The sequence below is a fragment of the Pipra filicauda genome, unplaced genomic scaffold, assembly GCF_003945595.2.
Source record: "Pipra filicauda isolate LSUMZ 115617 unplaced genomic scaffold, ASM394559v2 scaffold239_size1682155_pilon, whole genome shotgun sequence".
Lineage (NCBI taxonomy): Eukaryota > Metazoa > Chordata > Aves > Passeriformes > Pipridae > Pipra > Pipra filicauda.
The window spans coordinates 1,488,413-1,608,630 of NW_024104353.1; the positions used below are offsets into that span (position 1 = coordinate 1,488,413).

The 120,218-nt window shown below is 44.3% G+C and overlaps 2 protein-coding genes and 1 long non-coding RNA gene across 12 annotated transcripts in view; 2 read left to right on the top strand and 1 right to left on the bottom strand.

Annotated features, from left to right (window-relative positions):
• VMA21 (vacuolar ATPase assembly factor VMA21) overlaps positions 1–2,133 on the top strand; it is a 3,695-nt gene extending 1,562 nt beyond the window's left edge. Inside the window, exons 2-3 of the mRNA XM_027716502.2 lie at positions 261–370; positions 1,834–2,133. Of these exons, the coding sequence (XP_027572303.1) occupies positions 261–370; positions 1,834–1,976 (253 nt within the window). The 3' untranslated portion in view covers positions 1,977–2,133. The remainder of the gene's footprint in view (positions 1–260; positions 371–1,833) is intronic.
• Positions 2,134–14,180: 12,047 nt separating this feature from the next.
• Positions 14,181–113,644, top strand: PASD1 (PAS domain containing repressor 1). 10 transcript variants are annotated; one of them, XM_027716590.2, is made up of 22 exons: positions 14,181–14,202; positions 86,681–86,772; positions 88,255–88,311; positions 89,182–89,336; positions 90,075–90,166; positions 92,004–92,093; positions 92,875–92,995; positions 94,022–94,135; positions 94,791–94,909; positions 95,691–95,773; positions 99,219–99,325; positions 101,998–102,145; positions 103,918–103,999; positions 105,243–105,366; positions 106,151–106,260; positions 106,729–106,815; positions 107,695–107,853; positions 108,349–108,552; positions 109,405–109,607; positions 110,507–110,599; positions 111,077–111,284; positions 112,535–113,644. In XM_027716590.2, exons 3-22 carry the CDS (start codon positions 88,280–88,282, stop codon positions 112,703–112,705), a joined length of 2,502 nt encoding a protein of 833 aa, XP_027572391.2. In that variant the 5' UTR covers positions 14,181–14,202; positions 86,681–86,772; positions 88,255–88,279; the 3' UTR covers positions 112,706–113,644. The 10 variants fall into 10 exon arrangements, with proteins under 10 accessions (XP_027572391.2, XP_027572390.2, XP_039237674.1 ...); XM_027716589.2 differs by lacking the exon at positions 14,181–14,202 and adding an exon at positions 15,254–15,330; XM_039381740.1 differs by lacking the exon at positions 14,181–14,202 and adding an exon at positions 61,722–61,741.
• Positions 61,732–62,559, bottom strand: LOC120323339. Its single transcript, XR_005563684.1, has 2 exons — positions 62,471–62,559; positions 61,732–62,144 (listed from the first exon to the last, which is right to left on the bottom strand). It is a non-coding gene; the product is annotated as an uncharacterized LOC120323339 (long non-coding RNA).
• Positions 113,645–120,218: the final 6,574 nt, after the last annotated feature.

Here is a 120,218-nt window from a genome sequence, read left to right on the forward strand (position 1 = left end):
AAGCAGTAACAGGGAAAAAAATTTAACAATTGTTTTTAATCTTGTTTTTGAGCTCTGACTGGCAGAATCATTACATCATTTTGAATACTCTCATTTTTATTGCAGCAAACAAATGCATATCCCAAGTCTTTTGCTTCTAAACAATATATTTACTCAGTTCTTGAAAAGTAATTTGCTTTGGTTTGGGACAAGTTTTTGTCCTGTTTCAGGTGTGTATATTGTGACTTTCTTCTGTGTGTAACTTCTCTTATTTATTTCAGAAATGAGGGTTCATTAACATCAACTTTAAGAACGCTTCTGTTCTTCACAGCTCTAATGATTACATTACCAGTTGGGCTATATTTTTCATCAAAGGCTTATGTATTTGAAGGTAATTCTGCTTCTGCCAATTAGTAGTATTATTACAAAAAAAGAGGAAAAGCACAATCCTGTAATAGCATCTTTATTGTTCCTGTTTTGTTTCCTTCTGCAGACCAAAGGTTCCGTAATGTCTAATTAGAACAGAAAATTATATAAATGGTCAATGCATCCTTCCCTGCATTGTGATCTGCAATCCAGTGTTTGCTGTTTGTTATGCAGTGGCTTATATAGCACAGAGGTGCATTGTCCCCCTTACCTAAAGGGTATCTAACACCACCCTACAGCAGACTTTTGTCAGAATCATCAGGGATATGTTTTCTGCAGGTATTGCAAACTAATCATGTGTTCAGGGCAGAATAATGTTGTTTGTGGGGTTTCTCTTTTGCTTTTTAAAACATCTGTATTTGTAAGTGTAAACAAGTTAATTCATATATGCAATTTCAGATATTGAATATGGTTGCTTGTAGAACTTTAATTTAAAAAAAGAAGGAAGAGGGATTTTAACTGTTTGTTTGAACAGCTAGCCATGTTGTAGTCTCGATTCTGCAAGGCTTTAATACTTTTCTCCTGCAGTACTAGGAAGTTATCTCCTTCAGAAGTGGGGAGGAGGGAGGGAGAAGGCAGCTGCTTTTAGGAGCAGTTTGTGAGTATGAAACTGAGTTGTTCCAAGGCTGTTCTCTTTGGTGTGTACTGCTGTATGTAGTACATAGAAGGCTCAAAGCTTGTTAAGTAACTTTCAAGATCCCTTTTAGCTTTTTTTTTTTATCTGAAGTGTAGCAAACTGAGCCTTAACTTCACTGTTAATGACAAGATCTGTCAGCACTGAAAGGATTGAGCTTGTCTTTGAAGGGTGGTATTTTTGGAGTGGTGTAATGTGTGGTTTTTGGTTTGCTCTTTGGGGGATTTTGTTGGGTTTTTCTTAAATTAATTAAGGGAAACAATATTTTGTTGTTTGCTCTTCTGATATTTGAAGGCTTATTTCATATGAGATGTGTTCATGTAATTTAGCTGGTGGGGAGTTACTGTTTTATGGTCTAAATATAGAAGGTAACAGACCTCTAAATGTAATTGTTCCACTGTTTTCTCCTGTTACAGTGGCAAATAAATTACAGAATTCTCCCCCTTCTTCCCTCCCCCCACCCCCTCATTTTCCTGCCCCGCAAAAGAGCGTTAGGAAAAAAGGATGTTGAGGTTTATTTGGTGCTGGAAGATAGTAGCAGAAAATGTTGTAGATAAGCTGTTGACATCAAATCCCAGGGTATTTTATCTTAAACATTGAACACTGCAGTGTTGTTTTGTTCCAAAAGTATTTTCAGGGCCTTTGACTATCACAGTGAATTCTTTCCTACGAATCATTTTGAGCTCAGTCTTTTGATACAGGAGCACTTGTAACTTTGGCCTTTAGGAAGAATTGTGACTTGCCGTGTCAGAGTTCCTAATAACTGATATTCTTTACTCTCTTTGTTTTCCCAGGTTCCTTAGGAATGTCCGACAGAGACAGCTATTTCTATGCTGCCATCGTGGCTGTAGTTACTGTTCACGTGGTGCTTGCTCTCTTTGTTTATGTAGCGTGGAACGAGGGCTCGCGGCAGTGGCGGGAAGGCAAACAGGACTAGAACGAAGATCATGTCGTCTGGTGTCTACAGACTGTAAATCAAGGGTTTTTTGTGAGCTGAAGGAAAAGCGTTCTTCAAAATGTATAATACACGTGTACAAAAGGAGGCTGGTGCCTCAGCTGTGGTTGAAATAAGACTTGTGCTCATCTTGCCTGTGTACCCTTGTTTTCTGTGATGTTGATGGAAGTTGTTCTTTAGCCAGCCTCTGTTACATCAGGCTGAGGAGGTCTTCACCTGCAATTAGAATGGAATAATTATATATTTTTGAAAACTCCTGTAGCTATTTTTGCCTCTGAAATAACATTGGCATGAAGCAAGCATTACATTTTCAAGGAATTAAATTGCTAGTTAAAAAAGCTACATTACTTACTGTCCAACTATAGTGGAAAAGATTGAATTTCACTTTGCTGTGGATAGTTTCCTGATTTGTGGGGAGTGTTGTTTAACCCCAGCCAGCAACTGAGCACCATGCAGCTGCTCACTCACTCTGCCCTCCCAGTGGGATGAGTGGAGGAATCAGGAAAGCAAAGTGAGAAAACTCATGGATTGAGATAAAGACAGTTTAATAGGTAAAGCAAAAGCTGCACACTCAAGTGTGTTTGTTTTCAGCACAAATCCAAACCATAGCCCCATGGTAGCTATTATGAAGAAAATTACCTCCATCCCAGCCAAAACCAGCTCAGTGGGACAGGTGTAATTAATACATTTCTGAGTTTAGAAGTAATTTCAAGAAACAGAATTGTTTAGGAACTCAGGTGATGTCTTTCTAATGTGAAATACAACTTTTTTGTTTGTTTTCAAATATATTTTTTATTGCAGTGTAAAATTCAATCTTCAATTTCCCTTTATCTTGATGATGCAAAGGAAAGGGCATAGCATATTTTTGTATGTCTTTACACAGATATGTATCTCCTTGATATTTGCTAAAGGATGCAGTTGGATTTCCTGTGGTAAAGCAGTGTCAGTAACAGCTATAAGCTGCTGGAATGGATGGCAGGGGAAGGACCAAGAGAAACAAGCTGTATCCATCTGTAAATGGTGTCCTTTATGAAGCAGAGAACACAAGAGTGACCACATAGAAAATTGCCTTCTCTTCATGAATACTTACTTGTACACTGTGAAATGATACAATATGTTGATTGTTTTCTTTCTTCCTTGGTTGTGTGTATAACTTTCTCTAGTCAAACCATAGTGAGATTTTTTGTGTTGTGGGATAACCTGAATTTCATTCCACTTCTGTGCTGTTAGCAAGCTTTTTAGTCTCTGGATAAAAAATTCTCCTAAGGTTCCAGCAAGGCATAAAACTTTCCTAACACTGATAATGGCTGTTAAGCTGTTGTGCTTGAGGTTCTTCTGTTAATTTGAGTTTTCCAGATTAATGTATTGGTTTAGCCTTTTTTGGAAGTCTTTTGCATAATATGGGGCTTGGCGTGGTTTTGGTGCTGCATATGTCCATGATAGAACCTAGGCATAAATGAGACAAAAATTGGTTATCTCCAGTGGTTTGAGGAATGTGTTGCCAAGTGTCAGTCCTCTCTTATCCACCCCAGTGCCAGGTGTGCACAGGCATAGACACCATGGCACACTAATGCAAATCAGTTTTTACACTTTGCTTCTGACACGTTAACTTTTCTCATCCAGACCCCTGTTGGCAGGTTGCTGCCAGCAAACTGAAGAATCGTCTGAGTACTTGAAACACAAAGTTAGTTTGTATGTGGGCATGTTGGCTTCCCATTCTCCAGTGTATGAACTGTGCATTGTAGAACAAATACTTCCTTTCAATAAAGAATTACCCTGCAATACAAGATCTGGTAAACAAGCACGTGTGCTGAATAGTTTTTGAATAATATGTTTAATATATATAGAACAGCATAAAAGAAATATGTAACACTGCTCACAGTGGAGAATAAATGAAGAGTTAAACCTATGGTAAAAGGATGTTGAGATTTACTTGGTGTGGAAGACAGTAACAGAAAAACTGAATGTTCTAGAACTCTAAGGTGTTTATTTCAATGGGAGCACACCTGTTCTTTACTAGCTGGATTCTGTGCTCTATATGTATTTTATGTTTCACATAGCAGAATCCCTAGACAATAAGTTAATTTCCTAGAAATAACGGGAAGATTTTTTCCTTACTATAACTGTGCTACAAAAATCTGAAAAGTGTGACCTCTGTGATAAGTATAGGCACTCATGTCTCAGTGGTTGGGGGTAACAAGCTGAGCATTAATCCATCCTTTGGAAGATCTTTGTAGATAAGGCTTTGATCCACAACATTCTTGAGATAAGAGGGAGTGCCTGAGTCTCTGCACAGTCACAGCCAGGTGCTGGTTTGATGTTGCCTGTGCTTGGGAGTGGAAACAACCACTCAGGTGAACAGTGCAGTGAAAACAGTCCATTAAGTGGTGGAGTAACATCATGTCTGGGGAGCTCAAAGAACAGAAACTGCAGCCATGTAATGTAGAAAGTAACACTGAGTAGAGATCCTACTGGGGCTCCTGTCATGCCTTACCAATACTAAGATTTTTTCAAGGGTTTTACTGTGATCTCTTTAGGTTGAGAGTTTCCTTTCATGTGTTGGATGTTCCTGTTAATGTCAAAGCTAGTTGTCGTGGCAATTTTTAAATTGTTTAATGGTCATTGTATTAGTGTTTTTAAATAATACTGTACTGCATTGGGTTTGCATGGCAAGGTTTTGGTAGTGGCAAGGGCTATACAGGTATGACTTCTGTGAGAAGATGCTGGAAGGTGTCTGCTGGGTTCAACAGAGCCAAGGCTGGCTGGTTCCAAGGTGGACCCACCACTGGCCAAGGCCGAGCCCTTCAGCAGCAGTGGTAGCGCCTCTGGAAAGCAGAAAAAATCCTGTGCAATTGGAGCCAGAGAGAAGAATGAAAACATGTGGGAGCAACAGCTCTGCAGACACTCAGGTCAGTGAAAGTGAGCAGCTTTGGCTTGAGCTTAGGGATGCCTGACTTAAATCACTATTACCTGCCAGCACTGAGTAGGAAGTCTGTAGAATGAATAGTTGATTAAGGTACATGAACTGGAAGCAGTCTTGATAGTACCTTTGAAACAAAATAAAACACTGCCTACCTATTTTTTGCATTGTAAGAGAGGGCCTAGTAATAACTCTCAACATTTAAAGAAACCAAACACGAAACCCCAGGAAAACAGCCTAACACAAAAAACAACAAACCGACCGTCCCAAAAGATGTTATTTTCTCTCTCAGGCTGATGCCAGGTTTAGGCTGTGATTTTGCCACGCTGCAAGGGCAGCAGGGCAAACTAGAGGGCAGGCTTGGCTACCTGATTGCTGTGATGAGTGAGGGAAGGTGTGGTGCTGGATGAAAAATTATGTTCTCAGTGCACTGGTGAACAGTAAAATGTTTGATGTTATTGCAATTTTGATGGCTTTTAGACTGCTGTATTATGGTATTCAGTTGTTACTGTAGTTAAAGAAACTGTGCTTAGGCTTCTCACAGCCCACGCAGCGGGACAGGGTGTGCTGAGAGCCTCAGGCAGGGGATGAGTAAGAGATGGGAAAGCAAAGGGCTCTTAAATAGCAAACTGAGCCAGACATGTATTACTACAAAATAGGCTAATATGGGTATGAATGAAATTTAGGTAAACTGCAGCCCATGGGGCAAGAGGAGGAAGGGGTCCTGTGAAGTAAAGGAGTGATTTGGGGAGATGGGGTGAGGGCTGGAATGTGCTAGCCTGGCTTGAGACATGATGACTGAGGCACCATATGCTTTGTTTGGAAGTGTTTATTCCACTGCTTTCCAGGGGATTATGCAAAACCATTGATCTGAAATATTAAATGTAAATCATACAAACTAGTGAGCTAATTCCATTTTTAACTTGCAGCTAAAGTTATTTGTAGGTTGACAGCTTTGCTGTGTGAGATCTGGGACACACTTATGCACTTTGTCTTGTACAAACCAGGATTGTTACTGGTTCTGAGTTGTCTCTCAGGGCAGGGTCAAGCTCTTGGAGTGTAAATTTTTCTTTAAAAATACCAAAGAGCAACTGCCACTTCAATGTTTCATTAGTTCCAATCAATTGTCAGTTAAGGGAAACACAGAAGGTGCTTGTCTAAGTTGACAGAAAGCAGTGCTTGCTGTGTCACTGCAAGAGGAGGCCCTCAGATGCTTGAATGGGGCCTGCAAGAAGAAGAAATTGCTGTGTGATTCGGGGCCCCCAGAGTCATTCTCTTCTCTAAAGACATGCCAGTGTCTGGATTTCTCAAATGGTGCATAGAGCTTGAGTCTCTTTGTTAGAAACAAATCACGGTGTTGGGTAACAATGATGAGGTCTAGTAAGATGAGCGGGAGGTAAACTCTTGGGAATTGAGTTCTGTTTGAACCTGAAGCAGTAAGAAAAAGGATGGGGGAAATGCATGTGGATTTCTGTAGAAAGTGGCTTTTTTAGGTGCTGGTCTCCCAGTTCTGAAACCAAGAGACAGAGCCAGTGGACGTCCTGTTTCAAAAGGCAGGGATACTGACTGGGAAGCTTTGTGGGGAAGGATGCCCAGGATGAAGAGCTAGGAAAGTTGAGTAGTTAATTTGGTGACTGTCTGGCTGAATGCCTGGGACTGAGTTTTCTTGGTGCTGGTTTGCTGTCATGCTTCACAACCCTCTTTGTCCTACTGGCTTTGGATGGCTTGTTCTTGCTGAGATGATTCCCCTGTGTGCCCAGTGTTTCGAGGGGTGATCAGGTGCTTACCTGCAACTGTGCTCTTACAACAGTACAAACTACTCATAGGCCCAAAAAAAAAAGCTGTTGATGTTTATAGTTGGCATATGACACAGCATGGTTTAATAGTTTTAGTGGAAATGGCCCAGGGCATAGGCACAGGGGATATGTTATTAATTAAAACTTTTTAATTGAAGGATGATTTATGAGTGAAAGTAACAGCAGTCAAGTCAAAGTTTAAGAAGTAACACTGCTGTGGGTGTTGGCCCCTGCTGCAGGCACCACTGGGAGCCATTTAATACCTTTGCAGTTTTTCATCCTCGAGATGCAGTTTCTCTTAGCATGCTTGAGTCATTAACATGGTTCTGCTGATGTTGGAGATCAACTGGAAGTTTAGCTTCACAGCTGGAATGCTTCACATTGCTCATTTCAAGGGAATGAGTCTTTGACACGTAGGGGGGTTTATGTCTGATAGAGAAGACAGAAAGAACCCACTTTGCTCTCAAACCATGTCACACTTTGAGCCCTTTCCTAGAATAATTCCTACAGAATTAGCAAGCATTGGGTAATTCTTAATGTGAAGCCTTATGATAGAGCACTTTCCTTTACAAGCTTGTGTTATGTTTGCAATACAGTGTTTTTTTCTTCAGTGTAAAGTGTGCCCTCCCTAGAAAATCCAAACCAAAGGTGATTCTGATGATTTGAGTGTTAAAACTGTTTTGACTGCTGTTGCCCAACATCCCTGAGACTTGCTGGGTAGACACTGAATTCTGTGTGCCCTGTGTTTAGAGGAGTCCTCTGTTTATCTTAATGCTTAGTGGCTTTAACATAGCTCCCAGTTTTACTAAGTGAAAACTGGACCTTGTTTTTTATATGTGAATTATAATGGGATCTCTCTGCATGATAATGACTGATATGTTAGATTAAGCCAGTTCCTTTCTTCCTATCTAGCATTTATTTCTAAACTGTTATACTTCTGGAAGCAAATATTTCCTATAGTGTGACATCTCTTGTGATCCCTAGTTAAGATTACATTGAGCTTTGTAGGGAGAGACAAGGGTTTTATACCACTTGGTAGGGATTTTCCTTTCCCACCCATATATTTTCAGAATTGTTTGTGCTATCAGCTCTGATACCTGAGGCATGACATCAGTAACGTCAGAGGAAAAAAATTTCCAATTTTATAGACGATTCCTGTATCAGGTATTTATTTGTCATAGGCCTTGTTCTGGAGTAATTAACACCAGAACAGCAGCATATTTCTGTGTTGTCATTTGCTTATAAGATTCAGAATAGTCCAACTCTGTAGTCAAATGTAGTTTTATTTTAGCATATTACAAATCTTAAGAACGTGTAAGTGCACTGAGTAGCGTTGGCAGTGGGATCCAGGCTGCCTTCACTTGTCCAGCCCTGAAAGAAAACTACATTGAGCCTTTTGGTAAGGAAATACTAGAGAGTCCCTTGGGAATGCATCATGGATGCAGCTCGTCAAGAAGCTTGTCCATGCCAAAATGCTGTGTTTGCTTTATATCAAGCTTATGCAAGGGATTAATTTGGAAGCAGAGCTGAGTGGCTTGTGAACTTTCCACCTCGGGTCAGCTGCACTCTGGCTGCATGGTCCAAATTGCAATTTGATGGGATAAATGACTTTTGTGTGCTTTTTATGGACTTTGTTCAAACAGTGAACAGGTAATTCGTCACAGCAGGTAATTCTGCACAGCACCAGAACTAATTTGCTACTCTTTGACTCAGGGGTAGATGGAGTTGCTTTGCTGTGGCAGATCCCAGGTTCAGAAATGGAGGACAGGTGGGGGAAGGGACTGCAACTTGAATTTTTTGACCCACTGCTCTGCCGAAAATATCTGCCATTCACCTCCATCCATCCACAGGGATTTTCTAGGGATTGTTTCTGGTGAGATCTTGAATCAGTGGGTACTTAGACTGTTACCTAATTTTGCATAGCTTGATGTTCTCTTCAAAGCCTGTGCAGCTCACATTGTAGCCCATGGTTTTCTTCTTTTTCAGTTCTGAGTATTCCATTAAACCCCTGTTTCAGCACTTTTTTTGACATTGTTCAGCTGGCTTTAGACTTTCCTGGGTTTCTTTCGGGTACACCTTTTCTCTGCCTCATCATTTCCTTCTACATCCTTCTAAAATCTTAAAGTAATAAAAAAGGCTCATTGAAATCTGCACACCACTGGAGGCTGGTGCTGCACTTGAACTGTGTGATTCCATTATCCTTCCAGTGGTGTTAGCTCCGTGCTTTTGTCCTACTTCACACTTCAAGAGCACAACCCTTCATTTGCCCAAAAGGTTGAGCTGGGAATGAGTTCAGTGGTCAGGGTGCAGTATATCTGGGGGAAGGGTTGGGAGAATACATCAGTGAGCAAATGATAAAGGAATTAAACTAACATGCAGACCCTAATTCTTCACGTATGCCTTGGTGTATGTACATATCTTAGTCTTAGCTCTAAGTGGTGTATTGTTTGGGAAAGTACATTCAAGCATGACTAATCTGCATTTGTCTCCCTCTCCCAAAACATTATTTCATTTGAAATGTTTTATTTTTCTGTACTTAAAGAATATTCTTTTATAATCCAAAAGCTATTTTTCATTTTTTCTAGAACAATTGGTTGGAGTGTTTCTATTAATCTTTCTATTATTTAAGCACTTCTATCTGCAATACACAATAGAAACAAATGAATTGATTTTTTTGAGACAAGCTTGCTTTTTATCCTACAAAAACGATGACTCATGAGATTCATCCAGCCCTCATCTGTATTCCTCCCCCAGCTAATAAGTTAAATTCAAGTTTTGTGTTTGTATTAAAAGACAGCCTGTGCTTACCTCGCCAGGAAGCTTGTTTGAACATGGAGTTCAGAAGAGGAAAATTCCTTGCCACAGTAAAACTGTTCTTTGGGCATTAAGGAGCTTTGCAAAGTTTGCTCCCTAAGTGAAGAAAACAGCATTGGATTTAATTAATTGCCCACATTTGGAGTGATCCTAGACTGGCATGCTTGTAAGTCTTCATGGTGATGGCAGAAGATTTGTGGCTCTGATATATGAAGAAACAGCAAAAGGCAGAGACCTGTAATACTTTATCTTTGAGCCTGTTAATTCTGCACATAGAGAGTATCAGGATGTACAAGATGCTACACTGATCTCAGATGAAAACACCCTCTATTTTCATTCTGACTGAAACAATCCTGCAGAGTGCTGGTGTAACTAAGAAGGAAGTGTAGAGCATGGGGATGGGTGCAGGTACTTCAACTCGGTGTTGCTGCTCTCACCAATGTGGTGAGAAGGCACCCTTAGCTGGAGTTGATTCCATATTAATGCAGCAAAGCCTATTTAAAGCTAAAATGAGGTATGGCCTTGCAGCTCCATGGTGTGGATGGACAATGGGGTTTAGCTGAGAGGAGAGAGCCTTATCAATACAATTTATTGTATAAAAAGAGCCAATTTCTCTGCAAAGCTGTGGATTTTGCATTGGGTTTTTTAAACTAAGAAAGTTCTTCTGAGCATCCATGTACTCCTTTTTAGTGAAGTCTGAAGAGGTACAGCAAAAGAAGAAGCTGTCCAGAAAGAATTTCACGATCTCTGCATCAACTTGTTCCTGTTTGGACACTGCACATGAAATACTGCCCTGCGGATGTTTAGATGACTGGTACTTAACTAAGAAAAGATTGATGAGATTGATTTTCCAGAAACAATAAAAACTTCACACGTATCCCTTCCCTTCACCTTCCCCTGAGGTGGGAGGGACGCGCTGTGATTACAGAGGCTGCACAATAGACATCCAGCCAGAACTATAAGCCCCTTCCTGTAGAACTCCGACTAAGGCCAGACTATCTTTGGATTCCTGTTAAAAGGGTTTTGGAGATTTTGCAGCACTTCTGCTTTCCTGGAACTCTCCACAGCAATTATGCTGCTGTGATAGATAGATTCTCTTGATAGATGAACCTGCAGAAGTGCATGTGATTGAGCTGCGATCTGTACAGCAAAGGGTTAACAGAACATGCATCTGCAAGAATGAAGGATGAAAGCAACCTAAACCATGAACTTCACATTTTCTAATGGAGAAAAACACTTTGAGCAGACACAGCATAGGGGAGGAAGAAGAAACTCCACCATGGCAGAAGTGGGGAGCTGAACTCAAAGACCGAAGGCTCCAGAAGGTGATTCACACTCCTGCCTTACAACTCAGTTAGGATTATGGTTGCAAGTGCAGCAAGCACCAGAAGCTTAGGTGAGACAATCCTGCCCAAAAGTATTAGGCAGCTGTATGAATAGGCAAGGAATGTCTTTATAGTTTGACAGGTAATATTTAGTTTCTCCCACCCCATCTCCAGACAGCTGCAAGAGAAAAATACTGTGATTGACTGTAGGCCAGTAGGCCAAGAGAGATTTTTACATTTCTGTAACAGAGTGGATTTCATTTCATGGACACTTTAGCACTAGGACTGACCTAAGTGCAAGTCGGGGGTTTTGTTTTGGGTGCATTTCCCTTAGATGCTATCAACAGCTTTTCTTAATTTGATTTTCATGAGTAATGTATTGGTTGGACATAATCCTGTGCATGGACTGAATGTAATATTCCAAACTTAAGAAGGTAAACAAATTCCCAAAGCAAAAGGCACTCTTGGAGTCTTCCAAAGCCTCCCTTATGATAAAAGTAATTTCAAAGTAAATATATGTGTGCTGAAAAACATTCAATTTCAGAGAAAAGTAATTTAAGCAGCATGTATTTTTCAGTTTGATGGTGTTCCATATAACACGGTATTAGTTTCCTCATTCATTTGTAAGCGTCTGCTCATTAAGCAAGATCTTCTTTACAAAGTGTAGGGGCTGTTTAAATGCTTTAGGGGATGAGCATATTTATTATGAGCTGATAATCCTTGTAACTTGTTACATTAAAATATAAATGGATTATAGTCTGATGAGAAGCATGAAAGTGATTACTAAACTGTGGAAATAAATGTGCTAGAACCCCAAATAGTGTAATAATCCTCTAAGGGGAAATTGCACCTCATTCATTTATAATTGTATTGTGATGGCTTTGTTTTAGTCCAACTTTGAGTCAATGCCTCCATGAAAATCTCATGACTTGCCTTCCAAAATGACATCAAAGATGAAAGGAGAAAAACAGTCTTGACAAAACCAGGTCACTACATCAGCAAGAGCAGAGTGGGCTGAGCAGCTCTGCTTCCTAAATCAAAGCCTTGCTGCAGGAGCACTGCCACGCTCCCGTTAGTGTGTCACAAGTGCCGTTCTCAGCAGCGAGGGACCGAAAAGTGTCACAACAGCAAAAAAGGACTGAAGGCCTTGGCCAGAGCCTGGTGCCTCTCCTCTCAGAGCACTGCTGTGCTGAGGTGAGAATGTGGAGGTCCTCGAGGCATCCCTTCTGGGGGATGTCCTAGTCCCAGCTATGATGGAATACACAAGGAATGAGGTGGAATAGTGAATCCTGTGTGCCTAAATCAAGCAAAAGTCCTGGCAAAGGATCTGAGGTGTTCTGCTAGCCCTGTGCTTCCAGAAAAGCAAAGGTCCTTTCCTAGTCTTGGCTAGGAACTTCTAGCACTAGGAGAGATTAAGAGTCTTCTAAAGCATCCACATCTGAACCGTGAGGGAAACGTATGAGCCTGGGGCCCACGTTGGTCTGCCTACAGAGCAAGGAGCTGTCAGGAAACCATCCTATTCCTCTCCTGCCACAGTTCCTGTGCATCCCCAAAAGAGCTGTCCATTGAGGGACAGAGTGGGGGATTTGAGTACACATGCAGGGCCATGCAGGCTGCTTTGAAATTGCCATTTGGTCAAAGTAACTCCTTCGTGTACAGTTTGACTGTCTGTAATTGTGGGGTGGGACATAGATGACATTCATGAACAGGGCTCTGCTCTTCGGTCCTTTGCAGCTGTGTCCTCCAGGCCGTTTTGTAAACGGTCAATTTAGTAAAGGGCCAAAACTTAATGAGATAATTATACCGGTAGAGCTTGGTAATTAATGTCGAGTACAATCTACTGTAACATATTGTTAGTTTTACATGTGTTTTGTGCTATGTGGGAGTGCTCAGGTGTGCTTGTTTGCTGCTGTCTGGTGGAGAGAGGGTGAAAAATCCTACAGGAAGAAGGAAACGTGCTTCCCATATTTTGGGCTTTTAATTAAATTACCTGCAGTGGCAGCAATGGCAAAGTGCCAGGGCTTCTCCTGAGACTGAGCACTTTGCAGAGAGGGAGCCTGGGTGCAGGAGGCTCATACAGGTGTCTGTTCAAGAGCAGCATCTGTTCTGGGTAACAAGCTCACGCTTTGCGTTGATGATTTACTTTACCTAATGAAGAAGAGACCCTTACTTGTGTCTTTGACCATGTGGGTGCAAGGCCAGAGTTTCGGTGTTTCCATGTGAGTAGCAGTAACAGCACATGATCTCTGGCAGGTTTCACTAAAGCCATCCAGCAGCCTATGTAGCAGATGCTAATGGAAGCCACATGGCACAAGCTTTGTTCTTTCCATGGGGTACCTCAGGCAAGATTTACCAAAAGCAAAGACCACTTTGGGCTTGGGATGACACGCTGCACACCTCCTAATGCAGACACTACTGTGCACTGAATGCTGGAGTCTGCTCCTCCCCTCGAGATCCAGCATTTCCCCAGCTGCACCTTGTTGGCAGAGACATCCCAGTTTCCAGCCAAAGTAGCTCATCAGGGGATTCAGATCAGCTGCCCCTCCCCACAGTGTTCTCTTGATGCACCGCAAGAGCTGCAGGAGCACAGGGAGGAGGAGGCACCGGGGCATGGGAGGGGTCCATGGCCAAGGGGAGGCTGTGATGGTACCAAGCAAATGAAAAGCAAGAACTGGCATGTGCCCTGACAAAACAGGTCATCCAGAGGAGGAAACTAGGGGAGGAAAAGAGAAACTTACTTTTGTGATATTATGAAGACTTGCCTTGGTTTCAAGTGAGTTAATATCTCAGTGCAAAGTAGTTGACTTCTATCACCTGAGACTTCTCTGTGTAGGAATGTGAGCAGAGCAAGCTAATAATGACTCTGGCTCATTGGGATTTAAAATGGAATTCTTGCTTCTTGGTGTAAATGGAAAGTGATAGCGTAGCATGTGGGAGGTCTTTAATCTTCTGGATTTATTACATTTTGTAGGATTCTAATGGGTTTTTTCGAGCTTTTTGTTTCATCTTGAGTGCTGGTAGAGGCAAGCAGGTAACTAAAGGTACACACAGAGCATTTTAATGGGGCTTTTTCCTGAAACCCTCTGAGTGGCCAAGCCCCCTCTGACCACAGCCCCGCCCTCCCATCTGCATTTCATAAGGGTATTACCACTGTAATTAATAGGAGTTGTATAACAGTACCTAATTAAACTCTGATCATATAGTGTAAATTTAACTTGATTATCGTTAGCCTCAGTGAACTCTGCAGGAGATTAATCCTGGTGATTCACTCAGCACAGAAGCAACAGCAGCAGCTCTGTGGAGGACCAAAATATTAGTGAACAGCGATGCTCTGCACCCCGAAACTCTGCAAGGTAAGTCCCGGTACCGACGGTAGCACTGGTGTCAGGGAGGGGACTGTGCTGGGACTGTGCTGGGACTGGAGTCTCCCTGTTTTCAGAATGGTTAAAAGCCACTGGGATGCCAGCAGGCTGCTACGGCGCAGTTCTTAAAATCACTGAATAAGGAGTCTGTGAGAGGATTATGGCTTACATAAGAGTTTTATGTCTGTCCTAAAGCTACAGCCCCTATGCATTTGTGTGCTGTGTACTGTGTCTGCCAGTGATTCATGGACACCAGAATATCCTGAATGACTACAAACCACATTTTGTTTATGATTGTTTCAGGACCTGGTCCCAGTCTTCTGAAAACTGGCGAGGTTTTGTCTGTGGGAACACAGAAAAGGCAGTAATTTATTTATTTATATTAATTACTGCATATTAAAATGCTGTGTGTTTTGCTTCTGCACATTGTGCTAGAGAATTCTTTGCAAAAAAACCAAACAAGCCTTTTGTAAAATACTAGGTTTTTCTGTATCTAGTCCAGACGTACAGGGCATGGGGTTTGTCCTGTCTTTGGCTGAGCACATCTGTTTGTTTGCTGCTATTAATAGTTTAATCAATGGGGCTGATTCCTGCATATTCTCCATCTGACAGTAGCCCAGAAGACCCAGATGACAGCAAAAAAAGGTCTTTTGTATGTGTCACTTTTTCCTTTCCTTTTTTTTTTCTTGTTTGTTGCTTAATTAAAAGCAAAGGGAAAGTTTTACTCTTGTTTGCATGAATGGTCACATCAAACAGTACAAGAAAATCTAGGCCAAGCTGCATTCAGCAGTCTAAGGAACATTATACCAGTGCACCGCTTCCTTTCATAGTAGCAATGCCTCTTAATAAACGTCAGACACCCTTTGAACTTTGTTTGATACCGTTAGCTTTGCTTTTCACAAGTACCCCAAAGCCCACCTTGCCCCCCCGAGCTCGCCGTGGTTGTTAGGAGATGTGTCCGTGTGGGATGGGAAGGAGAGGGATGCGCGCGGGATGCATCCTCGCTGCCTGCAGAAACGGTGCCGGTTATATAACGCCCTCGCTGGGTAACGAGGTGAAACTCTGTCAACTCTTCTGCAGGAGCTTTCAGAGGGTTTGGGGCTGCTGGCTGGCTGAAGGGTAAGTCAGGGACGTGTTCCTCGGGGTGGGGCGTGTGGCGGGGTGCACACGCAGGTGCGAGTGTGTACGGTGCTGAAAATGAGCTCCAGGGCTGAGATGTGGGTGCAGGCGACGGCACCTCAATCAAACACGACCACTCTGCACAGTTAGCACCTTGCCTGAAACAGATCGTTTTAGGGTATTGCTGCTTTGTGAAACAGCTCTGTGACTTGTTTGTGCTGTCAGTCTGTTTTCCTCTAATATATCTGAAACACAATTAAGAATAAGCTGTGCTTAAGCCACAATGGCTTTCCCTTAATATTGGTAATAACACTTTGTGAGAGAAGGCTGTGCTCAGGCAGTGAAACGGTCCAAGATGCTGGCACTATTCAGAATGTAACTTGTTGGGGCTTTGCTGATGTTTTTTGCACTTGCTGTTGTTTCTTGCACTTGCAGAGCTGTGCCTGTTTGCAGCTCAGCTGCTACATTTGCTTGTCGGAGCAAATGCTACATTTGTTTGCTCGTGTTGACTGCTGAGTGCATGCTGGATGACTGTGTCCATGGGTGCTGGATATCCACGTCTGTTTTGATTTAAGACTGAACTATAGATCTGGATGTGCTTGCCACTGTCATGGAAGAGCTACTCGTGTGCATAGCACTCTCGTGGAGCTACTGTCAAACGTGCCTCTCAGAGCAGAAAGCAATCTTGGTTTGCAGCAAGATGAACAAAGAGAATGCCTGAGCTTTTGGGGTTATGTTTGCACTGCAAGTGCATATGTGCCTAAAGTATGGAGGAGTTACTGGGGAAACTAGTGGTTCCCTTACAGAGACAGAAGGGCTGCGGAGTGGGGCTGTGCATCCACAGCCCAGTTAGCTGTAAGCTCAAAAGATTCAAACAGTGAGAAACAGACTAAATGGACCTAAATAAGCGAGGGATCTGAATTATTCACAAACAGAAGTGTTTGTTCCTTAACAGTCAGGTGCCTGAATCCAGAGTAGCCTCAGGCCGTGGGACTGGCATTGTGAGGGTGAGCATTGTCCTAAAATGAACTGTGCAACAGAAAAATCACTTAGTATGAGATACAGGCTCGTATTCCCCTGGGACTGAGAATCTCTTGTACTCAATTTTTAGACTCTTTTTTTGTTATAATCTAAAAGGTACTTACTTGATGCCACAATTCCTGTCACTTTGGCTTTTGCATTTGTTCCTTACAATATTCAGCTGGAATAGCAGCTTGCCGGGGCCCACATCCTATTTCATCTTTGTTCTCCTTCTCTAGGCATGCTTGGGGCTGGTAGTCCCATAGATCTGGCTGGTCCTTGGCTGATTTTGTGGCCCTTGTGTGAGGAGATGAGTGTAAGAAGAGGTGGAGGGTTTTGGCTTGGTTTGATTTTTTTTTTTTTGATTTTTAATCCGAAACAGAACACGTTTTTTTTGGTCTGGGATAGCAATGCAGCTGAAAACTAGTGTCTGTTAGACCTGTTCCTCAACAGGACTCTCAGGTCCCAAAGCATGGTGTCATAGTGCACTCTCCTGACCATCCTGTCCCTCCCTCACTTGTGCTACATCACCCATCATTCATGCCAGACGTAGAAACCAGAAGCAGTAGACTATATTGAGGTTCCAAGTGGTGCTATGCTTTGGCAAGAGGAAAGGAGATACTTGGGGTTATGCTGCCTCTGTTTCATCCACTTTAGTTGTCTCCATGTGAGCTGGCTTCAGGTGGTTGGAAGCTAATCAGCCAGTTTGGTCCTTGGCTTAAAACTGAACTACAACAACTTTAGTCACACCAGGGCTGGAAAGCTCAGCTTCAGTCTACCAGGCTCCCTACTTCTGGGATAGGGTGTAATGGAATAGAAGCAGCAGAGGACTGGCCAGGAGACAAAGACTGCTAAATGCACATAATCATAAAAATCATCCTAATAATTGGAAGTATTAGGCAGCCTTGCTGGGAACTTAAACATAGAAGCCAAGAGTCAATCACACCTCAAAAACTATGTTCCACTGCCTCCTTGAGCTAATTTCTGTCTTGCTGGGGAGGAGGATGGGCAGAAACCTCTGCTTTTCCTTTCCAGGAGGGAGAGAGTTAGTCTTGCGTGCATCAGCAACGCAACAGTACCCCCAGAACGGCAAAGACAGCAATGGAGTTAGACCATCCAATGCTGCAAGCCCCTGAGCACTGGGTACATCATTGAGGCTAAGTAGAAGGCCATAAGTGACAATAGGTAGAGAAATATCATGCAGCTGCCTAGTTTTTCATACATGATCGCTGGGGTGCTGGTGACTTTGTAACTTCTGAAGCCCCATAGCTGAGCCCACAGGGTCCCAGTTGCTGCTTGCACATGGTGAGCCTTGCCCTATATATCAAGCAGACTTCTCTGTGTGCTTGCCTGTGTTTAATTACCATTATGAAATGGTAATAAAAAATTTAAAATGTCATTACAGTGTGGTGCAGAGATGGGATTTGCAGTCCAACTGCAAGTCTCCTATCGGCGAAGCTGCTCCAAGTTTATCTGAACTCTGACACTGGGCAGTTGTTCCCCTCTATGAACGGTTCTCTGAGCAGGCTGATGTGGTTCATGTTGTTTGTCACTAACTTGCCTGGATATGACTGTGTCAGCAACTCTCCTGAGTCTTTCCTATAGTGGAAATTTAGCCTGGTTAAAGCTCCTACCAGCCAGATGCCTCAGCAAGAGCAGTGCTTTGCCCAAGGAGTAACTTGCTTCTTGAAGGAGAGTTATTTTGATGCAAACAAGGGTCGTTAGGACTGCACTGACTTCCTGACATTGGCACCCATTCTAGGAAAATCCCCATGGCAATAACTTAATGCCACTGAGCATCTCTCTCTGGTGCAGCTGCAAGAACAGTGCTGTCTCTGAGAGAGCAGAGGCATGGCACTGTGTTACAGCACGGGGCTGATGCACAGCATCTCTGCATCTGTTAGTTGACAGCCATCCTACCAAAGGTACCTGCAGGTAGTTTCCTTTGCTTCCTCTGCAACATCCAGAGACAAGCCCAATGAAGAAACTTTGGAATTGTGAATGAAACTTGAGAACTGTAAATGTTTGTGTTCGTTCATTGCTACAAGAGTAGGTAAAGAAAAGTCCTGGAGAAATTCTTGGGCCAAGGAGTGTAGAAGCACTTCATGTAACAGAGGATCTGAGCTGAGTGGGCTGGTGGGTGTGTTCATGTTGCTGTCTGTCTACCCTGGCATGATTTTGTCCTTTAAATTGTACACATATTTTACTTTTTTTCCCCGTTTTGTTAACATCCTTAGAACAGGGCTCTGTGGTGTGGTCCAGGGCAGCTACCAGGGCCAGCAAGAGCTGATGAGAGGCAGCCAGGGGGCAGGACTGGACCTCCATGGGGCTGGGCAGGAGACTGCTCTGGGGCAGGGGCCATGGGATCTCCACAGAGCTATTCCCTGGCTAAATGGTCCAGGAACAGCAGCAGCACCACCGCTCCCCTGCTCCTCCCCAAACTCCTCATTTTGCTTTTCAGATGGTGCCTGGCACATGAAACCCCCCTCACTTACAGGCCAGGAGGAGGTTGTCTTCCACAGGCTGCTGTGTGTGTGCCTGGGATACAGCCACAGGACTAGTAGGAGCAGAGAGCCTGAACAGCACTAGGAGCATCCTAAAGGGTCCCCCTACTACCTGGGGTTCTGTTTAAACCTTTACATCATTAGCAGTGAAACTGGTTCTGTTCTTTGACTTGAACTTTTTAGAATAAAAGGTAGACTTTACTACAAATGGTATTGTTTGCCAGAATCTGATTGATTTTCTTCCTAGTTGAAGTATTTTTTGCAAGAATTAACATTGTTTATTAATACCAAACTTGTTTGAACATTGTAATATTGTAACACAAACACCTATACTTAGGAAGCAGAGGTCTTCCTCTGCATGTATCCTTCTCTGCCTACCTGAAAGAGTAGTCCAGCTCTTAACTGTTACCTTGGGGAAGGTGCTGAGCCCTGTCAGCTGGGAAAAGAAGTGCTGATGTTGTCTGATACCTTGGGCAGCTCAACCTAAGGCAGACCAATAAATTGCATTGTTTTCATTGACTCTGGTAGCATTTTTATTAGATTGCCATTCCCTTCACAGACTCAAGGACCATAGTAATCAAGGTAATGAATGATGAGTAACCAAGGTAAGCATAGATGCTTAGTTATCCCAGTCCCTCTGACATGCCAGTCCATTGAACCTATTTTCTGTTCTGACCTCATCTTGGCTAGAATTTGATTTTGAGTCTTTGGGTGGATTGGGCCGCCCCCTGCTCAAAGCACTGCTTCAGAAAATACTGTACCAGGCTGTATGTTTATTAATAAGCTGATTTTACAAGGAGATGGAGCACCATGTCTGAGCTCTCGTGGCAGGGCTAGCTAATGATATTGGACAGCAAGCAACTGTCACTTTTGCTAAATCTGTCATATTGCAAGTAAGCTGCTTACAGCATGCAGTGGAGGTGGGCAGAATGACAGTCTAATCCACCTTAGGGCTCTACCCAAAGTGAAATGTGGAGTCTGCTTTTCTCAAGAACGCAGTTGTACCTTGGAAACTGTTGTCTCAGAGGCACAAAGAAAGCTAAGAAGCAGAACAGGCATCAGCTTTGCTGAATAAAGTCCGTCTGTGTGTCTGCTAAAGGGCTTCTAGACCCTCATCCCTGAGCAATGATAAAATAGGACTGCTGAGGAACAGAAGTGACACTGAATTTGTCAGAAAACATATCTTTCTACATTTCTTAGCAATGCAGCACAGATTTGCAACCAAATCTGAGGATTTACTTATATAGAAAAGGAGAACACTGTGAGACCCGATCAGCAGAACTGCACTCTCAGCAAAGCTTTCACGGGTGGGAGCTGGGGAAGTAGCACACAAAGAGGATCTTGGTGATCTCTTTCTGTTTCCAGTGCAGCAAGATACCATTTCCTGACCTAGAGACCCCACTGTGACCTCACCTGCACCAGTTCAAGTGCAACCTGTGGGCTCTGCGATGGCTGTGTGATGGGTTTGGGGAGGGAGGAAGAAAGGTGTGGGCACCAACTTCTGCTGACACCTTCCTGCGCCACCTCCCGCTGACGTTCAGCCCTAGGTCATTCTTCCTTGTTGCTATGTTAGGTGTGACTGTCCCTTCATGCTTCTGTGGTAGGAAAACACCGTGTTTTTCCCAGGTTTCTCCCTCCCTTTTTACAGGTGAAACTACACCCATGCATCACAAGACACAACATGTTTTTCAGAAATGATCCCCCATTTTGGCCTCATTTGGCCAAAGTGCGTAGCACTTCCTTGAGTTTGAGTAGATAAATAATCATGTTGATGGAAGTGCTGCTTAATATTAAACTAAGTCTGTTGCTGAATCAGCTCCTTGAGCTTTGGCAACCTTCGTGCTACAGAAGTATTTATACATGTAAACATTAGATTGTAGATACAGTTTCTTCAGATAATGCTGCAGCATATGGGGCACAGGGCTGAACTTTATGGGGCAATAAAACTCAGTGCTGAAGGCTGTGAATAGTTTCCTCTTCACAGGTCTTTATATCTGCTTTTAACAACAAATCTTCAGTGGCATTTAATAGTGTTTAAAAATATCTTCATTACCCTCAAATTGTCCTGTTCCCTGTGCAGTGCTCCACATGTGGAGGGTGTTTGATGGTACTGTGGTCTTTCCTGCAGTTGCATGAGAAGCTCCACATGAGATCGGGATGCTGTATTAAGCTGGGACTGTAGATTGTGCATAAAGTTTGAAGGCTGTAACTTACAATATGCATTTTGAAGTGATGGGGCTGTACAAAATATGCTTGGAATGAGCTTCAGGAGACCTTCAGCTTTGTGGCTCCCCACAAGGAGATCCCCAACAGTCAAAGGTAGAGATGTGCCTACACGACTTCAGGAATTAAAGCCTAAGAAAAAAAGACAAGAAAGTGGTTTTAAATGCTATCACGAAATGGAGATGGGAGATAAATTAAATGCCTTATTAAAATCACTTAGTGGCAGGGCTGTAGGTTCAGTGTGGAATCCCTGGCAGTCAGCCCACCAATGCCAACAACAGTCACATGCCTCCAAGATATAGAGCTGATATATATATATAGAGAGAGAGAGCTGATATATAGATATAGAGCTGATATATATAGAGAGCTCCAAGATATAGAGCTGTTATCCCTACAGATAGCAGGGAGCGCATGAGACTCATTGATGGCCATCATAGACAATGGGCTTTGCTGCCAAGAATAACAATTCAGGAGGAACTGGTTTAAGACCAAAGAAGGGAGTTCTATATTCTGCTCCTTTCAATCTTTGCTCCATTGGCACAGTAGTGGCAAAGTAGTTGAAAGCTGATCTTTTTAAAATGTCTCTCCAAGCATTATCCTTCAACCATGCAAGCGTGATTTTTCACACAAAGGAGGTTGGGAGTGGCAGAAGTGCCTTTTCAAGGGCAGGATTTGCTTGAGTTGGTCATGAAAGTGCGCCCTGAGGGCTGCTGAATCAGGTTGCTCGTAAAAGTCAAGAGCATTTTAATGTAGAAGATGTTTATGTTCTTTCTTGAAGTGTTATAATGAGGATACAGCGATAGCATCAGGGAAACAGGGTCACAGAGCGGAGCCCTGGGAAAGCACATGCCCGGCTCCTCTGGTGCTTACCTTGGGATATGTTTTGGTTACTGACCACTAAACATAGCAAAACTGGACCTGCATTATCACCCTTCTGAATTTCAGAAAGTTTGTTGTGTCTTACTGGAAATCAAGCTTCATCATTGATAGCTTTAACCAGCTGTATTATAGAGGCTGTTGAAAAATACTCTGTTACCATCACAGCACTCTTATTTTTATCTTCGGGAGGAAGTACATGTTGAAATTACCTTTTGGTTTCCCAAAGACGAAGATGTTTCTAACTGGAATGGTATCTGTGAATACATGTAACTTTTTTTAAAGGTAGGAAAGTGTTTTCTGGTAGAGTTATACACTTTGTTTGTGAGTTCTCTGCAGTCTTCACCTCCATAGAACTGGGTGGGGATTTATTGATGGCTTTAGCAATTACTTAGGAGATGATGGACAGTCTAAGGTTTTGAATACCCTTCAGATGACTCTTTACTATGAGGCCCATGAGGTTATGTTGCATTGCCACTGGAGAGATCCAATAAGGCATTTATGCCTAAAAAATGCTCCCCAAATTAGCCCACCTACCAGACAGGAGATCCACTTTGAAGGCCTTTCTGGGAACCGTGAACAGTGATGGAGAGCACTCCAAACAAGAGATTTCTTGGGAACTGGGCCCTTTTCAGGCATTTCAGTTTGGATGTCCTGAGCCACTTTTCGGAAGTTAAATAGTATTTATCTCAAGTGAATCTGGCCGTGGGCGTTGGGTTTTTTTGAGGAATTTAGTTTTAAATGACATTTCCCCTGTCTAGATCTTTATCATCATTAGAAGCTGATTGCATGTAAGCTACTGCTGGCTCTCACAAGCACGGCTGTGTTTACACAAGCCAGGATTTGTTCCTGGAAAGTGGGAAGGTAGGCACTGCTCCCACCGGTGTATTGTGGGGGACAGTTCTGCAGCTTGGCTTCCTCTTGATTGCTTAACTGTAAGTTCTCTTTGGGCTCTACAAGAGGGTATTCTGCAGCAGTTCTCACAGTCTGACATCCCCCAGCTACCCATAAATGCATGCTAAAGCTGTTAATTTTATTTTGGGTGTTTTCATTTGGTTGTTTTGGGGGAGGAGAGCTGGGGTGGGTTTGATCCTTTTAAGCTGGGTGCTGTGGTTAAGGCTCCTTCTTAAATGTTCTAACCAAAGAAACTGAACCATATTAGAAATAACATGGGTACCATTTACAACCTTGCCTCTGCTGAAGGAAAACTACTGAAACACAAAAGCTGTGAAAAGCTGTGACTGAATTTTTAACTTGTGCAGCAGCACTTTGTTGAACAGTGATGGACCTCAGCATGAGCTCAGGTTTCACTACAGCACTTGCTGAATAAAGGGCTAAATTAATAACATCAAGTAATAGTTGGTGCAAGAACTGCCTTCAGCTGTGTAGGAAATACAGGACTGTATTTTCTTTTTTCATTGCAGCACCAAAATGAAGAATTCACTTTGCATTCACCAGTGCTGAAATTTGGTGGGTTGCAATGGATTTGCATTGAAAAAAGGCTCAGTCACAGTGCACTGGGTGACAGTGCTGTTGGAACAGAAGCTACCACTGGTGTTTGGAAACAGTGCTTGTATGGGAGAAAAAAAGGCCATTAAGAGATTTCTGTGAAATAGTTCCAGACAAAGCACTGAGCACACAGCAGCGTGTAGGAGAAGAAAAACGTGCATTAAGGCTTCTCTGTTGCATGAGTCACCAAAACTTATGTAAATATGCCTTCTTATAAGCCGTATTTATCTTATTCGTGTAGAGGAAGCAATAGTAATGCCTCTGTCTTTCAGATGTAGGTATAGAGTATAGTGTTTTGATAAGCATCATTACATATGTCCATTTTCCCTGTGGATCACAGAAGGCAAGAAATCAACTAAAAGCAATTCCCCGTGACCGTTACTTGGAAACTTTAACAAAGTCACAGACCCTCTAGTCCAGGATGGCAGTGCTATCTAATCTGTATTTGAAAGACAGGTATGACAGTCTGAACAACATCTCAGTTTAAAGTAATCTTCCTTTTTTTTTTTTTTTTTTTGCTGGTATGTATCTCTGCACATGCTTCAACAGGGAGTCGATGTGAAAGTTAAGAGGCTTTGTTAGTATAGTTGCAGTTTTCTTGAAATTTGTCTGAACTGAGTTGTAGCTGGCCAGTGAGAACTGGAAAGAAATAAAATATGGTTTGACACCAAGAAAAAAGATCTCAGATTGTGTTGGTTCCAAGTCAGAAAAGGGCTGTGATAGCCTGCCAGCATGAGTCACGTATTTTGGGAGTGTTTGTGCCTCATGCTCTGTTCCCCAATAGAAGACACTTCTCTTTTGGACAACTTGTGCAATCAGTCCATCTACTTTAAAGATAAATATATGTATATTAATAATGAGAAGGATACTTACAGATTGATATTTCATGGGATTTTAGGGATGAACCTCTGTATGCTGAAGTCAGAGGCAGCTTTGCCATTAAAAAGGGTATTTAGTCACTGCATAGTCTAACAGTGCAAGTGCCTTAATAGACTAGAGTTATCTAAAGGGCATCACGTAAATGTCAAACAAGGGTCAACTGGGATTTCTTGTGCATTATTTTGTGAGTAACTAGGGCTTGAAAACTAGATTTTAGAAATCTATCCATATGTGGAATACTTTAGAAATTCACCTAAAGGTAAATGAGTAACAGTCCAAACATTCCTAGGTTTCTAGTGCTTGGATTTTGAGAGCTGCAGAGTATTTTAAAGGGCTGGTGTCTGCAAAGAAAAGGAGGCTTTTTTGTTGTGATTTACGTTGAGCTTTGGAGACGGTTTTGTATTTGGGCCATCCTTTCAACCACAGACATACCCCCATGCTACAACCTATAAACAACCTAGGGAAAACCCTGAGGTCTTTGTTCTGCCTTATCCTGGCTCTCTCCTTCCTGGTGTGTTTGCCTGATGTTTGAACTCTGTGTAAGTTGACCCAGGGCATCCTAGAGTTTCAGCTCTGGAGCCCAGGAGAGCAGAAAGGATGCTCTTGGCTCCAGCACCCTAACTGGCTTGTCCTTTGTCTAGGGCAGTGCAAGTTATTCTTTCCAAGCAAATATTTACTAAGTAAATAGCAGGGGAGAGTTCGTATACAATTTGTTGGCATTACGTCAATGAAGATTCATTCTGCTGTGTGTTTTAGAAGTTTAATTAACATGAGCTTTGCAATATGTGTTGGAAAGTAAATAGCAGGCACATCTTTATTTACCTGGCAGAAGAGTAATGCTTCTCTGGAAGAAGATGTGAAAGCTTTTCCTAGCACATGCGACTCTATTCACTGGTATCATGCAGGCCATTCTGCAGCACACACGCTTCTTAAATCCCCTGTAAGCCCAAATATCAGGCTTAGGGGAGAATTAAGTGCTGTACAGATTCATGGTGAGCCTTTGCACAGGGAGTGAGTTTCATCTGAATACTGTGCAAACAGACAGTCAGACCTGAGACCGAAGGAGATGAGTAACTCCATCAGTTTGGCTGTTGTGCAGAGCTGTTTATGGAAAACATATCAGATGCACAGGCTGATGCTGCCTTGTGGATTTTATCATGTCAGTGATCAAAAATATCCAACATGAGCAGAACACCCACAACTGAGCTGTTTTCATTTGGAAGGACTCCTTGGCTGACAACTTGGCTGTCCACTGAATTATAAATCTCAGCCAGCAGCATTTTACAATAGAATCCTGATATAACCTTTAGCAGAGAGCCACAGATGGCAACCATGTGAGAAGGCTACTGTGCTTTTGATGCCGTCTGCGCTATAATCGCTCCCATAACCAATGTGTCGTATCCTATAAGGGATGCATTATCCTCTGATGTCTCATCCACAAAGTATGGTTCTGGGGCCTTGCACGTTATTGACACATGAGGTTTCCATTGGGGATTCCAAGGTACAGCCTGATCCATGGTGAAAAGTCACTGCCAGCGATGGGAGCTCTAGTTAGAGACAAGAAATCACACCTTACTGGAGCTGTCAGCCCTATGAATGCTGCTCTGTGAACTTTTCACTATCTGAACAAGGAGTCCTCATTAGCTTCCCTGGAATCACCTGCATGTTCAGTGTCAGGGATAGATGTACACATCTTCAGGGCTTGGGATCAGCAGGGAAGGAGAAAAGCCCTCCTTTGAGAGAGGTTCTTCCCACATGATCATATCCTGGCTCACAGGCAAAGTCTGTTCTCCCTAGACTACATCCCCCAGTCCACTGGAGATGTTCTCATGCTTCCTCTGGTCCTTTTGGTGTAGCATCTCACATCTGAGATAACATTGTGTTTGTAACTCTCTTTTTTTTCCAAGAAGAGTTTTCATCATTTTATAAGCAGCTAAAACGTGCATAGCCACTAACTTCTCTATTAACATAACATTTACAACAGGCTTAACAACAAGGAACAGATTTCTTGTTCAAGATCAGCCATTTGAACAGTCAAACTTCTCTTACCTTTCTCAATACTTCCCTTTGCATGTAGCTGACCTTTCCTCCTCCTTCATTCCTATTCCTCTTCCAGTTTTGTTCCTCAAGTATAATTTAAATGATGTTTGGTGTGAATTAAATGCTAAAGAAATGCTATTGATTGCTGTTATGCTCGTATTGTCAACTCTGTTATTCTAAGATAAATGGTTTTCTAACACCCTGATACAATGAATATTTTTCCAGGTTGTCATTATAGAGGAGTGGAGTAGAGTAGATGTGTATTTTTTCCAAGGTTATGCAAGAATAGGCATGGTGTTTGCTAATTGTCCCTCATCTCCCCGTACGTGTTTGCTGCTCTGCCACTGTGAACAGGTTGTTACTGATTGGTTTGTTTGTAGCCATCCCCTGCACTTGGACAGAGAAATTGCAGTGGGTGATGGTTTTTCTCTGGACCTCTTTAAAACTCTTCTTTCATCTGCCTCCTGATTTTGCTCTGCCTATTGAAATTTCATGCATTCTGGAGGGCTGGTAGCCCAGATGTTTTCATGACAATGGTGTCTTTATCATTGGGATTTCATAATTAGGCACTTATTTTTTTTACAATACAGTCATTTGAGTTTTTTGTGTAATAAGCAGTTAGATATTATAATTTGCTAGAGATGCATTTTTTCTAAGTATGGATCAGAATAGATTTTAATTTCACAATTTCAGAGATCTAAATTAGACATTGTAGTAAAGAAAAATTACTTTTTACGTCTATTAGAACATTTACTTTTGTGTTGTCCTTATGCCAGCCAAAGTGAAATACATCCATATGTTTTTAATCTTAGGTTAAGTTAAAACTGCTGGTGAAAAAAAATGGTGGGAAAATTCTTTGTGATGATGCAAGAAAATATAGCTAGAATTTTTAAGATACTGCAGTGCTCTGTCCCCTCCTGCTCTGCAATGGGGAAGTCCAAGTGTCAAAAGAAATAAAATCTTAGTCAGTTTGAGCCAGCTGGGAGGTGGAATAACTCCAAGACATTTTGTTCTGGTTATTTCAACCACTTCTTTTTGGATGTAGCTGGAATGTTCAACCAAAAGTAATTTCATTTCCACCTCTTCCTATTTTGTGTGTGTGTGTTTCAGCTGAGAGATACAGTGGAAGTAATTGCCTGCAAAAATGGGCATATTCCAGCACAGAGTCATTTCCCATCATTTCTCTTAGAAGCTCACTTTCTAATGTCGCTCACTCTGTCTTACTACTCTTATTTCTTTTCCCTGATGTGCAGTAAAATATTAATCCTTTCAAAAGTTAAGCCTGAGTTTAACTTTTGCTTCTTAATGGCAAGTATTAAACACTGATTTCTAAGGATGTTCACTGCAGCAGATTTAGTTGCAAAGAGCACTGGATAAATATAATTTCTGTTTCTGTACCTCTTTAATTTCTAGTAGAAAACTGCCTGAAAACTTTACCCTAGTCCATCTCCATTTGTGTTTTGATGGGAAAACTCCTGATGGCTTTAGGCAAACAAAATGCTTTGAAGTTGTAGATGTTTTTCTGGACTGGGGCTCCATTAAGCTCTGAAATGTCAGGGCTGTGCTGAGATAACCCTGGCACTCACAGAAGTCTTCTTTGGTTTTACCAGACTTTTAGGTGTTGATGGCTGTTGCTGTTGCCCTGTTGAAGGGAGAACAGGCATGGAGAGCAGCTTTTGCTGGTCACAGATGTCATTAAGTCTTCCCTGTCTTTAAAGGCTGCTCTCTGAACACCACATCAGGGCAGGCTGAGGGAGCTGGATTGAAAACAGCTAAAGCAGCGCTGCAGAGGTAAAACAGGTGTCCCTCATTAAGTGTCCCCTTGGACAGTTTCTTTACCTGTGGCTGTGATGTTGACGGTGGCACTGGTTCTGTGGACAAAATTCAAGGTTGCTCCATGTGTCAGCACGATGGACTCTCAGGTCCAAACTCTGCTGCGTGGAACATGCAGGTTCAGATGGTGGCTGTCAAGGACTTGATGTTAGAAACCAGTCTCTGTACTCCTGTCTAACCTAAACAGATTTTATGGCCAGCATGAAGTAAATGATAACCATATCTGGTCTAACTCTTCCCAACTGGACCCACTATTTCCCTCTAAAAAGTTAAGTAAGAGGTGACGTCGCAGTCTGAGCTAGGGGTGGCTTTCATGTTACGTGGTGCTCAAAAAGTAGGTTACTGGGTCAGGAACAGCAAGTTCTGACTGTTTGCCAGCTCGGCCTTTTTTTTTTTTTTTCCCGTGATGTTTATACTGCTGTGACCTGCCACGCTGAAATGAGTCTAAAATGAATGCGAGCAGTGCTTCAAACCAGCGAGATGGGTTTGATTGAACTTGTCCTTCTATACTTGCATCAGATTATCAGTTCACAGGATGCTTGCTGTATGGTGGCTTCCTTTTTTGAAATGAAAAGTAAAGCTAATTGGAATCCAGTGGCTAAAAAAAAAGGCCATCCTTTTTAAATTATTAACTTGAAGCCAAAAAACTTTCTAAACTCACTGGAGAGTGAAGAGACACGGGCTCACACAGAATTCAGTACTAGGAGAATTTACTCCCTGATCCAGGGTTGTGTTGAAGAACATCCCTTGAGATATCTGCAGAATTTGAATCTGGCTCAGAACAGCAAATTTTGGAGTAACGATGTTTTGATTCTGGCTATCACCAATTTGAAATGACCCCCAGCTGCTTGCACTGTTTTGTCCAAGACTAGTTCCTCCCCCTGCGGGCATTCTGTCCTTTTTAGCCTCCCCAAAGCCAGAGCTCAACACTGTGCTGCAGGGCATGAGGACAGAGGGCAGCTGCTGACAGCGTTGAATCCCTGAAAGGGAGCAAAGTGCCAGGCCGAGGGTGGAAAACCTGACAAAGAATTACAGCCTCCTTCCCAGCAGGAGCACAGGGGCAGGAGGATGACGATTGGACTCAATAATCTTAAAGATCTAAAGCCGAATCCTAAATGCTGCTATGACTGTATGTTTCTATGACTGCAGAGGTGAAGCTGACTCAGACTGTACATGGGTTTGTACCTGCCCCAAGCATCAGACCCAACGGTCTCTGTGTGCTGGGTGATGGCAGCCTGGGAGCAGATTGCTTGTCCCATTGCTGCCATGGGCTCCTTCACCCCACGACTGGAGTGTGAAGACATGAGCAGTGGCTGCTCTATCCACAGGGCTGGCACAAGCCCTTTCTGGGCCTGCCTTTCTGGCTGCCATTAACACCAGTGGCACGCAGCTGGACTGCCCAGCCTTGCAGCTGGACATAAAATCTTATATCCAAGGGGAAATTCCTTTGGGTTGGAGGCAAGTTTTCCTCTTGCTCAGTGCCTTTGTGCCCAGATTTCTAGATCCTGATACTGCAGCCCTCCTCCCTCTGGTGAAGTGCAAAGAGTGGGATGGGTGGCCTGGCTTCAAATATTTGAATAATCTCACCAACAAAAATATTATTCAAAGCAAAGCCTCAAAATACGCTCAGTGGCTCACTGCCAAAGCTGACTTAAGAGGAAACTATGTGGGCCATTCAGTCAAGTGATTCATCGAGCTTTCAATGCTCCTGAAAACTCATCTAAAAGAAATTAAAGAGAAAAAAAAAAAAGGCAGGATTCAAAGAGATTGCACCTCTGAAAAATCTCTGTCTTCAATCAGAGAGAGCTTTCTGCTGCCAGACCAGATGCAGCAGGACAGAGAAAGAACAGCATCACTTAGTGCTCATTGCAGAGCTAAAATGGCATCTCATCACAACGCATCAGCAGCACTCCCAGAAAATGGTCCGTGCAGCCTGCAAAGGCCACCCTCAGCACTGAGGTTTGCACTGGCCTCTTCATGTTTCTTGTCCACAACTTGAGAATATCTGACTTTCTGCAACTGGAGGAGAACTGTGTTGCTCAAAGAAGGGTGAGGTGAGTAATGCAGCTAATAAATTCACAAATGTCTGTATTTCAAAGCAGGGATCAGGTCATTTTCTCACCATTTAATGAAATGCAGTCAAACTGCAGCACCTCTTAGAAGACCTGTTATTTATGAGACTATCAACCTCTCAGAGCCGCAAAGGTTCCCCACTGGTGACAGCTCAGCAGGGCCCTGGTTATCACAGCTGACTTACAGTTCCCTCTCTGCTGGCAATCAGTTCAGCCACTACCAGAGAATATATGTTAAGCCTCACCCCAAAGACCCCAGTCCTGCGAGGTGCCGAGTGTTTGGTGTGGGAAGCAGTGTTACAAGAGGCAGCTAGGAGGTGAACAGCTCACCCCCTGTGTGCCCCCTCTTTCTTAGAAGGCTGGATCAGATTCTTAGCTGATAAAAGTAGACATGGCTCTGTTGCCTTCAGCAGGGCTGTGCTGATGTATGCTGGTGCAGAATCTGGTGTCTATTTAGAAGCAGAAGCTCTAAAGCTTTGAGAGACATGCATTTAAAATGCAAAATAGCCACCGTTAGTCCTTGCTGGCCTCATTTCTTAGGGGATTGTGTTAGTGCAAACTTGTCCTGGAAGTTGACCTGTATGAAAATCCACAGCTTTCTCTTGTGCTCCAAGTCCTTGGTGAGTTTGCAGGCACTGTGAAGCTTGATCCTGCCTTCCCCCATCCTATTGCAGGGTTAGTGAAGGAAGTGATGGTCTGCTGGTTAGAGAGTGCTGCCACAGCACACATGCTCACTTCTGCTTCTGCCCTTGCACTGCTTTGGGATGTGATCTTATGCAAAGCCCGTAGCTGTGCCTGGCCTTGATTTCTGTCTCTGAAAAACAATGACGACAGCACTACGTGAGTTCTTTTACCTATCCTTTTCTTTGGGGGAGGTGGAAATTGACATAAAAGAGCAGAAATCTGTGTCTGCTCTTCATCCCTGCTGCACAAATAGCTTTCCAGCCCACTTCAACAGCTGCAACATGAAAGTAAAAATATCAAAGCCTGATATATAAGAGTTCTGCTTTGGAACTTCCAAACCATTATTACAGCAAAGAAGTGCCCTAATAATACTCTGCTTCCAGTCAAGGAAGATACATGCTCTCTGGAATGGAGAGACATGGGCTTGATGGATGGACCAGTGGTAAGGAATTGGCTGGATGATCACACTCAAGAGTTGTGGTCGATGGCTCAGTTGTGGTCAATGACTCCATGTCCAATGGAGACCAGTGACTTGTGGCATTTCTCAAGTCTCAGTATTGGGACCAGTGCTTTTAACATCTTTGTCGGTGACATGGGGAGTGGGATCAAGTGCACCCTCAGCAAGTTTGCCGAAAACACTGAGCTGTGTGGAGCAGTTGACACATTGGTGGGAAGGGATGCCATCCAGGGGGACCTGGACAGGCTTGAGAAGTGGGCTGTGAGAACCTCATGAAGCTCAACAAAACCTAGTGCAACGTCCTGCACCTGGCTCAGGGAAATCTCAAGCACAAACACAGGCTGGGCAGAGAATGGATTGAGAATAGCCCTAGCAAAAAGGACTCGGGGGTGCTTGTAGATGAGAAGCTGGACAAGAGCCAGCCATGCGTGCTGGCAGCCCGGAAAGCCAATTGTGTCCTGGGCTGCATCAAAAGCAGTGAGGCCAGCAGGCCAAGGGAGGGGATTCTGCCCCTCTACTCTGCTCATGTAGCACCCCACCTTGAGTACTGCATCCAATGTAAGAAGGACATGGACCTGTTGGAGCAAGTCCAAAGGAGGCTGCAAAGGTGCTCAGAGGGCTGGAGCACCTCTCAGATGGAGGCAGCATGAGAGAGCTGGGGCATGGAGTAACAGGACAAGGGGAAATGGCTTTAAACTGACAGAGGGCAGGGTTACATTAGGTGTTAGGAAGAAATTCTTCCCTGTGAAGGTGATGAGGCCCTGGCACAGGTTGCCCAGAGAAGCTGTGGCTGCCCCATCCCTGCAAGTGTCCAAGGCCAGGTTGGATGGGGCTTGGAGCAACCTGGGCTAGTGGAAGGTGTCCCTGCCTATGGCAGGGGGATTGAACTAGCTGATCTTTAAGGTCCCTTCCAACCCAACCCAAGTTCTATGGTTTCATGATACTCTCCATGCACAGCATACTGACCTATGAATCTATAGTTACACTTAACAAGATGCCACAGTCACTCAGGGGACTGATAATAGGATATAGAGTCCTTTATCTCTGTGTCATGTGTTGAAATCCAGACCAGGCCATTAGCAATTAAAAGGTCTTACCATCTGATGTCTGTCCAGTGACCTGTGCAAAAGGAGCCTCGGCTCAGCAACCAGTGCCTAAACATTTCAGGGTTTAGGTCGCTGGATTTTTTTCCTCTCTTTTCCTTTTTGCTTTTGAAGGGAGGAAACTGTCTTTTGCAATCCCTTCCCTGCTGTCTTTAGCACCATGGCCAGCTGTCTCTAGGCAGGCAAGCAGCCAGGCAGACATGGGGCTGTGGTGTTTTCCTTGCCTAAAGATGGTTTTCCAAAGCAAAGCTGAAGTATGTTGGAGCAAGACCCTTGGGAGAGCAGCCAGCACTGGCTCTACTCATACTGAGTTTGTTTGGGGACTAAATATACAGTTGTTTTCTCTTGGCTTCTTAATACAGCAGCTATTTAGGCATATAAAAATAATAGCTCATAAAGTATGATGCATGGGTTTCCTCTCTTTCTGTTTCTCACATGAAAAAATACCCCAAATATTTATTTTCAATAATTATTTGAAAAATGGGAGAGAACGAAGAAAACCTTTACTTATTGCTGCATTTTCATTCAGGCACAGACATGTTTGTGTTCTATTAATTTATGGTGAGCCTTTATATTATATATATCTTTTCCATTTATTTATACCTGCTAAGATCTATTTTTTTTTCCGTCTGAAAACAGCCGGTGAGTGTGAAAGGCTCCATAGTTACCATTCACTGTGACAAGTGCTGTGAGGAAGGAGGTATTTTCTTTTTCTGTCCTCAAAACCGGGCCATGCTAATGTTCACACACAGATGTTTGTGTTTGAGAGAGTTTTATAGCAGCAAAGACCATTGTTATCAATGGTTGGTCAAGCACAGAATTCAAATTCTCTGCGAGCTGAACCCAGGTCTGTGACTTGCAGCTGTGCTTTGAACAGTCACGTCTAAGTGATGGGAACTGGGGCTTCTCAGGGGCTGGGCAGCCCCATCTTGGTAGTCATGTGTGACTCAGTGAAACTGGCTGGTTCCTCTGCCACCACCTCCACCCCACTGGGAACACCAAGGAGGATTCATGGCTGCCCTTCCCTGTAGGATGGTCAGCCTTGCACTGACCTCCCCAGACCACAGGCACCCAGGAGCCAGCCTGCTGCCACAGTCCTCACCCAGCTCCAGAGAAAGGTCCCACCTCCCACACCTTCAGGCTCTTGTGAAACATCACCGGTTTGGGGGGGAAATGGAAAGCAGGGAAGGAGAGGACGCAACTGAACCCCAATTGCTTGGAATGTTTTAGCCAAGACTGCCACTTCCAAGCAACTCTTGAACAATGTTTTCCATGGTGGAGATCTTAGTCCTGGGAGATTCCCTCCAACTGGAAATATTGTAGTGTGGCAAGACATTGCTCCTCTTTCCTCTGTTTCCAAAGGTGCACCTACTCCCAAATAGAGGTCCTAAGGAACGTTTACCCAATGGCATGCCAGAACAGCAGGACTAGGAATCTCCCACTTCCCTTTCCTCAGTATCTGTGAGAGCTTTGAATTCTTTCATCAGAGTTTATATCCTCTCAGACAACCACCAGCATATCCATCAGCAGAGCCTTTATCGAGCGGGAAGGAAATGCAAACAGAACCTGTGAGCCAGGTCGCTGACTGATGGGTGTCACTGTTGGTCTGCTCGTGGCAGTTCACACTGATTAAAATCATGGTACAGCAGTCCCTGTGCTCCAGTAAGCTCCACAGTTAGTGAGATGTTACCTCAGGATCTAAAATTTTGGCCCAGAATCTTTAGCTTCGTGAGAGCCAGGCATGAGAGCTGGGGATTTCTCCCTTTCATAGAAATTTATAATACATTGTGATATTCCAAAAATTGGCAAGTGTTTTCCGTCTGTGTTAGTAAGGAGGACCCCTGTTATAACAAGGGAAGGCAATAGGTAATACAACCTAAGTTTGTAGAGGGCAGTTTCTAACAAATTCCTCTGGGTCATCTCTTTATGAGAGTACTGGCCTGGTGTACCTGCCTGAGCTCCCAGATTCAGGGAGAAAGATTAGCTTGTGTGCAGAGCATGGTGGCTGCTGGAGCTATGTGAGCTGTTCTCACTTGAAGAAACCCTGCTCTACCTTAGGCTTCCAAGAGGAATAATGGATTCATTGGGGAACTTTTGCAGAAATCAAGCTTGGATCCAGCCTTGCTTGCTAAGCTCAATGGTGGACACACCAAATCCGTGCTGCTTCTATGCTCAGCACCTCAATTATCTTTGTGCTGCACCCACTCACTGGACCTGTTCCATCTCTCCATCTGCTCCCCAGCACTTGGAGTAGTAAAACTCTTTAAAGAAGCTAAGTTGAGCCTGATCCAAATATCCCAGGGAGACATGAGCCCTGTTGCCTCCATCACCACAGCATGGCTAATCCCAAACCTGCCTGCAGGTACCTGAGGTGATGCTGAGCAAGGCTCCTGGAGACAGGAATGATGCTGTCAGACCTCATTGCTGAGAGTCCAGAGGTGTCAGTGGTCCCACTATGTCCATTTCCTCTCTGGTGTTTGAAATGCAAGTCAGCTAACGCCTGGAGTATCTGTCTATGGCATGGGAGGCGATTTGCAGAATTTACATCAGAATATAATGAATATATCTACAGGGAGAATTCCTCACTGGATACTTTTGTTTCAGATTTTGGGAGGTGCCAAAGGAGAGGAGATTGAGAATCTCTACTTTGAATGAACTAGAGATTTGAATTTTCTTCCTTTCTGGGTTTGCTATCCACCCATCCATACAGACACTTCTCAGGCTGCTTTTGTGGTTTTCCCTTTTTGTGTTTAACAGTCTGAGCTGATGATGGATAGAGATGCCATTAAGATAAGCACCTGTACTGTACACAGAAGGATCACAAGCATCCTCTTGGACACCCTTAATAAAATGTTCGGCTCTTTTTTAAAGACTGAAGAGAGCTGTGACACAGATCAAATCCTCAGATTCTTGTCAGCTCTTGGTCTGCTCATCTCTCTGCAGCTCCCCAGATGCTCGATGGTACTACTCAGGTGAATTAAGTGAATAAAGCCAAGCCTGAGCATGGGATACATTTTCTTAATTACAGCAAAATACATTTGGGGGGTTTTTTTGTTGTTCTTATGAATAGGAAGTGATCCAGGCAAATGAATTCTAGAGTAGGCTTTTTGGTGAGTTTTGGTCAGAACAGCAAGTGATTACCTTTTAAATACTAGAAAAGTCTTGAGAGCCCACAGCAGGCTATCTTCATGCCCGTTGCTTATGGCTATTTAATTGTCCCCCATGAAGCTCCAAGTTAGGAAGATTAGCTGGAAACTGGGCAAATCAGCCATTTTCAGGAGGGTTTGAAAATATTTGGAGAATGTAATTGCCTTGACCCCAGACTTGCCAAAGCCCACAGTGAAGGAGCAGTGAACTCTCAGCTCTCTGCAGGTGAGTGAGCACAGTGAGCCCTGAACAGCCTCTTTTCAGGACTGTGAGGCAACAAAAGCCAGCTTTATCTATATTTCACCTGAAATTACAGAAATCACTCTCTTTTCTGCTCCTGCTGGTCACTCCTTTCAATTTTGGGTTACTTGATAACGAGGTTTGAAATGGGTCTGGCATTGCAGGGGGCATGCTCAGGGGGTACTGTGTGGGTCAGGGGGGTTGTGGCCAAGCAGATGTGCAGCAGCTCAGGACTGTTGGAGCCCTTCTCTTCTTGGACTGAAGGGCTCTGACTGCTTGTGGCATTTGCTGGCTGAGGAAGGGCCATTAATTCCAGCTCCATGTCTGAATCCCAATGGGAATTATTGCACAGTGCCTACCAGACAAACCCACTGTGATTTTGGCAGGAAAGCAGTTCCCCCACACCTCCTGCCCCAGGTCAGTGCATCCTGCACTTCTGCTGCTTCACTGCTACCTTTTACCATAGGCTTGGATGGACTTCCCATAGCCATGTGTGCCTGTCCTGTCTGGATTTTTCACTGCACTCTGGGTCTCCTTCAGCTTAAAGGCTCTGTTTCCGTCTTTTAGGACATTATTTCATTCCTCTGTGGCTTGGGGTTTTCTGTAGGCAGGGCATTTGCCACTGTTGCTCTGACAGAAGCAAGCAGGGGTTACTTAACTACCCACATCCTCTAAAAATAGAAATTTACAGCCCCGAAGTACTTAGACACATTTTCATTAGTGTATACAGTGAGCTTTCTCCCAGCTATCCCAGTCTATTAATAACAGCTCCAAAACCTTTGGTTTGCCCAAGCATTTAGGAAAATTCACTTTTTCCAGACAGTGGCTGTTGGTATTTCTGTACTCTGAGATCAGAGCTGCCATCCTGTTCAAACGCTTGCTGATGGAAAGGGGGTGCATGGCTCACTCACCCAGTTCTTTCTTTCCTGTGATCTGCTCTTTCCCAAGGAGCACAAAAACCCATGTCTTTACTTACCCTTTTACTAAGAACTGACCACAGAGAAGGGGACAGAGAGGAATCAGAAAATTTGGTTATACATTATAGAGTAGGAAATAGCAGGGAGAGAGAAAAAGCAGCAGAGAGAAGAAAGCATGGAAATAAGGTGCCTTTTTGCTGCAAAAGGATTAGCTGAGAGTCAGCTTTCAGATGCTTTTTAAATAAGGCATTCTCCTGGAAAATACGGATCCTGATCGATTCCAAAACCCTCGGGGATTTTTGAGGTCAGAGCTTCCCTGGGAAAGGGGACAAATTAAGCATCAGTGCCATTTGCAAATGCGGTTGTTACTTTTCAGTGAGAAATGCAACCAAAAGATTTCATGGAGTTTTGCTTTAGGTTTCAAGTAAAAATGTTCTTTTGTTATTTCCACACATGCCCCATTAAAAACTAAGGGCAGGTTCTTGTAGCCTGGACAGTGAGGCTTGCCTTGGATAGTTAATACAAATAGCAATGCATGGATGATGCAGGGAGGACCAGCTCTGCAGGAGGTGTGATTCACACGGACATATCAGCCCCACACTGGCAAGGGGCTGTTGTGAGCACCCTGTGGCCCCACGGTGCCTGTGGGTCATTTGCCCCTTTTGCCTTTCCATGAGGCTCAGGCTCAGAGCAGGGAGTTTTCCTTCTTGCTGTTGTTTTCCTGACACTTTCAGGCAATCATAGAGTGGCTTGAGTTAGAAGGGAACCTTAAAGATCATCCAGTTCCAATCCCCTGCCATGCAGGGACACCTTCCACTAGACCATGTTGCTCAGGGCTCCATCCAACCTGGCCTTGAACACTTGCAGGGATGGGGCAGCCACAACTTCTCTGGGCAACCTGTGCTAGGTGCTCATCACCTTCACAGGGAAGAATTTCTTCCTAATATCTAATCCAACCCTGTCCTCTATCAGTTTAAAGCCATTCCCCCTTGTCCTATCATTCCATGCCCTTGTCAAAAGTCCCTCTCCAGCTCTGTGGTGTCCCTGTTTAGGTACTGTAAGATGCTATAGGGAAGCCTTTCTTATACATATATTCCTTATATGTATATATATTCCTTATATATATGTATATATATTCCTTATATATATTTCCTCTGTGTCCTTCCTAATGTTTGCCATAACCCAGCCCTGAGATGTTTGCAGCCTGTGAGGTGCAATTCTTCTGTGCAGAACAACATTCCCTCCCTCTCTGGCTTTCCTTAATTCTCTACTCGCAACTGAAAAGACTTAGTTGACACACAGGTTGATTCCTGACAATCCAGGAAAAAGCTGCCCTATCCATTTGTCTTGAGATTACAGCTCAGCCCCTGCTCTGACTCTGCAGTCCTACCACTTATTTGCATTTTTCTGTACATGGTTCTTTCCATTTCCACACGTTAATCTTTCTTTAAGACTCTACCCCACGCTGAACAGACAGCAGGCACAGATGGCTTGATGCAGGTTTGGGTTTTGTTTTTTTTAAAACTCTTTAATTTCTGCAGTCCATTGAACAGTAACAAAGTTTAAGTTACATAAATATTAAATATATTATTTTCAATGGAAATTGCACCTGCTTGCCTAACCTTTCACTACTTGCCTAGTGCTCAGGAACATTTCAGCTTAATTTTCTGGTGTAGCATTTGGTTGTGCTGGGGAAGGGATGGCAGTCCTTCTGTGCTATGGAAATCACCTCAGGCTGGTTGGTTCATCTCAGCTGGTTCCCCTGGGGATAATTTTGGGACATCCTTTGGAAGCTCTTTCTCCTTGGCACTTATTTAAACAGCCTTCATGCTACCAGAGATCAACTTCAGCATCTACTATGGACTCAGTTTCAGGGTTTTAAGGTCTGGTCAATGGAGATACTTTGCAGCCCATGAACTGTAGGTGAACGCCTAAATTAGCATATGAAGTATGTGCTTTGAGTGTATCCCGCCTCATTGTTTATGAGCAGGGGAGTAAGAGCATGCAGCCCTGGGCTGATGATCCTCTCTGGGTTGGCACAGCAGGTGCCCAGGGCCTGCACTCTGGATCTGGGCCAGTGTCCTGGGGAGGGTCCCTTTGCAGGCTTCCCTGGGCCATTCCTGCCTGGTGACCACAGACAAAAGGGGATACAACCCGGCCACTTGTCCTTTCCCACTGAGGGATGGATTGTCTCCTCTACTTCAAACCCAAGCCTCAGCTGAACCACACAGAGGGGCAGCATGTTTCAGAGATGGACCTGATTTTTGAAATGCTGCTAGAACCCCTTATGAGAAGTCGCAGAATAGATTAAAAATTTCCTGAGGCACTTTATCACTTCCCCAGTTGCAGGTTTCTCCCTGTGGTGCGTGACAAGGGGGCTGTGGCAGTGAGGTTGTTCTAGCATGGGGCAGCTGGTTGGGGCTGCTCTTGGAGGTGCTCTTGTGTGGTACCTCCTACAGCCCCACTCCCTGTTCACTGAGCTGCCACTAGTAATTGGGACTCCTCCATTATATTTTAAAAAGCTGGTTAGAGGCTGATTTAAAAAATACAAATCTGTCACACTGACAATGTAGATTTTTTTAATGTGCTCAAGCTTTAAAAACGTCTGTTTTGACTTTTTCCAAAGTTTCCTTTTTGGCAGCTCAATTGCAAGTGCTCTCTGCTGGGACCGATGTAAGGGGAAGAAAGGGCATAATGTACTTACAAGTGTAAAGGGTGTATGTTTATTCCCCTGAACCAAATAAGTGGCAAACCCAGAGGGTAAATCAGATAAGTTCATCAGGTATATACTTTTAACTTTCTTTCCACCAATTATGATGAAGTTTTGTACCTCCCTGTCAGGTCTGCCATATAGTAATACTGGATAGTCATGCAGCTTTTATGCTAACAGCAGAGAGTGAAGGCACTGATCCTAGCTCTGAAATACAGAGCTCATTAAAATGGGATTGAAGGTATTTAATATAGTTATATTTTCTATTTGTATTCAAAAATGGCCAGCTTCACTATATGGGGCAAATTCAGAATAGTTCCGCTGAAGTCACAAAGCCCAAATTTACACCCTCAGAAACATGAAATCAATCTCTCCAAAGAGTTCTCGGAAAACTTGAGTTTCATGTTTCTAGATGAGTTCACTTACATGATTTCAGAAGAAAATTTTTACAAATGCAGAGAAATAGAGAGAGGGAAGGAGAGTTCCTCTTTCCTACCCCACAGCCCCAAGAGCCTGGGCAAGTAGGGGCCCAGAGTCGGACACAGTCCACAGTACATGGAAAGGGTCAGGACGCAGAGAGATGTGGGGACTAGACACTGGCATGGTCCAAGATCACGATGCAAGTCCCAATGTGTGTTTATCAGCCCCTCTGTGCTGCTCTTCCATTCATCTAAGCCAGCACAGTGTGCTGCCCACTGCTGCCATCTCCAGCTCTGCAAAGAGTTTTCATGAGAAACAGGTTGTCTTTTAGCCACTGCCTGGTCCTCTGGTCACCGCAGGGCTGCCCTCACTCCATCCCATCCTCCATTTGTCCTGGTGTTCATCTTGGCTCTTGTGGCATAGTCTCTCTGTCAGCTTGAACTCTGCTTGTGCTTTTTTTCCTTCTGAGCTTAGAGATCCATGTTTTGGCACATCCTCTTGAACAGCTTCAACCACGCGTGAAGGGAGGCATGGTGCTGATCTGCAGTGCTGCAGTGCCAAGGGATTCCTGGCAGCAGACGTGACCCTGCAGTTTCCCATACAGTTGGGTTTGCATCAAGGTTCAACTCACCCTTTTGCTAAGCATCCGAGTCCATCTGCTGCTCGGGGATGCTGACTGCGTGTAGTCTAGTCTTGCCTTGGACATGATGAACTTCTGTCCTTCTCAGCTGGTTTTGAATGAGTGTCTGAGGTCTACACTCCTTTCTGGCCAGTTTGCAGGAGATTGTTTTTCCACATAGTGCCCAGCTTATGGACCCTCTTGCTTGGTTTTGATTTCAGTGCTGAAGGTTGTGCATCAGTCTCCAGTTGTAAGAATTACAGCCATCATGCTCAGGGCTGTATTTTCCCTTCCACCCTGCCATGAGTACAGGAAATCCAGCACCAGGGCTTGAAGAGGGGTGACACTGATTCCACAAAGTGACTCCCCTGTGCATGAGCAGGATCGGGGTTACTAGGTGGAGGGCCTGGCAGAAGGGACTGAAACCATCAGGCACAGACAGAGAGACCTTTCTCTGAACCTCTCAGTGTGAGATTTAACCCTAAGCCCAGCAGCAATAACTCCAGTCCTTACAGTTCTCCCATTGCTGGAAGAAGTCAGGGTCATGGTTATAACTAAAAGATTCCTGAGCTGAGAGTCAATGCTGGGAGAGTTTTCTCTGCTCTTGGGGCTGGCTGCCTGCCATTAGCATGATGCCACTCATCCAACCCTCAGACAGATTAACCATCAAAAATAATAATAGAAAAGACTACTGCAGCCTCCATAGGTGCAGTCCTAAGGGTGCTGGAGGTGGCTGAGGAATGGCTTCATCTCACGTTTAAGTCTCTTGAGAAACAGCTGCTGCATCTCACTGCAATTCTTCCATCTTCATGATTGCAGCTAACAGCCACTTTTGTACCTGTGTACTTTTGCAAGTTACTGGGCTTAAAAGTCCATGAACAAAAATTCAGCTCTCTTCTCACTTTATGTATCTTCATCATTAATGTTAGGTGAACATAGAGAATCATGGTTAAAACACACCTTAAACACCAAAAATCAAAAGAAATAAATATAACCCAAGAAGGAAAATTCCCAGCACAGTGGAGGATGAATCATGCCATTTTTTCCCAGTTGCATTTTTAAGTCCCCAACAAAATACTGGCCTATTCATTAGTCAGATGGTTTCTCTTTTTCTAGGAAGGTGACGCAGGAAAATAAGATGTTCCTTCCTTTTCCAAATTACAGAAGCAAAAAATGCTGTCTTTATGCAAGCTGACTAGTGAAGTGTTGCAAGGCTGCTACTGCAAATACTGCTTGATAAGAGACTCCAAGCCTTGGCCATATAGGTATATATTTTATGTTCATCACAATTTGAATACACAAGTGCAATACACATTTCAAAATAAAATGCAACATCAAAGAACACTCTGCTGCCCATTGTAGAGGGTCTGTGAAGATAATGAAGTAACCCACTCACAATTGTTCTTTTGCAGCAAGTGCTGGTACATTTTTAAGCTACTGACAAGCCTGTTAAATAACTGGCCATCTTTTAAGCTCGGCACCCTGGAGTGTAGGAGGCAAATAATTCTCAGGGGGGATTTAACACAGTTATGTAAAATAATCTGAAGCCATCCTGGTTGCTCCAGAAAGATTATAATTAAGAGCAGGGTTGGTTTTTTTAATGTCTGCTATTATCAGTTGATTCATAACAAAGCAAAACGAAAGTCCTGTTCTTATTTGTTTGAGAAGCAGTTTCTGTTCCTCTCGTGAAGAGGAAGGGGATTTGGACATGCTGCTGAATGCTCTGCTCTGAGTCTGGGTATTTATGTCACAGAATATCTTTTGAATAGTAATTTTTAACATCTGATTAATCTTCCATTCTGTTTGAGTAGAGAAGCACTGTCATGCTGGGCTAGGTGTAAAGGCACTCAGCACTCCCTAACCAGCATCACCCTCTGTAAAGGCTTGCAGGCAAAATCCCTGGTGTTGGTGTTCAGCTTTGACGGTCGAGAGGTTGGCAGCTGCTCAGCCTAAACTTGGGGGAACAGATTTTGTTCCATAGGAACCTGTGACAAGTAGATTTTAAAGCAGTCCTCTGGCATCCTAACACGTACCTAAGATGCACACAGAGCACAACCCACATGCCCTGTATGCATTGGGTCTCTGTGCTGCTGCCTGATAGGTAGTGGGGTGAGGAGAGTACCTCTGGACTGAGTTGTATCTTCTGTACTTTGATACCTTCTGGTTTAATCAATTTCTCTCCTGTCTCCCCTCACCACATGTCTTCTGCTCCCTTGTTCACCCCTGCCCTCCACATGGTAAGTTTTCTTATATCCTGGATAAAATAGTTTTTGAATTACCTTGGCTCTGTCATGGATTAAAGAGAAAATCCATCACCATGCTGGCTGGCTGGGGCAGGAGTTTGGCTATCTGTGCCGTTGCATCAGCTGCTGCTTGTGCCACATGTCTGAGGAGCCCTGAGAAGGAAACCCTCAGCTTGTGTTGGGTAAGCTCCTATAGCCAAGGCAGATAAGCCAGTGTGCTGCTGATGGTCTCCCACAGCCACAGGGTTAAACCACAGTGGCCAGAGTGGAGAGAGCATTGTGGAATTTATTAACTGGTACTCACTCAGTTTTTTTAGTGGTGCTGCCATTTTTTTATTCTGCTATAACTAAAGCAGAACTTCTCGCAGATGACTGTGTTTAGGGTCGTTTGGATGCCCCGCAATATGTTCACATATTTTCCACTGCTGAATGAAAAGGAGAAAAAGAGCATGATACTTGTTGTAGGTCTCTGCCTTGCCTGTGGATGGTCTAGGTTTCTGCATAGCTGCTTCTCTGTTACATGGGGCTTTCAGATTTCACTATTGATTAGAGTGGTTGCTTTTCTAATTAAAAGAATTCCCAAGTCTAACTATTGACTTGGGCAGTAAATGTTCCGGATTATTAAAGATAAGAGGCTTTAGCAGAAAATATGGTACCCTCTCTCGCAAAAGAGGTCAGTGTAACTCGAGCAAAAGAGTGTCCTAAAAATCAGAAAACAAGTGGAGGAAACGGGAAAGTAGGAGCGAGGCAAATGCTGCTTATGTAATCACGGCAAAGCAAGTAGGACAGAGGAGGGAGCGGGCAGTCGCGCTCGGCGTTCGCGTGCCCGCTTCTCAGAGTAAAGCACAACTGCAACGTGTGGTTCATGTCCCTTCTGTATGGGGGGCTGATCTCACCCAGCAGTCTGTGAGATGGAACAGAGTGCAGATGCACTTTGCCCGTTGTGAAATGACAGCAGTGGAAAAGCATCTCCTGTTGGGATGAACTCTCACAGGGCTTCAGTGTACAGCTGCTTGTGGTAGGTCAGAGGGGGTTTGGGAGTTATACTTCAACCCCTTCTGTAAAATACTCCTTTTCAGCTCTTGACACACAGCCCCAAAATATTACAACAGCCCAACCATTTCTGGAAAACAGAATTTTCTGTGTTGAGGTTGAAGTCACCCAGCAGCCTCCCATGCCATGCCCAACAAACTGCTTGTCCATAGCAAGAGATGGGCCCTTCCAGGCAACCATCATCATGTTGGAGCCAAAGTCTTTGAAGGAGCCTCTCACCCTCCACTGTTTCTAGAAACAAGCCAGCACAATTAGCTGGGAGTCAGCACTGAGCTCTTAAATAACTGAACTTGTTGAAATGAATCCTGCCCTGGAGAACCTGAGTTACTTGAGGTAATGCATAATTAGCCTTGCTGGAAGTTACTCACACCTCTGGGCATAGGTCTTGTACGTGGTTCTCAGTGTGTACTGGTAGTTACAGGGTTTGCGACATTTTATTTGTACACTCACATCCATCACCTGAGGACATCAAATTCCTGCTTATAAGTGTCAATAGACAGGTATGCTGCTGGACAAACAGAAATGAGTGTACATCAGTGATGGAGGTACTAAGAGCCAGCCTTGGCACTGGGGGTGTGATCTGTAGCTCTGCTTGGTCTCAGGCACATGGAGACACTGGGCCCCTTTGATGATGAACAAACACAGAGGAGAGCAGCAGTCGGGGCTCACAGTGTAAGATGGTGCTGGAGGCAGTGGTGAATCCAGTGAGCAATGGGAAAAAGGCAGGATGACCAGGAGGTTTGGCCAGGGTGGCTCTGAAGGACCATGCTAAGCCTTTGTGATAAGCTTCTTCCAAAATATTCTCCTTCACAGTGACACCAGGGTTACAAACAGTCAGATTTTAATAAACACACACTCGTAGGTGGAAAAACTAAACATGTCTTTGGTCCTGCTCTCTTCCCATCAATAACAGGTCTTTTTTTTTTCCATTCTCCACCTCAATTTTGTCATTTTTCCTTTGCTTTTAGAGAGCTTTTCCTTGCATCAGATGACTTTTTCCACTTCCTTGTATAAATTTTACCCTTGTCTCCAGTCCTGAAGTATTTATAGCTCAATGGCACACATAACCATTGGGCATACAGTAATTTCTCTTTGAATACTTTCCATATCTCTCCGGTGTGCTTTTCCACCCACACATGTTCCATTGCCTTATCCCGAAGGATGTCTTTATTCCTCCTTTATGCTTTTGGTGTCTCTATTGTTTTTTTCATGTCTTTCTTCTTGATGGGTTGGGTGTTTTTGTACATCACACAGCTTGAAAAAAATTTCCCTTCAGACTCTTTCATTGAATCAAATCTTATTCATCTGATATGCACACAGACTAAAATTCCATCCTGAGTAAAAGAGTGACCTACCTGCTGCGGGGAACCTATTTTTGAAGAATTTTGGGGACAAAGGCCTCAAATTGGCCTCCGCAGAGGGAGTAACTTCACCCACAAAGGAGTCCCACTGTCCACAGCACAATAGTGACCCTGAGAGTTGTAATTGTATTTAGATATTTCTGTTGTTGTCATTCTCTTTCCTATAGTATTTTTGCAATGAAGTAGAAAACTGGAAATATTTTTTTTTTAATATTGACACAGTTTTTCTCATGAAAAAGAATAATAGTGATTCGAATTGTGCAGTTACTTTCTTCTTGTTTTTATTGAGGCCTGTATGGTAATACATAGGGAATAACTACCTGTGGCAAGCACAGTGCTTTCGCTTTGCTATGGACTGATGGAGAGTAATGCATCAGAGCACACAGATGGGAAGGCAGGCTCACAGGATTGAAAGTAATGACTCTGAACAAGACTTTGAGTCACAGTTAAATAGTCACAGTGCATTAGTTAGAAGGACTACAGTCAGGGATATGAAGTTACATTACTTTTGTTGGTGCAAGCTTTCCTTTAATTCAAGAAGGGGGATGAAAAGCTGCAGAGGAACAAGAGTGACAGAGGGACTGGAAAATGTGTGTTTTGGTGAAGGTGTCCACAAGTTCCATCAGCTTGGCTTACCAAAGAAAAAGTTTGGGGCTGACTTGGCTGCAGTCTAGAAAGAGCTAATATTCCTAAGAAGAAACACTTAAGAGCAGGAAGCCCTCCAGTTTAGCACATGAAGACATAATGAGAGTCAGTGGCTGGAAGTTGAAGTTAGAATTCCTAAATCAATTCAATTTTCACAGGTCATTATGGCTCATCAGAGATCAGAACAGAGCCTCACGTGCAGGGCAGTTTCAAGGCAGACAGACTTTCTTACATGCCAGTGGTTGGCTCGAAGGTGCTCCCAGCCATGGACACTGGCAGCACTACCTCATGTACCCACATGTAAGGACAGCAGAGAGTGGCTGGTGGTCACAGGCCACGCAGGTTGGTGGCATATCTAACACTCTTTGTGTGCTTGAGCACTAGTTTAGGCAGCAGTCAATCCAGACATCGCATGTGCTGCATCAATGCCTAGAGCACTGATGAGATGGCCAAGATAGATTTAGGTTATAGGAGCAATATTACCCTTTATAAAGGAATGCTGCAAGAAATATAACACTGTTTGGTCTGATTTTCAAAGATAAAGAGCAGCAATGAGTTGAAATTTCCTTAGCATTTCTGAAAATCAAGCCATAACTAATTAACCCCTGCATGTCTGTGTGCCTAATTATTTTTTCCACTTGACTTAAAAGTGGAAACGAGAAACTTCAGGCTTCTCAAAACTTTGCATCAAGTTTGTGGCATAGTCAGAACTCAGAAGATCCTGAATAATCTCCCCATCACTACTTCTTCCCCCTTTGTAATTAAGTGAGCTTTTACCATCATCAATGCAACCTATTATATAGCACAGACCACATAAGCTACAGGACAAACCTCAAGAATACACCTGACTGCATTCCCGTTCAGAGCTGCGATACACCAGCCGGGAGCACATCCTGCCTTTAATTATACTGAAGAGGTCTTGGTGATTTGGTGTCCTACATCAGTATTAGGAAGCTTGGGCATTGAATTGCTATAAATCAGGAGCTTTGCTGCTCTCACAACAAGCCCAGTGGGAGCCTGACTTTCTCAAAGAGCTTAATTAAAGAGTGCTTATTGTCAGCTCACCCCTGTAGCCCATTAGAGCTCCGCAGAGATTTCTGTTCTCCAACATCATTGTGAAAAGTGGGACAGCTCTTGCTTCTTAGGAAGCTCTGTGTTCATAATCACTTCCTCACATGTCAATACGGTCCTGGTGATCTTATAGTCATGTTGCAATTAGTTGGTGATAGGTGTGAACAGGGCATATCTGAATAACTGTTTATGGAGATCTCATTGGCTAGACAGTTATTCAACATAGTCATAATTTGCCTCCTAGACAGTGCTTTCTCTGGCTATATCTTTGTGTGCTTGAAAAAGCAAAAGTAATGTGTGACATTTCCAAAAAGCAGTGATTTTTCTCTCAGAAGAGTGTACATCCCTGCCCTCTGAGGGATGCAGCCCCTTGTGATTTACAGAGAGAACCCAAGTTCCCCTGCCGTGGAGGCCCTTCAAAACATTACTTACTATTGTCTTGAAATCCATGTCACTGTAGAGTTGTGCTGTAGTTAAATGAATTATTCAGACCATCACCTCTGCTGGTTGGTAGAACCGGCTTTATTTTTTTTCTGCGCATAAGACTGGTGTACTTGGGCCCCAGTCAGTCTCATCCATCTTCAACAGGATATTTGCATGCGCTTTAATATTGAAAAAACAGTTGCCACCAGACATTAGGATGCACAGTCAGGGGAATGGGTAGGAAGAGAGTGGTTGTGTTTTAGGTCTGTACCTGTGCTGTCCATTGGTGGTATCGTCACTCACAGATGTGGAACAGAGAGGATGGTGCCGTCATTGGGGTTTCACTTGCACCGCTCCTGATGCAAGGCCACTTGTGGGTCAGATCCTTCCCAGGCTTGTCCCACCCGCTCCCCAAGCTGTGCAGAAGCCTCCAGGCACAGTCATCACCAAGCGTACCCTGGGAGTGCTGAGAGGGAATTTTTTAATTTGATTCAGAATGGACACTTCTCCTCATTGCACAGGCACAAATGGCCACCTTCCTGCATGCTGAGCTTGGGCAGTGTTGCAGCCAGGCAAACCAAGGCATTGCACAATTTCTGGCTCTGCTGGCTAACCCACATCCCAAAGGAGCTGAGAGGACACATTGATTCAGGTTTGTCCATTACTAAGTACTATTTCCCAATGCATTTATGGAGTCATCCTGCCTCCAAATTTCAGCCCAGAGAGGTCAGAGATATTTGAAGACTTAGAAAGAAATTTTGGACAGCAAAAAATAAGAAATCTCAGGGGTCTAGACTATGCAAGTCCTTCTTAGAACTTTCTCATCATTTATGATTGCAGTCATGAATCGATCTAATATTAATTAAACTCTGGCCAACTATATGTGCCAATAAGATTAAGGAGCAAAGTGTAGGCTGTCATCCTGCCAGTGGCTATTTCCAGTGAAAAACTGACTTTAACAAAGCATATGATAGACAGGAAGCTCTTTGCATTGATACCACAAGGAAAAGACTGTTCTGAATATATGCTATGCTGGCCAGAGAGATTGTGAAGTCTCCCTCTGCAGGGATACTCAAAACCCTCCTGGATGTGGTCCCGTGAAACCTATTCTCGGTGAACTTGCTTTAGCAAGGGGTTTGGACTATATGATATCCAAAGGTTCCTTCTTCCCCCAGCCACTCTGTGATTCTGTGATTTACTCTGCTCTAGTATCCTCTGCACTTTGTCACTTTTCATCTGATGCATTTAGGTCTCAACTTGTCCTTTTAGAGAAGGATAGTGACAGGCTGCTCTAGGCTGCCCACATTAGACTTCTCAGTCTAGGCTGGTTGCGTCCCATATTGAAGGATATTGATTAATTTTGACAGTGCCTGAAATATGTTCCTGCATTAGCAATGAACTACATACTTTGCAAACTTATGGTGCTATAGCAACATCTGGAAGTCCCTTCTTGAGAAAAACACTCCATTTGGCACGGTGGTAAGAGCAGGTCACAATAGTGTGGTACATGGGAAGAGATGTAAGGTATTGATGGGCACACCCCAACGTCCTGGCAGCATTGAAGGCAACACTCTGCATCCTGTGTATCTGCTGGCATGAACCTCAGGGGTCTCTCCCTTCCCTCCTTGGGATGGGTCTTCTAAAATCTCCAGAGCTCTATCTCTTGCATGCAATGTTTCACACACTCGCCTAGTTCCTTCAAACAGAACAGTCAGCCCTCTGAAGCTGTATGTATCATGTTTCACTGAAAACTGGCACCTGATAATTTTAGTTGAAAATTCTACCTGATAAACTAACTGAGCAAAATTCAAACTCCTGGGCTTTACCTGTTCCTTTTCCCCAAAATGTCTTAAAACTGAAAGCTCTGCTCCATTTATTAACCGTCGAATCAGAAATTAAGATCTATGAGCTTGAGTATACTGAATGTCACAGTACTTCTTATTAATGCACACCCAAAGCTACTCCTTCATTCCCACTTTAACCAGATTATGATAGTAAGTAGGATAAAATTTTCCTCCTTATTTACTAAAATTATACTGGCAAGGAAAATGTATTTTGCACGATCACTTCTCAGTCTGAAATACTTCTAGGCTAAATATATTCTTCTAAGATACATGCTTTGGGCATCTGTTTTCAAGCTGCATTCTTCCTGCAAGCAGCACAGAAGATGCTGTTCTTTGCCATCACTGTGCACAGCGTAGGTAGATCTAAAAAGAGAATTCTGCCTGAAGATTTCTGTTGTCTTTTTGTTCAGTCAAAGGATATAGCATTAATTTCTCCCATTTTGAACTGCACACAAAATGCAGTCGTACGCCTGGCTGGAAATCTTGGTTATACCTTCCAAGCTAATCTAAAAATATAACTCAGGCCCTGCAGTCCCAAAAAATTAAATCCAGTGCTCCAACATGCAAGGGAGCCTAAGAGAGTGAGCTTCTTCATGGCACTGTTCTCTCCTCTCGTTACAAAAGAGAGTTGATTTTCACAGAGGCTTAGTTCCCTTTAAAATTTTGCCCATTATAAGTTTTATAAGGACACAGAAGCAAAGGTCCCTTCTATTACCATTCTGAGAGGATTTTAAGAAAATGCAGGTAAATTCTCTCCCCATCAGACCTCATGAAGGAAGGGATACCTCTTCTCTCCCTCTGGGAAGTGTAAGCAATACTAGTTTGGTAATAAAAAAGTATTGCCTCATTGTGAAGCCTTATTTTTACAAGTGTCCGACTTGTGCAAAGTTCAGTGTCTCACCTTGACTGATCAACAGTGTATATTATTCCAAAACACTCTCCAAGGCAACTCTTTTCAGCCTTAGAGGTCATGCTTAAATAGGCCACCGCAAGGAGGCCACAAGTCCCACCCAGGCAGTTTTGCTCTGTGAAAAATTTCAGTATTTGTTTCTAGCATTTGCATCCAGGCTCTTGTTTGTTAGATCAAGCAAAATGTTCATTTGCTTCCACTCATTTGAATGAGGAAAGGTCACGATACAGAGACATTAAGTCATAGGATCATTGACTCATAGAATAGTTTGGGTTGGAAAGGACCTTTAAAGGTCATTTTGTCCAACCCCCCTGCACTGAGCAGGGGCATCTTCAAGTAGATCAGGTTGCTCAGAGCCCCCTCCAACCTGACCTTGAATGTTTCTGGGGATGGGGCACCTACAACCTCTCTGGGCAACTTCTGCCAGTGTTTCACCATCCTCATTGTAAAAAACTTGTAGTCTAAATTGATGGGTTTTTTTAGTTTAAAGCCCTTACCCTTTGTGCCCTGACAACAGGCCCGGCTAAAAGGGCTGTCCCTTTGTAGCTGTGAGCAGCAGAAAAGCTACATAAAGGAGGAAATGATTCTTTCAAGGATGACAAATAATTACTATCTGGGATGCCTTAGCTCTGTCAGTCAGACTCGGGATGAAGTCTGCCCTGTGGATAACCAGATTTCCAGCACCCACTGCACAGGATTCAAATGCTTTTGCATCTTATTTCCATTTACTGTGCAGTGTGTTAGTGCTGCAGCTGTTGTGAGCAGGGGAAATTGCACATTCAAATCTCTGCTTTGGCCTGGGTGGAGGAAAGCTCACATTGCTCCTGGTCAGGCACAGTGATGAGAGTAGCCTGGATTTTTGAAGTGCACTGTCTAGATGACTTGGAAAGATGACTTGAAAGACACATATTCAGAAGAGTGGGTTCTCTTCTGATCCAGAAAAGCAGCCCCAAAAAAGAAAACAGACCATCTTTCATTCTTTTCATAATTAATTGATGAGCAGAAGCCAGTACACTGAGATCCCAGGATCTGGAAATCTGAACAATAAAAAGTAAGCAATTGTCACAGAGAGCAGAAGTTCTCCCAGCTCCCTCTCTTCCCTAGTCTGTCAGCACACCCTTAGACTTATCTGGGTTGGGTCACAGCCAGCTTGCCCTCATTCAAGCCCTGATCCTGGCAGGACAGTAGGTAAGCCGATCAACTGCTCCAGCCAGCTCCAGCAGCCGAGACCTGAAATAGAAACGCGCAGCTGAATGTTGGCCATGCCCAGGGAGATCTCCATGTCCTCACGGAGGGAGGAGGAGGACACCTTCCCCAGAGATCATTTGGTTGCTCCCTGGCCCCAGACTGTTTTGGTCAGTGATAGTAAAGGCACCTGATGTTCATGTGGACAGTGGGTTCTGCCTGTGGCAAGTAGGAAATAACAAAGTCAATCAGTTCAGCACCTCAAACTCTAAGTCCTTCTTTTAGAGGAAAACGTGTCTTGCCCATCCTCACCACCAGCTGTGGCTCAAACCTTCTGTACTGAAGTATGAAGGTTCATGCTCACTAATCTGTGATGGAAGCTGCTTTTCAAAGAGGACTGATTCTGTGAAATTAAGAGATGCTCTCCAAGCACACAGGGACTGTGATGAAACACTGAGACGTGATGAGGAATGCAGGATCTGCATGGGACCACATTCTGCATCCTCCGCAGGAGGGCAGGAGCTGCAGGCCTGGTTGAATCAGGAGGGCTGTTGGTCTAGCCCAGGCACCAGCGGTGGGTCCTGGGCATACACAGGCAGGCAGTGAAAAGTTTGGGTTAAATCATGGCTTGAAAAACTCTTTACTTCCTCCTAACACAATGGTCACTTTTTTGTCCTCTGTTCTCCCTCTCCACCACTGTCACTGGAGGCACTATGTTCTCAGCACTGACACCAGATGTGTTGAGGAGTGACTGCAGTGCCCATGCCACTCAGAAACAGTGGGGTGGTGAGACACAGAGGGCTGTGCTTGCTGAGGATTTATGAAAGTACCTGCAACAGGAACAGCCTGTTCCTTTCTCATCCTTATAGATGAAAGGGTAACCTGGCCCCTAGAATGAAACACTGATTTTCAGTGAAAAAACTAATTGGGTCTTCTTATCACTTTCAGAATTTCGACCTGTCTGCAGTTTTTTGTACTGGTTCTCATACTTCAGCCGTTCTTAAGAGGTTTCTTCGATCTGATATGATTTTATTCACAAGAAACTACATATTTATTTACTGAAGAGAAGACAGCCAGAAAGGTTTCTAAGCAGATACAAATGTGTGAACAGTTAAGCAGAGACTATTAGATCAGCTTGTGTAACAGCATGGTTGATGGGCAGGTAACATTTAGTCAGCCACCTGCTCGGGGAGTTGGGATGGAGAGCACGTCACCCCAGCACTTTTTGAGGCACGGAAATCACACAGGCTGCTCCTGTCAGGGCTTATGAGTGCCCCAAAATACTTCTCCTTTCATCTTTCCTCTTTAGTGCAAAACTGGTCTGTCCAGAGAAAGCAAACACGTGGAGCTGGTGGGCAGTCATTACATAAAAGTGTTCAGTGTGGAAAAACCCCAACCTTTCAATCTGAACAAAGGCCTGAAGTCACTGTTAATTCTTTGCAAAATTTACCACCCACAGAAGCAGGAAGGGTTAAAGGCACAGATCAGGCAAAACTCTTTCTTGGCCATCAAGGCCACTGTATTCAACTGAAGTATCTAAGTGATTTATATGGTTCTGTTATTCACTTGGGGCCGCACATGAGCAGCATTTCCTAAGATGCTGTTAAAGGATATGTTGGCTCCTTGCAGTACATATTGGATTCCACATCTTAAGAAACACTTTAAAATGAAAAAAAATAATTGTAAAGTAAACTATTGCTTCCATATGTGAGTGGAAACTAATTTAATTATGAAATGAAATTCCTATACAGCACTGCCAAAAGGGCAAACAACTGAGAACTTCACCAAAAGGAGAAAATTGTCCGTCTTTCAGCACATAACCATTTTGTTCTGAACAGCAGCAATTATGGAAATGGGCAGAAGACTGTTTCACTGATGATAAATCTACAATATGTCAAGGAATATTTGAAGATTCATATTTAATTACTGTGACTACACGAATTAAACAGTGGAAAAAAGTTGTCAATGCTGTTTTTAAAGTAGGGAAATAGATCCAAAGCCAAAAGCAACATCATTAAAGTCGGTAACTAAAAGGAAGAGAATTTCCCTCTGGGCTAAACCTTGTGATAAAGGAGAGATGTCACTTGTTATGCACTTTTGAACATGTCTGGCAAGGTTAAGAGGTAAATAGCCAGAATAATTATCGTTTGTGTTGGTAATGGTTTTCTCAGCCACATATTTACTCTGAGCACATTCTTGGTGTTTCAGGTTACTCATAACTCTTGATCACAATTCGTTGGGCTTTTTTTTAACCTCCAGAAATTATTTTAAGGCAAATAACTTTAGAAAACTCCATGCTCCACTAGTTGGCCCAGGCAGGGCAGAGCTTCAGTAAGTTCTTATGATAAAGTAAATACAACCTACATTCAACTTGGTGGCGTTTGCTCACCCTGTGTCACAGGCTGTGCCTGTTGGGGAGCCACACAAGGTTTGGCATGAGGAAGCACATCTGCCAAAGGGAAGTGTGGGCTTGCAGGTTGTTTAGAGCTGCAGGTTGACCAGGATGAACACAGCAAGGACTGTGTGTGCTTTGTTTTAGTGCATAGCTCTGATCAGTGGCAGCATGCCACAACTCCTCCATGTGAATGGGGAAAGATGTTTTCAGAAGCCTCTTCTGGAACAAGTGCTACAGGGCATGTAATCCTTTCCCTGCAGTGGGCTGGCTGGCACAGGGAGTGCCCTCCATCCCCAAACTGCCTACCGTGTCCAGCAGTCAGGCAGCCACCCAGGTACACCACAAACAAGGGTTCAAGGAGAGGACTATGGTGAGTTGTTCCTGTTTGATCAGAGGTGGAGATGCACTGAGCTCGCTGAAGTTTTCCCCAGCAGCTGGTCTGCCCTGATGGGGCAGCTTTTGGCTGCAGAGTTCATTCCATCTTCTTGCAGTGAGAGCCATGCTAAGGTACTGGCCCAGGAGGTGTGGGTGCAAATGCTAGTCTTAACCCTGCTGTGCTGTGGGGCCTCACAAAAAATTTTTTTACCTGAATTGCTCATCGTAAAATAAGCAGAGGTTTTTTGTAAGGATTACCTTTGCAAGGCATTTTCAGATGTAATACTGAAAGGGGCGTGTAAGTACCAAATAATAGATAATATTATACACCAGGAAATATCCCACCATAAAATGCAGAAGAATTAATCACTGTGCCTGAAAAACCTATACTTAATTGGACACAGAATTTTGTAGGATGTATGAATGGGAGCGAGTCCTTAGGAAGATGCTCTGTGTGAAGTGGAATGTGTGCCACTGTGCTTCAGTTGTCATGGCAAGTATTCGTATTTCCCATGGCAACAGAACCAGTAAATAACTGCATAAAAAGCTTCGTCTAGTGACCAGGGCACAAGTTATTTCTCTCATCAGCATCCTTAACTTCAGCACTCTGCTGGAGATGAAACACTGAAAGGCAAGTGTTTCCTTCGGCTTGTGACATGTTTCCTCTTCATAGTTTCATTATGATTCACCCACCAGTTGCTGTGCTAGTGACACTATCTGTGCCATGTACGTAGTGCTGCGTGGTGTCTGAATTAACTGAAGGAGATGATGACAGGGCAGCAAACCCGCAGTGAGTGCTGCTTTTGTAGAGCTTTGTGCAAGTGCTGCCTAATGCAGGTCACTTGTGTTCTGCAAGTGAAAGGACTGAAGCTCTACAAGAAAACTTTTTAAAATTTGTTTTCCAAGTCTCTTGCTCTTGTTTTTTCCTTGGTTGAATTGATTTATTCTGCAAACTAGCACCGCCAGCAGTGTTAAGGGCAGGCAGAAGTATTACATGGACAAGAGAAGGATGAAAACTCAGGGGAACTAGATGTCACTACGACAGCAATGATGCTCCAAAGAAAAACAGTCTTTTCCTTTAATGAAAAGTAATTTGTTGTAAGCTAGAATTTTCCTAAACAGTTTTTTTCAGTGCTCTGAGAACCTCTGGGCTCTGCTTTGCAGGACCATATTGTTTGTATCCTGTGCTGAATGCAAAAAAAACCCAACAAAAAGCCCAAATCCACACAAAACAAAACAAAACAAAACAAAAATCACCTCTTCAGGCTCATCTGGCTGCCTGTAAATGTGCCAGGAAGGTGCTGCTTGGCTCACCAGAGAAAATGGATGCTCCCCTGGAGTAAGAAGGCAAAGGGGGTTTCTTGATGAGGAGAAGACCAGGAGAATTTGATCCTAAGACATTCAGGGGTGCAATGAAAGGTTTGGGGTCAGGATGAGAAGTGTGGCAGTACATAACCGCCCGCATGGTCACCATCATATCTGGGCCAAGTAAAGAGACAAGCTGTCCAAACGAAAAAACTGCAATCCATTTCCCATGTCTAACTTCTGCAAAACATTTCCTGAGTTTCATGACAAGCTTGGTCATTAGGCAGCTTCTCTCTCCAATCCCAGCCCTTCATTCACAAGCCCTGACCAAAACTGATCTTGATATTCCTGTTTAGATGAGGAAACTCCAACTGTCTTGTATAATCATTTTCTGTAGACACGCAAAAATGCACTTAGAGCTGCATAATAGAACCTGATTTCACCAGGTTAGTCAGAGGTTCATTTTTACTTATTAGGACTGACTTTTTGCAACACTGCTTGTAGACAAAATCTGTCACATAATACTAGTTTCCAGAATCATAGTCAATTCATTGATGGTGTTCAGCACCTCCCCTGTGCCCAGAAAAACCATGTGCTTTTCTGTGAGTAGAGAGTGCAATAATATCCCACGCAGTTCCGAATATTTTTTGACACATTTCAGTATCATTTTGTGATAGAAACACAGTGATAAAGTCTCACAGACTTACGATTTAACTTGCTTTTGTTTAGGTATGAGCAGAGTGGCACAGCCTCAGCAACATGTGATGCTTTCAATCCATCCTGCTCCCTTGGGTAAAATCTCTGTTGAATATCAGGTCACTTGTTCTATGCATTCATGAACTTACTGAGGTTTCTGTGTTTTCAAAAAAAGGCAGAAAAAACCAGTGGAAAACAGTGGAAGTTACCCAAGAACCCTGTTGACTTTGGTGCACTTGGGATAAAGGACACACATTTTCTTTCCTGTTTATCCTAAAAGACCATTAAGGGAGGTGTTTGGAGAGCTCTGCCCTGGGGCTTGTGCTTCAGGCTTCTGTCCTTTTCAGTGTCTGAGTTGTGTTGTCAGTGGTCCCTCAAGACAATCAGGCTGCTTAGTTCCTCTAAAGAACCACCTGCACAGCCTGTGCTTAAAAAGCCACAGCTTGACATTTATAATCCAACTGTCAAACTATGCCTGGTCTTTGTCTTGGAAAGGAAGATGTTACCTTCCTTACAAAGTGAAATCTGGCAGTAGCTTCTCCCAGCCCCTTGTTTCAGGTCGTACTGCTGAGGGAGGTCTCCCCACCAGCAAGGTTGCACAGGGGGCGAGCGGGGCCACTGGAACTGCCCTACTTTGTGCCTGCAAGTCACAGCCATCCAAATGCCACTCTCCAACCCTGTTACCCAATTTTGGACGGAGATTAGGATGTAGTTGGGAGCCCTCTGGCTGCAGCCCAGTCCAGGCAGAACAGTGGAGGTGAGTGGCAGTAGGTGGGAGTAGATGGGAAAGTATGGATGGAGGCAGCTCCTGTCCCAGCACAGCCTTCCCAACCTGTGTGTTCTTTGTCACCCAAATGTCCAACCTGGGGGTCTGGTCACACCCTGGGTTATAGTAGGAAGTTCAGGTGACAAGGACAGCTTTCCCTCTGCCGTGTTTTGTCAGGAGCTCACTGGGTCTTGTTCAGGAGTCAGTCATTGCTGCTCTAACTCGGGATGTTGAAAACTCCATAAGGTGATGTTACCATTGGGTAAAGGCCCAAGAGGAGAAGTGGAAACTTTCAGTGCAAGGAACATTTGACCTTCACAATTCCCGACTGCTGGGTATAGAATAACTCAGAATGGACAAGTAGTAGAGAGAAGCTTTGAAGCATTACCATCTTGTATGAATAAAGCTTAGCATCAGCATAAGTATTAATAGGAAATATCCATGTTTATCAACGTGGATTTAATGTGCTAAGTGGTAACCACTGTGATTTACTAGGAAGGATGCACCTGCAGATGAGGGACAGTAATTCTGTACTGACTTGTCTGTTCTTCCTCTGCGCTTCACCCATGGGCACTACTACAGCTGTTGCTGTTGCCTAATGCTCCCTCTGCCATTTGTCCTCTGCCTGCTGAATTCAGGGGGATTTGGGCCTTTAGCATAATTATTATTAAGTTTCTATTTTATATCCCCGTTCAAGAGGCCCCTCAGTAGCTGATTATACTAATCAGAGGTGACTTAACCCATATTTAAATGCAGCAGCCTGAATTTGTCTTCAGCACAGCCTCCAGAAGATATGAACCCAGCATCAAAGAAAATTAATTTCTAGGTACGTTATCCTAGGGGATCAAGTTAAAATGTGGTCAAAGAGCTTTAGCTTTAGCTTGTATGCTCTCATGAAAGGATGTGGGCAGAAGGCGGCAGACATGCTCTTGTTTGTGCAAGTTTTCCCCCCTCCCTTGTTTGAGTTAGGTAGAATAACAGATCACAAGCATACTTATCAGAAAATATTGTACTGCAGTTGAGAGAACGCTTTTTCTATTACAAAAATAATAATTATCATTGGGAGTATGATCAGCCACATTAAAAGTATTCTTTAATCATTTTCCAGGCCAAAAATCTGACTTGGGCACCTCTCAGGTTTTCAAATAAATACATTCATTTATCTGGCCATGGTATTACTCCCGCACAAGGAAATACAGGGCCTTAAACACACCCAAAGTTTGGATACCACTCTTGCTTCTCTAAGAACCATTTAAACCATTTATTTTATACAAAATAAGGTGCTGGTTGATGGAAATGCAAATATTCTAGCTGGTTCTCAAAGGCTTAGGTGGAATTTTGTCCTAAATGGTGATTAACTCATATATGTTCCTAATCCTTTAAAGCAGTTGCATAAAGATTCCAAGTGGCCCTCGAAGATGCTGGGTGGGAGAGTAAGTAGCTCCTTCTAGCCCACTGGAATGCAAGATTTTGTGTTAAGGGGGAAATCCTGTTCACAGTGGAGTAAATGTGGTTTTTGCTCTGCTTTTAATGGAGTTTCCGTTCCTTTTTCTGAACTTAAACGAGAATGGGATTTTACCCATCTCCTCACGTGACTGTGGCGCGAACCTGAATTCTACTTTTGAGTCTTTTTAAATGGGGAAAATTAAGGTGAAACTAAATAAGCCCCAATACATCTCCAGATGGAAAAGGGCTCCTAATTGTTGGGTGTTGCCTGAAGCAGAGACGTGAGCTCTAAGCAAACAGTCCCAGCAGCACAGCAGCAGTGCCAGCAGTGCTCTGGCTGCCGGGGAAGCTGCTGCGTCACCTGGCTGTGCTGTGCTTACAGGTGGCAGCGTTGTGCCTGACCCAAGTGCCCTTCCTTCTCCCCACCACAAGTGCAATTGATGTTTGGGATGAGGAAAAGGTCACCATACCACGGAAAGGAAAATGCACTGCTATTTCCAGGAGTTTTCAGTGAAAGTTCAGACCTCACAAAGATAAGGCTAGATAAGGAATTGCAGGGACAGAGTTCACACGGGCAAACTCTTGGGCAGTATATTTTTATGTTGCAAGTAAATGAGACTAAAATATTCCACAAACTTTCACTATATTCTTTATATTAAATCCAGTAGTTAGTTATTCATGCCCCAGCTTTGATTTTGTTAAATAACCAATACCATAATTCAGAGGCAAGAATTTAATCCACAGAAAGTTCTGTCCTTGGAGAAGATCAAAGTGAGTCCTGTGGTGTTAAGCACACACCTACAGTACTTGATCCTGAAAAAAATTAAATGCATGTTTCAATCAGCCAATCCCTTCTTACTGGTTCCCATGCAATTAATCTAAGCCTCTGCCTGAACATTTTCAGTGCTAGGAGCAAGGACCTGTGGAGATGTCCACAATGCGAGAGCAGGGGTCTGAAAAACTAACAAGCAAACAGGTGAGAACCCCAGCAGGCTTTGATGGCAATGGCACTTCATTCCTCTGCATCTACCAGCACTACAGGAAGAGATTGAAAGTCTCTGGGGTGACACAAATACGCACGATAAGTACGTACAGAGAACACAAAGGTGAAATGGCCCTGCTTATCAGGCACAATTAAAATGAATAGAGGATGACTAATAAAGAGGCAGTTTAAAATCTTTACATGACACAGTGTCAAGGCAACAGTGTTGTGCAATAGCACTGACACAATTAACGCTGTGTCCCTGCCTTGGGTAGAGCTGGGTTCCCTCTGGCCTCGCCCGTGCGCTCCCATGGCAAGCGCTGGGTGGGCTCTGCCGCTCCAGCTCTCCGCTCACTGCCGCATCCCGGAGCCACAGCGAGGCCCGCGCACAACCAGCCACCTCGGAGCAAGGCAAGGGTGTTTTTTTCCACTTTGTAGTCTCTATTATTCTCTTTCCTTTTAGTTTGTATTACCCCAGCCTCACTGCTCTGTGAAAAGGGAGTTGAATTCATGTTGAATTTCTGGGCACGCTTTGGAGTGAAATGAGGGTGAGCTGCCCGATCCTGAATTAGGAGATGGTTCTCGACTTGGCGCTGGGCAATGCAAGCATTTCCTGGGTAGGAATTTTTGCAGTTTGTAATTCAAAAGCTCCGGATGAGATTGTGAATGGGAGTGTGATCTTCCAAAATACAGCTGAAGTTATCCCTCTAGTTCATCATTTAATTGTATTAGTGCTTAATGGTGTCTGCCAGGCTGCAGGATTCGCCTACGCAGCAGGGACAGGCTGGGTTTTATATATATATGTTCATATATGTATATATACGTATATACACACACAAGAACATATATAATAAAATATATAAGAATATATATAAGAACAACAAAGAATATATATATATATGTATATTCTTTGTTCTAATTTTCCAGCCAAAACCAGCTCTCTCTTGGTTTTATTGCTGCTGGCATGTCTTTGCAATGCAGCATTGTTAAAAACTAACAATATAAACAAATTTGAGGCTATGCCAACAATCACTGAGCAGAGCCAAAGCTGCCCAGTGCTGCAACTTGCTGAGCAGTGTGTGAATTTTGCTGTGGCAGAAATGTCTGTTTCCCCATTCTGTTTTAGCTTTTGGAAAGATCTTGGAGGAAAGTGTGTTATTCTAGATGAGATAATTAAAGTAATTGACATGAAAACTCCTTCACCATTGCTGTAGGAGGAGGGGGCCCTGTGTCTGCCCAGCCTGATGGCTCTAGATGCCAGGGCCTGCAGGGGAGTTGGTTGAAACACTTCCAAGAAAACACGATTTCTGGTCAGAAGATAATATTTTTGCAATTATCAGATGAAGTGGTATTTCCCAGTGGTTTGCTTTATTAGAAGAGAGTGTAGATGCTGTCTGCTGTGCTGGCCAGGTTTGAAGGATGGGGGTGGCCATGGAAGTGTCCCAGCAGTGCAAGCACACCTGGCCAGCTGCCGGCACAACTCAGGGCAATGGCTATGGCAGTTGTACCTTGAGGGGAAACCTGGTGCAGCCCCTTTGGGGCCATATCCTGCTTCCCTGCACTGCCCACAGCATCGATGTGTGGGTGCTTAAGTTGTAAGTGCCTCAGTTGCAGAGTGCAGTGTTTTCATTATTCCCAATCTACTTCCCCAAATGTGTATCTCCATGCCCATGTAGGGGGACAATGGCATCCCCTCAGTGATGGTCACTGGAGTGACAGGGCTGCACTGCAGGCTGCAGAGACACAGCTTAAGTCAAGTAAAAGTGGAGAGAAACTCTGCGCTTGATACCTGTTTATATCTTGCCTGAAAGGGAGCAAGAAGGATTTTTCCCCACATGAACGAGGAAAGGGTTGCTGCGTTTGGTGTGACGAGACTGCATGACTCAAAAAAGCACTCTAAGTGGGAAAAAGAGATTGGCCACTTGTGGCAGGCAGCACAGCCAAGCTATTAGCTTTGCCTCCAATAAGAAAGTAAGTAAGAAATATTAACTGCATGCAAAGGTGCCCTTTCTCTTGTCCTCATCAATAGCAGCTGATACTCCTCAGGCTTATTACTGTAACAACGTCACTTCCCTTTCCTCACTGGCATCAGGTTTATATTAAAAAACTCACAGTAAAGTGTTTTGTCCACTGTCCCCTTTTTGGTTCTGCTTTTGTCTTCTGTGCTGTGCTTTGGGGCACATGTGGGGAAGGGGACACGCAGGCTCCCTGCCTGCCTATCTGCCTGCCTGCCCCCTTCCAGCAGAACTGAGGGCTGGGAGAGGAACAGGAAATTTGGCTGAGCAAAGAAAGCCAGGGATGAGGATGCCAGCTGTGGGAAAGGGCTAGTGGGCAATAACGTGCTCCCAGAGGGAGCAATCTCCCAGCATTGCATAGGATGAGGAGCAGCTTTCCGAAAAGAGCTGAAGGGAAGGAAAAAAAAAACCAAACCACACACGCACAAAAATCTAATTTGTTGGTAAGAGAGTGCACTCAGTTTTGGAAGGGGATTACATGATGCAGCTGCTTGCTTGCCCGAGGCCGGGGTCAGGGACCCAGCGATGTTCGCCCAGGTCGCTCTGTGGCATGACTCAGGCTCTTCCCACCGCAGCGCCGGTGCCCTCCCGGCAATGCCTTGAGAAGAGAGAGGAGGGGGCTGCAGACTAGGCTTGATGCCCCAGCTTTAGTGCCTACTGCTTCCAGATACAAAAAGGAGCATGGACCAAACCCGGGAGATAGGCAGGAGCCCATGTCACGAGTGAGAAGCAGTCCCAGCCCGAGTCTCCGGCGGCCCCGCGGCAGCGCCGGCGGGACCCGCAGCTCCGCGCCCGCAGCTGGGCACGGCTGTAGTCGCGGAAGGGGAGAAGGAGAAGCCCGATGTCCTTGGAGAGAAGGGAAAATAGTTACAATGGAGAAAGGGAATTAAAAAAAAAAAAATCTATGAGGAAGGAAGCAGCAAATGTTAAATGGGTGAGTCACGGTACGGGATGACTAATCCCGTCAGGGCACAGCTCGTGCCGCGCAGGGAATCGGTGCCGCGCGGGGAGCGCAGAACGGCTGCGGGACCCGGCGGGCAGCGGGGGCCGGGCCTCGCTCCGCTCCGCGCAGTAAGAGCCGGGCAGGGGGCGAGGAAGGGCCGGTCCCGGCCGGGCTCCGCGGCCGAGGCCACCCCGCGGCCGGTGCCCGCGGACCGGCGGCGGTGACCTACTTTCCGCCGGCTCCTCCCGGCGCACGGCACAGCCGCTCCCCGCGCCACCTGCCCGGCCCCGCGCCCAAGGAGGTGCGCGCCGCTCCGGCCGCTCCCCCCGGGCCGCTCCCCCGGGCGCTCCGCCCCGCGCTCTCCCCGCCGCGGGTGCCGGTGCGGCGGGTGCCGGTGCCGGTGTCGGCGGGGCGGGGGAGCAGCGCGCCTGTGCAGTGCCGGGGGGCCGGGCCCAGCCCGCCGCGTTACACAACCGGCCGCCGCGACAGGCGAGTTTCACAAGTCCCGCCGCGGCCGCCCCGCAGCCCGCGCCCACCCTGCGCACACCCCCGCGCCGCGCACCGCCCGCACTGCCCCCGCCCTGCCCGCGCCCATGCCATGTCACCGCCGGGCTGCGGGACCCCGCGGCCAGCGGTAACCCCTGCCGCCGAGGGGGCACCGCGCCGGGGCTGGGCATGGCACTGAGAGTGGCTCCGGGACGCGCATCCTCCTAGACGGTACGTACGGACCCTGACGGCGTGAGGGGTGCGGGGGGGTCCCCGCACTTGCAGCCCGCGGGGAGCGAGGGGAGCCCGGGAAGAGCTGCGGGTCCGGTGCGCGGCACCCGCCGGTCCGCCCTGCCTGCCCTCGTCCGACGCTGCCAGGACCGTCCCAGGTAAGTTCTGTAGAGGAAAATTGGCAGCCGCAACTTAAGTCCTCTGATTTCCCCCTAAAAAAAAACGTGTACCGGCAGGACGGGCACGGGACGCAGGGCTGGTTGCCTGGGGTCTCTGGCTGTAGAGGGCAGGCGGGAAGGGGGGCTCCGGGGTGGGGATGCTGGAGCGCGGCACATCTCGAGGCCGGGCACCGACATCCCCGTCCCGCAGCGGCCGCGGACCCCCGGGCACGGAGAGGCTCGGGAATAGCCATGGGCTGAGCGCAGCTGAGAGCTGCGGGGATCTGGGGTTGGAGCAAACCGATTTTCGGGAGTCTGAAATGGGTCTGATCGGAGTCTGCAAGTTTCGTCGCTGAGGGAATGTGTTTTGCTGAAAACAGTGCGGGGAAAAACCTCCGAAATGAGTTTTGCGCCTAAAGATAGCATTTGAGATCCAGGTTGAAAAGTTACTCCTCCAGCAAGGGTTATTGTGTTGTTTGATTTTATAGCATGTTTACATTATAAACGGGGAATCATGAAGGCTTTGAAAGTCCCTCATATGTTTCAGCCGTGGATTTGTGAATGATAACTCCAAGCCTTGGTCCTTAGTGGCAGAAATTGTGAACTGATTGCTCTGGGTAGCTCACACTGGAAGCACAGGTCGGAGCTGAGCCCTGTGTGACTCATCAGTGAGGTGTCACACGCGCTTTGGAGAGCTGTTGTCCTTTGTAAAGTGCCACAATCCCCGAAGGCAGGAGGCTCCTGAGCCATGGCAGAACAGGTCTCTCCTCGGTGGATTTTGGAGAAGTCCAGCACATCAGTCCCTTTTGGGACACCTAAGTGCCAAGTACCCCTGATTCCTGAATGAAGTTATCTTCTTCAGCTGTAAAGTGGCCCAGAGATAATGTCCCTGAAATCAAAGCTCTTAAAATGCCCCATGTCGTACCCACCTGGGAGGGTGCAGGATCACCTGGGAGGGCAGGGTTATTTATTAGCTGAAGTTTATTTTGTTGTGTGCAGTGAAAGCAGTGGTGCTGGTTTTGCTGATGGGATGAGATGTTCTGGTGTAGACATGAGAAAATGTTAGGAGTTGCTTCATTTTTGAGCAGAATATTGGTGCTCCTCTGTCCTTATTTTGCTGGATCACTGCTGGCTAAAAATCTGGAAATGGGAATTTGCCTTAAAGAGACAGCTTCATGGGTTTGATATGTAGGCTTTACAGTCATCACAGGTCCTACGGATGTTGTATGAAGCAGCAGATAATTTCAGGAGTACACAGTGTGAAGCCCTGGTACTGGGTATCTGACAACATGTGCTGTTTCAGCTGGGAATTTGTGTAATTTTTATAAACTTCCTGTGCTGCAATGCCTCTACCACAGTTATCCAGTCAGAAGAAATACATTTGGTTTTTTGTTTTTTTTAGAAACGGTATTTAAAAAAAAAAAAAAAAGTAATCGTTTTCCTGTAATGTGCTAATCAGAGTAAGCCAGCGTGTCAGTGCTGCACTGGGGAAGAACAGAGCCCCGTGCACTGATGCACCGTAACAACAGCACGCGGGGGCTCTGCGGCTGACGGAGCCCTGACAAATGCAGCAGCCACTAATGAGGAGAGGAGGCTCCAGAGTAAGGCAAAAGTGGAAGTTTGTGTGCAAGGGAGGCATTCGTATCTCTTGGGCTAAACATGTTTACTACTGAATCTTTAGAATTCTTCTGGAAGATGTAATAGGAAAAATGCAAATGGCTTTAGGAGCGGTTGCTTGCTGCTCATTTGTTCTGTTCATTCCAAGCTGTGGATTACAGTTACTTGATTTAGAGGGAAAAGTAAAATTGGTTCGACTTTTTTTTATAAACTGCACACTTCAGTAAGATATATGATATATGTTCCCGGTTTTAGCCGCTGAGACTATGTCTGTATTAAATTATTTTGTTGGTTTATGGCACACATCAAGTACACAAAAATAGCTCAGGGTTAAAGATTAAAATTAGCAAATGAGTAGTTCATAATTAAAGTCTCATGATGGAGGAAGGAACATTACAGCGCAGAGATACTGATGTTGAATACAATTTCTGCTCATTAGTAATATCAAAAAATTGGTAGGATGTCTTTACAGTTTGGAGCCAGGGCTTGTCTATGCACAGAAGTTGCATTGTTTTGCCCTAAATTACGCAACCTCCCAGGATTCACATGTAATGGTACAAAGGTTTTAATGCCAGCATAGCTCATTCCTTCAAGATTGGAGGAATAAGCTGTGTGCCTATACCACAAGAACTGAATTCAGGCTTATACTGGGACAGTTATGGATCCTAGTGGACTAATATGGCTTTAACCAAAATAGTAAAACCTATAAAACCCAAAATAGTATGAACCAGTCTTTTCTGGTACTATTGAAATTACAGAGCTCTCTACCCGGTTCAGTTCCAAATCTGTATTAGGGAAGTCAGGCAGGTAAAGCAACTGTATTCATTTGTTAGGACCTGGGTGAGCCCCTTCTCTCCCATGAATCCTGGCTCGCTGGGGGCCGTGCTCTGCTCCATGTGCCACACGTTGTCCCGCTGCAACAGCGACTCTGCACCCATCGGCACAACCGCGGTGGCACGACTCGCCTGGCTGCAGCTTTGCTGGGTCTGCCCCATTCTGCCACCCAGGCTAAGGCCATTTCTCTTTTTTCCTGGTTTCTCTGCTACTTTTGGTGCCCACAGGACTGTATAGCACAGCACGACTTGCCCTGTGGCCTGTATGCTGAAGGAGCAATGCCCCCAGGCAGAAGTCCTGGGAGACCCTAATTATGGTTACTCCAGCCTCACTTAAGCCCAGGTTTAAGCGAGGTTGATGTGGTGGCAGGCCCTGACAAGCACACTGGGCTTGCTGGCTGCACATCTGCCCAGCTTCAGAACCACCAGATTCAGTCAAACTGCAGATGTGTGTGCAATTAATGAGAGACTTTTACCTACTTCATATTCCTTTATTGGCTTTGGCCTTGTCTACATGGAGAGATTACACCAATTTAGTTTAAGTCTGTTTTTAAAGTGATTTGATTAACCTGATGTGACCTCACATAAGGATATTCTTATTTTGGTTTGAATTAGCTTATTTGAGTTCAACCAAAACCTGCACTTAGTCAATTTGCACAGAACCGAAATTAGATGTGTCTAAACTGAAAGGAGAACTGATGTCTCTAAATAATGACACAACTTTCTCATGAAAGCAGAACCTTCTGCAGAATCTGGAACAGAGTGTAATTACTAACAAATCTGAAGGCAACTGAAAACTATTCATAGCAAAGTTTAAAAAAAAAACAGGCAAAACTTAAATATCTTAGTGAGACAAATGAAGAAGTACCAATAATCTCAGTCCTGGAATACTGAAAGCAGTGGCGCAGGGCTTGGATGGCTTGCAAAAAGATTCTCCCATGGCTCTTCAGGTGCAAAAGAGGGCAAACATTTGTGTTCTATACCTGGACTCCCTATACAGTCAAAAATAAAAAAACAATGCAGGAACTATAGACTGGCAGGTTTGAATGCAATAGTACCCAGCATCTCATGACGTATTTCGTAGGAAAGAATAATTAGACGTGGAAATAATGAGGAAGCAGGCTAAATTACAACAAGATTTTATCAAGGGTGGATTGTGCTAAACTAATCTAATGTCTTTTTTGTATAGCAGTTTATTTAGGTGGGGTAAGGCAGGAATGTAGTTTATCTAAAGACAAGCATTTGATACCATGCCCCACAGGACATTATTGCCTAAAATAAAGATGGTCGTTCAAGACAAGAATTGAAAAGTGGAAAAGGAGCTGGCCAAGGAAAAGATGCAACTGTTGCCTGAGAATAAAGTTATCTGGATGGAGAGAGGTATTCAGAGAAAGTCATCAGCATGGAGGGAGATTAGTAGTGTTCCTCCCATGGGATGAGGCTTGGGCCTGTTGAAAGGATCCACTCTGACCTGTGTACAGGGTCTTGGGTGTGTGCCCAGGAGCTGTGTGGAATGACAAAAACTTGGGAGGTATTGTCAATACGGAGGAGGATCAGATTATCATGTGAAAGGAATTTAGATGACTTTGTTGATCGGAGTGATAGACATAAAATGACATTTAATAGTGCTGAGTGCGAAAGTTTAAGCATGGAGACCAGTAACGAGAATTTCCAGTGTGAAACAGGAGCTCATCAGCTCCTGTCCACGACAGAAGGGAGAGATGTGGATGCACTGGCTGCTCAGGAGATACCTGAGAGCAAGCAGTGGCATACAGCTGTGAAGGAGACCACTGACATCCTTGGATACCAAAGGAAAATAGTCTGAGAGATTCAGGGAAATGTGATACAATCATTGTGCAAATCATCATGCAGAGCATCAAGGCAAGAGCTTTCCATCGTTTATGGAGTAGTTCATTGGGATTTTGCATAGCTCCGGACACCCTGTCAAGAAAATGTTAAATTACAACAGTAGGAGGGCTAAAGATGTGGTTACACAAACAAACCATCTGCTATATGAAATGAGGTTAAACACCATCATTTGTTTAGCTCTGTCCAGTTGAACAAATGAAGAGACAGGTTACAGGGGTTTTTTACACACAATTGGTACTAAATAGCAAGAAAGCAGCAAAAAATAAGATAAAATATAGCATCTGCACAAGATCAAATTGTTTAAGTTGGTCATGAATATATTTGGATGTCAAATTAGAAGAAAGCTTCTAGCTACCTAAGGATTGAAGTTGTGTAAGAGTCTTTCAATTAGGGTAGTTTTGAGATAGATCTTGATAATCTTATGAAAGAGATTATACAATTAAATTAGAGAGTTCCCGGAGATAGGAAATTACATTTGCAGAGTTCTTTGGTCTGCAGTATAGTCATATTTTTAATGTGCGGTTGAAAGGAGAAGGGACCTGATTTGTTTACACTTTTAACCCCATGCATCAAGGCTTCTGCTGTTTTCCTGGGAGCTGAGAAAAGAATTAATTTTCCCTGTTGCTGCAGATTTGAGTCTTTTTTCTCCCATATCTGCCTTCCTCTCAAGCACTAGGCATTGCAAATGTGCAGTGCAGAGACTCCTTGTAGCATTAGACAGGCATAGTTGCTTGCAGTTTTTTCTGGCATGCTCCCTGCTTTAACCTGGTCATCAGATTTTGGACCAAAGAGGTGTTCTTCCTTCAGACTGTGTTCCAAATAACCATATTTTACTTCATGGTGTATTTTCTGTGATTTGTTGCTAGTGTTAATCAACTTGGTGTGGCTACAAGGACAGGCAGTGCCGGCAGTGATCTTCACCTGCCCTTTGCTGTGTCACAGCATAGTTTAAATCTTGCATGCTTCTGATGTGTATCATAAGTTTGTTGTATGATGAGGATGTGTTCTGGGCTGTCTGGTGCTTCTCATCAGGTTGAAGAGATGTTATTAAGTAGCCATTAACAGAGTTGTTTTCCAAGACTGGAGTGCTGGGGTTAGTGCTCCCTTTTGACTTGGTATTCCTAAAACTAGTTGGAAATCTGGGCTTAATGTCAGCTCTGCTCTGGTGCTGATCAGAGCAAAATTCTGTAAGTCATGCGGGATAGCCTCTAGAAGAAAGAAGCGATTGCTGATAGATTAGTAATTTTAAAAACACGGTTTAGTTAGAGGAAAGCTGAATGTATAATGACCATCTTATTACAAGAAAGAGAGAAGGAAAGAAATAAAACAAGACAGAAAGGAAGCAGGCAAGAAAGGAAGAAAATAGCACAACTTAGCCTGCAGCAGAGATCACCTGCTAAGCTGCCTGTAAAGGGAAATTGAAATATGGAAAAAGGCAGCTCAGAGGGGGATAACACTGAGATGGTAGAAGAGGAAGTGCGTTAACCAAACTCCATGGAGCTGTTGAAATGCATTGAATCATCTGACTGTGACTTGTGTTCTTAGGCAAATACAATTGTATAATTGATTAATTTGTCGACATTCCTTTAGTGCATAACGCTATGGCAACCAAGAGAGTCACTAAACATTGCCGTGGAGAGCACTGCAAAATACATCGTTCCTTAGGAGGGAGGCAGAGCGAGACCTTGGAGCTCTGACTTTGCAGGACTGATGCACACACACAGACACACACAAGTGCACACCTGAGTAGCTGGAATTGGCCTCCTGTTAATGGTGGTGGAAGGTGAGCATAGGGCAGTTTGCTGCTGATGTACTTGTTGTGGGTGTGATTGAAGAGGTGACACTGGCTAACAACTGCCTTGAATACTGGTGCTACCTGATCTCGGCAGAGCAGATGGACTGGGGACAACTATACCACCCTCCTGCTGGGTCCCTGACACCTGGGGGTCCCGAGCAGGCAGGGAGACCAAAGGGCTTAGTCTTCCCTGCGCCACTGCTCCCATGGCGTGGAGGGCTGTGCCGCCCTGCACGTCACCCTCCATCAACTTCTGGGACCTCAGTCCTCCAAGGCTGCTCTGCAGGGGCCTGTTGTGTGAAACAGAAATGTGTTCTCAGAGTTTTACACTGAGTTCCCAGGGCTTGGCTGGCTGCTGTGTGGTACCTGCAGTTGTACCTTCACTGCTCCCTGTGCCCCCTGGGCAGGGGTTTCAGCCCCTCTGTACCCAACAGCAGTGTCACAGCTCAGCAGACACTTGCACTGGACCTCTGTCTCCCCCCATTAGCGTTCCCCCTCACCTGTAAGTGTGAGGTGCTTTGTTGAGTGTCAGCTATAGGCAGATTGATTGTTGACAAACTGCCCAAGCTTAGGCAAGATTTTTCGAGTATGTAGCAATGGCAGGAATCATATCCATAAAAATGCTAATCTCCTCTCTTGCTTCATCTGTTCAGCCCACAAACACATGCATACACACATTCTTAAAAGAAATTAATAAGGTTTGTTGGTTCTTTTCTGGGCTCAGCCTACTTTTATCTTAGTTTAATGCACAACACAGTGCAGCACGTTGCTTCAGGGCAATACAGTTTTGACCATAAGGAACATATTAAGTAAACCGTTTTTTGAGTAATTAATGAACAATAGATGAGCTGATAAGAGCTCCCATTGCCTATAATTATTTTGCATAGTCGTGGCAGCATTATAGGAAGATTTTCAAGCCAATGCAGAGGCATTATCTGAAGGGAATGAGATGAACCCCTGGCTCTGATGAAGGCAAAGGCTGAACTTCCACCAGCTTCTGTGCAGTGAGGACCTCTCCCAGAGTATCAGCTGAAGAGAAGAAGAAATGCCCCTGGGAGTCAGTCCTTGGGCTTAGGCTGTTTGAAGCTCTCCTGCACAAACTGCAAATATGTGTTTATGTATAGAGGAGGATGCTGTGTGTTTGGTCCACTGTTGGCTTGTCACAGCAAAGGCAGCAATTAGAGAAGCTGTAATAGCTGGGCAGGGTTACACCCCTTGCTGAGGAAGTTTGACCATAAACCTGTTTGTCCTGTCTCTGAGTGCAATGTACACTGGCTTGATTTACAGTGACTTAAAAATATTCACACTGATCAAACTGTTTCCAATTAAATTTTATTAAGTGATGTATTAAGTGTGTGTGTTAAGTGACTCACATGAGGAAAAAAGGTGGGACTTTGGTTGGCTCCGCTACTGATGTATATATTAAAGATGAGTATTAACAGTTTGACTTTTCTTTCAAATAGAATAATCGTAATGGCTTCCTTTTGGGGCAGGCTTTTAATGGAAAGGGTACAGCAGGAAGTATTAATAAAACAAACTCTTTGTGCTAATCTTAACACCTTCATTTTTCTATTTAATTTTGCTTATGCAGAGGGCTGAGCCTTGTCATTAGTGGAGACAATGTGTCAACATAAGAAAAGTGAGTTACTGTTAGAGTAGGAAAGTATATATGATTCTGCAATAGTCCTGATATGTTGTCTGGAAAGGAAAAAGATCCATTGTCTAAAATGGGAGAAGAATAAATGCAACAGACTAAAATTGCCACTAAACCGTTGGAAACTAAAAATAAGGCTGCGTCAGAACTCCATCTTATCCAGGGCACCTGTTTTGAATCTGGAACTGAATTCCTTATATTGGATATATTCATAGTTAAAAAGGCAACCAGTAGAGCCATCAAGATCTGGAGTGTTAGAATGATTAGTTTGTTGGTAGTAGCCTGTTGTGACTAGAGCAGAATCTCTGTTTTCACTTGAGAGACAATGATAAGACTAACACCAGGAAGAACAACTTCTGTGTTTTGATTTTTTTTTTAAGGAAAACATATGAATATTAATAAATGATCCAGCTGGGATATCATCTTTCTTAAAATTGTCCTTAGACATAGTGTATTATATTAACAAACATGAATTTGGTTGTACAGTAAGTAAAATTTTATAAATATAAATCATCAACTTATTTCAAAAGTTGCAGTGCCAATGAAACTATTCTGGGATTTTCTAGTATAGTCTGGTTTAAATTGTATGAATGAGAAGATATACTGGTGAATAAATCAGATAATGAGCTGCTCTACATAGAAGACATAATGCCTATTTATGATGTATAGAAGTCCTAAGAGAGATGAATTGCCAGTTTAATCTTCTTTGGAATGTGTTTGAAAACTATTTTTATGTGGCATTTCTGACTGTGCCAGAGATTACTGTTCAGACACTTACACAGACTTCATTTCTATCTGAATTACAGCTCTACAAGGTCCGTTGCAGGCAAAAGTTCATTTACTTCAGTTGTTTTTATTTAGTTCCTTGACCTTGAGGTAAAATTTTTAGTGATTAAAGGTGTTGCCAAAAGTTTTCTTCTGACCTAGTTGCTCAGAACTTAGGAAGCCCAGTTATCCCCCTGGATGCACCTTACCAGAAGGGGCAGTAATACAGATCAGCTCTTTTGTCATTTGCATCTTTGGTACGATGTGGCAGAGCTTTGCAGTTGACCCGAGAGGGACTAAGATTTCTCCCTTGCTCTGTGCAGAAATGAAGAGTATATCGAGATGAATACTTCTTTTTCCTGCTTTTTTTTTTCTAAGTCCTCGTGGTAAGTTTCCTATGGAAAAGAGGATTGCTGGATGAATTAAATCAGTTTAACTAAACAGTAGATTTCTCTCTCTAATGGTACATTGGCATTGATCGTTTACCCATGAAACAGCTTTTATTTGAGAAAAAAACATGGAATTTATTTTTGTGTCTTTCCTGACGTGAATGTCCTGCTTTCTGAGGGAGTCACAATCAGCTTTACTAGCAGCTGATTTTTCTCCCAGCCTTGCAACACTTGCAGCAGCTTCAATCAAAGGGCTCTGATGGGGAAACATTGCTGGAAGGTTGGCAGGCAGTGCTGGAGCCTGGCGGAGCAGGATTGCTGCTCTGCATAGTGGAAGCATCTGGGAGATATTAAAAACTTTTGACAGGGGTAGGAAGATAATTCTCGAGATAATTCTGTGTCAAGCTCTGCTCTAACTTCTATCTCCTGCCAGGCTTCCCAAGCCCTGGGTCATAAGGTTAGAGAAAATTATGGGCTGATTGTGTCATCCTTCACCTGTAGACGCAGAGCCTCCCCATTGCAGTCAGTCACCACCAGGCCCGGAGAGTCTGTCGTCACCCTCCTATTAAGGATGACTGTTTCTAAAACATTAACATTCATGTCAGGTCTAGATAGGGATCAGCAGAGGCTTAAATCATTGTCAGGAACAGATGTGAGATACCTAATCAGTTATTTCCTAAGGAAAATGAGTTTGATTGCATGAATAGTTGTAAATATTTCATTCAGCAATTCAGCTACTACAGCAATGGTAAACAAGCTTCTGAGGCTGAAGAGAAGCATTTTGTGGTACTGTACTTGATTTCTTATTCATTTCAACTTTAGTGTAGAAAGAAGCTTAGGTACTTTGGATTACATTTTGTGACTGCACTGATCATAACCGGGGTCTCACTTTGAAGACAGCCAAACACAGAATCACTGAAAGATTTCGGTTGGAAGAAACCTTAAAGATACCCTCTGCCATGGGCAGGGACACCTTTCACTAAAGGAAGCACCTTCCAACCCCTTCCACTCAGGGTCCCAAACAGTTTGGCCTTGAACACTTCCAGGAATGGGGCATCCACAGCTTCTCTGGTCAAGTTGAGCCAGTGCCTTGCCAACCTCACAGTGAAGAATTCCCTCCTAACATCTTTCCTCTTTTGGTTTAAAAACATTTAAATCTTTCCTCTTTTGGTTTAAAAACATTCCCCCTTGTCCTATATCTATCTGCCTATGTAAAAAGCCACTCTTTCTCTTTTTTATAAGCTCTCTTTAGTCTTTGAATGCTGCAATGAGGTCTCCCCAGAGCCTTCTCTTCTCCAGGCTGAACAACCTCGTCTCCCTTAGCCTATCTCCATAGCAGAGGTGCTCCATCCCTCTCATCATTTTTGTGGCCCTCCTCTAGAGTTGCTCCACATCTTTCTTGTGCTGAGGACCCCAGAGCTGGATGCAGTACTCCAGTTGGGTCTCATGAGGGCAGAATAGAGGGGGAGAATCACAATCCTTAATATCCCTAACCCTGATAAACACGGCCAACTCAATCCCGGTTTTCAATGTGCAGCACTTGTCCGCAGGATGAGCACAAAGCTGGAGGTTCTGCCCCTGGGAGATGTTCATGGCACAGGAATAAATTTTGGCTTTGATAGGAAGATGCCTGAGCACCAAAGTCTCCAACCTCTGCTTCAGTTTTGCACTACCCAGCTGGTGCCAGGCTCCGGTGGTGAGCACAGTCCTCGGGTGGTAGGTGAGCCAGGATTAGGTGCTCTCTGCCCCTTTGGTCAGTCACTGCTTGGCTTCTTGGCTGGCTCTCTGAAGCATTTGCTCTACATAAGCAAAAATTACGCATACAGCTTTAATTTTTTGTTTGTTTTGCCCTCCTCGCTTGTTAAAAACAAAACCGAATTAAATTGGAAGAAACTTTGGCATTAAATCAGGGTGGGTGTAATACCAATTTCAGTGAAGTAGGTAAATGTGTCATTATTGATCTTTTGAAAAAGGACTAATGAGAGGACGGAAAGGAAGGAGGAAGTTAGCTTTTCTCTCTGCCTAATTGAATGTTTTCTCTGTTTGAGTTTCAGTTAAACTACTGTGTAGTTTGCTTGTGATTTTTAGCAGATGTGCACAAAAGCAGTGCATGGAGGAAGGAGGCTGGGAGTACAGATGATGTTTGCTTCTCAAACATGATGTGGAACTCTGAGGAAACTGGCGCTGCCAGCTAAAGGTCATGAGCGTTTTTAACTTCTGCTGCTGGCTTCATACTGCTGTGTAGATATTTGACAGGGATCTTGCTGGCCTTGGTGGTGTTACCTAGTCAGATTAACACAGAAACAAGCTCCACGTGTTTTTTTGCATGTACATTACAGTGTGATTCTTTCCATCAACTGGTCTTAATGTGTATTTTCTCAACCAGCCTGATTTTGTTCTGTTAAATACAGTAGTGGACATTGTTAGTATATGGATACACAATTGAAGGTGTCAGGAAAGCCCTAGGTAATAAATTCATGTTTGCTGTAATTCAGAAAACACAAATTAATCCTGCTGTTTTCACCCAAGAATTACACAGATGGTTAAAAATAGAGGCATGTGCCAATGAATCTGTCTAAATGAAGGGCAAACTCTTCAATGCCCTTTTCACTATGTCCCAGGTGAAATATGTTCTCACACTGCAGCATTTTCAGCTGGCCTGATCTCTTACTTGAAAATCAAGGACTGTCATCCTTGTCAGTCACCTCCACACAGCCAGGATTGCTCAGCAGGATGGCAGCATCCATTGCTACTGCCATTAACTTACTTAGTAGTGGAGGGTTATCCTTTGGGAGAGATGGACCCATGTATTTCATTTTGTGATTGTATTGGAGTCTTGATTTTTACTGATACTAGGAGGATTCTTAGTCCTGGGCTATTGCAGGTGTGAAATAAAGCCTATTTTAAAATGTTCTGCATGCTTGCACAATTGTAGTAACCCACAGACAGCATTTACATCTACAGAAAAACACGTATGTCCTTAATTGCAGGGATGCCCATCCTGGTGGAACAGGACCAGTTCTCTGTCCTGCATCCTCCCTCAGCTGTTGGTGAGAAATCCCCCCATCTGTGACAGTGGGTGACAGGGGACCCTGCACTCTGCAGCACTGTCAGAGCAGCTAAAGAGATCAGAGCCCCTTTGAGGGCATGGCAGCAGAAATGTTGCTGTTTGATCCATTCCCTTTCCCCTGACCTCTGTGTTTACTCAAATCTTTTTTACATTGACATTATCTTGGAGGGACACATCTTCTCCAGTCTTCAACAGTTAAAAAAAGGACAAGAATCCCCAAAGCGAATTGGACATTCAAGCATGCTGAGTCATATTTTGTTATTATGGCTGATTATCCAGCCAGCCATGCAAATAAACTGCAGGGGGAAAAAAGGATGTGTGTGAATAGCTTATCTACGACAGAATGAGGCCTTGGGTCTTTGTGCATAATGACAATAATGACCTAGTAGAAAAGTGTTCCAGTGACTGACATATTTGCAGTCTAAAAAAGATAACAAATTAATGAGAGAGAGATCTGTGTATGTTTATCTTGTCTTTTCTTCTTTCTGAAGGGAAGTTTTACTTTCTCGTTATGTTTCTAGTGCATATTAATGGTACCATACAGAATGATGAAAATGATTGCAGTTAATTGTTTAAATATTCCTTTATTCCTGAAGCATTCGAAACAAATAACTGTCTTGTGAGGAGTTAGTTGAGAAGTGATGTGGGCAAGATAGTGCAAAAGAGAATATTGGATGTAAAGTTAAAAGCGCCTCAGAGAAGAGAAGAGAAAGAAAAGTGTGTGGGGGTGGGTGTTTTAAAAAAGCACAAAACCCAGTTATATTATTAACAATACCAGTTATATTATTAGCAATATACCAGTTATATTATTAGCAATACCAGCATAAGTGGCAGCAATTTTTCTTGAAAAAGACTTGTAAATTTCAATAGTTCAAATCCACCCTTTGTGTAACAGTGATGGAATTACCTTTGGATCAACATCTTCTCTGTTGCATAAGTCTTCTAGTGTTACTTAATGCAAATACTACAAATGAGTATGACTTTGTCCAAAATGCATTTGCTGACCTATATTTATCATCTGTCTTCTTCATAGCAAACAAGAGGAGACATCTGTGGAGAAGGTCTGGTAGCCACAGAAAATATTTTGCATGGTAGTGTCTAAGTGGTGCCATTATAAGCTATTCTCAGCTCAAAGAGCACTTCTTTAGGGCAGCTGAAATACAAATGTATGTTTGGTGTTTGGGCCCCTTTGCGACCATATTATATATTTGTAATGCAGGAAGTAAAACACTGGATGGAAAAGTGCCACTTCAGGACACCTGAGAGTGATTTTGGAAATTGTGAGTAATGAGGGGAGTTTCTCACAACAATGCTCAAGTCTAGCCCTTAATCATACACTTGAAACAAGTGGGCTTAGACCTTACGAAAGGTGTTTACTTATTCAGCTTTAAGGCACAGGCCTTGATCGGATTAGCAGAGTTTGAATAGGAACAGCAGCAAATAGAATCAAATGAGTGTGAACGATGCTGCTGTGCTCTCTATTAGAAAAATATCTGCCAGCTGCCATTGCAGAGTATAATCCTGCAAGGTGCTGACGCCTCCAGTTCCCATTGCCCGAGGGAGCTGAACCAGGGCACTTCAGGCGTGCAGCTCCCATTACCCACCTTGGCTGAACAATGTTTTTTCTCTGAAATCCTTCTTTTCCCTGTTATATAAAGGCTGGTTCTTTTCTGCCTCCTCCTTCTTGAAAGGCTCTTGATGCTTACAGGGACTGAGTGCATTGCTGGTTATTCTCAGCTGCAAGATTACAGAGGATGGCAGCGGTAAGGTCAGTGGGGCATGAACATGGCTCAGCTGGAGAGCAGATGTGAGCAGATCTTTTAAGGAAAGCAGCTGAAATTCTGGGAGCCAAATGAGGATAAGACAAATTGTGAAATCTAAGGCTTTATTTGAATTCCTTTTGATTTAGGTGCACATTATACCTGGAATGCTCCAGAATTAAATACACCAGGGGCGTAAAGAAGTTCCTTATGCTTGAACTTGAACGCAGGAAGCCAAAGATGTAAAATGAGGTCAGTTAGCTCAGCTGCAGTGAATCCTTTGATATTCATTTAATGGATAAGTAGATAAAACTCTAAGTAAGCTTGCATGGGAGACTTTGAATTTTAACTACTAAAGCTCTTTATAATTTTCTCACAGGTCTTTTACATAGACTGGACATTAGGAGGCTTTTCTTTATAGGGAGGATGGTCAAACATTGGAAGAGGCTTCCTGGAGAGACCACTCAGAGAGGTGGTCAATTCCCCAAGCCTGTCAACATTTAGGAGGCATTTGGACAGTGCTTGTAATACCATACTTTAACTTTTGGTCGGCCCTGAAGTGGTCAGGCATGGACTAGATGATCATTCGAAGTCCCTTTTAACTGAAATATTCTGTTCTGTTCCATTCTATTCAGCAGTTTAACAGTACAGACAGCTAGTGCTCTTCCACTTCTGCTGCAATACAACTGCAGGTCTCCTCAACCCGTTTTCTCATCTCTTCTGCCTCTGAACCAGAGATGAGAGACTCTGGGAGATCCATTTTGTTAGTCTTTGGATTTGGGATTTTTATCTGAAATCAAAAAGTTGAAATCTGGATCAGGAGCTGGATTCTTCTCTGGCATAGAAAGACTTTCAATCCGATTCAGACCTATCTGTAATTCTTTTGCCATAGTATTTCCCTTTATTGAATAGCTTCCTTATGTATTAAGTTCCATAAATTCCAGGCTGGTGATATACATGGTAAACAGATTGCAACAGAGAGCAGATTTAATTACTCAGGTCTAGGATTACTGAAGCAGAACATTTTTTCTTCATGTTGTTTGAACAGGGAGAAGAATCTTCCCTTTTTTTATTTATAGGAAGAAGTTTGAGATCAAATGACTCTGAGCTGCCTTTTCATTGGTCAGTCAGCCATCACTAGAGGAAAAAATAATGAACTGGGGTTTTTTTCCCCCTCCTTCATTCGAAAATCAGGTCTTACCAGTGCTGCTTATTTAACAGAGTTCTAAGACTATAGTCTTAGATGCTTCAGGAAGCTTATTTTAGGAGGGAAGACTTGACTCAATGCCAATAGACAGAGCTAATCATCAGGACATCTGGATTCACTTCTTAACTCTGCTGCGTGACCTTGGGTCAATGATTTAGGTCAAGCTTTTCCGAAATGTTTAGTATTTGTAGGTGCTTATGCTGGGTTTCAGTATTACTGAAAATTAGGTTGTAACTGCATTTACTCTTTCAAACTCAGCTTCCCAAAACTGAGACACTTGTAAAAAAGAGACAGAAGTAAAATGTGTGCCCCTGTTTCCTCACTTGTACAGCAAGGATGGATAACTGTGTTTGTAGAGTGTGCTGAGACTTCCTGATGTAAAAGCATCAGAGAGGAGAAAGGATGGCAGCAAGCTGCTTGCAAAGCATCAGAAAAGTAGCCATTGTTCAGTAGAAATCAAAGGATGCTGAACAAGGACCAGACTTTCAAGACCTCCCACATCACCAGCTGAAGGACTCCTCAGACTGTGTGGAGGCCCAAGCAGATCTAAGGAAGTGCAGAAATGACAGAGTGAAGGTTGGCAGCTGTCTACAGACTGTCTGTGCAGCTTCCAGCCTATCCAGCTGCCTTCCCACCTGCTGCCCAATGGGAGCAGAGGAGCAGCTGAATTGCCCTTTCTTGGAAGAGGGATCCAGAGACATAGCACTGATCACGGTCAGGGCAGCATAGATGTAGCAAGCTGTGTGCTTCCAGCAGGCTCTGGTTTGTGTCACATACAGTCTGTGCATGCTGGAGAGGGGCAGACCTGCTGTGCAGGGGTGGAGCAGCTATGCTAAACACCTGGTCAGGTAGTGGAAGAGTCCTGAGAGTATCAGGCTCCTTTCATGAAATGGGCTATGGAGCTGCTACACTCTTCTTACTTTCATGGGTGATAAGTACATCACTTCCACAGGCACATCCTGACTCCAAGATCGACTGTGGTTGCTATCGGGCTTTGGAGTGAGCCATAACATATTTATAGGGTGATAGCCAGGGAGTAATGATTGTAGACAGAAGATGTTCAAGTTTGAAAGAAAATCCTCCAGTCCATAAATAGCTCCCACCATCTGCTGGTCCTGCAACCCGGGAAGAGATGGAATGTGAAGTCAAGTTATATACAGTGTTTTTCCTCTTCTGTAGCAGAGCACTTTGGAAGTGTGGTCCTGGAGCCACCTAGGACCCACTCACTCTTGACCCCTGCTTTTACTGTGCAAGGCAAGCAGCCTTCAGGTCTTAATGTTTATATTTGCAGTATGAGTTCAACCTCCAGCACAAGCAAACACAAAGCACAAGTGCTCATCTTCTCATTTGTGCTGTCCTTGAGCATCTGAAATGCATTTTATATACAAAACAGAGAAAGGCAAAGAAACAAAGCAAAAATGTATTGTTTTAGGAGAAAAAGAGAACAGCTGAAGACATGAATGCTACTATTGCCTCTTTCAATGAACTGGTAGTTGCTGGAGTGTTCTCTTAGTGAGAAGAGTAGATGAGAAGGTATTTAGTTTAATTAGCTGATTTTCTTCGCTATCTAATGATTACATTTATTCTGTGCACAGGGAGAGCATAAGGCACAAAAGCAGGCAGTTTAATGACACGCAGACTTTCTGTAGTTCTCTGCTTAGGATGAGTAATAGAAGAGAAATTACAAGAGGAATTTCAGGGTAACACATCCAAAAAGGCAGCTTTGACGTGTTTGTCCTAGTATCTACATAGTTGCCAAAACAAAATCCAACCCCAAAAAAGGACAGGATGACCTCACTTAATGCCATCAATGCAGCTGATGCAAACTGTGTCCTCTTGGTGGGAGTAACGCACAGCACCTCCCAGGGAGACGCTCCAGCTGGTGATCCCTGGAAACAGAGCAGGAGGTGTCGGGGTGCCCAGCACCCTCTTCGCAGGCAGGAGATAACTCTGCTGACATAGCAGAGTGTTGGCTTCTTTTAAAAATGTTCCTATCTGGTTTGCTCTGGTAGTGTTAAAACTATTCCGAATGAAACCCTGAAATGAGCTGGAATTTCAACACCAGGTTTATGATCGGATGCTGTTCAAATTGCTTAAGCTGCAGAACCAATAGCTTTGGGAGGGATTTTTTAACTTGTTAAGCCTCTATCTTCATTGCCAAAATCTACTGGGTTAACCTTCCCACACCCCCTGCTCCTTTGTGATTTGCCAGAGAAGTGAATATGATAGGAAGTGGCCTGAGGCAGGAGTGAGGGAGCTCTGCTCACCTCCCTCCCCATGCACCCAGCAGGAATGGTTACTTAACTCTCAGCACCAGGAGGTGAGCACTGCAGGAGTCATCCTGAATGTCACCACTGCTTTCCTGGGCAGAAATTGCTCTCAGTATTTTTTTGCAAATTGCTCTGAAGTAAAAGGTGTTTATGTGTCTATGCACTCACCCACACACACGTGCATTTGCACACAGAAGCAGAGCTTTGAGAGCTGGAAATTTTGGAGAACATTCTGTTCAAAAGACTTTTGACCATTTGCTTTCAATATTCCTGTCTTCTCTTTATCTCTGTGTACCTTTCCTGGAAGTAGTGCCATGAAAATACACATCTCAACTGCTGCTGAAGGATTAACTGTGGACAACTGTCTTTGCTCCCATCCTACATGAGGGAAAGCGGTGTTATTATTTGAGGGTTATTTGGCTCTGTGTCTGAGTCAGGTGTGTTAAAAGAATTGTTTATAGGTTGGATATCATAATTTCATACTAGAACACACATTTACCTTTCCTGTAGTAACTGGATGGCCACAAATGTATGCAGGTATTCATCCAAGACTGCAGGGGAAGTATTATTTGCATATGTGTTTTTATCCTACCCTCCTTGTGCCAGGAGAAGTATAGTTTTCTACTGCTTAGGGTGGTGAATCAGCAGTTCTGCATTTTGCCATGCTTTGAGAATTTTAAGGGGCTATTAGACAAATTGGAAGAATTAATTAGATGCATGCTCTTCTTGTTACAGAAACCCCAGAGACATTATAAATAATATTGTACAGTGTTGTCTCTTTACTCTGCAAGGTTCAGTAATTTGCTAGAACAGAACAAACTTGGCCAGCTGTTTTCTCAGGATCTGACAAAAATCCTAGAGAACAAAGTGTTACACTCATCTTTTCTTTTCAAGTGTCTGTTAGTTCTTAATGTTTTTCTGCCATTCTTTTGTTTGAAACACCATATACTGGTTAAAAAAAAAAACAAAACCGACAAAAACCCAACACATCACCATTGTTCCTCCCTGTATCTTTCGTTTCACTTCTGTGCTGAATCGCAGTCTTTTTTTATGGCGTAATTGTTTTGTATAATCCATTTTCTTTGGGCACCTCTTAGCTTCTGTCTGAAGCTGTTACTGTTATAATGAATGTAGTCATAAATCTGTCACAGGTAACAAGCTAAATTTAGAGCTCAATAAGCCAGGGGAGAGTAGGCTGTAGATAAGTGAGTGTGTTGAGATGCAGTAGTTACAATAGTGGCACAAAAAGTCCATTTCTGACAGGTTGACAAAGGGGGAACACAGGACATTTAGTTCCCTCACCGATTGACCACCATCACCCATGCTCCAGTAAACAGAGATGCTGTGTGAAAATATAAGTACAGTCATGGCATGTCTGTGTGTGCTGTGACACCCCAAAAGACTGACGGGATGTGTTAGCTGCCGTGGATGGGTGTGCTGTGCTGGACCACTTCCCTCAACCATCCCATGGTGTGGGTGTAGGGTGGTGTTTCTGTAAAGTTTGGAGCTGCACAACACTACCACTGAACTGAGGGAGATCCCAGTTCCTCAAAAGAGGATCTGAAACTGGGATTGGGAGCTATCAGGCAGGACAGGACCCAGTGCTCCTGAGGCCAGTGTGCCATGAGAGCCAACACCCATCGAATCCCCACCAACACGATCCCTAAGGCAGCGCATCCCTAAACAGAGCTTGACAGTCATGCGTGCCTCAGACCTGGGCAAGCCAAGTTCCCACAGTGAAAGGGCTGAGTGATTGTCAAAACTGAGATCATTGTAACAGTTTTTTCTCTTTTGAGAAGAGGAAAGTGAAGAACGTGGAGAAGAAAAAGCAGTGGAAAGATGAAGGGAGGTGATATAAGAAACAGCAAGATGGAGAGAAACCATATTCAAGGATATCCAGTTCTCTGAATTGCAGTCCAATAGATGTTAAGTAAGGGAGATAAGTGGAAGAAGGGCAAGAAAGAGTGAAGAACAGAAGGCAAGGCATGGCAAAGGAAAGTAGAGGGTGAAATGCAAGCAGAAAAAATTAAGCAAGCAGATCAAATAACGCAGATACGCAACTGCCACACCTGTTTTAGTCTTTGCTTGTCTGCGTGGTGCTTTCACACCGAGCTGTGACAGAGCTGTGGTGAGGCCGTGCCCTGTGGGATTCTCTGGTGGAGGGGAATGTCACAGCTGTGCCGAGCAGCTACTACTGCTATTGCCCGCTCCTGTGGCACCAGGACAAACATTTGTCGGGAGTGTGGGTAAGTTTGTCATTGACACTGCTCAGCGTAAGAGAAATGCCTTTGCAGAGGAGGGCTGTGAGAGCCGCTGCCTTGGCTTTCCTCCGTGCTCTGTGTGGCAGGACAGTGCCCAGCAGTGGTGGCACAGGACCAGGGCCAGGGATTCGATGCTCCTGGGCATCAGCAGAGGTGCTGATCCTTTCTGTGCTAAACAGCCGTAAAGATTCAGCTGCACTGTTTGGTTTCTCAAATGCCATTTGCATAAGCATCTTGTTGTTGAATCAGTAGCAGTTTACTGAAGAGGTTAAATTCTGTCTTTTAAAAACAAAATCAGCTGTTTAGCTGCCAACAACAGTCATGCCCTCCCGTTGCCTCAGGGAGAATGAAACATTGGCATACTGACATATAAATCATATTGCTGGAGAATGCATTAACTCTCTTATTTATGGCTGCATTGTGCCACACAGTGCTGCATCTTGTAATTGAGAGCTCTCTGATGAATTCATTGCATGTAAAATCTGAGGAAATTATTATCACAGCACATTTCCATAATTAAAATATTTCCTACATTATAGATTTGAAAGGTCCCTAACTGCTGTATGTTACTGAAATGCAAAATTCTATGAAAATTTAAATACAAGCAAAACAAAGTTTTTATGCATAGTGAGTGTTTTTCATTTCAGTGAGTTGTTATAGTTGGAAAAAGCAATCCAATCATCTGGGTTCAGGGACCCTTTTTAGTTGACCCATGAAAGCTTTATTCATTGCTGATCATGAAGAGATGGGCAGCATCACACGTAGAATGATCTTTGCCTTGCCATTAGTGACAAAGCCAAATAATTAAAATTAAATCTATAATGAAACATTCATAGGAACTGTTACTTTCAGGACATAATTCTTACTAATGTTATGTTCCATTAAGAGTTATCCTAAGGTAATGTTAATATTTTGATGATTTGCAGCAAGTCAATAAAGAAACATTTTCTTTAGACAAAAGTTTGCAGTTTTAGATAACTCCTGAAGTCAGACAGTTCTGCAAAACAAAGAATTTTTTTTAAATTCCCCCTTCCATTCTCTCTTCAGTAAAAAATGGGCCAGAATATTGCAGATAGCATGGAGTAATGCTTTAACTATTAGCTGTGTGTCTGTGAAGTCCATTTGTCTTGTTAAGGCTGTCATTTGGCTACATTACCCTTTCTGTAACCCTGGAAACAACTTCAAATACTGTGTTATTTGAAAAGTCTAAAACATGACATGCCCTTAAAATGCTATGAAGGTTTTTTGAGACTCCCTGTACAAAGAAAGAAAAAAAATCTTTTCCTTTTACAGAGGGCATTAAACATGATGGGTGTGCATTGCTTTGTGAGAAAGCTGATCCTCACCTGTTGTAGATGGGGTGAGAAATGATGCCAGCAACATGGACTAGTTTCCTCTTTACCTGCCCACAGAGTTCAGGAATCCCTCTGTCTAAGGGAGGGAGAGGATTTTCAGGAGGCAATAAATAAATTTTGATCCCTCTGGTTAATACAGTTAAGGTCAAAGAGATTCTATCTGGAGCTATTTAAAACACTCTTAACCTGCAGACATACTGCTGTCAGTAGTGCTAAGTGCCTTATCTGGCTGAGGAGTGTGTACAACCCTTATGAAACTATTCTTAAGTATTCTGGTTACTATATTTAACTCTGTCTCATAACAAGACAAAAAGCACTTAGCTAAATGTAGTCCTGAAGTGCTTAATCCGATTAAGAATATTCTGTCCTTAGGTGTCTTCTACTAAGACTTTTTCTAGCTCACCATCCTGCTGCATCATGCAAAAAGCTTTTCTTTGTGTTTGGGCCTGTGAATTCTTTTGTGGCCATTTGTTCTGTTAGCGCCTGGAAGTCTGGTGTTGTCCAAAGGCATCGCTCACATCCATTAGGAAGCCTCATCCCCCCACCCCGGCAGCTCACACCAGCCTTCCTGCAGCGGGGTGTGATTGCTGCTGCTGGAGATGGGAGAATCTGGGCTTCATTTCCCAGTTTAGACTCAGTGAGCACTAACTGGAGTGTTGACTCTCTCAGTGACCAAACAACTTCCCTCAACTTGCTGCTATTCAAGCTGGCTGGCAGGCCAACCATGTGAATGAGGCAGAAAACCCACCTGGCTTCCCAGGAGGTTTCAGTTGTTAGACAGCCTGTGGGCAAAGTTTCTACATAAAGCTTTGCCCTCCAAGGTCGGGAAGAATCCTTTTCTTTGGCTGAATTTTTGCATGCTTAAGTCTGGATACAAAGAACGTTCCCTGAAAAATTGTGGTAGGTCTGTTTGTGTATCCACAAGCATTTTTTTCATAATTTAACTCATTGCTTTTAAAAGAGTTTTCTTTATACCTGCGTATCTCTGAATTTGTCACAGGTCACCAAAATTTCTGTAGGGGTCGTTCTTCTAGAGGAGAAACAACTGTATGATTGTGATAGAACAGCCCTGACGGACGAGCAGCAGTGACTGTGATAAGCACCTGAGCTCTGCAGTAGCTAAATAGGGTAACAAATAAGATCACACGCTCCTTTTGAACTGGAAGAAAAGCGTGTAACTTGACTCGTGTATGACCGCTGAGAGAACAGAAGCGGAGCAGATCCACTAAGTTTAAACTTGCTACGCAGGTGTTGTTATCAGTTGCAGCTTCACTGAGGGTGTCAGGAGTTGCGTGATATTTTCCCTGGAAGTTCATATTCCAAACTGAAAATAATCCCTTCATCCCAACTCCATTTTTTACTGGTTCACTTACTACTGAAGCACATCAGATATTTTATATGTTACCCTTATACTTCTGCTGTGTCAGAAGGTTCAAGCCTCTTGCAGTAACTTCCATATTACAGTTTATAGTGACTGTATCACTTTATCTGAGCCAATTTTTTCTTGAGCACATAGACTGACATAATTTCATTTATCGACCGTGAGCGGGAATTTGGCCTGTTTTCTCAAGTTACTCACCTAAACCTCCTCTGCAAGCCCTGTCACCATATCACTGTTCAGGATCTGTGTTGCTCATGGTTTTTAGCTTCAGCCACACAATGCCCCCACCCTGTCCTGGCTGCCCTCTCCAGCGTGCTCGCCTGACGTGTGTCCCTTGTAGCAGTTTTCCAGCCAGCTTCTTGTGTGCCCTTTCCTTTGAGGTGTTTTCATTAGCTGGAGAAATAAACAAGCTCTTGCTAGTCCTTTAGATGATCCGTATGAAAGATATGTTTCTTTGTTCACCACAGTTACAAGTATGCAACCCCTGGTAGTGGCAGCGAGCTTTTTGCAGTGTCCTGAGCTGATGTTGGAACTAATGGTAACAGGAAAAACAACCATGAACCTGGGCTCGGAGTGGGGAGGTCCTTCAGGGTCATTAACAGCTTGTTAAGCTTGGAAGCCCAGCACTTGGCTGTTGTGGGAGGTATTACTGCCAGCCATGGACAGTCTGGTTGTGTTGGTGTCCTTCCTGAGAGTGAAGCTCATCTGAAGCCAAACAAGTTTTGACAGTGATGGTTTCCGAGGGGGCAGTCCTGTGGTGTGGGTATGGCCAAGAGTTCAGGGTGTGCGTTGGTAAGCATTTAAATCCCAAATGAAAAGGAGATTTTGTGTGCCCCATCAGTGGCAAATCCTAATGGGAGGCCTTAGATCAATCCACTGGTGGGTGGTTGGGGCTTGCACTGACTTTCGCTGGTCATGTTTGTCTCAAAGGAGGTTTTGGTTGCACGATTTGATAGATGAGGTACAGATCATACTTTCTGGTTTTCACAGCACACATACCAGGTAAACTGTCATACTTTGGAAGAAGTCCAATCAATCCTTAGTGGCTCCAAGCTAGTAGGGCTATTCCACCACCCTGCTGAGCCACATGGCTTTTTGGACATGAGAGGTCACATTGGCTTTCCCAGGCTGCTCTGTGGCAGCAGTAGTGCCCTCAGAGCCAGGAGCCTGAGAACTTGGTCCAGTTCCCATTACTGGAGGCTTTGCTGAGCTTTCATCAGTCATATTGAGCATGTTTCTAGTTTGTGGTGGTAGACTTTTCTCAGACTGAAGTGATTGCTGCTCTCTAGGCTGTCTTGCCTACAACTATGTTTTAACTGGACTTGCTTTTCATTCCAGGATTAATTTTTCTCCGTCTCTATTTACATGGTGATAAGAAGTGCTAATCCCACTCTGTCAGTCTGGACTGATGAATCTGAGGAATAGAACAGGTAACTTCTAATTTGGCTTGTAGCTTTTGGTGACTCAAGCAGTAAGAACCACTCCCTTCCCATGGAGTGCGTTCATATTTTGGAACAAAAGAATTCATACAGTTTCTTCTGCCCAGGTCGTCTGCAGGGAGGGAGATCCTTGCCCTGGAGCAGGCAAGGAAGGATAAAAATGTGTAGCTTTTACTGTGAGCAGCATCTTTGACGTCCTGTCAGTTGTGGGTGGTTTTATTTTGTGCTACTTTTATAGCCACCAAATTCTTTGAGCTTGGAGTAGTCTCATAACAGAAAAAATCTTTTGGATGTACCTGTTGAAAGATGCCCCTTGGGTGCTGGGCAATGTGGGAGGGTTTTGTAGCGAGAGTGCTCGCTAGAGATGGAGGTAGATTGGTGCTGATGCTGGTTAGGGGTGCAGTTTCCTTTTTGGAGGTGTCTGAGGGAGGTAAAATCCAGCAGAGCTGACCCGGGTGACGCAGCGTGGAGTGACGGCAGCTGTCTCACCTGCACCCGCCTGGCTTCCCATCCCTTGGATTTAGCCCATCTGATTCACAGAAAGCAAGGCACCAGTGAAGAAGTTACCCTTGTGTTGAATTTTCCATCATTTGATGGGGCTCGAGAGTACTGTGTCCTTACTGGGAGTTGTTGCCAACTGTTCTCCTTACCTGTGCCGCAAGAACAGGTAAGACGAAGGCAGCAGCACGCAGTGGCTGTTCTGATGCAGGAGTATATAGAACCCAGGGAACCCAGGTCACATTCCCTTCTTTTCTTTGTTTAGTGCCAGGTGAGGAAATTCTAATTTGAAGTCTTGGGTATGAACCCCAGTACTGGGACACAGCTCTGATGATGTGGGGCAAGTCCACCAGTGCAAGCGGCAGCCATTGGCTGCAGGATGCTTTGGATGAACCTGTCTATCATATCATCTCTTAGATATCCTGATAGTAGCCTGCTGTTGCCTAATACTAATCCTTTAGGGGATTAGCACAGTTTCTTTCTTTCTTCTATGTCCTTCCACTGGGAAAGAAATCTCAGATGTATTTCAAGCAGCGCAGTGCTCAAAATCAACTGGCAGCCTGTGATTTCCCAAAACAGGGCCAGGCGAGGTGCTGCCTGGTACAGGCAGTGTCAAATCGGCTCTCACATTTGCAGGGAAGATGCTGACTGCTGCGCAGAGTTAAGTGCTTCGGCAGGATTCCCTATCCTGGTGCAGAGGGGAGTACAAAGGCAGGCTGAAGGGCTGCTGACTTTCAGCTCTTTCCCTCTAAAGTCATGGTTATTGTAGTTGTATGGGCGTGTAGCAACGGTTTCACTTCTCAAGCCTCAGTAGCTGACTGAGCAAGCAAGGAAGTACATAACAAGAGTGAAGTTTGGGAAAGGGAAGATTGAAACATCCAGGAGGTCTTAAAGTACAAACCAGTAAGCTCCATATTTTGACATTCTTACCAAGATCAGGAAATATGTTTAAGTACTTCTGTCTTTTCCTTCCAGAGCCCTGTGTTGTGTAAACGAACTGATGGATGAAGATGAGAAGGACAGGGCAAAGAGGTATGTCAGGATTCACGCCTGGAGGAGAACTGTAAATGCTGTGTTGTCCAGTGCTTGACAAAGTACTTGACAGTGCTGATGTCAAAGCCCCCATGCAGTTTACGCTGTGTGTATAGAGGACCACAAGCAACATAATGAAGTCACCATTTTCAGGCTTCTCATAGTGTTTGACCACTCCTACCATGAGTTAATCGGCTGAGTGGTCCTTAAATTACATTGTTGTGCCCTCAGGATCTCATCCCATGGCTATTTATTATCTTGATGCAGGACTCCTGACCTGAGATTTTATTGGCATCAAGCAGCATTGCCCAGCTGGGGTAGAGTTCCCCATGAAACTTAGAGAACGGTCCTGCTTTAGCATGGGTATGAGTTAGTTTCCCATCAGAGAAGCATTTGGCTTAGTTCTAATTAGTCATCATACACAAGTGCCAAAACAGAGATGGCTGTGAACATAAATGCTGGATCTGAGAACCTCCAAATGCCAACCTGAATATGAATGGAAATGCTTTCTGCATACCACACTCAGTCTAGATCACAGGAAGTATGTATCATCATGAATACACTCGTAAAGCAAATTAATTCCTCCTGGAAAATGTTGTATGAAAATAGGATTTTCTCAGATATGAGTATTGGAAAGAACATTTTGGAAGAAACTGAATGGATTCGCTTCCTCGTTTATTGTTTTTAATGGAGGGGAAAACCCTAATGAAACATTCTTAAATTGTATTAATGTGAGCTGGAAACTAGTCTGTGGTTCTGCAGTTAGACTCTCAACACAGTGTTCTGCTGGGACAGGGCAGTTCACCTCATCCTGGTTCGAGCTGCAGGTCTTTCATTCTGCTTAGTGGCGTTTATGTTTCTGTCGCTCAGGGCATCACGCAACAAATCTGAAAAGAAGAGGAGAGACCAGTTCAATGTCCTCATTAAAGAACTTTGCACGATGCTGCAGGGCCATGGCCACCCTCTCAAGATGGACAAGTCCACAATACTGCAGAGGACCATTGACTTCCTACAGAAGCAGAAAGGTACTGGAGGGTGCTGGCTCTGCATCTGCCCAGCAGACAGTGTCCACTCAGAAAATGAAAACTCTTTTTCCCAAGCGCCTCAGACCTCCAGAGAGGGCATGAACCTAAGTGAGGGGCAGAATAAGGCACAGAAGTTGGCCTCAGGAAATGGGCTAGAGTGCTGACTAGTTAAATATAGACAGATTTGAAAAGATACTCTTTAATGTAGAGACATCGTTTCCCTCACTGGCCTCCACATCCCTTGGCCTGCTTTGTACACTCTCAAACAGAGCATGAGGGAGGAAAAACTGAGGAACAGCACCCACTACAAAAGCAAGGGGAAAGGGAATTCTAAGCCATGTTCCCAGGTCCCCTGAATTAGGAGATGACTGAGTGCAGCCTTTCCTGCTGCCTGGGCACTCCTGAGAGCCTTACTGAAACAGCTCCAGAGTCACAGACACCCTCTGCTCACAGGAATGCTCTACCACTCTGAAATTAGCCCTCTGACCATAATTTTGGAAGGATATCTTCAGACCACCCAAAATGTCTCAATTTCCCTTTCCCTTTCTTGATTTCTAATGTATTTGTATCGTGATGACATAGAAGATGACTTTTGCATGCAAGAAGGATTTGTGTGAAAAATGATCTGTGGATGATTCCTCTGAAAGCCCTCTTTAAAGAAATCTAGTGTTACTTGAAAAGGAAAAAAAAATCTAAGTAGCATGACTCATGTTGCTTTTTTGATGTTTTCTCTTTAAGAAATCACAGCACAGACAGAAGCCTGTGAGATTAGACAAGACTGGAAGCCTTCATTTCTTAGCAACGAGGAGTTCACCCAGTTGATGTTAGAGGTAAGAAGAAATTAAAGCTGCATAGATTAGTGAGAAGTAATCAGTTCAGTGGAGTAGTTCGGAGACGTACAGTTCTTTTTCACCTGTAGGTCCCAATGCTAATGATTTCTACTCTTGCTGGCACATACAATACAAATCTGACAGAGACCAATGTGCTAAATGTGCTTTGCAGACACAGAATTAAAAATATGATTGCTTCCCCTGAAAGATAAACAGCTTTTCATTTAGGAATGGAGACTGATTTGGCCCAGTTTTGGCCTGGTGAGAGAGGAAAAAGAGAATTTCCCTTCTCAGAAGAGCTACTGGAGCTAGCAGTTTTAGGGAAAACTTGAAAGGACCTGAAAAAGCAGAGCAGCTCTCTTCCTCCCCCATCCCATTAGCCAGGCAGCATCGCCCTGCTGCCTCTGCAGCTGCTTGCTGTGCGCTGCTGTACTTGTGATGTGAGTGCTGTCTCTTGTGCTTGGATTGCCTTTCAGTGCATTCAGGAGAACAGCTCTGATATTCCCACCTCTAAAATGCTTCACTGGTCTAGAAACACCCCACAAGCCTACATTCCTCCTTTCTTCAGGCCGTGACTCTGGGTCTGTGCTCGTGCTCCTCTGGCGAGGACATCTCCTGCCCTGTGTGGGCAGCTGCTGCTCTTTGCCCCACCAAAATAAGGGTGTATGCTGGGCTGAGCTGGGAGGTGCTGCAGTGTCTTAGTTACTCCTTTTCATCGGGATGTCATGACTCACCTCCCTGGAAAAGTCTGTTCATTTTTTCTGGGAATCTCTCTCACCAAACAAGCTAGCTTGTTCCAGCTGAATCAACACAAATTCCCCCCTTAGATGGGAAGTGACGGGGAGAGCGAGCCCTTTAATAACTGCTGGCTTGCTGGACTTTGTTAGACTTAACCAGTTAAGCAGTTTGCTTAAAATCAGTGGGTTTTTTCCCAGAGAGGACTTATTTTGAGGAAAGGCAGTGAGGTGGGGGAGACGGTGAGTGCTGCATCTTTGGCTCCCTGTATCTAATCTGTAGAGCAGCCTAACTGTGTCTTTAGAAGAGCTGGCTTTGTGCACAGTGCTGACCAGCTATTAAACCTCCCAGATCTTGATGTTAGAGAAGAATAGGGACAGACACTGAGTAAATGGTACAAGGAGATGTTGTGAAGAATAGGGAGAACACTCAAGGAGGAAAGCACAGGCAGTGACTTAAAAGGGACAGAGAGCTTTGACTCTGGGACAGAAACCACTGTGAACATGAAAGGGGAAACAAAACAAGCCTTAACATTGTTTTGTCACTAGCCTTACAAATCAGTACTTTAATCAAAATAAATAACGCTTTAAATCTTCTCCATATTGTCCATAAATTGCTAAAAATAAATCATTGTATCATTTTTCCGTCTCTGCTTATCCATCCACCCATCCATCCATCCATCCATCCATCCATCCACAGTGCTGGGTTTGCCATGATGATATCTACCATCTCCTTACGCACCGAGTTTGTTAACTGTTGTGTAACTCAGAACACATAATGAAGTGACTGAAGTCACTGGGATTGTGTGGGTGTTGAAATTCTAAGCATCACTGTTTTGCTTCATGTTAAATAAATGCTCACTGGGTGAAAAATACAAGTCAATTTAAGAATAATGAGCAAATAAGAATATAAAAAGAATGTTGAATTAGACAGCATGTATAATTTTTGGTTTTCCACATTGAACTATCATTTCTGTGAATAATTTCTGCTAAGTTTAGGCTGTTGGAAGCATCACTAAAGAATCAATTAGCCTATTATATTCTAAGTTGCTACCTTTCATAATTCTTTCTTTTTTTCTTTTTTGTCTGCCTATTATCATTAGGCACTGGATGGCTTTCTCATTGCTCTTACCACTGATGGGATTATTATTTATGTATCTGACAGTGTTTCGTCTCTGCTCGGACACTTACCGGTAAGTTCTGACCACTCAATATGAGGCTCGTTATTTCAGGACTGAATCTATGCTCTTCTAATGACACTGGGATTTCCTACTTCTAGCCCATAGTCTTCAGTAACAAATGTGTGGCCTCAGAGCTTTCTGGGAGAATTTCTAGAAAACATTTAGCTGTTAGGTGCATAAATTTCAGCTTGGCCCCTCAAAAACATTTTTCTCTTAATCTGGTGCCAAGCATGAGGCACCAACAATGCTATATAAGAGGGCAGATTTAAGCACATGGTTAGCTGAATGTCCTGGTGTGCAAAGAACAAATCCGTGCTGACATTTTGGTAGAACCCCTTTAGTCAGGATGTGTGGGTTGATCAGCACTGAATCAGTTGCAGGTCAAGATGATTTTGCCAGATGTTCAACCTAGAAGACAAATGGAGGATGTGAGGAGGAACTCTCTCACTTCTGTCATGCTTCCAAAGGAAAATGTTTCACATTTTCATTTTGAAATGATACTTATCATCATGTTACATTCCTGTGGTACCAGGGTTTCTTCTCCTACTTATGTCTCCCTGAACTGAGGGGGCAAACTCTGGGACTCGTTCAACCTTCTGCAAATAGATAGTAACCCTGGGGTAAAATAACCTAAGGGCTTTGTTCTACCCTAGATCCATCTGCAGATTGACTGGGCTTCCTTGTCTTAGGCATCAGCTAGACCGGCAGCGTCTGTGCTCTGCTGAGGGATGAAAAGGTGTGTGGTTGTGTCAGGCTGTACTGCTGAACATGACAAAGCATTCTTTTGTATCAGTCAGATTTGGTGGACCAAAATATATTAAACTTTCTGCCTGAGCGGGAACAGAGCGAAGTGTACAAGCTCCTTTCTCCACATGTGCTCATGACAGATCCTGTTGCAGCTGATTTTCTAAATGGTAAGCTCTGCTCTTGTCTGTCAGTCAGGGAAGTTTGCCAAAGGCAAACAACTCCCAGGGGAGCCTGCACAGGGTTCTCCAGCTATTTAATTCTTCTGCCTGCCACTGCTGTTTTACTGTATTTGTGGGTTTTAGTGCATCACATCATCTAATGTTCCTGTGTGTTCCCAATACTTGCTCTTTGATTTGGGCAGTCTTTGTTTTACTGTCTGCTTTGTCCCATAGGACAGTGAAGTTGCCCTCATTACATGTTTTTCCTCCTACCTGAACAGTCCATCCAGATCTGTATTGCTGGCTGCTGTCCCACCCCCAGAATGTCTTTTTCTCCTAGAAAATGTCCCCAGCACCAGAGCAGGCAGCAGTATCTTCCTATCATCCATGTTTTACCAAGGCTGTGTTGGCTTCCCTCTTTCCCAGTGGGTTCACCATGTCTGAGCAGCACTGGCCTCCCCTCCCTGCTGCCCCGTGAGCATCACTGGGAGCTGGGCAGCCCTTGTGCTGATGGTGCTCTGCCCTGAGGGTGGTTTCCCTCTGGCTGAAGGCCGCGTGGTCTAATCCATAGAGTTCAGACTTGGGGCAGAAAACTGGATGAGAGCTTGGCACGGTGCCCTCCACTGCTAATGGAGAGGCTTAGGGTGAGTTCAGTGCCCTTTGGATCTGGGTCCTACTGAGCAGTGCCAGAGCAGAGTACTGCAATGTCATGTAACTGCTTTGTGTGAAATTCTGCAAACTATGAAGTCAGGGGAAAATCCCCCTGATCGGTATAGCCAGGGCTTCACTCCCAGAGTACTGGAGCAAAGCCATTTGAGAAAGGGTGAGAATACATTTCCTTAAACAGAACCAGCTGATAATTGCTCCTAGTATTTATATATTTATTGTCGGGTTTCAAGAGCATCCCAGAAGGGTGTACTCAAATACCACAGCACAGGGTTGGTGTAAGCACCTGATAAATTCATTATGTGAGTGTGTTAAAGTACAGACTTCTAGTAACATTGCCTGTGTCTCCCTCTCTTTCTCTCATTTCAGCAGAAAAACAAATAGAGTTTTGCTGCCATTTAGCAAGAGGCAGTTTAGATCCAAATGAACCCCTGATGTATGAATATGTGAAATTTGTAGTGGATTTTAAATATTTTACTCATGGTAAGTTACTACTCCAGCCTACCTTCTTCACCTCTTTCATTTAAATTGTGTCCTTATCTGTAGCATCCTAAAGACCTTGTTCAGCTGAAAATGCCCTGTAATGGAATGAACTGTGGATATATTGAATATTTTTTTCATACGAAAGTGGTGGTGAGGCTGTTGTTCAGAAGAGTGCACTCTCCTGCATGCTCTGCCTAAAGCTGATACCAGACTGATAACACCTCCATTTGACCCACTGCCAATTGTAAAGCAGCCTACTTATTCAAATAACCGGTAAAATATGCTATTCTGTTTCACTCGTGTCAGTGAAATGACACTTTACAAAGATTAAATAGTTTGATATACCTGTAAAATCCTGAATCTTGCAAATTTTGACCTGGAGAAAGGCTGACAGGGAGACTGCAGCTGCACACTGCGAGCTGCTCAGAGCTGTCTTATAAAGCTCCCCTGCAAGCCAGGGGTAGGTGGTTACAACTGTGTAACTTGGAGCCTAAAGGGTCATGCTTTAAATAACGTCAGCGTGTATCAGTGTGGCATCACTTTGTGGGTAGGAGGAGTTGGTTGCTGGGGTGTCATCAGTCACTGTACCTGTCTTAACATGAAAAAAAAGCTCTCCTTCCTCATCTTCTTAAATAAATTGTCTGGTTGTGTCTAGTGCCTACACCCTCCTGTAATGGCTTTGAGTCAGCTATTGCACGAGCTTTCAGGTCAGCCACGGAGGAGCAGATTTGCCTCGTAGCGACTGTTCGTCTTGTCACACCGCAGTTCTTAAAGGTGAGACCCCTGTGCCTGCACCTCCCCCCTGCGTGGGGCTCAGTGGGAGCCATGCTGAGGCAACCTCTCAGGGAGCAGCACTGAGTGTTTGTGCAGGGGGTTTGTAAAGAAGAGAGGACACCGCTGCGTTTGGGAGTGGGAGATGACATAAGTGTGTATTTTGGAAAGATGAGGTATAAAGCGAGAAGAGGTTGTTGTGTGATGGGCTGTCCCAGCGCGGGCAGCCCAGGAAGCACCAGGACAAGGTGACCAGCTACACCACTTGGGAATTTTCAGCCTTCAAAGGCATGCATCCCACCACCCTTGGTGTAAGGAAGCCACTTGCACCTTAAAACAGTCTTTCATGGTTGAAACCGTGTTTCATGGGATCTTTCTGCTGGTCTGTAAGTGTCCCGTGGTGCAGTGCAGTGATGACAGGGATAACAACCGTAGGTGCTGCTTGCTCAAGGGGGACATTAGCCACTTAATTATCCATATTCACATACCAGTATTTGCAAAAAGTTGGGAAATTTTGCCTACAGAGTGCAAGATGAGACCCTTGGACTATTTATCCTAGCTCTGAAATTCAGCTCAGGGTAAATTATTCAGCCACTTTTCATCACTTCATGCATCGATAAAACAAGGTGTATACGTTCCTTAGAGGAAAATAAGTCAAGTGCTTTATAAGCACTGTATTTTGCTATGGTTTATTATGTCAACAAGATGTATCCTTGGTCTTGATAGCAGGCTCCTTTTGTCATTTCATAGAATTAAATGTCTCAATGTGCCAACTGTGTTGCAGGAGCTCTGCAACGTTGAAGAGCCATGTGAAGAATTCACGTCGAGGCATAGTTTAGAATGGAAGTTTTTATTCTTGGACCACAGGTAAGAGATTTGGGTTTAATCACTGAAGAATAAATAAACTGCAGTTTAAAAATAAGAAACTTTGTGTAGCTATTGCCAGAGATCCCAAGTGGAATAGTTCTAATTAGGTGAGACTGAGTAAGTAACACTATTGTGAACTTACTAGGCATCCTTAAGTGCTTCACTCTTTTCCATATTTTAGGCAGGTAAGAAACCATAAAAAATGCTGGAAAACATCTAGAAAAATGTCAAACTTCACCAAGATAATAAGTCATTGAAACTGAGCAGTGTCAGTCCTGTTCCCTGTGTGGGTTTAGTTCTTTTGTTTTACCACTACAGCTTCCAGGCATCCTTCTAAACCTTTTGCGGTGTCAATAAGTTTTTGATTTTTCACCTTGAGAAATGATAGAATTTATGAAAATAAAAGAAAAAGCAGCAGATTCTAAGATTTAATTTATATTAGTTTTTGACAATGCCATACGGTGGGCTAGGATTCAGCTTGGTGAATGAAACAGACTGGAACTGCTTTATTAAGCTGATTAATATAGGATTCATTTTCTTCAAAAGAAGCTAGAGGGTTTTATTCACTTTTACTTCTCTGTATTTGACATATATGCATAAGCACATTGCAAAATCCTACTCTTTCCGCTATCCCTCCTCTTGTGAGCTGTGCAAAGATAGTCATTACTAGAAATAGAAGACTGGTAAATAAGGCTGTAAGGAAAAAATATCCGTCAGGAAAAAACCCTAAATATCATCTGCACATGTAAAGCAAGAAAGAGAGAGAGCAAATATAAATTATTATTAATTTATAGCTTATTTATTAATTTTATAACTTTCGTTTGTATAGTACACAAGATGTATCCCTCGCACATCATGTTTTGAAGCATGGAGGAACTGACCCTGTGACAGCCCTACAATTGATGCTGTTTAGTTTGGGACAGTCAGATCATTACTTGTGTATGGAAATCTTGCTGGAGTGGCTTTGTTAGACTTTAATTGGCCTGTCCAATAATGCATGTTTTCAGAATCAACTCATTAACGTTAAGATTTGTAAAAGAGCCCTAAGCCCCTTACTTCACTGATGGAGTGAGGTGCTGTGTCCCAGCAGCTCCTGTGAATAAGGTGAGCAGGAACTACTTTGAAACCTGACAAAGAGTCTTCTGATGAATCTGGGTTATGACTCAGAGAGGAATCTCTGTGCCAGGTGCTTGCAGCCACTCCAGTCCCACTGATACCCCCAGCGAGGAAACCATTGTTATTGAGAGGAAATTAAACTGATGCAGATGCTGAGGCAGAGTTTGTGACAGCCCCAGATGCGAGCGGTGAGCTCAGACCCAAGAATGAGCATGAGATCGTGGGGGTTGTCTCATTTAATCATTGATTCAAACTGCTCTCCAGTACAGTCTGCAGGATGCTGTGAAATGTTGCTGTTTCTTGCTTATTTGCATCAACACAGGCTGCCTGATGCTGAGATATGCCATCAGCAGGGGCAGAGGGTTCCCAGCAGGAGCTGGAATCGGGACCTTTCCTATCATGATCACAACTTAAATCAGAGTAAAGATAGATAGTGCAAAAAGGATTCCGCAGATCTGGAATAACATGAGAAAAACAGGGAAAATCTGTATTCTGGGTCTTTATGTAAATATGTGTAGAGGAAGAAAGCCTGTCAGTTTTCATAATGATCTGTTCCTCTTCTGCACTGTGGTACTGTTCTTATTTTCCCTTCATTTATTGAAAGAGTGCATCTGAAAGGCTCTCTGAAGACTCTGCATTCCCATTTGCACAGTGAGTTGCAGGTCTCAAGGCTGGAACTTAAGCTAACAAAACGCTTTTAAATTGCTCCACAGGCAAGGCAGCTCCTTGTCAAATGACAGATGAGGAAAATTTTGTGATTGCTTTCTCATATAAAGAGCCCTGGCAATATTCAGGAAAGTATACTACTTTCCTGATCAGCTTAAGTGTTTATCTGATGTGCATCTCAAAGACATTATTGTATTGAATATAAGTATGTCATCAAAAATAGGAGAGAAAGTGATGTGTTCTTCCAAAGAGACAGCAAGGAAGGACACTTTCATAAATACACATATTATCATCATTAACAGAAATCTGGGTCACATGAGGGAAAGGAACACAGTGTCTATGAAAAGTTACTTGAATAAGTAAAGCTGCATTGTGGCAGAGACCACTGCGTACTCAGCACACACTGTTTCAAGAGATTTGCTATTGAGAGGAGGACTGGCTTTCCCAGCTAACCCCTTGTGCTGAGACTCAGGAACTCCTGCTCAAACCTTGATCCTCTTGGGACTGCTGTTTAGCAGACCCCTAGCTGTCCTCCTTTTCTCCCCATTTCCCATCTGGTGCCAGGCTGCCTGCAGTTGTGGGGAAGAGGGAGGTTATAGACCTGCCTGACCTCTCTTAAGTTGACTAATCTATGTGCACTGTGCCTCTTAGGAGTGCAAATGTAGAGCTGGGTGCCTTAACCAAGAGAGAAAACTTCCCACATTAATAACCAAGGAACTCAGGACTGATCCATCCAAATCCAAATGTACTATATTTAAATCACTTTTTACTTCTATTCTTAGCCACTTTATGGCATTCACCTTCCTTAAGAGCACTCAGCACACCAAGAGAAAGGCAGCGGGGGAGGCAGGTTTGATAAGGCACCATCCCCTTCAGCCTGCCCTGTTATGAGTCATTAACCATTTCACTAACACACCACCACCTTATTCCTGAGAAACACACTGATCTTGGCAGGTGAGCCCCACACTATCAGCATATCCTGCAGCCAGAACAAACAAATCTAGAATTGACAGCACAATAGTGAGGTAAGTCACTGCAATGTGCCTATCTAAATACTTCATTGATTCCTTATCTACCTGCCAAAGCTAAAGCAGTCCTAAATCAGCCCTGTACCTATTGCTATCTATACTACCAGCACAGGAATTTTTGCTGGCTATAATTTCCCAAGTTTTTCCATGAGAGCCATTGCTTTTTCTCTTACCCAAGCTGGTCCTGACACACACTGCAGCTTCCCACTTGCTCTTTCTTCTACAGTTCCTACCCAGATGACATTTACATCCAACCTACTGGATAATTTTACTCCAGCTCCAAGTTGTTATGCACAGGAGCAGCTGTAGCGTTTCTCAAGCTGCGTCTCACAAGCATCCTTAATGAATTGAGTCACTCGCATACGTACGTGCCTTTCTCTACACCCACGTAATGAATAGGCTATGAAACAGTAAACACACACCTTTTCATTTTCTCAGTTTTTACCTCTCCCTCGCTGTGGTTTTTTTTGTTTTGTTTGTCTGTGACGATACCTTGTTGCGTATATGAAAACCCATTCCTGATTTCTCTGCCGAGTGAACGATCGAGGTTTTTGTTGCTGGTATCACAGCCTATCTGCCAGGGTGTCAAAGCATCAGGTTTTGTGCTCATTCCCTCCCCTTTGCTTCCTTTCTAGGGCTCCACCTATTATAGGATACTTACCCTTTGAGGTTCTGGGAACGTCAGGGTATGATTACTACCACGCAGATGACCTGGAGCTTCTTGCTAGGTGCCATGAACACTGTAAGTTCCCCTCCCTCTGCAGCCTGCCTGTCTTTGATCTCGTTTGTCACTTGTGCAAAACCCTTTACTGTCGTCACAAAAAGCATCTTCTTCACAAGGGAATTCTCTCTTTCCATGGCAGACTGTCATAGCTGATGCTTACCAGGGAGGTTGAAATCTGCAGAATTCACTCAGATCAGGAACTGTGTGTGCAGGTTTCCTAAATTGGCAGATATCTTGTTTGAGCACAGGTTGTCTGAGATTAATAGATTGGAAGTCAAAACTTTTCCCCCTCTGCCCCCCGTTTGTGAGGGCAGCCCCAAAACCCTGTGAGTTTTGTTGATTGTCGCAGTTCATGTGTTCTTGCTGTTCACCCTGGGCTCCAGAGCCAGCCATGGGGCTCAGCTCACCCAAAGGCCTTCTGAAAGCAACATTTGGTTCATCTACCTGTGCAGCTTGTTGTTGTGAACCTCACTTACTCATTAGTAAAATGCTTCTGGAGATTCAGAATTTTTTTAAATACAGAAGTACCAAATACAGTTTCCCTGTGGGTAAAGATGGCTCATGTTTGGTCGACCTGAAAGTAAAGCAGCAAAGCAGAAGAGTCCACTTCAGGCTGATGTATGAACACCAAAGAAGGTCGACTGAGTTCATCTTTGTGCAAGGAGAAATAGTGTGACCTGTGGGAGCCAGGGCACAGGGAGAACTTCGCTTGAGGACCATGGCAGTGCAGCCTGCTGAAGGCTAGAGCTGATGCAAGGAAGGGCAAGAGGTGTCTGCATATGTGGTCTACTCTTAATCAGTGTGCTGTTCCTACCAGATGTGAGATGCCTGACCCCTGAGTTCATGATTTTTCCATTTTATTAGGTACATTTCAGACTGAGATATTTAGCCAGAATTATGTCTGTCCTCCACTGGCTTTGCCTTGCCAGGCAAAAATTGCAATAAAAAATGACTACATACTTTGTAAAGTGCATCTAGGTAATCAGATATTTTGCTAAGAAATATTACTTAGAGGTTTCCTGTGGGAAAACTGTCTGTTTGTCTCTCTATTATCTCTGCTTGAAAGGAGAGTGTTTTGTCAAAAGGAAACAAGGACACCCCAGAGAGTGGAGCAAGTGGGATGCTGTAATTACTCTGAGATGCAGAGCAGTGCAATGGAGGGACCAAGAAATTCCACAGCCCCCCAGCCCACTGGAGTGAGACAAGCTGCTTCACCTCTGAGTTGCAAACCACCCCCATCTCTACCAAGTACCCTCTTCCACTTTACATGTATGAGGTGCTGAAGGGCCTAGTAGAGGATGGAGAAGATGACTTCTCTGATTGTGGTTTCCCTGCTGATTTCTCTGCCCTGTCAAGGCAAAGCACTGGTACAACAGCTGTCAGGGAGGCAGGTTGCCTGACTGAGTGCACGGAGGAGGCTGTGAAAGGGGCAGACACAAGTCGTGTCAAACTCAGCAAGTGTGTCGATGGGAATATTAATGGAGTGTTTTAATTGCTTTAACATACAGTACTTCTTAGTCCTGTTTGCTTAAAAGACCATTCAGACAGAAGTGACCTACTTAAGCAGACAGTGTCCTTTTAGTAATGTGTGTGTGCAGTTTGATGTAGACACAAACTATACTGAGAGAGGGTCAGATCACTCAGCAGAGAATTGATTGCATGATTTATGTTCTACATCCCTACTAGCCATGGATTTCTCTTACATATTAAAGGAGTATTTGCACAACACACCTGTAGGAAAGGGTCTTTTAATTTTACTGCACAAGGGAAGGTGCTGGCAAAATGACTTAGAGAAGTTGCTCCAGGACATCTCTGCCATGACCAGGAGCTGAGGGATCCCCGGCACAGCATGTTAGCCAGAAGACCTCTGCTAAGTGCTTCATCTAAAGGCCATCACTGTTAATGGGATCACTAAAGAAGTTAGTCCTGATGTTTTAACAAAGTAGAGTGATGGTGAGTGAACACACATGGGATAGTGTGGCTTGATAAGTTCCTGTTTGTTAGGTTGACAACTCTGGGCAGGCATCTTGCCTACTGCCAAGTGAAATGGATTTGCTGAAACCACATTTGTATGTTAGTTTACATTAATTATTGGTATTTTATGTGAACATGTTTCATTTTGTACTCCCAGCAGTCCAGAACAATTAGTGTGGTTAATGTAGTTTCCCTCATTATTTTCCAGTTGAAGTACAGCACTTGAGATTTTTCTGGATGTAGGCTGATAATATGTACCAGGTCTGCTGTATTTAGGTGATCTCTTGGAAGAAAACTCTCAGTTAAACTGCTAAAACTCCACTATCTTATTGTTTATTGGGATTCTGACTTCACACCTTCAGTGTCTGAAATGCATTCTCATGTACATTTGAAAGGCAAGTACTTTAAATAGTGTTATTTATGCTTATTTCAGGGGAGCCCATGAATAAATTATAGGTATATAGCTAGTGATAGTTATACCAGTTATAAGAGCAATCTCAAAATACCAAAGGGCACTCCTGAAAGTTAGCAGAAAAGGACCCAAACAAAAGCTGAGTACATGGTTGTGTATCATCTGTCGTGTTTATAAAGCTCAAGAACCATTTTGGCACTGCCACAGTCTGTGAGAGGTGTGTGGCACTCAGTGGTTTTTCTAATTACCTTTGCACCAGGAAATCCCTGTTTGCTATAAATTGCTTTCTTTTTTTGTTAAACAGTGATGCAGTTTGGAAAAGGAAAGTCCTGTTACTATCGATTCCTGACCAAAGGCCAGCAGTGGATATGGCTGCAGACACACTACTACATCACCTACCACCAGTGGAATTCCAAGCCCGAATTCATCGTTTGCACTCACCTGGTAGTTAGGTAGGACCAAGCACCAAACCCTTCACAGAGTGTGTCTCAGTGTTCAGCCATTACTTTTTCTAGTTCTGTTTTGTGTTAACCAAGTATTTGCTGTGCCTACTGACACATTAAGATGGAATGTAATTCCATAAAACTATTATGACAGGGAACATGTATTTTCATTACTCTTTTTCCTTTTTCATCAACCGGGCCAAAAACCTGGAAGCCACTGTTGGCCAAGTATACCAGAGTGTTACATTCCCCTTTTATCCCTAGTGATGACATGGCCATTGAAAGATTTAAAGCTGTTAAGAATCAGATGGCTTTATGGTCATGAATGGGATTGTATATCTCCTACAAAACGTTTTGATCAGAGTTTTAAATATTTATGACTTGAAGTTAGCTGCTGGCTTGCAAGCCTTATTCCTCACCCCAAATCCAGCTCAAGATCCTCCCCTAGTGGAAAGCTGCTTACCCTGAGTTCCAACCCATGCTGGAAGGCAGTGCATGTGTGGGATGCTCTGTGATATGAACCTTCTGGAGGGGGATCTGCTTTATTACCACTGCCATCATTACCACTCAAAAAAGACTATGTTTAGAGTGAGAATATATTTACTGAAGGACTTGAAAAAATAGTGACACACTGGTTTGCCCTATTAACTTGAGTAGACTTATTGCTCCCCGTGTATTTCTTTATTGTCAGGAATCAATTTGTGATATTTTTCTGGTCCCCCTCTTTTTCTTGTCAAACATCTAGAAGAGCAAACAATAGTAAACTGGAAGTACATGGACCTGTTGGAGTGAGTCAGAGGAGGGCCATGAAGATTATCAGAGGGCTGGAGCATCTGTCCTGTGAAGACAGGCTGAGAGAGTCGGGGCTTTTCAGCCTGGAGAAGAGAAGGTTCTGTAGAGACCTTCGAGCCCCTTCCAGTACCTAATGAGCACTCAGAGAATCTTTAAAACATCCTCTCTGTTTTATCCCAGTGGTGAATCATGTGGCATTGTTTAGTGTAAATATTTTATTTTTTAAGAGGGGGAAAAGTTAGGAAAGCAAATATACACTTTTAGAGGCACATTCCTGGGGATTCCTGCACCTTGCATTGCACCTGAGCAGCTGCTGGTTTGTATTTGGAGCTTCCAGTGGAGTGCAGAGTGTTAACTCTGATGCAGCACATTGTGTGCACCCTCAAAAAGAGGGAACTGAGTTCCTCCTCCCGAAGGCACTGGCATAGGGATTACTGAGCTACTGTACCACATGGAAAAAAATTGATTCTTGTTCATCACGAGGTCAGAAAATGAATGTACTCTTGTTATGGCAGTTTACCTGCACAGAAGCTGTAGGACCATTTTTCTGCCTGATTATGGAAAATGGGAAACTCTTTTATTAGGAAAATTGTATTGAGACAAAGACACTCATTTTGTCTTCAACAGCCAAGTGCACTTTGCTTTTAGATTAGTTTCACTTGAAGGCATCCAGGGCCAAAATTTGCAAAGGAGCATCTACTTTTGTGCTTGGAATGATCCTACAGGCTCTGCAGTCCTGGGTGCAGTGGGATGGGACACTGCTCTGTTGTTTCTAATCTGTGGAATTACTCACAGATTGCTAGGCTCTATGATGATGTTTCTTTAAGTACCTTTTATATTGAGAGAGTGTGAGTGCGTTGTGCAAAGCTTGGGACTCAATATGAAAACTTCACAGCAGCCTGTATAGTAAGATAGTTACCACAGAGTAAACAATATCTAGACTGAAAAACTGGATTTGAAATGGGTTTTGGTTTTTTTGGGTTTTTTAGTTATGCAGAAGTTCGGGCTGAGAGAAGGCGAGATCTTGGCCTTGAAGAGTCATCAATTGAACTGGCATCCTCTTCTCTAAAGGTACCGTGTCCCTTCACAATTGAGTAAGAAGGTGTTTAAACCAAACCGAGTAGTCACTTACCAATCTTAGGAAAATACCTGTTATTGCTTCTCCTTTTTCTTTATTCCCATTTTGTTCCAAGCCTTCAGCTGGGTTATGACTCAGGCAGATCCTGAGAAGTTTTCCTCTGCATAGCTCTAAACTGCCCAACTTGGCTCAAGGCAGGCTGGACGAGCTTTGAGCAACCTGGTCTTAGTGGAAGGTGTCCCTGCCCTTAGCAGAGGGATTGGAACTAGATGATCTTTAAGGTCCCTTCCCACCCAGAGCATTCTCTGATTCCATAATAACTGCAAATTCAGCAGTTCAATTTCTCTGTTCTGCTCCTTGTTATCTTTCTGAGACCATTACACAAACAATAGGTTAAACCTCCCTAGCTCAGAAGCAGAAAAGCAGAGCTGGAGATGGAGGTTAGATTGCTGTACCTGTCACCCTTAGTAAGGTGCAGAGGATCCAAGTGCAGGGCAATATTACAGGGTACCTGTTTTGCTAGTGCCAAGTTGTCACTGATAATCAGATGAAGATTGGAAGCGAAGGGAAAACGCTTATCCCAGATTTTAGTTCTACTGTTGGATCGCATCAGGTGTAGGATTGTGACCAGGGCATTGACTTCTATGGCTTGAATCAGTCTGGCATCTCAACACACCTGCCCAGTTGACAAGGTCACTGCTCCACATATCTTCCAGGTCATCTCTCTCCATCTCTGCAATGGATAAAACCATTCCCCAGCCAGCCCCTCGGGCTGCCTTCTCTCATTCCCCCCTGCCACCACACCCCAGTGTGCCACAGCCAACCAGCTGTGACACTCCTGAAGAAATCCGGCAGAAAGGAGCTGACTATAAAAGCTTATTTCCTTTTGCCCACAGCTCTGTGGGCAGGGAAGCAGGAGGGTGGCACGCTGGAGCAGGGGACACAGGCAGGAATCCCCATGGCATTTGCCTGACACGTGGTGTGTTCCTTCCACTGCTGCTCACTGCCATCAGATGGGTGTCCCAGGCACCTCCCCAAGCCGGGGTGCCTCGGGCATGATTCTGAAGGTCGTGTCTACCTGAAGGCTTTAGGGTGAACAGAGTGAGCGGGATTTGGTGCTGCACACCCAGCCGGTTGTTTTTCTCTGCAAACAAATGGTCAGGGAGGTGGAGGTCCCCTCCAGTGCCATCCCCCCCCGCACTGACGATCTCACCGCTTGTGCTTCGCTCCCCGCAGAGCCACAGCAGCTACCTGGACGTGGGGCAGTGCGGCAGCAGCCAGGACGCCAGCCGGGAGGGAGTGTCACTGTCATCCCACAGCTCCCGGCGCTCCTCGCACACCGCCCTCTCCGACTCCACGTGTAGGTGCCAACGCGGCCGGGGACAGCCCAGCATGGGGGCAAGGAGTGGGCTGGAGGGCAGAGCAGCCTCCAAAATACTGGGGTTCTGCTGGAGGTGACCGAGCCGGGGTGGGAGGGAAATGCTCAGCACTGGGACCGACATACCGTGTCATAAAAAGTTACGGTGCAGCAACAGAGCCACGGCGACGTGCTGCCTCCTCCCTCTTAGCCCACTGCTGGTGTGAGAGCAGTTGTCCCTCGGCTTGTCACCGGCTGAGGGTCACGGCTGTTTGCTGTGGCTCAGAGGACAGGAGGTGGCTCGCTAGCTTGACTGAGCCCCGAATCTTACTGACAAAAGTTTTATTTTGGGATAATATAATTTTATTGTGGGGTGTCTACTGCTAAATCCCTGCAGAAGGAGCTCAGAAGGATGCCTACCTTGCTGGCAGCTTCATCCCAGCTCCTGCGAATGCCACCCCTGCCCTGGGAGTGACAGTGAGGTACCCACAGTGCCCGTGCAGGGCTGTGTGTAGGAAACAACTCAGGAGACTTTTCTTGAAATACTTGCCATGGGGACAGTGGGAATCTCTGGAGACACCCATGGAGGGCAGACTGAGACATGAGGTTGGCATCAGAATGGACCCCAATGAGTCGGGCAGGAAGCCAGAGGGACCACAGAGGGGCAGTTTGGGGACCCACTTTGGCAGCGCTTGGGTCACTGTTCATCTGCATATGCAGAACTCAGGCTCAACCGGGGTACCCAGGCACAGGGCTGCTGTATCATGGTGAACTGTCTCTTTTCCAGCCACGTCATCCATGCGGCGCACGGACACCAGCACTCCCACCCGGCCGTCAGTGCCCGGGGGTCAGGCAGAGAAGGCAGCCCTGCGGCTGGCATCAGTCGGAAGCACTCAGGTCAGTGGTCCTGGCAAGGAAAAGCCTTTCTGAGGCTGTTAAAGAAACCTTGATCTTTCCCTCAAAGATGCTGGATCCCCCGCTCTGAGTGTGCTGGAATGTCTCGGGGCTGTGGGGAGCAACACTGGCTGGCAGAGCCAGTGGAGGGATGCCAGAGGCTCCTCTGCTTCCTCCTTTCAGGATTCATTTTACTCCTCCAGGCTAAATGGCTTCTCACGCCACCAGCCTGTTTTTCTTGGGGTTTGTACACATGAAATGGCCTTTATCCAAAATGGATGCTGACACTAAGGACTTGCAATTAGCAGGGACATGCAGGAGCTTAAATTCTCCCTTCAGAGTGATTCTCAGACCTGCACATGGAGTTGTCTAATTCCCTGCACTTGTTCATCCCTGGTATGGGCGGGTGCAGCACCAGCTCTGTGCTGGAGGTGCTATGGACCTACAGTAAGGCAAAGTTTTCATTTCTAGGCCATAGCCACTCCTCAAGCCCCTGGTGAACACCTCCCTCAGCACCCTGTGGCTCAGCTGGCAGTCCCCTCCCAGCACCCTGTGATGGTACGTGGTTTATCTTTATTAAGTGCAGTGGTGTGACCAGTCACTGGGGCAGCCTTGGTGGCTCTGATTCACTACCCGCCTCCTTACTTGCTCGTCCCAGAGCAGGGACAGGGTTTCTGTGCCCTTTCTGTTGCTGTTACTAAGATTTACCTGAAACCAAATTATTGCAACCACTTATTTCAGTGAGCAGACAGAGCAAGTGGGACACCCAAGGAAATAGTATAGAAGTTTTATACTTGTCAAAAGCATTGGAGGCTGCTGAAGGCTCCTCCCTGAATCTGTAGCAGCTAATTACAGGCTGATACAATGATGAAGTTTTATTTCCCTGGGGATGCCATGGAAGATTTGAGTTAGGCCAGGAAAAGAAAAAACAAAATCCACAAGAAAAATGTGGGAGTCATAAATCATAACAGTGAGATCCATCCTCACAGAGCTTTGATGTCAGTGTAGTAAATGTTCAGACTATAAAACAGGAATTGAAGATGGCCAGCATAGGTGTGAAGGATGGACCCCCAGGTGGGATTGCAGCGTAACTTGGGCCTGACATTTGACAAATTAGCAGCACAACTGAAAGCCCAACCAGGAGGTGTAGCAAGGGTTTGGATGCGGTGGCCCAAAACCAGCAGGGTGTTACCCGTGTATAAACACAGAAATTTAATAGACCAGCACCTGGAGGGAGGCACTGAGTGTGAGCCAGATGTGTTCCCGCTCTGGAACTACAGTGGTACTTTGTTTAAATATGCAATTGCCATTTTTTGTCAGCACCATCTTTTCTACAGCAAAAACTGAAAAGCAGTCATTTTTCTGAAGCCAACATCACGTATGAATGTGAGTAGCAGACTGGTCCTACCCTGTGATCCTTTTTTCTGTTATCTGCAGCCCGTGTACCACTTCCCGACCCAGCTGGGGATGATGCATCAGCTGAAAGAGCAGCTGGAGGAGAGGACTCGCATACTGCAAGCTGACATCAAGACTCAGCAAGAAGAACTCCACGTCATCAAGGAGCAGCTCCAGTTAGTGCAGGACTCCAACCTGCAGGTACTTGCTGTCCCAGGGACTCTCAAACTCACCAACCATTTGCTTTTCCTTTGAGCACACAGATCAGTAACAAAATTGTCTGTGACGAAAGCATTAGGAAATGAACTCTGGACAAATTAGTAATTTGGTCTCAGGCGTGGGAGTGGTGTCTCCAGAGAGCTGAGTGACATCAGTACGTGGCTAAGTATTGAATCAGTAATATTCATGATTTACAGGAAAAGCAATCCCAAATTAATCCCAAGTCCTCTCTGTACGAAAAGTTTGGTGGTTCAGTATCTGATCAGTGCTTCTGGATCCTTTGTGCCACTCCTGAAAAACAGCAAACACAATGGATCTGGAATGGTCATGGCTCTGAATAAATATTTGACCCAAGCTAACATTTGATTTTCTGTTACTCCTGGTTCAGTTTGCCCCCGGATGTGGAGATGCTGCTGCTGCAGTGTTATTTCTCCCAGGCAGTACTACCAACAACTCATGTGTCTCTTTTACTTAAAGATGCTGATGCAGCAGCCAATCCCTGTCGTCTTTAACAACGTGCAGCACCCGAGCCCCAGGAGGCCACCGCCCCAGGGGACGCCCAGGCAGAGCACAGCCAAGAAGTCACAACAGCCAGGCCTCGTGGGGACGAAGCACTACTGCAGCACCCACCTGCCCTCACCGCGCCAGTTCCTCAGGGACCCCCACAGCATGGCCACCCAGGTCACTGCCTGCTTCCTTGTCTTCATCATTCCCATTCCTGGCTTTTAAATATTTGCCTGCCTTTTAAATATTTGCCCTCCCCCTCATGGTCCCGTGCATCCCCTCTGTGTTGGTTTTTCTGCGTTGCTGGCATTACAGAATTTGTGTTGAGAGTCAGTTGTGAATAATGTCATTCAGCAGTAAAAGTAAAAGCCAGGTAGCCGAAAAGCATTTGAACTCGGGGACTGCTGGGCCCTCCTGGTGACCCTGGGGAGGAACTGAGTGGGAAGTGTGGGCTCTCAGTCACTTGTGTTCGTGATTGCAACACAATGCTCGTTTGTAGCCGCTGAGAGTTGTGGCTTCACAACACAGGAACGTAGGCATCGTTTCGAAAGATTAGTTTTCCTCTGCCCGAAGAGTCTTGGAAAGCAGGTTTGAAAAACAGTTTTGTCATCACTAGATCTAAATCCACTATTAAGATGGTCACTTCTCCTTGAGAAAGACTTGAATTCTCCAAAAGCAAAAAAGGCTTTTTGAGCTCTTTTTGCTGCTCTAAAGGTCAGATGAGAAGCTTTCCTTGGGGACTTTGAATTTACACTTCCCCTCTTAAGCTGTTCTCCTCCCCCTCAATCCTTTTGTACTCTGATTTCTCAAGGGACTGTCTGTCTCTGCTGCTGGCAATGCCAGCACCTGCCCTGCAGGGACAATAAATGCCAATGGGTTGGCTGTCCTGAAAAGATACGCTGTTTCTACTGCTGTGTTCAGGAACAATGTCCTATTGTTCCTTTCCCTTTTTCCATCTGCACACTGTAAGCACTTATTTTAGCCTTCTGTTAGGGAGCTTTAAAACTTACATGGGTATCTCTGTTTCAGGTACAGCAGCAGCAGCAGCACCTAATGAGAGGAAACCAAGGCCAGCAAGCGTGTCTGCCAGGGCAGGCAAGCATTTCAGTGCCCCTCTACAACAACCCCATGGTGTTCTCACAAACACACCCCATTGCAGTGGCTGCACAGATGCCACCTGACAGCAGCGAGAGGCAACCACAGTCTGAGTACAGCCAGGACAGGAGCCTCAGGTACCCACAGCCCTGCCTTCCAAGTAACTCAGTAAGCTTTGGACGTCTGCTGCTGTTAGAGGAGTAAACAGGAAAAACTAGTCTTTCCCAAACCTGTGTCTTGCGTGTTCTGAAGCTCTAGAGTGCCTTTTCTCCAGGCAGGACAAGTGCTATGGCAATGCCTTTTTTTATACGCTGCTGGAAACATCATATAAAACATATATGACTGTCCCAAACTATTCAACTGCCTTTCAGAGAGACAGGGCCTACAAGATCCAGCTGTTCCAAAATATTGTTTAAGGAAACAGGATAAACCGTAGAGGTCTCATCATCTATAAAATGTATTTCTCACATGAAAAATGTAGCAAATTTCAGCTCACCTCTGCAAGTCCATTAGAATCATATAATCACAGAAAGGTTTGGGTTGGGAGGGATCTTAAAGAGCATGTAGGGACCCTTATGCCATGGCAGGGACACCTTGCACTAGACCAGGTGGGTCAGAGCCCTGTCCAGTCTGGCCTTGAACACTTCCAGGGGTGGGGCAGCCACAGTTTTGTAGGGCTTCACCCCTCTCACAGGGAAGAATTTCTTCCTAAGATCTAATCTAACCTTGCCCTTTGTCAATTTAAAGCCATTCTCCCCTTGTCCTGTCACTATATACCTTTGTAGAAAACCCCTTCAGGCACTGGAAGGCGCTCAAAAGTCTCCCTGGAGCCTTCTCTTCTCCAGGCTGAACAACCCCAACTCTCTCAGCCTGTCTCCATAGGAGAGATGTGATGTGATAAGAAGCATCCTGTTCCAGTTTTCAAGGCGGTGGTTTGCCTGCTTTCATGGAGAATTTTCAGGGATTTGTTTCTAGAGACTGACAGGAGCTTGAACCTCTCCCTTCCCTGACCATCCTCTGTTTTGTTCCACTACAGGATGCTGTTGGATCAATCCATCCAAGCCATGATGCCTGCAGCCAACAGCAGTGGCCAGGCTGTGCAGAGCAGTGCCAGCAGGCAGCAAGGAAAGTGAGTCTTTGCTGGCCCTTGTTTTCCTGCAGTGTTTTAGCAGGGGACTTTATGGCATTAAAAATAACTTGGCAAAACTTGTACCTGATCACGCAAACACGAACAGTCTCAGTCTGAAATGAAGCAAAAGTTCAACTGGTTAGGAGAAAAAGTAATGAGAATATTTTTTAACTACAAAAAACTTTATGATAAATAAAGTGCTTTGGAAAAAAAGAATCAACCGTTCTCTGGCTTTTGCAAATCATAAACTGCCTAACCAAGACATGGAGATGTACAGCCTTAAAAAACTTCATTTTCTGCATTTCCAGTCCGTGTTTGGTGGGGAGGGGGAAATCTGGGGCCTGTTGTTGCCAGGATCTGTGTGGTTTGACAATCCCTGCTCCAGTCTGGTTCCTGCACCACCTGGACTCCTCAGTGCCTATTCTAGTGGTGGGTCTGGGTTTGGGTTCTTACACCTGATTTTCCTCCTCGTGGCAGATTCGTTGCGGAGCAGCAGACCCTGCCTCCCCCAGTACAGGTACAGCCAGTCACCTGTAGCACCGTCCGACCTCCAGCCCCATCGCCCATTTTCTCCCCATCTCTGATGATCCCACACACCAGCTTCACATCCCACCAGGCCAACACACCGGTTCATCTCCACCAGTGGCCACAGCAACAGGCTCCACAGCACCGTCTCTACCTTCAGGTATTGGAGCGCAGGTTTCTGAGGAGGCACAGGGATGGCTTTGGGGTCGGTTGGGGTTTTTTTTTTTGAAGGAATGGGGCTTACTTGCCTGATCAAACTTGATCAGTGCACTTGCACATCCTCCGTTCCCGCTGTATCTGCACGTAGCCACGTGCTCAGCCTTTCTAGGCTGACTGCACCTGCTCAAGGCCATTATTTTCCCACACACTCAGTTATCACCTAGTGTTCAGTTTTTAAAACACAGCTTTTCATACAGAGGAGCTCTGGTGGGAAGCTTACTGTAGACATGAAACATGATAAGAGAGAAGCTGTTTTTAAAACATGCCTCTTACTGTTATGTCTCAGCAGGGCAAGGTTTTTACCAGCTGCTATCATGGCTTCTGTTTTAATAAATGGGTATTTCACAACACAAATCTCTGGAGAAGGTGATTTTGGTTTTTCAACACAGTTTTCATCAGTGTATGCTGAACCAGTGATGCTGCCAAGGAGAGGGGTTGTTGAAACTAGTCATTAATTATTAACATACTCTCCCAGCCTTGCCTGGTTGGCAGAGGTAAGTTACGGTCCTCCAGGCAAAGATGGTAGAAAAGAAAGCAGCAGGAGCTGAAAGCAGCCACACAGCAGGACTGGATTTATTGTGAGAAGTGAATTGTTGTTGTCAGCAAATGTGGGCATGAGCCATCCCCACTTTGGGTACGTGTCCTCATGGGCTGCACTGAGGTCCAGAGGACCAGCAATAGGGATGGCAGAATGATGATGCTGGGACAGATAGGTAACTCCAGGGCAACAGAAAACCAGGCTTTGGTATTGCAATGCCTTTCATAGGGGGTTAACCAGTAAGTCCCCGTCTTTGGGATACCGGCCACAGGGTGGTACATGGCTGAGGTCACTCTACAACCTCTTCATTGCTTGCCTGAAGGTCCTTCCCATGGAATATGAAAGTTGCACATCCTGCACACTTTACCATGCATCTAAGTAGCTTTTGAAGGTCTCCATTCCTGCTGGGCCCTCCATGGGGATGGTAGGACAGATGGGTTCTGCTTCCCTTCCGTACTCTCTGTCATTGTTAGTTGTGCTGACAGCAGCAGCATCCCAAGGGATAAAACTCGTACCCTCAGTGGGTAGAGGTTACCTTTAGGACTTCATACACACACTCCTGGGTATGAGTCTCAGCACTGGCCCTGCAGCAAGAGAGGGAGTGGCTGGATGATGGGGCAGGTCTGATCTCTCAGATTTGTGTCTCCCAACAGATGCAAGGTCCTGAGCTGGTGCCTGGGGGTCCAACGCAGCGCATCTTCCAGCCACCCCACGCTCCACAGCAGAACCCCCTGAGCTACTTCCTCCACCCACAGCAGCAGAGCCACCACGCGCAGGGCCAGCCCTGCAACCTGCCTGACCTGCCCGAGATGCAGCTGCCCTGAATGTTGGCTCTGGGAGGCAGGGACCACGTGAGCTGCTCAGCACCCCGGGCGCACGCAGGGGAGAGCGCGGTGCCGTCAGAGCATGGGACGGGTGAGGTCGGGCTCTGTGGGAAGGTGGTGGCTGGAGGAACAGTCCCCAGTGGGGATGGATGGCTCCAGGAGCACCCTATCCGTTGGGATTTCCATGCAGCCAGTCCGTAATGCTGCTCTGGCAGCTGTTTGTGCCCTGGCCTAGCACCGTGGTGCAACTGGAGGCAGTGGCTTTCTGGCTGCAGGGAGGTCAGTTATCAGGTCGCCTCGAAGCTTGGTTTGCAATGGAGAAAACCCTTTTCCATTCAGGACTTCAGTGCTGAAAGTCACTGTGAATTTAAGCCCAGCATTTGAAGCACATAGACAGACTGTACTGGTCCACAGGACGCCGTTGGATTACCGTGTACATAACTCGTTTTGCTGTAGTAGGTCCATTGTGGATTTTTTGTCCCCTTTTTTCTATACCTCAGTCCCACAGTTTTTTGTTTTCCAGGAGATTGGATAATGCTGCTAATTTACATAACACCACTTTTGCCTGAATTTCTTACTGTTATACCAGCTCACATCGCAGCTAGTACAATATTTGTCATGTTTTATTTTTGGTTAACAAGTGCATAGAAATTTATAGGGTTTTTACTCCCTGTAGCCGAATATTTTTCAGGTTACAGACAAAGAATCCTTACTCCTTCTTTTTCTGTTTTTTTTGTTTCATTTAGAGTGACGTAGTTGTGTATGTTTCTATACATAAAACAAACAAACATGCATAGACTGGCATATGACAGCAAACTTTCTGGTTTTGCTAGGTCATGTTTCAATTTGGCACACCCAAAATATATGATCACAACACAAGCGATGTTACAAGCCCATAGGGTCAGCAATAAATTGTATTTTTGTAAATTGTCACTTTTTAACTATAAGTTTATATTTATGAATTGAAAAACAAGTTTATTCCTCAGTGGGTGTATAGTTAAGTGTCCCTACTGTTTGTGTCTTTCCAAAGGAAAAATGAAAATGTACATTTTTGAGGCGTTAGTAGCTGAGTACTACCTATGGGCACTGTTAGAGGCCAAAGGCAGGAGATGGGTTAGGCCATTACTTTGCAAAATAATGATTAGTTAGGACCAAGTCCATCTAGCAGTAAAGGTCCACCTGACAGTCAGAGCAAAGTTTAGGGAGGGGTTAGTTTGTAATGTCAAAACCAAGCAAACCGTGCTTTTTTTTTTTTGCCTTTTTTTTGGCATTTGTTTCCTTTTTTATCTTGTGCAAGCTGCTTACTTGGCTCTTTGTAGCACTGCAGCAGGTGGACACTGTTACTGGTGTTACTGGTGGAGCAGCCTTTGGCACAAGCAGCCCTGTGTTTCAAGAAAAAGGGGAAAGTGGGAACGTGTCAAAGCAATAGCTACAGCTAATGGTACCTTGAGCTCTCCAATGCCATAAGCACAGATCTGTCTATAGCTCTATCTATGTAGCTGTAGCTGTAGCTGTATGTCTATAGCTGGCTCACTTGCCCCCAGAAGCCACACATTTTCTGTGCTGCAGCACTGGGAGGATTTTGTTAACTTTGGGCCCAGGCTGAGCTTGGGGGGCAGAAGGACAGGACTTTTTCAGCGTGGGTGAACAAGGCTATCGCAGCCAGAGTCTCCTGGAGAACTCAGGAGTGAAACAGAAGTGTGACAGTTCTGCCTCAGACAGGATTTTGGCTGCAGCGTCCCTGCTGCCTGGTGGGGTCCAGCAGGGCTCCCCCAGCCCCTGTACACCAGAGGCTGTTCCCCAGCAATTTTTCTCGGGAAGGGAATGTGTTTTCTCTGTGCCACATTGCCTGGGGTGATGATGGTGGGAGGACAGGCTGCTGGAGCAGGGGCCAGCCAGGAGCTTTCAGGGGGCCGGTGTAAGGCACTAACCAGGGTTGTGCCTTGTCAGCTGAGTCCCTGGCTGGGCCCCAGCCCAGCGAGAACATGCAGCCCTGGACAATGGGCAGCAGAGCAGCTGCTCTCAGACACAGCCTGAACCAGCCCCTTCATTTCAAACCACAACAAGAAATTCTGGCTACAGCAGAGCCAGAGCCACGGCACTGCTGGTAGTGGGATGTGGAGCACCTGCCTTTGCAGAACAACCTGGAGCTGAAATAATAACACGTCATCCCTTGGCTCTTAGAGCCCAAGCCCTGGAGAGAGCAGGGGGGATTTCCTGCCCCGGCATTTGTGCTGCAACAAGGGTCAGCACAGAGCCCTTGGGGTAGATAACTTTATTTTTTTTTTCAAAGCACTATGACTTTTAGGGTCTCCCTCTCCTCAAGACAGCGGGATTGCTCATGAGGCTGTGGCAGGAGGGCGTTGTATTTTTGGGAGTTGTTTGGGGGTTTTTCCCACCATAGCCTTGGAACACAATGTCAGAGGGGAGGCAAACATACATTTGTGTTAGGGGTCCACCACTGTACAGTTTGTGGCTCAGGGTGGCTTGCAGGAGGGAAAGGTCGAGCTTGCCCGTTAAACCTGCATCATCCCAGTGCACCACCATGGCTGGTGTGCAGTGTCCCAACACTACACATGAGCCACCTATGGCAGGTGACAATCTCAGAGGTGGTGATGGTTGGGGTCAAGGGCTTGGGGAGTGTATTTTTTAACAGTGCTTGGTAGGGAGGCAGCTGAGGCAGAGCAGTTTTCCAGCACTGCTGTGGCTTTGACAGCGAGTGAAAGAAGAGGGTTGGGAAGGGGTTTGGGGGAGGTGGGGGGTGGTGGGTGTGCCGGATGGGGCCGTGCCATGGGCACAGCCCTTCTGATGGCAGGGAGAGCTGGGGGGGCACTGTGCCCCTGCTTGCAGCCTCTCAGCGAGGAGCACAGGAGCTTTGTGAGGATGTTTACATGTTAGATCAGCCTTGCTGAAACAAGAGACCTAAAAACGCACTTTATCATGTGCCCCCTTTATTCCCAGTGCCCACCCCAGCCACTGGCCTCGCTGCTGGTGGGCAGGGGGGGCTGCACAGTCCCAGGCACTGCCTCACAGGTAGGGCCTTGTTTTCCAGACATGCTCCAAAGGACAAAATCCCACCATCCCTTTCTGGGGCTTGCTCGGTCCCTGCTCAGTCTGCCTCCAGCTGAGGGAGGGAAGGCTGAGTCAGGGCCATGGGGTTTTTGCCTTATATTGTCACTCACTCTCAAAAAATATATGGATAAATAAATCTCTTTATTCAGGTTGATTTGTATTTGTTTACCTCGGTATTAGCTATGACCTGTGTTTTTAGGACTCATTTGGAATTGAGGGTTGCTGGTGGGTTTGGTTCACACACCCCCAGCTGCAACAAGAGAGCACAAGTGTGACTTGTTGGTGACAAGCAGAGGGCAGGAAAGTGACAGATGGCACCTGCAGCGGGGTCGGGCTCCAGTGTCGGTGTCAACCTATCAGTCATTCATGTTCTGAGGTTTTCTAGTACACAAGTACCTATATACTATATCTCTATATAGATATATGTATTTTTAGTATGCATATATATGTATGCACACATATATCTATATATAAATATATATAGGCCACACAATTCCAGACCTCTGAAAACACAGGCAGCTTTAATTAATAAAGTCTTGCACTTTTAGCATATTTGTACATATAAGCTAAAGCCTGGTGGGTATAATCAGGCTGGTTTGACAAACACAATGAAAAGTTACTGTACATATTGTATATATTCCATGCAAAAAAAAAAAAGAAAAAAGAAAATAAGAAAAAGTCTAGAATTGAGTATAAATCTTGGTTTATTTTATATGATGTTGAATATAAATAAATTTATAAATGTTACTATTCTTAAAAGTATTTTGTAATGGGAAAAAGAAAGTGTCTTATGAAGATGAACAGTAAAGATTTTATTCTTGTTTTGAATCTATGTCCCTGCATAGCTCCATTGAATGGGAGCCTGTGCATTTTGACAAGCTTTAAACAGATTGTACATAGTATTTAAAAAAAAAAAAAGATAAGAAGAAATAAAATAATACTTGTAAGGCCTCTTACACACTATGTGTTGTTGTTATTCCCTGGGTGGCGTGGGTCCATTGGGGATCAGAATCTGATCCCTGCTCTCCAGGAAGAACAAGAGCAGCAGCATCACAGATTCATGTGCACAAACTGCTGAAGGGATGGGGCTCAAGAGGGAGACTGGGATTTCCATGACCAGTGCCAGAAGCAATAGGGGGAATGCATCAGTTAGAAAGAACAAGGCATCAGGGTCAGTGTGGACACATCTGCACACTGTAAATGTTTCATCTGGATGCAAAAAGTGAGTGACAGTACTGGTCTCACTCACCATCTCAGCACTGAACTCAGCTCAGGCTGTAACAAAGCTTAATTAGTCCCAGACCTCAGAATCTGGGTCTCCATTTTTCTTCCATTGCTGGGAAGCTGGCATCCCAGCTTGGGTTTTGCCTTAGTCCTTGTTTTGGAAAGCACTGACTAAGTGTGGCTTTAACATGGAAAACGCTCTTGAAGGAACTTCTGCAACAGACCATCACGAGAAATAATACTGCCTCAAACACAGATTTGTTTCTTTTTAAAGTGAAACAATACTTTATTTAACACCTCATTTGTCTTACAGTACTTCTTCATACAATACACTGTATAAAAGCCAATCTGTCAACACAAATGTGTTGCCTTCTTGGTAAAGTGACAAGGCTATAGCAAAAAAGACAAAATAGCCTATTTTTCTGGAAACAAATTGGAATATTTTCTTCTGCTTTAGTCCAGATAACAGCTGAAATCGCAATCAAGAACCTTGTATGGTACAACTGAATGAGAAACTTCTAGTAAAATCAACACACAGCTATTTAATAGTCACTATGGTAGCAAACTCTTCTAAAATTACATTATTATCCAGCCATTAGAGTGATGAACAAGTGGCTTCGTTTAGGAATGGATGGAAACTGAGTGGGTTTTTTTTTTTTTATCACATGGCAGTGGCCATTTCCATGTCCTGGGAAATGCTACCAGTTGAATTACCATCAGTTCTCCCCCAGGGTGAAAAGAGCTGGTACTTTTATTATTTGAGCCAATCCCTCCCATCGTGTGCCCAAGCCCTGGGCTCAGTGCACAGTCAGGGCTGCCACCGGTCACCTGGAGCACAGGGAACAGCACCAGGCTCCTGAGCAGCACATTCCATATTGCAAGACCGAGGGATCATCACAGCCTACTGGCCATCCCCCTGGGCTGACAACTACATCTGACAGAAGGCATCTTACGTGCACAGCAACAACAGCAACAGCCCAGCCGCCAGAAAGGACCGCGCAGCCTCCGCTGACAGCCACTGCCAGTGTGTCGGGGTAACCAGGACACAGCTGCCAAGTCACCCTGGTGATGCAATTCTCAAACTGTACAAACAGCACCACTGATTTTAGCAATCTATACCCTACCTACAACTGTCTGTTTTCTACTGAATGATGCATCTTCATTTATTCCCTATGTCTGAACCAGAAAAATAGAAAGACAGAAAACTTCATAGAAACTTACGGAAAAAAAAGGAACAGAGATGCTGCTTCCTGTTCGTGAATGAACTGTTCAAAGTTCAAACACACACATAAAAATTTCCAAGTTACAATTTGAATGGAAATGAGTGCTGTCACCCTGCTGAAAGTGACCTTGCTTCACATGCTCCATCCTGCTGAGACTGGCCACTGTGACTAGTCTTCCTGGATCAGCCTACAGGTTGTCCTGTATTACAGAAACAATTTAAAGACATCACTCTTTGGGGGAAAAATAATAAAAAAATTGACCAGAAAATCCATGCAGTTAATAAAAGTTAGTGTTCCCCTACATGTCCTAACTTCTTACCTTAAATCTATTTATATATATGCTGGTAATCTCTCTTTATACATAGATATAATAGCTGAGAAGAGCTACTGCCTAACTGGCAATGGCTCCACAGTCTCTTGGATTGGCACTAATAGAAAAGGGAATTGTAAAAAGGTGCTCAGTTTGCATAACCAGGTAACAACAGAAGGCTGCTGTACTTTGCAAGTTCCTTCACCACAGTCTTCTGTACATGGATCGTAACATCTTGGCTCTCAAACTAAAAAAATGTCCTTGAGTTTTAAGACTTCCATATCTCTGTTACTTTGCTTAGCAAATAGTTCACAGCTTTGACTACTTCTTGGCATAAACAATATCTGTCATAAACCTACAAAAGCTTTTGGGATGGGCAGCTGCATCTACTTTCATGAGGTTCCATTAATTTTGTCACAGCTATTTGCAGAATTACTCACTGATCAAACCTTATCTGAGTACATCTTGGACTAGAACTACAGTATCATCTGTTTTGCCTTTCTAAACAACTTTGGGAAAACAGTGAGTAAATACATTATAAATTTAGTAACACAGTGTGGCCCTGCTTATCCATATCCACATAAATGGATAAATTAGTTCTTATATTTTACGCATAAAAATACAAATCAGCACTATATTGTATCAAGTGCAATTACTTTGTAAAGGCTTTTGAAAAAAGCTTCCTCATTTCTCACATATATGATATAAGTTCTGAACTGACTGTTCATTCAATAAAACTTTATTTTACATTAATACCTGAGAGTATGGGGGAGAGTATAGGACAATTAATAAATTCATTTTTCCTGATGAAAACTGTATTTAACATCGATTGTAATGATGGCATTACACAAAGTGCCTGTAACACAAGCCAGAACTTCATTTTATTCTTCATTCATATTAGTATTGCAAGAAAAGCCTCAGTGAATGATACCATCACCGTTCTGCTTCTTTACAAAAAACATGCACAGTATAAAAATAATGCTGCTCTGCAGAGAAAGATTGTCATACAGGCTTTGGAAATAGACATTTTTAACTAGTTTAGCACAGAGTCTCAGTTTACTTTGCTGTTGTTTTTAAAAGACAAGCTCTTTCCCTCTTTCTCTAAACCCCTTCTAGCACCAGCTACCAAAGATTCAAGGTCAAATTTCTCAGGATTAACGCTGGCAGAGCTTGCCTCCACAGGATTTCTACTATATCATTTTTTATATATTAAAATTTCAAGTCAGATTCAAGGGGATTTTTTTTGCCCCCTTGAATCCTGCCTGATGGAAAATATTACAGCAGCAATAACCCAGAGTGCTACAGAAAAGAAATAGTAATTATAATTGAGGTATGGACTCAGGGTAGGCAAAGGAGCAATTGCAATCTGTCCCTTCAGCATTCAGCTAAAGATGGTCTGTGCTTGGTCTTTGCAAACACCAGCAAAACTCTATATTTCATCAATATGCTCCTAAGAAGCTCCTCTTGCCAGATAAAGGACAACCACCACCATGTGGTCAGACAGATTTAGCCACTGCTTTCCCTTGATTTCAACAATCAATATTAGCTTCTGCATCCATGTGCAGCCTGGATGACCAAATAAGCTTCCATCCTTTTCACCTGCATTGTAGGAGGATTGGTATGAAAATGGGAAAGAGAGCTCTAAGCTGAGCTAGAAAGGCAGGAAACCAGTTGTTTATTGCAA

Coding starts and splice junctions, on each gene's coding strand:
- PASD1 (XM_027716590.2), top strand. CDS start 88,280: ATGGATGAAGATGAGAAGGACAGGGCAAAGAG. Junction 102,146..103,917: donor TGCACTCACCTGGTAGTTAG/GTAGGACCAAGC, acceptor TGGGTTTTTTAG/TTATGCAGAAGTTCGGGCTG. Junction 110,600..111,076: donor GCCAGCAGGCAGCAAGGAAA/GTGAGTCTTTGC, acceptor TCCTCGTGGCAG/ATTCGTTGCGGAGCAGCAGA.